General features: G+C 36.5%; 2 protein-coding genes across 2 annotated transcripts; both read right to left on the minus strand.

Annotated features, from left to right (window-relative positions):
• Positions 1-7940: 7940 nt before the first annotated feature.
• LOC122351673 (taste receptor type 2 member 60) lies at positions 7941-9823 on the minus strand. The gene has a single exon (XM_043248889.1). The coding sequence runs from the start codon at positions 8892-8894 to the stop codon at positions 7971-7973; it is 924 nt and encodes a 307-aa protein (XP_043104824.1). The 5' UTR covers positions 8895-9823; the 3' UTR covers positions 7941-7970.
• A 203-nt stretch (positions 9824-10026) lies between these two features.
• cntnap5a (contactin associated protein family member 5a) lies at positions 10027-69293 on the minus strand. Its single transcript, XM_043248888.1, has 24 exons — positions 69036-69293; positions 52730-52840; positions 51180-51373; positions 41031-41178; positions 37290-37493; positions 36905-37089; positions 35016-35159; positions 33315-33588; positions 31507-31650; positions 30792-30963; positions 26673-26779; positions 26193-26312; positions 24839-25039; positions 22761-22917; positions 21948-22075; positions 21625-21795; positions 20590-20808; positions 20198-20437; positions 17749-17973; positions 15308-15441; positions 14980-15064; positions 14290-14493; positions 13297-13371; positions 10027-12577 (listed from the first exon to the last, which is right to left on the minus strand). Exons 1-24 carry the CDS (start codon positions 69115-69117, stop codon positions 12381-12383), a joined length of 3921 nt encoding a protein of 1306 aa, XP_043104823.1. The 5' UTR covers positions 69118-69293; the 3' UTR covers positions 10027-12380.
• Positions 69294-102173: the final 32880 nt, after the last annotated feature.

Raw genomic sequence — 102173 nt, forward strand, 5'->3', positions numbered from 1 at the left:
TAAAAATGTATTCCTCTTGCTAATGTGTATGAAATTGGCTGATATGCGCTCTTCCTTCCTTTCAGAAAGTCTCTTATTTGACTATTACCTGATGCTCTGCAAGATGAGCACTGTGAGCTGCAGCCCAAAAATGTAATTCTTTTTTGGCTAAAACATGCGGAATTATAAAATTAGACAGTGTGTTAGATACACCATAATGTATGTTAAAATTATTAAAAATTACTGCCAAAAATGACTTATGTGCCACTACAATTTACCAACCAATTTACAGTATAGAATTGAAGTCCAAAATTTGCATACACATTACAGAATCTGAAAAATGTTAATTATTTTACAGAGTCTCTACAGCTCTACAGATACTTGCAAGCGAGGCTCCATGAACTAATGTCCGTTCAAGATAGCATCTTATCCTCTCAGTCCATCTCGTACTGCTCACTGTCGAGAGAGGATAGTGAGTGTGACTGGCCTCTTAGGGAGGTATGAAAAAATTAATTGATACTGATTAGCTAATAGTGAACTAACACATTCGACTAAGTACTATTACTTACTAATTCATTCTTGTTAGTAGTAGTTACTAGAGTGCTAATATTGGATAACTCGTATGTTCTTGTGTAGTTGTTCATAAAAGACGGAACTGTTTTTTTAAAGTGTTACCCAGTTTTGTTTTTGAGTTTTAAAACCCTTGTGCTTGTTTGGGTTCCACTGTCTTTTTTTTAAATAAGCTTCCTGTCTTCTCTCCTTCTCTTGCTCTCTCTTTCTCTCTCTCTTTGCCATTTTCCCCAGTGAATGCTCATATCAGTGCATTCTCAACACTTTTCATGGAACCTGAATGGTCACTGGCCTGTTATTGGCCACATGGGGACTCTAATAATCACAATGTAATATTTCTCCACGGGGGATGATAGTGGGCTGTAATTTAAGAACTGTCAGGTGGTGGACTCCAGTAAAATCTTTGAGGGTTGTAGTGGGGAATATTCTTGTGCACTTGTTATGGCGTCAGTGTTCTCTGCTCACATGGACAGAACTAAAGGCGAGGTCAAACTGGCAAAGGCTGTCGGGCAAAGAAGGTCCATTTTCCATTGTCAGTAGTATATGAAACACTAATTGCTCCGAGGTTACTTACAGTTCAAACTTGCTGCTTTAAATTTGTAAATGTGACAAATTCATATATTCAAAGTGTAGTGGGATGAGAAAATCGAGTAAAGATATATTTTACCCCAAAGAATTGTCTGGAACATCTGCATTTTGCTATAGAATTTGTCCATGCAAAGGTAAATGTGAATACATCCAGAAGGTGATCTTAATGACCCTTAATAAGTCAAATTTGTTGTTGCTCTGCATGACTTCATATTGTATTTCTAGAGTTTAACATGAGGGCAAAAAAGTTCACCCTGACTGTACCTTTAGATGCTAATCTTTTAAACCAGGGACAGTATATTTTTTGCTTTAATACTGCAAGATGATTCAGATGATATAACAATGGTTCATTTTTAAACGTATAAATATTAATCTAATGATGTTTACAACAGAACTGTAAATGCCTTGAAGGTAATTTTCTCTTCCTCATTTTCTGGGATTATTACCTATAGATAAAAAGAGAGGCAAGCTTAGTACTGTATGTTGAATATTTTGCCTATAGCTTGCCTAAATGATAAATCCACTAGAATGCTGTGGTAAGATTTTTCCTGTTTTCTTCAGCTCATATTAGGAGCAGATTTATCCAACCTCAGTTGTTTGCAGTGGAACAACAGATGGAAACTCTATTAGACAGCTGTCATTTTCTTCCAACGATATCAAAGCCTTCTGCTGTGATGTTTACACTCATGTAACATTGTCCTCGGCTCTGTGATGAAGGGGTTGATGCCCACTAAATGTCTTTATATGAGCTATGTTTCAGGGCATAAAAAATGTTGTTTTAAGCATCATGAATTCAAGCAACAGCCCTGTCCTTATAGTTCTTTGAATTCCCCCGCTCTTCTGTGAAGTCTGTAACTGCAGCACATGATAGGGATGAATTCTCTCAGTCCCTGGCTGCACTGATGTGAAGTGCAGGCGCACATCAATGAGGCTTATTACATCTCTGTGCGAATGTCCTCCTGTTATTATCTCTCAAACCTCAAACCTCACACAACAACAGAGCTCTGTATTTTGCAGAACATCTTGCTTTGGTAAGTTTTAGAGCAGTTTGTTTTAACTTCTTAACTTTACACTGTTTTTACCTTTACTGCAGGGATGTCTGCAGAACGCTTTCTCAATCAGACAGTGTTTACATGTAAGCTCTTGAGTCTGAAAAAGGACCGGGTGGGTTTTCCCTTAAGTATTACCTTCAAAAACTCAGTAAATTGTTTCCCAGTATGAAGCCTTGAGAACGAAGTTTTGTGAGACTTCAGTCACCCCTAGCTATTTCATTGCATAACTGTGCCTGTTAAGCCAAACATGTTTGATTCACTTCTACTGAGAAAATACTTTATAAGTTTGCTAGGGTGATAAATATTAAAGAGGTATGTCAGAACATGAAAGACATTAACTATTTCTATGCCTTAATTTCCATTTAATGAACGCACTGTATTTATTTTCATTTAGCCTGAAAGCCTAATTAATAATGTTTTTTGTGCAGTGTGAATAGGGCAAGAATTGATGTGAAAAATGAAAATGAAATAGACAAAAAGATATCATTTTATAAGTTTTATTTATTTATTTTATCATCGAAGGGGTCATTGATGCAAAATTCACTTTGTTGTTTGAACATAAATTTGTGTTGGAAGTGTGTTTACACATCCATCCTGTAATGATAAAAATGTATTTTTTAAACTCTATTTTAAAATCCCTTTTCTTAAGTTAGGCCGTTCTGAGATTCCTGTCAGAATGACATGGGTCAGGCCGTTCCCATGATAGTTGTTTGACAAGACTCAATATTTGAAACTGTGAAAATGTAGAAATAATGTGAGGCTGATGGCCATAGCAAAAGCTACAATATCCTTCTCTTTACTTTTAATAATAGCTGTTAAGATGCTCCTCATCAAAACACTTATGCTCGCAAAGGGGCTTTTTGTGCATTCTATACAGGCTCCCAGGTGGAAGTTCATGCCGGAAAACAGATGACCTTTTTCTGTTCGCCTTTATTTTCCTTCATTTTTTGCTGACAGAAAGCTCTTTAACGCTGTAAGTGCTGACCATTGGGATGTACTTTGCTTGGAGTGTGTTGTCTGATTATATGGGTCAGCAAATTTCCATATAAGCATACCTCTAGATAATAGGAAAACTGCCATTAGAGATTCCCAGGTGGCTTGTCTGAAATGGTTTGCAGTGGAAAGGGAATCAACAAGACTAAAAAGCAGTGGAAGGATGATTGTTAGAAAAGTAAAAAAACTGAGGAAAATCAGTTATATATCGTTGACAATATTTTCATGTTCATTGTATATTACCGTCTGTGCTCTCTGTGTTGAAAACTGAACCTCTACATCCGGATTCTGTGTGTGGAGCAGCTGCCACTCTCGGCTTTAGTGACAAATGAGGACATCTCTCTACATGAGATCTGAGAAGCATTAGGACTACAGCGTGAGAGTCACGCTTGATAAAACCCCTGTAAGAGGTGGTCATTTGAAAGCCTTGACACTCGGTGGACCATCACTGATTAAAGACTGATTGACTGTCACTCACAGGCTTGCACGGGGCCCTCATGTGAATTCCTGAGAGCAGAGGTATTAAAATCCATCTGACTTGATTATGCAAGTAGGATTTTATCCAATAATGCAATAATGCCAATGCTTATTGCACGGTAACAATTAAAACACCTTTGCCAACATTCACTGAGAATGCATGTGCCTCAAAAACTGGTGCAACATTTGCATTTGATATACCGTCAGCAGATAACAATCCATCGATGATGTTGACGATAATTTCCAAAAGCTAAAGTATAATGTGCTATTAATATTACAAATACATAATGTCGCTCAAAAGTTTGGGTCAGTAATGTTTTATTTTCGCTTTAAGCTGTTAATATATTTATTCAGCAAAGATGAATACAATTTATCAAAAGTGACATTAAAGACATTTATAATGTGATGTTAACTTTTTTCTCAAAAATAACTTGCAGTTTATTGTATTTTACTGCATTTTTAATAAAAAGACTCTTGTTGTGCAAAGGAGATTCATTTTAAAAATATACCAACCACCAAACTTTGAATGGCAGTATACAAAATAAATTACGTTTATGATAAAAATATAATTAACTAAATAAATGCATATCACATTAATAATTATTTTTCATATATCACTTGTAAAACTGGGATCGATTACCTTAAATAACATCCATGCTGCTCTTCCTGTCTAAGTGGGTCAGATTAAGCTGCAGTATTTAGCTAAAGTTCTGGACCACACAGCTGCAGACAACACTTTTATGAGGCGATGCCGTTATAGTCTAGAAAATCAAAGAAAGAGTTGTTCCTCTTGTAATTTGTCTACTGCAGAAACACTTTACAATAAGCCAGCTGGAAATTACACCACATGAGGCAAATGAAACTTTAACGATACATGTTCCTTCGCATAATTATTCTTATAATTCTGCCATCAATTTTCAGATCTAGACTACCGTCTTGCAGTTTAAATTGCATATGGAGGATGTATAAAATAATTGGGTATCTGCTTCGTATGAAATATGTCGTTTTGCTTCCACTATTATATGAAATATGTCTGCCATTTCTGTATTCACCAGCTTTGGCAATAACGATTTTCTAATGTGGGGGGGAAAACAATTTATCCCCACCATTTTTCTCTCCAGGTAGCGGAACAAATGATAGCATATACATCACACCACTGAACCATTCTGCCAGTCTCTCTCTTAATCCATTTATTGAGTCCTGTGGATGTTTTGATCACTGCACACCTAAATTATGGGCAGATTCAATCTGAAGCGCAATTCCTAATGTGTGGGGATTGTTTTGGGTCTGTATTTATTTTCAGTGATTTATAATAAGCTGAAAGCTCACATTTATTGAGCTTTCGCCATCTGACACATTAATGGATATCTCAGTGATAAGAAATACACAAAACTAGAATTGCTATTCAGGAGATTGTTTACCTAGGACACAAAAATTCAGTTTAATGCATTGTCATATTTCACAACTGAATAGTTTGTGTAGAATCATTTTTTATATTTATTTTCCAACACACTGACTGTCAGTGGCTTTACAGTTCTGTTTGCCGTATGATACCGTAGTAAAAAAATGTTTTGTCTCAGCGACTTCTTTGTGCATGCCCAACATGAAGGCATTTTCTCACACTTCTGTGCTTTCTGACCATCTGTAGGAAATGAAAACTAACCCAATCTATCTTCCGAATGCACATCTTAGCCATCCGTGCATGTATTTTTTTTTAAAAAAACAGCTCTGGCATGGATTGAGCCCAATTCATCAAAAGCAGATTCCTAACAAACTATCTGCATCTCCCCTTGATCTACATTCAGAGTTAATTACCTTCTGTGGTTGTTCACTCCTTAGTGGCCACTGACTCATGTTAAATTAGATAAAGTTATTCTTCAGGAGAGAGAACAGTAGTCATTGCCGTCACTGACAGTTTTATTTTAGAGTGCTTGGCTGCACTGCATTATTGGTCTCAAAGGACAGATCATGATAAAGCCAAATGTGCACTTAAGCTGTTTCATATCAGATATGCAAATCCTTATATATAATATAAAATATTATCCATTTCAACATGTTCAGTGTTCAAAAACATTTTATATAAATATACAGTATATTTTATTTTATTTGTACCAGTAACCAATAACTAAAAGCAGCCAATAAGGGCCCTTCACACTCCTTCAAATCTTCAAGCACTCTAAAGCATGCAGACCGAATAAGAGACTGCAGTGTTTCCTGTTCACAAAGTTATATTTGGCATTTAAATGATTTACGGAGTGTTAGCACCCAGAGGGAATAATTACAGAGTTTTATTAGATTGTCATTGGGAAGGGATAAGGCAGATAATGAGATAAAAAGCCAAAATTGTCCTTCAAGCTACAGTATTTATTAAATAACCAGAGGTTTGTAAGATGGAGATGTCTTCATCAGCCATCACTGCAAAATTAGCTTCAAAAATAAAGAGAAATGTTGGTCACCCTGGCACTAAATTAACTGAGAAGTTCAAATGTTCAAATGTACATTTCCTGAATTTGCAAAAATGGGACCACTATATGTTTCTCTGCGATATAAAACGGAAATGAAAGCACAACAATTTATCAGTATCCTAAAATGCATTTGGATTTTTAATTGCTTTTTTTAGTGATGAAAGAATATTAGCAAATGGGAAATGATTCAATAATCTGAAGCCGTCAACCATAAAAACAGAAAACAACGTGCCCAGTCAAGTGCAAAGAATACATTTCAATACATTTTAAATAACATGAAAAGTTCCATTTTATTTTTCTTCATTCACTGGCCTGTTCAAATCTGTTCCAGCAGCCTAGTCTGTGATAAAACAATCATATTGTGTGTTATATAATGTCAGTCACAACTGCCTGCATTGACCTAAAACCATATAAATATACTCTCAGTGGGCTGCACACTGTTGTGACAAACTCCTGTGGAAACTGGTGAAACTTACTTAATAACAAGTCATATGCACAGTACTGATCTGAAAAACATACCAGAATAATCTATATATAACTCCTCACACATGATGATTTGTAGGAAATAGCTTGGACTTGCACATTTCGTCATGCTGTAGTATGAATCTTTACAAACATGGGGTAATATGCAGCTCTGTAATGGCTAATTTAACCCTAAATTGTCTTCATCGGTTTAAAGAGAGATATTCAGCTGACTATATTTTACCCACTGACTGACATATCACGAGCTGCTCAGCAAAACATGTGCTATACACACCCCCATCACAGTTAATGAAGCATACAGCTGGTGTAGTGAATGCAAATTCTCCTCACTTTGAAGGGAAAGACATGGATTTGACTATACATTTCAATCAAATGGAATGGTTAGATTGAATCCAGAGGATGCAGGGTTTGCTACACAGTAAATGTACCATAAAGGGATCTTTTTCAGATGCAAATAAAGGGGTGTATGCCCTTTACTGACAGTCCTGACCAATCGGAGCAAAGCACAGCAGTATTTGACAAAAAAGACATAGTAAACATATGCCACGATTGTGGGACACGCCATATACATTGTCTGGATTTCTATTCTACATTTGCTTATAATTTGGCTTGTTGTTTAAATAAAAGGTTTCATATTTCTTAAAATTAAAATCAAATTATGTTACTTGCCACGATGAATTCATACACGAATGTTGAAAACAACTTCTTTTTTCAGTAACACTTTAGTATAGGGACCAGTTCTCACTTTTAACTAGTTGTTTAATAGCATGCATATTAATAACAGATTGGCTGTTTAAAGAGCATATTCTGCATGACCATATTCTACATCTATAATTCTACCCAATACCTAAATTTAACAACTAATTTACTAGCAGTAGGAGTTTATTGATGGAAAGTCAGTTAATGGCTTGTTAATAGTGAGAACTGGCCCGTTGTATTTTAAAAAACCCCACTTTTAAAAAAGATTTTTTATATTTGTAAATATAACAAAGATGATTGGAGTTTTTACTTTCTAACTCCAAATTTCCAGTTACTAATTATTTGTAAAACGTACTATGAATTTATTAGTGAAAATTATTTCTACACCCTTTTTCCCCCTGTGTATTGTTTTCACAATTATTATTGCTAATAGTTATAGCTGTGTGTTTCAACTAATAACTCTTGGCATTGATTAAATTTAACTATTTTAATTCAAAGTAGAGGAAAATGAGAACATTATAGCAAAACCACAGAGTTACAGACATTTTAACAAAAAACACAACACTCTTTTCTTAAAAATATTATTGTCAATTTCCATACATTTCCTATTTCAAGAGAGCCTAAGTTAGAGAGCCTACGTGTAAGTGGGGAGAATCCTAAGATCTCATTTGTGTCTCTTTAGTTTCTTAATGACACTTACAATTCCATGGCGAAACACAGACTGGGAGAATCCAAAACACAGTAAATTTCCCAAACTGGACATTGAGCAGAATGTCATTGTGACAAATCTACTGGGATCAACCTTTTCAAAGAGGTCTGTTATGTAGAGGGAAGCAGCTGCTATAGTCCATAGGCTGCTGGGCAGAAAAAGGGCTGCCTGTACCATGCCAGTTACTGTCACCCTCATCTGGCTCTTCTGCTGAGGCTGGGAAAAAGATTCGCCACTCTGTCCCATCTTTTTCATATGTTCACGTAGATAAACAAAGGTTTTTCCCCAAGAGAATAATAATGTAAACAGCGGGCAGGTGCAATATAGCAAATATGTAAAATTGGACACGTGAAACAAATACAGGACTGAGTCTGAGTTTTCGAATGTTGATGTTTTGTTTAGTTTGGGTGAAGTGGAATTGTTTGGGACAGGCTCGAGCAAAAAATACATCACTGCTCCCAAAGACAAAGAAATCACAAGCACGATTTGATTCAGAGCGAAGCCGATATATATTATGGCATTAATATTCCTCTTAATCCACATGAAGACTGGATGTTGTTGAGGAACAATTGAAATGTAGTAGAAAATGCTGATCCAGGCATTGCAGGAGAAGTTGGCGCAGAAAAACTGATAAATCAAAGCTCTGGTTAGCGTTTGAAGCCAGAACGGTGCATCAAAAAGCAGCATAACTATGGTCATCACAGTCACCAGTTGTTGAAACGTTGAATTGAATAGCACCACAATTAACAAGAAGCACAGTGGATTGCGAAGCGTCACTCCGGCGACTGGTCTCATTAGGCAAAAAGAGAAGATGATGTTGAAAAAGGTTGCCGTGAGGCAAAGGGGACTGGAGAGCAAAGCATATAGCCATGGCTCCATCTTCACTGTCGCCTCAAATCAGTTGCTGATGGTCCTGAAAATGTCCTGCCCTTCCTGATACACCCACGCTTTTATTACAACAAATAAATGATATAAGGTCAAAGTAAAATAGGTTGGTAAATTAAATGTGGCTTGACGGCCAACCATAAACAAATGACACAAATTCTTACATGGATTAAAACAGAACCATCCCCAGGCTCATCGTCAAGTGTTACATAATCAGTGCAACTGTGAACATTACTTGAACAATATTATTAAACTACTTATAGCCAGCTTTATTTTATTGACCGCAAACTTTTCAATTTTAGATGTTTGGACTTTTTTAAGGGCTCCGTTCTTAAAGCAAAAGTTCACCCTAACATAGAAATTTGCTGAAAAAGTAACGTGAGTTGTTTCTACATCAGAATACATTTGCATTACATCACTTGCTCAGCAGCGGATGCTGAATGGGTGCCGTCAGTCCGAAACACTGATAAAAGCATGACAATAATCCACAAGTAATCCACGCGACTCCAGTTCTTGTGAAGTGAAAAGCTGCGTTTGTAATAGCAAAACAAATCCATCACTAGACAAAGGGGACTTGAACAAGTCTCTAAATAAGAAACACTAGGTCAGTATAGATTTCTGCTTGGTGGACAATAACAAAAACAGACTTTATTGAAAAAAGCACCCGAGCCATAAACCACATACTGGAAGGCAAGCCACCCACAATACTGCAGCATAGTGGTGAGTTGTGCACAAGTAAGCAATTCATTTATTTATTTATTTTTTTTTTTGCAGAAAATGTAATACCTTGGAAATGACAATGCTCATCACTAAAACCTTAAGACAATTTCCATCATCGTTAATCATCGTTCAGTTTTGCATATGGATGATGCAGCCGGGCTCCTGTATCAAAATGCTTAATTAACCGTGCAAACCTTTATGTGATATTTGCATTGGTAATGATGCTGCATATTATTTTTGAGTATCATCTTCATACAGGCAATTGCACTGGGTTAAATAAAAGGTCTACACACGCACAAAGATCCTTCAAATTACTCCTGGAAAAAAAATCTACAGACTAAACAAATCTTCAAAAGCCATCTGAATTATTAAATGACGTTTCAGTAATGAGTACTTAAAAATGTGGGACGGTAATGAAAAAAGTCTCTTTTTTTTATTAAACATGTATTTACAATATAGCTGTACATTTACATTCATACAAAACAGCCCCTAAAATAATTAATATCAATAGAGGTACAAAATAGTTTGAGAGAGAAATATATCAAAGGACACTTCAGTTTCCAAAGAGAAAGAGAAAGATCTGTCAGTCCAGTCCTACATAATACAACAATCTCTGTATTAGCTGGGAAAAAATAAAAAGAAATAATACAATGCCATGTACTGTACGAAGATTATGTTGTGTACTGGAGTAAAGAACAGTTAACACTTCTTGTGTTTATTTGATAGACTTTCAGGGAAGTGGTTGTTTGGTAGCACTTCATTTTACAGTTCTGTTCCACATGTACTTGCTATCTAGTTTTTATAGTAATTACAATAACTACAGTAGGTACTAACTCTGAACCTACTCCTCATCTTAACCTTACACCATGTAGTTATTTTATTACCTAGTACTTTCTTAAGTAAACACGATGCAAGTACACATACTGTAATATGAAGTGCAACCAAATCTTTCTTTCAGGCTCAATACTGATTTTGTATTACAGGCAAATATTAAAGGACTACCTGCTACAGTTACGACCTACTCAGAAGTGTGTGTGAAGATTCTCGGTTATCCAGATCACTGAAGGGTGTCTAGTGTAATTCTTGTCATTTAGATGCTGTGAACTGATGGTGGAGATTCAGTGGCATTTATGATTTTGAACAGGGATGGCAAAGACACCTGATATTATCATCTGTCTCCGGTGATCTGATCTACGATCTCCAAGATTATGGGATTTCAAAGGAATGGTTTCTGATTTCTAGTGGAATGTGCAATGTATTTTAGTCAAACTTTAAACACGCTTTTGTGTCACTTTATGTTAATGTCAAACCTCCAGAAACTCCAGATGATAATAGCAGATGTTAACATATCGTCAGATTGTCTCAGGGAGCGGAGGACGGCCTATGACACCAGCGACACCCCGGTTCACATCTGTGATAGTGATACACACTATACTATAGTGTTAACACAGCAAGGTAAAACGCCGGGAAATTCCCATCATCAGCTCACAACACGTGTCAAAATAGACACATATCCAGGTAACTAGAACAATTCAGTCAATCTACACTTACACGAAAAAGTTTGGTGTCAGTAAGATAAAAAAAAATGTTTTTGAAAGAAGCCTGTGCTCACCAAGGCTGCATTTATTTGATCAAAAATACAGCAAAAACATTATTGTTATGAAATGTCACTTTTGTATTATTTTAATATATTTTAAAATGCATTTTTCCTTATGGCAAAGCTGGATTTTCATTGTCACATGATACAGCATTTCATTTTAAAATGCTGATGTCATGCTTCTTAATATGGTTGTGGAAACTGTTATTCTCTGATAAATAAAAGATTAAAAACAGCATTTATTGAAAATAATATATATATATATATATATATATATATATATATATATACATATATATATATATATATATATATATATATATATATATTTTTTTTTTTTTTTTTTTTTCACTGTCACTTTTGATCAATTTAATGCACCTTGTCGGAATAAATGCATTAATAAAAAAAAATCTTACTGACTTTTTCGAATTTGTTCATTATCATTATGGCAGACATTTTACATAACACAGACAGGTAATGTTACATTAGGAAGCATGTTCAGTTCTACAAATGTTTCCGATCAAGTCACTTTACTGAATGGAGTTTGGTCTCTGTTAGCAGCTTCTTTGTGAAACTAAAATATTTCCCTAAAGGGTCATTTTTTTAATTGTCCTGCGTGTTTTCGCATGGACACATTTTATTCTTAGCTATGAGGCAGAGTAACGTAAAATACAAATTCAAGTTTGGACAGGCTACTGTCCTCGACCTGAAGCATTATATTACTTAAATAATGTACCAGGACTTCCTCTCACAATGTTGCCACTTTAAAGATGTTTCTGGCAACCTAAAAAAATTTCACAGGCTTAAAATATGTGTGTTTAGTTTGCTTTGTTAACAGTATGATTAACACTTCAGAATCTGCGTTCATGCACTAAAGATGACACTCCATTTTAGTTTCTATCCAGAGGGCATATTATTGAATTAATACAAACACCTCCTAACACACCACTCACATCCCATAAATAACCTAAGGTTGAATAATCCAACACTTGGGGCAAGCACTGTGAAAACTACAAGCTACTACTTACACAGATCAGAAGATTCCACTGTTCCCAAAATCTCCAACTAACCCTCCTTACTGGATAGAAAGGGCCTCACGACACGTTTGCTGAAGGAGACACGGGAGGAACTGATAGCTGAACCGAACGCTATGAGACTGTCTATCAGATGTAGTACTCTTGCATGCTGTCTCTCATTGAATTGTGAAGGTGAAACTCTGCCCTGTAAGCAGCTTCAAGGCTACGTTGGTGTTCCTTTTCTTGGAGTCTTGCAGTTCTTTGCGCTTGTCGATGTTGGTAAAGGAAACGAGTCATCACTGCCAGCACACAGAGGGTACTGAAGACCGCAGCTGTCACCACACCTGCGAATCACAACGGACAATCAACTTATAAAGTGTTTTCAATTGGAAATGGGAGCATTCACACAGAACTCATTCTTGCATTTATAAAAAAGTACAATGGAGCAAACCGTAATTTGTCAAGGCCTTTTTGGTTTTTTAAAAAGTTGAACTCTTTTTGAGATAAAAGGCAAAAAAAAAGTTTCAGGTTTGCACAAAAGAGTATAAAAATGATCAAAGTGTAAATTTTGGAGCTTTGGTGTTGCTGATTTTACATTTAAAAGATGTTTCTACTCATTTTTTAGTCGAGCACCCATTTGAGACCATTTGCGTGCTTTTGCTTGCTCTTTATGGACTACAATTTAGAAAATGATTAAAAGGGTTGCATGTGTTAAATACAAGTTCCGTTTAATAATAAAATAAAATAAAAACAGAGAGTGAATGCAACACTCCCACAGTCTGACACATTCTACAAACTCTATTTCTCATTTAATGGAAAATTTATGCTGCCAACAAATAACTAACAGTGAACAATCCCTTGTGACAGTTTCAATGGAGATTTTATTACCATGAGTTACTGTGCACAACAAATTACCAATACAAAGTCATTACCCATTTCTGAAATAAAGAGAGCAAAAAGGAAAGATGAACATAAACAATATGTGTGATAGTGAAAGCTCATTTCATACTTCACTGACTGTTACGAATGAAACAATGAAGCAGACTGAGGTGGTAAAACAAACCTCCGATTACAGCTGAATCAGGCTGGCTGTCGTCTTCGTGATGCTCGTTATCTTTTCCCACCTCCTCTCCATGATCTACACAAAGGTGACACATGCATCACACAGAAACACCATTTAAACCGTCAAGAGATATACGGGCAAGATGCAGTTGTTTTACATTTTACATTTCTGTTTTTCACAATGCTTATTACGCTTCCTTTTCACTGCATCTTTTTTTTATAAATATCTAGAATGTTCAAAAGTTATTTCTGTTTCTAAATCTATTCATTTTAGTAACAATGTAGATTAGTGCTGTGGTTGCGTGGCAACTCTTGTAAATGTTTTTTTTTTAATTCTGCATAGATCACCTTATTCTCATAAAAACAAATATTTCTTAGATTAATGATGTCTTGTGCATTTTTATGTTTTTTTCCAATAATATTATAACAAATATTATAAGCCAGATGGAAAAAAAAACATTAATGCTCAGTACATTTTTAAAGAAATCATTGAAAGTATATATAATGGCAGATAAAAATAAATACAAACTATTATGGTTCCTATATAAAATCACAAGTTCCATATTACATTCCATGCTCAGTGCAACTATTTCTTAAAAGCGCTCAATTTATAAATTGCATCTATTTTTCTCATAACTTAGCCACAGGGCGTCTTTATTATGCCTAGAATAACTAAAAAGCCACATGAGCCAATCAAAACACAAAAGCACACCAGGTGTGTGCGATGCATGTGCCATTTCATTAAAGCAAACCTGTGACCCACTGTTATCACAATAACCACAGTGAATTACAACTGGGATAAATTTCCTACCCAACACATATTGTGATGCCCATTCTTTTCAAATTGATGTTTAAATCGTGTATATGATATGTCCAACAACATTCAACACTAAAAATACTCCTTAAATTGTACAGCAGTGAAATGCTATGCATAAATAATGCACTCAATTCTCAAATAGCTTAATTATTTTTGTATTCATTTCCAAGAACTTACCCTGACGAGATACAGAGGTTGAAAGGTCAGCTAATGCTCCGCAATTTGATTCCAGTAAATGTCCACGTATGCTGACTAGAGAGCTCCCTCGGTTCAATAACGCCGCTTTCAGTGGAGCAACATGGTTGTACTGGACAGATGAGAAGCAACCAATGAAGCCTTTGGACCCAGCTTGAGCTACCTCATCATCCAAGACATCACTTCCTGTTTGGAAAAAGAAAAGCATGCATGTCAGAGCTTTTTGTCATACGTATTAACAGTAATTACTCATCAAAAACACTGCATACAGCTTTAGTGAGCATTTATATCAAAAGCTCCAATTACAGAAAGGCAGGAATACGCAAAGTTTCAATGGTTTTACACCCTGGATATTTCAGACACAAGCTCAATCCTGCTCATTCACCGTTAATACACGTGCTTCATGACTGGTAGACACTTTGGAAGACTGAAAAAAAGATAAAAGGTTTTAAACAGTCAGCCTTCATTGTTGAATCACACTTTTCTAATGTCAGGAAAGAGGAAATTTCAGACCCATCAAGCATCATGACAGGTTCTAAAAAAGGCATGGCGCTGTAGCGGGAGAACTCCACATTACAGATAACAAAGAAAAAAAATATTTCTTTGCCACTTTCCCCTCGTCAAAGTATTCGAGTAGAGCCCTTGTAAAACAAAAACAATTATATTCCTTACCTGTGACTTTTCCCAAGGTCAGTGACTTCATAGAGTTAAATGCTGCATCATATGAAAGGGTGTACTTCTTATTTTCATGGTCAACCTGAGAACAATGAAGAACAATTGAGACAATTGAAGAATACATGAGAAATTGCTTAGAATATGACAAAATTATAATAAGCTATTTAAAGAGTCATCTAAGGGCTGGACTGTAGCTGATCCAATAGTCATTGTACTAAACAGGCTATTTTTTTCACTGCTCTGTGTTTTGATCTCACGTTTCAAACAAATTCAGTGTAAACACACACGTCTATGCATGTTTCATGTATGTATAGAAATACAACACCTGAACAAACACATCCTTTCCCTCCCGCTGGATGTGAACTCTATGCAGCCGTCCATCTGCCAGACTGCTCAAGATGGGGCTGAACACATCCGGTCTCTTCTCTTTATGCAGTTGGTACCAGATCTGTAAACTCCCTGAGAGGACCAGATCGATGCATTAACATATTTGGCAAAAGTTTCTTATAGGAGTAGGCAAGGATGAATGATTCTGTTGGGAGCATGTTGTAAATCACTGTAAAAAAAAATCCATTTTATTATACATGTGGTGCTTGGATTAGTCAAGCAAAAATTAAAACCATGTAACTCCAGTCATGGTGAATTATGTATGTTCCAATACAATTGTGAGTCATCCTGTAGCGTTCTTACAGAGCTCAGCAGATGGACTTCACAGCTCTATCTCCCAAGAAGAGTCTTGCATAAGTCTATGAGACAACACGTTTATATATAGACTATGTATAACCTTAGCAGCTGCTCTAAAATGTATAAATATTAATTCCCTGGCAGTCTCTAGCCGTTACTTTGTATTGAATTTGTCAATACACATTTATTTGTCCCTCCTACGCACATATAGTGCAGATAAAGGGTCAAGGTGTAGGTCGTGCTGAAATTCCCTCACAAAGTTGTTACAGTTATATTTCAGACATCTCTTCACTTTCTTTGTACGCCAAGGATTACTGCACTTAACACTTTTTGTCGATTTTTCTAAAAAGCATTGTGTGATTGGATTTAGCTCAACAAGAGTGTGGGTGGTACTATTATGTAGGAATGAGTGTTGCACAATAAAAATCCATATTTTGGTAAGCTGGGTGAAGGCATGATTGATCTTAAAAGCACAGCTCTTCACTCAGATCTGTGTTTCAAATGTGTAAGATATTCTTTCTTCCATGGAACACAAAGCTCATGCTGCTCGTTTTGGTGCAATAAAATGAATGGTAGCCTAACATAACGAAAAATATCAGCTGTCCATATGTTTTTTGTACTACATCCTTGTGTAGATATAAATATATATTTTATATTGTCAGTTTTTTTTTTCATTAGATTCAGTCTACATTCAGTTTGGTACAGTATATTCTGAGGAAAAAAGAATGCACTGGTGAGCTCAGCAACATAAAAAGGCCTGGACATCCACAGAGACAACAGTGGTGGATGATCAGGAAATCCTCTCCATGGTAAAGAAACTCTTTTACAACATCCAGCACAGAGAAGAACACTCTTGAGGAGGTAGGTACTGCCAAGACTTCACTAGAGCAAGTAAAAAGAATTCACCACAAGGTGCAAACAAGGCCAGATTAGACATTGCCAAAAAAAAAAAAACACCTATAAAAGGAAGACCATTCTGCAAAAGCATTTTTTGGATGGCTGAAATTAAAATAAACCTATACCAGAATGACAGGAAGAAAAAAAAAAAGCTTAAGGCTTTTAACAGCTTGTTATTCAAAGTATACAACATCATCTATGAAACATGGTGGAGCAGTGTGATGTCGTGAGCTTGCATGGCTTCCTGGGGTTTATTGATGACGTGACCAGATTCAGATTGAGCCAAATGCAGCAAAGCTGACTGGACGACAATGACCCAAATCAGACAGAAAAAGCAACCCAGGAGTTTCTGAAGGTAAAAAGTTGAATTAGCCTGCAATGGCAAAGAGTCCTGATCTTAACCTGACTGAGCATGCATTTTACTTGCTAAAGAGAAAAATAAAGAAGAAAGACCCACAAACACGCAATAACTGATATCAGCTCTATTTACAGCATATAAATTTTACAGCTCACGAAATGTGTGTGTGTGTGTGTGTGTGTGTGTGTGTGTGAATATTTCCATTTAGTTTTAATTTACGTTTATTTTACTTTTAGTATTCTTGTCATTGTGCAGTTTGACACATTGGTCGCCACTTACTTTCAAATTATATAAAAGAGAAGTATACTGCCCTGACAACTCCACAATACCATATGGGTTTGGAATGACATGAGAATTAATAAATGATGATGATGATGATGATATTTTTATTTTTGAGGAAAAAATACGTGATTTTACGAGATTTTCTTTTAATGCAAGCCTGCAGAAAAGCATAAAATTAACAGCTTTGGTTATATAACAATGTCTTATCTAGTTTGGGCTGTTAATGTTTTGCTAGTTAATTGTGATTTACTATGATTCTAGCACCTCTAGTGATCTACAAGGCTGTAAAACTGACAGTTTAAGATCCAAATGAGCAGGATTAATCAATGGCCTTGTGGCCTAAATCTAATTAGAGAAGAACACAATCAGAGACCTATAACTTTTTATGTTTCTTTAAATTTAATCTCGCAGTACAGCATTCCAGATAATGGGGGACGTAGGTAATTCATTAACTGCTGCAATATCCCTATTATAGACATATAAACCTTTCATAAACTAATGCCATCAAGCATTGAGAATAATATAGGGTTGAAAAGCCGTCTCACCGTTCCGAGCTAAAATGATGGCCACGTACTGCTGGCTGAGGGTGTTGACTGTGAGCAGCATGGCAGGACTCTGTGTGGTCTGGAAACTCAGTGCCATGTTGTCTCTGGTCTTGCTGTACTGAGAAGGGACAGACAGCACTGCGGCCGACCGGTTCTGTATGACAGAGAACGGCTCCTGAAAAATGTAGGTGACCGACGCTCCTCTTTCAAAGGACACGGACACCTCTGTGGACATAAAAAAGACCAGATGGATATTGCCACATGCTATAAATCTAATCGAAGTACACATTAGTTTTATTTAAACACTTAGAACAAGGGGTATGTGACTCTCGCTAATGCATACATTTATAACAATGTATTCTACAAACGACCGCCATACATAATTTAGCAGACAATAAAAATCCCTACAAGCAATTGCTCAACACTTTGATCACTTTTTCAAAACTTTTCAGAGTGAGCACAACTATTTGGGCTTTCTGGGCCAAACTGTAGATTATTTTTTAATGCTTTGGCAAAGTATTATCTCTTTTTAAACTGTTAAACTTAAAATAATCAAAATTATAATAAAGCAAAGTGGTAAATTTCTACAGTAAAACCATATTTAAATATACTCAAATAATAAAAAGTTGCACAAAAGGGGACAGACTTTAGAACAATGTGTACTGTGATGTAAACATGAACCACGTAACACTGAACTGAATTCAGTATGAGCGCTGTCGTTCTTGTTTAGTACAGATATTTTACAAAAAAAATTGTCACTATCTACTTGCTTATTAGCATGCCTATTAATAACATATTGGCTGTTTTTCAATACTCACAATACACATATAATGCATAACCATATTACAGTATACATCCCTAATCCTTAACCCAATACCAAAACTAAACCATCTTAATAACTATTAATACGCAGCACAGATTCATAGGTTATTGAATTATCTTAGTAAATAGCCAGAATTGAACCTTAAAATAACCTTTGTGGGGTTATGGAAGAATGACAATGATTACAGACATATGTATGAAGTGTTTTAGTAGTAGTTTTAGTGCATGAATGTGAAATGAACTACTGTGCCAGACTGATTAAAAAGCAACTGTGTGAAGAGTTTTGAAAAAGTACTGAGAAATGTGTCCTAGTGCTTGTAAAAATTGGAAAATAATTGGAAAAATAAAATCTGTGAAGGCAAATTCTGAGTGTCAAAGTTAAACCTTTTAGGTTGGCTAGACGTTTTAATCTCAAAGTTTAAATGCTGGTCAACAAGTCGGCAAGAAACATCATTTGCAAGGCATTTTTCAGCAATATGAAACATTTTCAGGAGAAACATGAAAAAGGCAGAGACAGACAGAACATACAGAGGTGACAGACAGAAAGACAAAGAACACACAGAGAAGATGAAAAATGGAGATATTAAACATTCCCAATATCATAATACATCAATGACTATTGCATCAAGAATCAGAACAATTACTTTGGCGTTTATAATTACATTTTCATCTCTGTCTGTATTTGAATAATGTGCATCATCACAATGGCAGGCTCTATTAGATACAGACTATCAGACAGACAGACTGATGCAAGAGAACAGAACAGTCAGACTTTCTCATCTCATCCTCACTGTCTTTGATCAGCACAGCTCATCAGATCAAACTAAAGAAGGCCAGCTTAACGCACATCTGACTTTCTGATGTCTTCATGCATACAAATGTGGAGATTTTCCCTTCTTGTTTACGCACAGATTATGTAACGCTATATAGTTCTGAAAAGGTATGTTTTCAAGTATGTCTGCCAGTATGGCATACATTTCATTAACAAGATGCTAAAACAAGACACCCACGCAAGGAAAGTGGCAAATTCAGACATAGCAAGGTTAAGATAAGTCATTAATACGTTGTTGTTCTGTCACAATGGAAGGGCAGCTTTTGTAAACTGAAGAAACTTATGTAAAGAGTAGCTTTGTTTCTGATTCTCCCACTCAACACATACGCCTCCGAGACTTCTGTGCCTTCAGTGCTCATACAGGCAACATCAAAGCTCTCCAATCCAGCATCAGAGAGCCTTTGATAGAGCAGAGTTATTCAAAGACTGGCAGCGCTTGCCCACTGACATATGGCTAAATTATTTTTAAGGTACATTATGCAAATATATAGACGTCACTCAGAAGTCATCATGTCACGTATTACACGGCAGTTTCATCAGGTCCGAGACAAAGATGATGCTGTTGGAAGCATTCATTACTGCTTAACAACTGTCTGCAAAATAGTTCTATTTAGAATCAGGATTTCAATTGTTAGATTGCAACTGTTTATTAAAAAGGAAATGCATTTTACATTCAAATGATTTATTTATTATTTTCTGTTTATTTGGTTTCCATCTAGTAAAGCAAAACATGGATATTTACTTAATTTAACAGTTTTAATATAGTCACGTGGCTTGTTAAATCCAGAATATTACCTTCTGTGCAAGATGGTCCTCCATAAGCGGAGTTAGTGCAGTCGCAGATATAACCGCTGCTTTTCTCAATGCATTTCCCTCGATTGTGGCAGAGCCCAGCTGAGCTGCTGCAGTGACCCGCACACCCTGAACTCACTCCTGGTGTCACTTTGGCCCGTTCCTCCAAGTCGAAATTCACTCCGTTCATGTTAAATGCTCGAATGCATCCAAGAAAGCCTCTTTGTCTTGTGGCTGTGCCCCCTTAGAGACACGAGAGGAAAATTTGAGAAAATAAAAAGAGTAACCAGAAACACTTTTCAAAAGCAGAAGCGCACTATATGAATGTATACAATGTAACAAACAAATGCAGATCGACTATCTCTCCGCAGTACACTTTCAAAAGGTTATTTTACCAACAAACAGCTGGCTTCCGAGCTGAAGGCGAAGGTGTCCATCAGGTGGGGTTTCTATGATCCGTAGGGGCAGCTGGTCGACCTGCAGGCATGCTTCTTTCACATTGCGCTCGGCTCGAACCCAGTGCCACTGCCTGTCGTTCAGCGGCACAGGAGATTTGAGGGTCAGGACTACTGGCCCGTCGCCCACATTAAAGGAGAAAGTCACAGCCGAGGGAGCTGGGTAAACAGGACCACGAGGAAAGAAGTCTGAACAAATGAAAACTAACAATTCTAACAGTGCTAGATATCTCTTTGTAAACTCAAGTTATGGTTATACTTGAAATGAGGTTCTATATGTTAGTGTTAGTTGCAATAGCTAAGATAAACTAGCAATGAACAATAATTTTACAACATCGGTAAGTATAGATTATACATACACCACCATTCAAAATGTTTGTGCTCAGGATTTTTTTATTTCAAGGAAAATAATTATTTTATTCAACAAGGATTTATTAGGTTGATAGTAAAGACTCAAATAGATTTATTTTTTCATTCAAATAAAAAAAAAAAAAGTATTAAGCAAACTGTTTTTAATAAGAAATGTTCTTGGAGCAGCAAATCAGCATATCAGAAATTTTTGGGGTCAAAATCTGGGGTCACATTTTTGCCTTCAAAGGAATAAATAACATTTTTAAGTATATATAGACAGAAAACAGTTTTTCAAAATGTCTTTTGATTAAATAAATGTAGCCTTGGTGGGCTTAATAGACTTAAAAAACATAATAGTAGTGATTACATCAATATTTTTTTAACCTTTCAAGTTGTATAAAAGAACAAACATGAACAATAATATACAGAAAAATCAAAATTATAAATGAAACTAAATGCATGCTGAATTTGTTTTCACTGTTAGCTCGTTATAAATATCGCATAAACTAATTGATGAGAAATTTAGAGTTGTTTTAAAGTGTTACTCAAGTTACAGTATTATTAATCTTGTTTTAACTTTATGTGTTATACCGCTCAATTAGAAATCTTATAGATGGGACTCACAGCTCAGCTCAACCCGGATAAAGTCTTGAATGCCCATGTTTTCAACAAAGACCCCAGAGGGGGAAGCAGTCTTGAAGTAGAAGGAGACATCGAGGGAAAGCTCCACCTGGAGAGCCGAGAACTGCAGATATGAAGCCGCTTGGTAAAAAGATACAGCGTTCCACAGGAACTCTAACCGAGAGGAAGAAAGATAAATGTCATATATTTGACAGTTTACATATGCCTTTTATACAATGAATTATCTGCTATCTGTCTCTCTTATTCGCGCTCCAACATCCCTGCCTGTCATGTATAACAACAGCAGAAGAGATCCGTTCACGTACTGTCACCAGAGCACTGCAGGGGTCCCACGATATACATGGCTTCAGAGCCCAGTCTGTAAGTATCGCCAACTACAATCTCCCGCACTGGCAAGTGCTCTTTATATGAGAGGACGCCAGTGTCATTCTCCCTGTAAACAACAGATGTGTGAAGAAACAAGACACAGCAATCGAGCGAAACTGAATATATCAGCTAGACATACACTACCATTACATTTTTTTTTTGTATTTATTGAAACTATTTGAATTTGAATACAACATTGAATCGATCAAACGTATCAGTAAAGGTTCACATTTAAAAAATAAATAAATAAAAGTTCTTGATCACCAGATCAACATATGATGAAGAAGTTAAGCTTTGACATCACAGGAATAAATAATATTTTAAAAGATATTAAAACCAAAAGTAGTTATTTTATGTTTAATTATTTAATGTTTTAAACTGTAAAAATATTTACTGTCAATTTAATAAAATAAATGACAGGCATAAAAATACAGATTCAATTTTAAATACATTTTATATTGTAAATTATAAATGTACTTTACTGACTGTGGTAACCCTGCAATAAATCTTAATAAAAAAAATTATGTAGTGCAACAAAAAATGATGCGCTTTATCAGCTTTTAGGGATCAGGTATAAATTATGCATAAAATTGGTCTAGGCTTACATAAAAGATGTTTACTGCATTTATCTGGTTTTGAGGCTTTTCTGCACGCCTAATTGCACAACTTGTGTGCAATTACCAGTGTGAGTAAAAGTAAGGTCCATCTCAGTAATCAGTAATAGACGTCCTGAGGTGCATTTGCCTTGTTACCATGACACTCGGTCTGCATCACAGTTGCAGAAGTAGTTGATGTCGGCACAGTTCTCTTCCAGACCGCAGGAGCACTGCTGCACCCCCGGCTGGAATCCTCCCCAGTAGGTCCTCTTCTCTCCTCTGCGGTCCACCCACCAGGACAAAGGGGTGCCATCTGCAACAACAAAACACTTATTAATGTAAATGCACAAAACACACGCTGATTCCATTTCAGACCAGTGCAAATCAATCCTTCACAGTAGATACCAAAACGGAGGTTTCCACCTATTGTCAGTAATAGACACAAACACTTGTATTACGTGTACACAAAATCTACACATTGACATTCACATTTTATTTACTGTTACCCTCAAAAATATTGATGTAATTTTCACTCAGACATTGCTAGTAAATAACAGTTAAAGAAACGGTAATGAAACATGAAATACTGAAATGGAAAAACTAAAATAGTATTTTCTTTAGTATTTGCTAAGTAATGTTATACATTTTATTGACATGCTAAATGTGTAAAAATGTCATTAAGGAGAGTGTAAGGAGAGACGCGCACCGACTGATATAGATGAATATACTGTATATAACAGATGAAATATCCATTTCACTTCTCCATGACTGTAATTACTTGATCAGTGATAACAGGGACAACCTGGGAAATATGATACTTATGATTTGTGTGAAAGAGAAGAGTATAGACCTTGAAGAACTGACAGATCTTTAAAGTGACAGCTTAATTTAGCACACTAAATCAAAACACTTGTGATAAGGTATGTTAATAATGACTTCCAATAAATCTACAATGCATATTAACGCCAAGTGGAATTTAATCTGGGCAGTAATTATAGATTTAGACTGGGATGACTGCCAGACTTTAAAAAAAAAAAAAAAAAAAAACATGGTTATTTTATTCTCTGGAGGCTGATGAAGAAGTTTACTACTTAAATTAAAATTACATTTGGCATTTCTCTTGTACATTTCAGAATTTGATTAAATAATTTATATTGTATACAAAGACCTGTCTTCTGACTTTGAGTGAGTGAGAGACATTACACTTATGTGATGCCACGATAATTGCTCACTCTCACCTCTGAATCGAAAGAAAAGAAGCACTTTGACAAACTCTTTGATGACAGCCCCCAAAATAATTTAACACGAACCGATCCGTGTTAAAGAACTATGATGGTGAACAAACAAAAACTGATTTTTTAAGGTCTCGTAACGTCTGATATTTATTTCTCTAATATCGCTGTAATAATAATAACAATGATGATGATAAGAAGAAGAAAAAGAAAACATAATCTCATAAAAATCTTAAAAATGTATATTGTTTGGATTTGCATGATTTGTTTTAATTCAGCGGTTAATAAGTGACTAAGACATCTGCCTATATTCTCTGACTTATAACTGAGATAACACATTTTTAATAGCAAGAGGGACAGAGAGAAGCCAGTGTTTCAAAAAGCAATAAAAATAATTATGCTATTCTTTGAAGCCAGCTGGACCAGAAGAGAGAGACAGAGAGAGAAAACCCCCCACACTTTTATGATACAATAGGTAGGGAATAATAATCTTGTTTATAGTCTGCAGTGACATGATATCTGCCTCAGGGGAACGGAGCTACATCAATTTTTCATAAACTGAGGAAAACTGCACATGACTCCCTCCAAGAGCTGCCAAAACTGAAATAACAGCTTTTCAAAATCTCTCTCTCTTCCTTCCTGCAGACACTGGATGACCATCGTGACCTTTCTCACATACGTTTGGTGAGATGCTAATGTAGTAAATCTTTTTGTACGGCAAAATGTTCTGGTAATGCACTTCATCGAAAGTGTCTGTCTTCATTTATTGTCATGATGCATTGACAGACCCCATATGTCTGCATGTAAAATAAAAGTCTCTTTAAAAGCGTCTCGTTCGCGCTGATTTCATATAACTCATAATTCATCGCACTTCAGAAGAAATAAAAAGAGGAAAGAGAAATGTTTGCTGTTATTCAGTACCTAACAAAACCAGTGTAGCACGGATGTTTCTTTCAGCATTGGTACATACCTAAGCACTGAGAGACTTTGGCCAGCACTTACCCCAGGGGTTAAACAGCCGTGACCTTCTGCAGTGGTAGGCCATTCTCTGCTCACAGTGTTCTGACAGAGACACCAGGGCCTTCAGCTGTTCAGATGAGGCGCTGTAATTAAACCATCCCACATATGGCTTCTGCAGTGAAGAACCTCGTACTCTGACTGCGTTCGAGCTGTTGTGACGAACCACTGTCCACACTTTGCTCCCTGAAATATTTGATGCTCTGCATTATTCCAACATTCCAGGACACGTCAAAGCACAAAACGAGTGTCTTGCATCTAAAAAATGGGAGATGTCTTACATTTGCGAGTTTCATAAACGTAAGTAGAAATGATAATAAAATACAATTTGGATTCTAATGGGTAATGAGACATATGAAAAGTAAGATGAAGTAAAATAAAACACAGGGAGTTGCACACCAAGACATTAATTTTCAGTGAGCAAGACACAGAGATGACAGTGCCATGCCCTAGGCTGCCCCAGAGAATGCTGCCATCAAAAGTACCTGTCTATATTTCCTTGCAAAAAATAAGTGTATTCAAGTGTGCTATTATTAGTAGATTTCTTTTAAACTGAAAATACTTTTAGTCTACTTTGTATGTACTTCTCAGTAGGTTTGCAAAAATCAGAATTATCAATTATTCCCCCTTAAATGTATTATTAATTACAATTATTATTATGTTTATACCATTGTTTGAAGCAACTGCACACCCTATTTTTACATAAACAAGCCGAAAACACTAACTGAAAAACCTTTATTTCTTTTATATAGTATTAAGACTCAATTGTCAATTATACACTGTATTGGTTTATTATTTCAATAAAAAGCTAAACGATGAATGGTATTATAATGTTATACTAAAACTAAACACGTCAAAAACAAAATAGAAAAGGCAATCTATATAATATTTATAGATATATCAAATATACGTTTTTTTTAAAGCCACAGATACTAAAAAGAAACGACACACAATCTTCCTGCCTAGGGTGAAGTTGGTACCTACAAATATTCTCCACAACTGTAAAATAGTTTTAAAACTCTGTACAAGGCTGTGGCAGGATTTTGAACAGCCTCTGGACTCTGCACATAAAATATAATGTATTTTTATATTAAAGACATAACACTTTTTGTGCAGTGTGTGATCGTCTTTACACTTTGTTTTGTTAATGTTGGAGGCTCCTGGTTAGAGGCCATAATCTATAAATCATGACCAGGCAATTTGGCTAGTCAACTGATAAGTGTTACCAATTTGGCGACTGCTAATTTCAGACCCTAATAATAATCACTGAGTAAAACACATGGGGAAGATATAACAGTTTGATCAAATAACATTTCAGCTGGGGGCGGAAAGAAATTACCTGTAATATTACAGTAGACTTGAATAGGATCAAGAGGGCCGCTTCCATCAGGATCTATAGAGAAATATCCAGAAGTGCTTCCAGCAAGTCTGTAGTGTTCACATGATGCTTCATATACGGCTAAGAATTCAAGCAGAGAATACAAGATTTCATCAAAGCACCTGAAACATTTCACAAACAACATAGCGCTGTCTAGACGTCTGTACTTTTAGCAAACATCACGTAAAGATGCTTCCTGTAAAAAACAGACTTTGAGCAATAAACACAGATCTGCAAATACAGAATCAAAGCATCCTAAAAACCTGATTGATTATTTGATAATGCATAGACGGTATTTGATGTTGGTTGTTGTATTGTGTGCTTGTTTTTTAAAGCGTACCTCAAATTCAAATAACCCTATGGGAATTTTGACAGTGAGCAATACATAATAAATGAACAGTGAGTGTGTTTGAAATGTAGGAATCCATTGCGCAGACCTACAGTTATGGCACGTAGCTCCACTGTATCCCGTACCGGTGCAATCACAGGAGAAAGACGACCATGTCTGGGAACACCGGCTGCCATGCTCACAGAAATTATACAGACACCTGTCATATAAAAAAGAGACGGGTAAACATTTAGTTCAAGCATACAATAAAACATGAATAAACCAAGTGTGACCAAGGATTACAATGCGCTTTGAAACAGAATACAAGCAGTCAGCATTATTTTAACAGGCTCATTTTGAATGAAAGTATCCAGACGCCAGAGAACTACATGTCCATCTCAAGTCAAAATCAATTTTCTGAGACTGAATGAGTATGTCAGCATACAATTAAGCTGTCTGTTGCTGGCATTGAAATAGACCTTAATGTGGCCCCACAGCTCAGGCGGCATCAAACAGTCTGTTAAATCAAGAGAATCGTTGGGCTTTTGACAGAATATTTTATACCAAGTGCAGCTGGATCTAATTTAGAAAGGGTAAAATTAATGCGTGCATTTGTGTGAGGGGAGTATCAGAGACAGGTCTGATGTGACTGTCGCTCGCATGCAGAAAATTAATTTCCTTTTCAGGAACTTATTTGCTTTTCTATGAAAAGCACAAAGTCATGATGGTTCATAATCTCTAACAAAGGCAACCGTTTATGTAAACGACAGAACAAAATAAACTAAAGCCAAAAGCTTGTGCAAAAAAGGCAATCAGTGTAATAACATGAAATGTCATTTTAATCCTGTATAGAATCCATGAATGCAAAAAGTATAGAATTTAGAACTTGATTCATCAAATTTCAGCTCATTTCATCCATCTGCCTTCCTCAGAGCTAGATGAGCCTTTGTTTTCTTCAGTGTCTTGCCTGTCGATAAACTAACAAGCAGACTAAAAAAATTGATATGCTTGCTGGAGACGTGTTGATTAATAGCGCATTAATTTGTCTGCTTAACTTTCACAATTACCAGCCTTTTAGGCCTGCATATATTATTTCACAGAGCTCAGTTTGCACGCCTGGTCCCTGAAGAGCCCACTTTACGAGGCCTCCACGTACAATGCAGCCATTCAAACAGCCATTAACCACTACAGGGAGAGTCAACTGCAGGCTGGATACTGTTTCAGGTGATGATTTCATTACCTCTGTGCTATTTCTAGTCATGCTTGGAAAAAGGTTTTGCTGGACCATAAAATTATGCCAACCAATGTGCAGAACTGCTCTGCCGCAATAAACCGCCCTGTGAAATTTTACTGATAGAGGTTTCTGGTAAGGGGACATTGTCTAAAGTAAAAGTCGATGACCTGAAAATTTGTTGTGAGGTTTGTGACGTGGAAAAAACAGGACACACTGTGTGTGTTTTCAGTGAGTGATAGACAGCCATTCATGATTTTAACTGGTCATATAAGTCCCATTAAATCGCATAACGGTCACTTTAATACTTCAGTAACATTAAAAATTTAGAACAGCATTAATATTATTAGCAATATGAAGCCAGAATGATAATATAGAGACATAAATCAAAGGAGAACTAACACATATATCAGAATTTAAGGGGATTATAAGGGGATAATTGTGACATGAAAATGTATAACCTTGTCATCAAGGAGGCACATAGCAATATTGAAGTTATTTTGGGGTTTTCAAAAAGATGCTCAGACAAGGGGATAACCTTGTATTTCTTGAATATAAAGACCTGAATTGCAGCACAATCGTTTTCAACTCTGATAACAATAAGAAATGTTTCTTGAGCAGTAAATCAGCCTATAAAAATGATTTATAAAAGGATTATGCGACACTGAAAAGAGTAATGGGCTTTTTCATCAGAGGAATAAATTACATTTTAAAATATATTCAAATAGAAAACCATTCAGTTAAATTGTAATCATTTACAAATAAATGCAGACTCTGTATATGTATGTGTATGTGTATGTATGTGTATGTGTATGTATATATATATATATATATATATATATATATATATATATATATATATATATATATATATATATATATATATATATATATATAAATGTGTGTGTATATATATATATAAATGTGTGTGTGTGTGTATATATGTGTATATATATATATATATATATATATATATATATATATATATATATATAAATGTGTGTGTAAACTTCACAGCATAATTAAAATGAAAGATGTCACACAGTGGATTAAATTTGGGGAGGGAATTAAAATTCTTTTAAATATATACAACTATATATTGATAATATATACAATTGAAACTGAATTATACGTTTTGACTACTATATTGCCACTGTTAACGCTGGTCTCAACAAACTAGTTCTGATAAGCTCATGTATCTAATTTGCAGATACCTCACCTGAAACTGTTTCCCTTGTGTCACCACCTTCAGACAAAATAAGGACTACATCATTAAAATAAAGAAATGGATGTCTTCCACTGAGGCTTCATTAAGTTTGAAAATGTAAGTGCTAGACAAAAAAAACAAATTTGTCTCCATGGAGAAGCTCTGTTTGACAATATTCAAAACCCAAAAGAGGGCAAAGCGTTGCAGGGGTCAGCTATTTTGGCACTTGATTATCAGAGACGCAGTCTGAGGCTGCATACAGAGGGGACAGAGACGGAGGAAAGGTTCAGTCTAGCAGCCGGGAGCGTTCGCCCTCTGGCAGGCTCACAAAAACTGTCACATAGCTCACAGCAGAGGCCCTCAGACTATGACAGCTGCTCATGAATGATTTAGACTTGCCACTGATGGAAGGGTCTTGTCATGTTCATACAAGTTCACTATTAATAAAATCCTGCTGTACAGACAAGCCAGTGGGACATGTCCCTGCCGCCAAATAAAAACACATTGAGTGACTGAAAAAAAGCCAGTACGGTGAGACGGTTAAAGTGGAGCAATTTGGGTGCTTCTGAATAATGCAAAAATATACTAAAGGTGAGAATATATTTCCCAGGTTAGAACTGAATAATGTCGGGATTAAAGGATAGTTTCAGGCTTGTTTCTGAATTTGACCTGAGGTAGCAGAACTGCCATTTGAATGTAAGGAAGTAGAATTAACATGAACTGAAATTCAAAGACATGGATTTATGAAATTTAAATACCACCTACATAAATTATTATTGAATTTCATAAATTTGATCATATTTAAAAATACAATTTTGTTCATGGTGGAAAAACTCTTGATTTCCCAGAATGCATTAACTTTAATAGCTTTAATAATTCTGTAGGCTGCAGTTCAGTAAATTAACTATCAGGCCAACTGAAAAAGTGTTTTAAGCATTGTAAGCGTTTTTAGGTAAACTATTAAACTAAGGTTTAACGTAAATAAATAAAGTTTTCTGGATAATATTTTAGAATATTTACAATTAATATTGTAGATAACATTACTAATTGAGTTCAGAGGATTGGGTATAAGGTTTTTCTGAAGAATGTAATACATTTAGTAAGCACGGACACATGAAACTGATTAAAAATGTAAAAACGTATGTTACAAAAGACTTGAAATAAATGATGTTCTTTGAACTTTCTATTCTTTAAAGACCTCCACTAAAATAACTGATAATTAACACTGGTTTATTGCAAATACATTTTAAAAAACATGTAACATTATAGTTACAGTGAACTTAAATAAATGTGGACATAAAATACTTCTTTCGAAAACCCAAACCTTTGAATAATAGTGTACATCCTCTTAGTCTCCAACACATCTATAACTGAAGATATCATTAGCTATTGTTGGCATTTATCTTGTTTACTCAAAAGAAAGTAAATAAGAGAAGAAATCTCTCCTCCTTAAAGCAGGACCGCTGCAGACCTGGGGGACAGCCGGGGTCATGCAGCTCTGGGTCGATGAGGACTCTGATTCCAGTGTGCAGTAATGAGAAGAAGTGCAAAATTCAGCACTGAGCTTGTTAGCTGGCCACAAACCTAAATGAAAGTACAAATGAACTTCCCTCAGTTCTAATTAGGCCGATAGTCCAGCTCACCCAGCACGACCTGGGCCTTAATGACAAAGAAGCTCTGACATGTTTCCAAGATGTCATGAATAAAATGAAAACCAGTGGATATTGGATATATGGCAGACAAATGTAAAACAGCAACAGAAATGTTTAACAGGCATATGTTGGGAAACCGCACCTGTCACGAATGCCACATAAGTCAAACTGTAGCTGATTGTAGCTTCCTAGATGACCTTGCTGGATTGACAGAAGATCAACAGGTTGGTTGTTGATGAGGATGAGCCGGACACAGCCTTGAAAAGCCATTGTGGGATTCAAGCAGCTGGAGTCGTTTTGGGATACAGGACATCCTGAAAGAATTGATGAAAATACATCTGACTGTATATATGTATGTTATAATGGAAGCGAAAAAAAAGTGATTTTTGTTTTTCCAGTTTTACTTTGAAGGCCCTCACACACCATCATTTTCGATGGCTTGACTGTTAATGACCTGTCAATCAGCATATGTAAAATACGAGATTTAAAAAACATCGAAATATTTCTATCATAGATTTGTTTATGCTTCATTAATTATTTTCCATTACAAACATTTTATACATAATCATGTGTATCTAGCTTGAAATTATTATTAGCTCTTAACAGTGTTATTGTTAACACCGTGTTTTATTGACATAAAGGTTAAAAAAAGTTATTAAAATATGAATATCAGAGAATTAAAAATGCTGCTTTGGCAACTAATTGAAATAAAACAAGTTCAAATTAAAATATATTAAATTAAATTAAAAAATATATTTTATATAATATAAAAACTGCCAAAAACTAAAATATGGGACAAAAGCTAAGAATATTAATAAAACCAAAAAAAAAAAAAAAATATTGGTTCACTATTTTACCTCCGAAGTAGTGTTTGTCTTTTGATTCCAGGTAGTTCTTCAGCTGGATGGTGGATGCAGGCTCACTGTCCAGGGTCATGATGATCTGCAGACCTCGAGCATTAAGACTGACCGAATGCCACAAACCATCATTCACCCTCTGACCTGTCAATCGAAAATGCCATGTACTGTTTTAATAAACACAGTGACCATACATGAACATTAAAGCATAATATGGTCATATATAAACCATATTACAATGTCAAACAAACCACACGCATACTGTCAAGACATCCAAGACAACAATCAATACGTGCACCATCACACAAAACAAAGCCATTATGAAGCTGAAAATTCAATGGGATAACGCAAAAGTGCCAAAACACAAATCTCCCGCCAAAAAAAAGGCCCCCCTCTCCTCCACCCTTCCACCCCTGTCCCCAAAGGAAAAATTCTCTTTGAGGTTTGATTTAATTAATTCTGGCCATTACATGTGAAGGGCACCCAAGCTGTGTGCGGCCGCTGTGTGTCTACAGTCTCCCCTGTGCCAGCCATCTGTTTGTCGTTTGAGCTCAAGCGCTTCACTTCTTCTATTCCGGTAATTACAACACTCTCTATTTCAGCCAACACTTCTATGACGCGAGTTAGACCAAAAAAAATTGGTTTCAGGTAGGATAAAACAGCCGCTCTAACACAGACTGGCCCTGCACAACAGATGGAGAGCGCCCTCCTCCCCCCTACTGTGTGTCGATTGTTGTCGAACATCAGGTTTCCTCACTAGACTGAAACACACAACTGTCTGTCTCAGACACTAATCTCGTTTAGACCAGCGTGTACGTTTCCTTTCATCTTTTGTCCAGAATGCTGAACAAAAAATAAAAATTACGTTATTGCCTTTGTGGGTGACGAGATAAGCTGTAAATAGTGACTTTTAGACAAATGCTTTTGTTTGCCTCATGCATCTCATTGGCGAGTTGAGGACTGGAGGAGAAGCATGCAATTCTGTGCTGTGTAAGTAATAGGAAATATTTGCATTGCCACGCTGGCTGAATTGAAAAAGAGACATTTATACTCTTGATCACTATGTGCGCGTAATTGCTGAAACTGAGAAGCATTTCCAATTAGACTCCTTCAAAGCAGTAATTTCAGTGGCTAGAGTGTGTCATGCCTGGATAAAAGTGACAGCGCTACCATTTGATCATAGCTGCATTTCCGTGTCACTTGCTGAAGCTTTATACCTTTTTGCAATTTGCCTGGTGCACGTTAAATTGTTGAGCTAAAGAACGAATGTTAAAAAGACTATGCTATATCAATTACATGATTAAGAAAACAGAAGTGACCGGGTTTGTTGACTGTTACCTCTGTTTTACTTAGGTTATGTAAATGCTAGCATTTATGGAGTCTAGTGGTGAGATTATACTCGCCTTACTGAAAAAAAAAGGGCTTTCTGGTTTTAGCTAGTTTGAACTGGTCTCCCAGCCTGACCAGGGTTAATTTTCTTGAACAATTTTCTTGGCATATTTAAGGAGTTTCAATTGTTTTTGTTGAATTGGCCATTACAGTACCCATTAAAAAATCCATTGTGAACAATAAGAACAATTAAGAACAACAATTAAGAGAGATGTACCTCATCCACACAAGTTTGTTGGAACTATGGGAAACACTGAACTACTTGTGATCATGGCTAACCATGAAAAACACCACAGCCTTGGAAACCAATTAAGATCAACTTAAGTTGATTTAAAAATGTCTTTTCAGTATGTTCAGCCGACCAAGAATACTCAATGCAAGTATTTGAACTGTATATTCGAGAGAAATGGTCTCCTCACCAGCTGACACTTCTGACATCTTCAGAGCTGATGTCTGGTGTGCGAGATGGAGGCGCCCACTGCTGATCTGCAAAATCAGGTAATGGGGCTCCTGACCAGAGATCAGTGGACTGGACAGCAGCAGGCCATCAGGATTCCAGGTGCGAAACTGCAGGCGCACCGAAAAGCCCTCCAGGATTGGTGCAGGTGCTGGCAGCGACAGAAAGCTGCTGCTGGAACTCTGAAATGTGGCGGCCACCAGCTGTGGTTCTGAGCAGGAAAAGGTCACGTTGCCCTGTGAGAGAAGGGAGAACGCCAAAGCATTGATTTAAGTACAAGCGGGGAATGACCAAACAGCAGTGCAGAATCAGTGCAAATGGTCCAATTTCATATCTACTGTAGCTGATCACATACAAGGTAATCAGTAAAATCATGCCAACGTCAGATGCCATTTCTGAGGCCAAAACCATGCAGTTAAGACAGTAAGAGATAAAAATAAAAGACAGATCACAATAAAGAAATTTTTAGAAATTCACTACTTCTAATTAAATGTATCCTCTTTTAAAGAAAAGTTTAATTTTAATGACTCTAAAAAGTGTTTTTATATAGAATTGTCAAGTAATATTTGCTTTTCATCTTGAATACATCTTAGTGCAAACGTCTCAGTCATTTGCATATTTGCGCTTTTTCATGAAGTGTCATGAATTATTCATTCCCAAATATTACTGTATATCATTAGATGTATCTTCCACTGTTTATTTCACTGCAGTTTTACTATTCATACTTTAATAATCAGAAAAAGCAAGTTTTAAAAAGTTCTCATTCTTGTAATTATGCACTTATAAAAAAATAGTTTTAATACAAATAATTAAACATGCTCATCATAGAAAGGGTGCCCTGATGTCATTGTATATATGGAGTTGAAAAACATACTGAAAATAAGTGTCATGTCATTGCTGAAAAGTGAAAAATGAGATGCAACCGAGAAAGCAGGTAACACAAGAGATTATGTCAAAGAAAAAAAAGAGGAAAAGAGAAAACAGGCTGAAGGGTTACAAGAGAATTGGAGAGGCTGAGAGCCAGACAGGCTAAACCCACAAAGGCAGCAGGCGGTCTGGATAAATGTCACCAGCGCAGCTCCACGGAGAGCAACAGAAGCACAGAGAGCACATCCGCAGGACAGAAGCTCACGTAGGCGTGAAAAGGTTACTGCAGTGTGAGGTGAACACCTCATTGATCCCTGTGCCACAGGGCTGTACAGACACCAGACTGCTGAACTGAGGCCTCAGCAGACCTTCTCCAACCTGACAGCCTTGAGCTGTGTAACATGAACACGTGCTTGTGTTTTACAGAGCTAGACGAATACCAGTCATCCCCCCTTTGAAGTGATGGAGTCGTGGTTGTCATTTTGATTCAGGGAAATAGACAGGAATGTGATGTGATCATTTCTAACAAGCAGCTTTTTAGCGGGATGAGAGAAGAACTCAAATGTGACAGAAAAACATGATTTGTCAAATTGCTGAGAAAAGAAGCTGGAAGAAGCTTACGTGTCAAACTCGGCACAGTTTGCGCACACCTTTAAAGATTCCCGCTGACACTGAAGTGGCAGAAGTAATATATCTGGACTCAAATTATAATACATACAGCACAACTCAAGCATTCCGTTTGAGCGAGAAGATCACAGCATCAGAACTCTTGTCTCATAATATACCAAATACTTACCACGCTGTATATCTGAGGTTTTCTCCGTTTTGCCAGGTCGATGACATTCACTCCATTGTAGTAGAGGTTCTCCATGCAACCGTGAAAGTTGCGTCGAATAAAAGTTCCTGGTTTACCTGGCAGTGGGATCCCACCAAAACTTAGCTGTTTTAGAGAATGAATAAAACACATATAATTTCGAAACATGTTATCAAGAGACATCAAAGGCACTTGTTTTCCATTTCTATCTACGTTCTGAATTGGACAGATGGATTAATAACCACATTATTGTATACATATACACAATTTGACATATAAAGAGAAATGTTATATATTCCTCAAAGACTGCCATAGAATCTTGAGACTAGCTTAGGACATATTTGAGGTAAACAAAATGGCTGAAGTCTTTGGTATTTTGGGCTGTCATACATGATTTGCTTCAGGTCATGCCATAACATTTCAGTGGGTTTAAGGTCAGGACCTGACTTGACTTTTCCAAATATGAAATTTCTTCTAACTCTGCCATTTAGTTGCAGAAGGATCATTGTTATGCTGTTTGAGCCTCTTTTTGTTAAGCGCCATCTCACGTATGGAGAATCTGACATGGTTGTAAAACATTTATGGATACAGTCCAGAATTTATTTTTCCGTCAGTTACTTTGCTGTGCTGCTCAGCCGCGGGCCAAATTCAAACTATTTGGAATGTTTTAAGATAAAGTTTATCTTTGTTAGAACTTTTTTTTTTTTTTTGGCAAAAGTCTTCCATTTCTTTCTGCATGGCACATCGTTCCCCAGTGTTCGTTTTAAAAAGACACTGGGAACATCCAGTTCAGTGATGTGGCTTTAAAGAAGGTACTAGTAAGTTCCTGTTCAAAACCAGCAAGATTATAGGGGCTTACGTTTAAAAATAAATATATAAAAGAACAAAACGATCACGTAATTAGGAAGCATGACAAAGCAACTGCAGTGTCCTTGCTGCTGTGGGAAATAAAGGTCAGTCTGTGGCCAGGCGGTCATCGTCTAAGTGGCAGCCATGCTATGTCATGCCATTCCCGGAACTGGAGGACACCTTGTACTATTCATACATAGAACAGTGAACTGCTGCCTTTATAGTGCTATTAACTTCAGGTGCACCTCATCAGCTGCGCACCAGTTAGCCTTTGACTTCTATTGTACATCTGGCTCTGGGACAGCCACTGGTGAGCTAGAGAATCTGTGATACAAGGGGAGGCAGATACTCCATCACAGTGGATTTATGAACTTGCAATGCTCCCCTAGATGATCAATAATGTATTTTCATGTGGTTTTGAAATCTAGCGCCTCATGGGTATTTAAAAATCCGTTTGTAGGCCCAGTGAAAACCAAAACGGTGTGATGAATACTGTAATACATAATCTTTTTGCCTGTGCTAGTTTTATTATTAACACCTGATTTTCATCTGTAGCTTGGAGCATCTTATCTTTTTTGCCCTATTTAAACGGCTTAGCCAATTAGTTAAATTACTTATTCAATTACTTGTTTAAATAATTAACTCATTATTGGATGGGCTATAATTAATTAATGGGCTGGCCAGTGAGAAATAATTCAACTCAATTTCAAAAGTGTGTCTGATAAACAAAATATTCAAATGTTTGAGGTAAGATTTTTCAAAAGAAATAAATATTTATATTCAGCAAAGGATGTATAACATTTATCAAAAGTGACAGTATTATTATAAATTCCTTTACTATTAAAAAAATTCTATTAAATATGTCATTCCTGAAAATACAAAAAAACTGTGTAACTGTTTTAAATAGTGATGAAAATGTAATTTTTTTTGCATTTTATTTGTACTTTTTAAAAGCACCAACTGTCATGCATCAAAGGCTTGTCCTTTCAAAAAAAGGAAATTACACTGTCCCAGAGACCAACCTCATAGTCGACCTCTAACGAGTCTCCATCACCCTTGGTCCTGAAGTGCTGAGTGTGTCTGTCCAAAGTGAAGTTGACCTGCTTGTTAAAGCGTTCGATCAGAACAGAGTGCCAGTGCAGATCATCCAGGAGACTTCCTAGAGTGACCACCATTCGAGCACTGCTGGATCTCACTCTGCTGTCATCTGCCAATTAGAAAAGGTTTCTCATGAGTCATGGGCCACCAACACAGCATATGTTCTTTAGCATGTGCATTATTATGAATGATATTAATAGTGTGTAGTCAATCGATAGAATCCTCTCCAAAGCAACTATGGTTAAATATTGAATACTTGAATAATTCAACCCTTTGAAGTTGCTAGCTTCCCCCAGCATTGTAACTCACCCAGGTTTAGATGCAAGGCCAGTCTGCCACGATGAAGCTCCAGAGTGATATAATCTCCTCGCTGGCCTTCTCCATGCAGTAAAACACCTTCTGTCTGTCGACTCTTAAATCGCAGCGATATAACATCTTTCACTGTGCTCATAGACTTCTGGTTGAATCGGTAGAGCAAAGAGCTTCTGCCATCAAAATCAGCCACATATGATCCTAATGACACATGAGATTTTATATGAAACTCACACCGAAAATATTTTCATTTCACCCAAAATTGTAATAACAGTATGCAGAACAATACATTAGTATGCAGTATGCAGAACAATAGATTAGACATAGTCATTTTACATTAAATGTTATTATGACAACAAAAATCATGGTCAAATTAGATTGACTAAACCTTACTAAAGGGAAGCTGTAGTTTGCTTGAATTTGTTGTTAGGAACATTTTAGGAAACATCAAACTTACAACCCAAATTCACAATCGGTTCAAACAGCAAAAAGTGATTTCTGCAACCCAAGGCTAAAATACACCACGCCTCTTTTTAAATATGAGCAGCATTTTAAAATTCTCGTCCTCATACATCAGACGATTTTAAAGTTAAAAAGAAAAACTGGACATCATACGCAAAAATGAGTGAGGATCGCACGCTATTAGACTTTCACAACAACAAAAATACAATGCAACAAACTTGAGCAGAAACATGTTCGTTGTTGCTAGGAGATGCAAGACAAATAAGAACATTATGTGCTCAAAAATGGGCTCAAAATATCGTACATCCCTGATATAATAGACAGAATCATAGTTTAAAGCAAAACATCTGTGCCCATCACAGTTTCCTGTGAAATCTGTCAACTCCAAATTCCCAGAACCTGCAGACCCTCAGTGACTAGTCTCGACTTGTCCAGACTGCAAATTGGTGCAAAAATCCATATAGAAGATGTGTGGCTTTAAACTGGAGCACTAATTGAGCTACTTGTGAGGCTATGATAAAATGACGAGCATCTCTAAAGATATTAGTACAGTTCTTACAAGAGAACCTTTCTTTATTGAAGTTTTAATCGAGCAAGTTAATGGGGCTCAACAGCTCCCAGCACAGACGATGAAGTCAGCGAATCAAGCATTTCACTAATGTTTGAATCTAGTGTCTGAATGACATGAAATCAGCAGCTGCCCATAACTTAATTCTGTATTAGATACTGGTAAACACACTGGCATGACATATTATGTGAAATAAATAAATAAAGGGTCACATTTTATTTTAAGGTCCAATTGCAATTGCCTCAATAAACTAATTTGTTGCTTATAGTAGTTAGCAGGGTTATTAAGTTTGAGTATTGACTGACTAGAGGTGTAGAATATGATCATTCAGGATATGTAATTTATAAATACTAATAAACAGCCAATATGTTAATAATAGGCATGCTAATGAGAATTGGTTCCTATACTAAATTCTTTTAATATAAATTATAAAGATCACCAGAAATTTTCTGGAGGTTCTTAGAATAAAAGAAAATAAGTCACGTTTATTCACCTTATACAAAAAGAAAATGTTAGAGACTCAGAAAGTTAATGAAGTTTGTCTTTTAGATGGTCAAAAGGCATTTGACCTGAAGAAAAGCATCTGCTATGTTTCAATTCTCTACTGAGCAATGCAGTCAGGGTTAATCGGGGTTGCAAGACAAAAATGTAACAATTTTTCTTTGTCCATCAAAAGATTTTCGGTGTTCCAGTTCATTACTGTATGATGGCAGTCATAATGATGCAAAACCCTATAGCCTACAGAAAAATGGACAAGAAAAAAAGACAGAAAACGATGCCTCCTTTTTCAGATTAGTGAACCAAAGCAGAAAACCCGCATATACTCCAGCGCTGAATGATGGTAATGACCTATTTTTGATAATAATAAGCAACTGCTCCATTTGGTCAAATAAGTATACTGTGAGCTATGAGGGACATGGTCTAGGCATAGCAATCCTGCAGTCGTAATGACACTTATCTAGCATTGCACCATTCTCAGGTTCAGTTTGAGTTCACAACTGTCACAGCAGTTGGCTGATTAGCATTAGTATTTTGCCTATTATGTGATATGCAGCTCAAGTTAATCTGAGCTGTTAGGTGCAATCACCGCACTACCAGTGAGCACTAGCCGTCAAATCATGTATAATTAAAAGAACATTTTTGCTCTTCTTTCAAGGTTATGCTCAGCACTCAAGATCCAGTGTATATTAGTCAGACCAGTGCTTATAGATTCATCATATCACAACTCTATGGTTCAGATCTGTTAGGGGATTTGCATGTAAATTCTTTAAGTGTCTGTGGTTGATTAGCACAGACAGCTGAACTGAGGCTCTTCATGCAGCATTTATCAGCAAAGCACACATTAATTCGAGTTTAATACACGGATCATGCCACAGAATAATGAAGGCGTTAACTGTTGGACCTTTTTAGAAATGCCTCTGTAATTCAACAATTGATCCATTTTAAGGATCTCGGTAACATTAAAGGGACATTTTTTTATTTATCTAGCTAACGCTGTCTGATATTTGGACACCTTTGTTCAGTTTGGGAAAAGTATAATCAAAGAAAGTCATGATACGACCTTCATTTAGAGGAAAACGGAGTGAGACTGCTGTCTTGAAATGAATTATCTATGTCACCTTAATTCAATACTTGGAAAAAATACTGTGTGACTAGAAAAGGACAAAGGACAGAGGGCATGTGAAGATCTGCAGAAAGAATTATGGGTAACGTTATCACCTTATATAAAACAGTGTCAAAACTGTTTTATTGTCCCGTTACCAAGACTGTGGAAATGTGCTCTGTGAAGCTTTGGTGATCCCTCTTATGCAACTCTTTTCTTTTTTCTCTTTTCTTTTACAGCCCTCTTATGGAATGATAGTAGATATTAACTGCATAACATGGAAATATGTACTGTGAATTTTTTTTCAAAGGTATGAATAAAATATAGATGGTCAAACTTTATTTTAAGGTCTCACTATTAATTAACTAGTAACATTTCTAGTCACTGTTATTAACAGTTAGCAAGGTAGTTGTTGAGTTTGGGTAGGTTAAGGGAATATATTGTCATGCAGAATAAAACTTTAATGAGTGCTTTATAAATGCTAATACTCAACTAAAATGCTAGTAATACACACGCTGATAAGCAACTAGTTAATAGTGAGAACTGGTACATAAAAAAGGGTTATGGGAGTATGTAACACATGAAAATAATTCAGCTTGTCTTATATGTTTAATTCAATGCATTACTTGGTGTTTCTTAATAGATAATTGTGAAATTTATGTATTTAAGGTCCAGTTTTCACTAATAACAAATCATTAACTATGACTTTAGACCTCAGTAAACTCCTAATTTACTAATTATTAATACTTTGGTAGTTGTTAGTTGTTAGGATTAGTGATGTAGAATACAGTCATGCACAATGCAATATGTGCTTTATATACTAATAAACAGTCAATATGCTAATAATATGCATGCTAAAAAGTTACTAGCTAATAGTAAGTATTGGTCCCTATAATGTTACCACTAGCGTTACCAAATTTGCTAGCAATTTTAAAAATACACACCCATTTTTTTGCATACTTCTGAACTCCAACTAAAAAGCTAATCACAGAAATACTGCGTCTCACTAAAGACAAATGCAAGACATGTAGCTATGTCTCAAAGAGTATAATGCCAGCTAGTCATTTGTAATATTATGTTTTAAACATTAAATACTGTCACTCACGGAAAGCACAGCCGTACACGGCCACCCTGAGGCCCACCCGACCACTGGGGCTCCACTCCAGAGGAACAAAGCGAAGGAACCGGGTTCTGATAGACTGGCTGAGTTTATGGTGGACCACGCTGTCTGGATTCACATTACCCACGATTCTCTAAAAGAAAAAAACAGAGAAACAAAGAAAATGGTTCTTAATTGTCATCAGTATGTACACTTAGTTGTCCAAGAGGTTTTCTGATGCATTAGAGGCAGACATCTGTGTTTCTGTTGTGAGAAATATTAGATAAATTAAGTCAGACGTTATTAATAAAGGGAAGAGTGATCATTTGTTTTAAAAAATCATTCTTTTTAAAACTAATTTAATAAAAAATGATCAGTATTAATTATCAGTACATTTATTTTTCATTTGAATTATTACTAGAAAAAAAACCTTAATCATCCAAATTTCAAACCAGGGGTTTAAAACAAACAAACAAACAAACATGAAAAACTTCAAAGCAAAATCACATTTTCATTATTAGAAAGTGTCTCATGATACAAACCGGATTCCAAAAAGTTGGGACACTATACAAATCGTGGATAAAAACTGAATGCAATGATGTGTAGGTGCCAACTTCTAATATTTTATTTAGAATAGAACATAACTCACGGAACAAAAGTTTAAACTGAGAAAATTTACCATTTTAAGGGAAAAATATGTTGATTCAGAATTTCATGGTGTCAACAAATCCCAAAAAAGTTGGGACAAGGACATTTTCACCACTGTGTGGCATCTCCCCTTCTTTTACACAACACTCAACAGACGTCTGGGGACAGAGGAGACCAGTTTCTCAAGTTTAGAAATAGGAATGCTCTCCCATTCTTGTCTAATACAGGCCTCTAACTGTTCAATCGTCTTGGGCCTTCTTTGTCGCACCTTCCTCTTTATGATTCGCCAAATGTTCTCTATAGGTGAAAGATCTGGACTGCAGACTGGCCATTTCAGTACCCGGATCCTTCTCCTACGCAGCCATGATGCTGTGATTGATGCAGAATGTGGTCTGGCATTATCTTGTTGAAAATGCAGGGTCTTCCTGAAAAAGATGACGTCTGGATGGGAGCATATGTTGTTCTAGAAACTGAATATATTTTTCTGCATTGATGGTGCCTTTCCAGACATGCAAGCTGCCCATGCCACACACACTCATGCAACCCCATACCATCAGAGATGCAGGCTTCTGAACCGAGCGTTGATAACAACTTGGGTTGTCCTTGTCCTCTTTGGTCCGGATGACATGGCGTCCCAGATTTCCAAAAAGAACTTCGAATCGTGACTCGTCTGACCACAGAACAGTCTTCCATTTTCGCCACACTCCATTTTAAATGATCCCTGGCCCAGTGTAAACGCCTGAGCTTGTGGATCTTGCTTAGAAATGGCTTCTTCTTTGCACTGTAGAGTTTCAGCTGGCAACGGCGGATGGCACGGTGGATTGTGTTCACTGACAATGGTTTCTGGAAGTATTCCTGAGCCCATTCTGTGATTTCCTTTACAGTAGTATTCCTGTTTGTGGTGCAGTGTCGTTTAAGGGCCCGGAGATCACGGGCATCCAGTATGGTTTCTGGCCTTGACCCTTTCTCACAGAGATTGTTCCAGATTCTCTGAATCTTTGGATGATGTTATGCACAGTTGATGATGATAGATGCAAAGTCTTTGCAATTTTTCGCTGGGTAACACCTTTCTGATATTGCTCCACTATCTTTCTGCGCAACATTGTGGGAATTGGTGATCCTCTACCCATCTTGGCTTCTGAGAGACACTGCCACTCTGAGAAGCTCTTTTTATACCCAATCATGTTGCCAATTGACCTAATTAGTGTTAATTGGTCTTCCAGCTCCTCATTATGCTTAAATTTACTTTTTCCAGCCTCTTATTGCTACTTGTCCCAACTTTTTGGGATTTGTTGACACCATGAAATTCTGAATCAATATATTTTTCCCTTAAAATGGTACATTTTCTCAGTTTAAACTTTTGTTTCGTGATTTATGTTCTATTCTGAATAAAATATTAGAAGTTGGCACCTACACATCATTGCATTCAGTTTTTATTCACGATTTGTATAGTGTCCCAACTTTTTGGAATCCGGTTTGTATTTTGTAACATGCTGCTTGATCAGAAATATTCAGCAGAAAAAATTCTATTGATGAATATGCCAACCCAGCTGAATGCAGAGAGCAGTATTTGTTTTGAAGGTCGCAACAGTTTATGTAAATGTCAAATCTTTTTCATCTGCTAGCACTCATTATTTGACAGTAATTTGCATCTGAGTCACTTCACAGTTGAGACTTGCATGGAACATGAGAAGCGGTGACCAAAAACACCACATGGTTACGGATGAATCACAAAAAGAAAACGTCAACTTCTTTTCAAAGATAGACTTTTCCATGTCCATTTGAAATAAATAACATCAACATTATCATCACCTCCCCTGGAGAGCCACACGCAGCCCACAAATGCTGTTATGATGCCAGCAAAAACAACAATCTGACGTTAGTGACTTTCAAGGCCCTGTTTTGTTTTGCTTGCAGACACACTTGGAAGAAGAAATACTGCGCTAGCCAAAAGTATTAAGGACAGCATATTTGTAGATAAGCAAGCTTGGTGCATTAGAGTTAGTGGAAGATCTACTTTAAAGATTCCATTTTTTTCTGCCTTTCTGACTTCCTTCTGTGCACGCAAATACATATTAAAAGAACATTTCAACTATTTAGAAGTTGCTTTCATTTCACTGACACATCGTTTAAAGTATCTTTTTTGTTGTTGTTTTAAAACGTTTTAAGCTTCTTTGGCACCAATAATCAAACTTACTTCATCTACACTTCATGACAGTTTTTTCTCCTGTTCTAAAGAGGTTAAGGGCATTTTTTTCCATTGTTAAACATAACAGTATCAACATGAGAACATTTGTCATTACCTCACCAACACACTCTCGTTTGGGCACTTGGTGACGATAACATCCTGTCCCTGACTGCTTCTTCCTCTCTCTTTTTCCACCTCTGAGAGGGAAAAAAAGAAAACAACAATACATCCATCCAATTACCTATCAGCTCACCTCAGCCCAAGGGCACAGCGGAGCTCCCATCGGATCCGGGGAGATGCCCCGGTTACAGGCTGCCCACGTAAACAGCTCCTCTCTACACTTCATTAACTCTATTCCTGTATCGACTCCTGCTAGACCTCCTCCTCCTTCATTAAGCCCCCATGCACTGCTGGCGTTATCACGGACTCTCTACGGACCGTTTCATCAGCCCTGTTACGTCTGCAACTGTTACATCCTCCTGTGATTCACCAGTCCTCGCTTGCCTGAAACCAGTGTGAATTCACATCAGAAAGAAGAACCAGCACAAGATAAGCTCAACTGGGGTGGGTTTTGTATTTGTTATCTGACAGGAAAATGTCTCTAATAAAAGACTGGAGACAGTTGAAAAACTTTAACTAAATGAGAATTGAAATTATACTTTGCAGTTTTAGGATTTTACATATTTTGTCATTTTAAAATAACACTGTAGCAATCACGTCTGATTAATTTTTTTGCTTGAATTTTGTGTTTTTTGAGCTGCCCAAGTGTCGAATAGAGCTTCCACTGACCTACTCTAAGCATGAATTACACTGTGTCCCCAGAGAAGTGAGGGCCCGTGAGTGTCAGAAACAGACAGCACCTCAGGGCCTCTGTGACCATGTTTAAACGAGAGCTAAGACAGCAAAACTGTCCCCAGACGATAGACAAGGAGTCTCTTCCTTCCCTCTCTCTCTCTGTCTCCAATGTGCATTGACTGCACTAGGAAGCATCATAAATGTTTTATTTACAGTCATTCAGTGAAGCAGAAAATGGATAAAATATATAAACGCATCTGAAGGCATGGCATGTGATGATTTCATCATTGTCTGAGAGCTGTAGGGCTGTCGCTAGCATGTGTACTGTGAGCCAAGTGAGAAAGTCGCGCACAATGTGTTTTTAGCACACTTCTTCTGTGATTCTGATTTTGGCCTGCTATGGCTGAATGAGTCGCAGACTTTTACATCAATTATACTTTATGGGACCCAAATGGGACTCCAGGTTCATGCTTTAAGTAAGCTAATCTAACAAAACCCAGGGCCTTCCTATCGATTGCCTACGGGGCTGCTCAAGCCTCCGTGTAATGTGGGACCTCAGAGGTATGGATGAGTGATGGAGGCAGAGAGACAGGGACATTTAGCTACCCATTATCAATGGCATACGATTAATGCTGGAAAACCAAATAAAGATGAACTGACAAGCAAAAATGACTGTTATTTAGGGCTGTCTATCACCTAAAAATAACATATAAACAAAATGTTTATTAATTTTTAACAAATAATGACTATTATTGCCATATCTTTGCTGAAGAAGGTCTGAAATTATGATCATATAAAACACTGATGTTTTAACATACTTATAATTTAAAAAAATACCTATATATAATTACATCTGTAATACATTTCTGTAATTACATTTATAATTACACTGTTGACCCATCCCTTACACCTTAACCCACCCTTAAACCTACCCATAGTACTAAACTGTCCCTAACCTTACCCGTACCCACCTCAATAGCAGCAATACAAAATGAACACAATAATTACACTGTACTTCATTTTTAATGTAAAAGCGTGATCAAACATTATTTTTTTGCTGCAAAAATAATAAAAGTGGCTTTAAAACTCAGTTTATTGTTTGTTTTCCCTTCCCCTTCCTCCCAAAGAAATTTCTACATGAATATAAGGGGAATAATTAAATGCAAATTTATCTGGCAGTTTTTTTTTTTTTTTTTTTAAATACAATGCAATCACATGTAAGAAACTGAAAGAGAGAATCGTTTGTTTTATGTAGCCTTTAACAGTTCAGTGCAATTGAACTAACTGGTTCAAAAACAGAATTGCATCAATGATAAAAGTGTATTGACTTCAAAGACTTTATAGTTTGCCACTTTTGAACCTTGTAGTCGTTCAAGCACAACAGCAGTTTTGCTGTCGTAAGGTGAAACCTTTGTGATATTGATCCTATGATTTGCCTGAAAGTACTGCCAGGATTTCGCAAAATATTCGCTCTGGAGAAGATTACATCCTTATATAAAAAAACAACACTTTGTTATCAGTGTTTAAAAAGTTTAAAAAAGGTTTTGTGTCCCTCCTGATTAAGGAACACTGAGCATATTGTGCATATATTATGTTCAAAATTTCTAATAAATTACAAATACTGTAATAATAACTAGAAGTTAAACATTAAGGCCCAGTTTTACTAACAGTCTGAGCCAGCAGACACCGTTTTTCAGTGTTAAAATAGTACTGTTAGCTTTTACTAAAGACATGCAGGGATGAATTAGTACTGAAAGGCATAAACATTTTTTTGTATTATTTTTGCACCTGACCTTACTGAACATGCATCTGTAGGAGTTTCCTATGGTGTCTGAGAGAGCTCCATGCACTGCATGAACTTCAGAAAACACATGCAAATAGAAAAAGCAAATAAAGAAAACATCTTCATCAATTTGACAGCAGGTGCTGCAAATGATCACAACGCAACCGATTAAACAAAAGCACTGCAAGTGCTCACAACCAAATAAAGAATTTCAATTTCTTTATATGAGAATGTGTTGTGTGCATTTACAGCGCATGTTTTTCGAATCGATGAAGATGTTTTTTTTAATTTGCACATGCTTTTTTTTCTATTTGCCATTGTGCTCTCTCGGCCACCGTAGTTTCCCTTTCAGATGCTAAATTTATAAGAGCAGAGTCACATATTCAAACGATGTGATTTACTAACATCAAATTACTGTTTTTTTTGCACCATTATTTAATGCCCAAAAAACCATGTCTCCATATAATTGAACTTTTTTGTGCTTGAAATGACTGCAATTGTTGTTGCTAGGAGGAAACACCACAGAGAACAGAGACCGTAGGTAGAAGGGAGAGGATTTTTTCACTTGTATTCATTTATTTGGAATACCAGAAGAACATATTATCTGAACATATCATTTGCCAAGCAGTGTTATTTTTCATTTGCTTCAGGAAATAAAAGATAAGTTGGAAAGCTCAACTAGGAGTCAATATCAAGTCTAACAAAACTTCTTGCAACCCTTTAGTTTTTGGCCTGTGGTTCTTTTTAACATACTGCGGCTTCGGTATTTCTTTTTTTCTTTATTTGCGACTATGCTAATTTGCGGTGTGCTTGGAAGGCTATATTGTGTTGGTTGATGTGTAAATGAGATGTTGCGTCTGTGTTCTTTAATTTGCACATCTGCACATCTGCGCTGTTTTGAAATAGGCGCTCTAGCGCTAATTTGACCTGTTTAGTAAAACTGGCCCTATGATTATAACGTTTGATAGTTGTGAAATTTAATTTGAGGTAATTAGGAAAGCCGTATTGTTTTCAAAATAGTCCAGAGTGTGCATGTGGTAAAAATAAGCTCAAGTGCTAACGATCAACTTACACCTACTTCAGCTAGGCTCCACATTAACACGTTACAGTATTCACATTGCTCCACTTAAGCTCACAGTGTGAATACTGTAACCTGTTAATATGACCACCAAAATAAATACTTTTTGTGTGGTATGAAGCAGGCTTTATGCATTCATTGTATAAACGCAAGCTTGATATTTCGAATAACACAAAAACGGGGGGAAAAATTAAAAAAGAGAACAGAAGAAAAAGGAACAAAGAAAAAAGTGAAAAAAAGACAGTGCTGCTTGAAAGCAAAATGATCAGTCATAGGGAGGTAACCTCTAAGTCATGGCTACATAACTGTCAGTTTTAACATCCGTCAAGTTGTTAACATTTTCCAGTTTGATTCCTGTCATTCTAGAGAGCAGATCCTCCCTGTTAGAAAAAGTCTCTGGCTATCCTTCTCACATCCCGGAGACACTAGCACACTTCCCTCACGCAGACTGTATGTGAAAAGAAAGTGACAAAGGACGGCATGAACACAGCTCAATAGCTTGAACCCCCACAGGCTATAAGACGAAAGAAATGACCGTGGCGAGGCCCCCACAAAGCTTCTGCAGTCAGCAATTTTCCGTCTACGTGGGCGAATCCTGTTTCACCGCCAGGAGATGACGGCAATACAAGACGAAGACAAAGAATGAAATGTGTCAGGGAAACTCCAGCAAGATCCATGTCAACAGCTATTTCAGCTTTTGAAGTGCTAGCTTGTCAGTTCAACAGGACCACAATATTAAGACACCACGCGACGTGAGCTGGTCAGATCAGTTATGCAAAAATCTACAGCTATTATCTGTTTACCGATGAAAGAAACAATAAATATACAGTATGTTTCCACAAAACATGGTTGTTGTTTTTTCCTCTCTACCTCTTCTGTCTCACAGCACACACTATTACACATCAACACACTCAGCAGCAGCAGCAGTGCAGACTGGAGAGAGCAATTATCTGCCACTTTGGGGAGCCCATTCACACCTTCCTACAGGAAGACCTTCCCTGACATACAGTGGAGGCAAACAAGCTCTGCGGATGGGCCATCCTCTTCGGCCAAAACGTTTGGCAGCTTTCCTCAGCAAATGCAGATACAACACTCATTAAAACAAAGCATCATCTTAGCAACAAATTAAGAGTGTTTTTCTTCTTATTCCTTTTTTTTTTGACAAGACATTCTTTTATTTTAGCAGAAACCTTCTACAAACCGTTTCACCTTAACGGCGTGAACATTACACACTCGTGAAGAACGCCGTCTAATACTCTTTTATCCGTTAGTGTTGGCTTGTCAGAGCTTGTAGAGAAGTTCGTCAGCAGAGAAAGAAAGCAAAATCGGAGAATTCAGACAGTAGTTTTATGTTTACTTTCAATTTATACATTTTATCCAAAGTGGCTAACATTGCATTTCAAATATGCATTTAGGAATGATAATACAGGAGCTCGGAGGATCTGATGAGTAGAAACATTTGTTCGCTCTGCCTTTAAATGTCACTGCTGGGAAAAATATCAGCCTAATGTACTATCTTTGCATAATGGCTTTTCACAATAAAGCCAAAAACTATGGGAATATCATGTCATCATACTTGAGAAAAAATTAAGCTGAGGCAGCTGGAGTATCAAACATATATTACTGTTCAAAAAGTTTGGGGCCTTTTTTAATGGTTTTAAAAGAAGTCTCTTCTTTCAAAATGGTCAGTAGTGTTGCACAAGTTTGATCAAAAATACAGTGATATTATAATATTGTGAAATAGTATTACCTGTTTTCTTTGTTTATACATTTTGAAATAATATTAAAGCTGAATTTTAAGCAGACGTTGCTCTAGTCCGTAATTTTATGCTCATGAAACGTTTCTTTCTATTACAAATGTTGAAATCTGTTGTGCTGCTTAATGTTATCGTGCAACTGTGAGATTTTACTGAGTACATGAGATTTAAACTGCATTGTGCAAATTTACATAATCTTAATTTCAGTTGATGAAAATATCTGTGTATTTCCAATACTTCGCATATGGGAATATATATGACATTTATATTACATTGTGGGAATTTCTTTTGTATGATGAATCGATGTATACTTATGTAAAAGGGCAAGGATCAATCTTCTAAACCTAGTGAATGACACTTCCTTGTAAACAGAATATAAATAAATCCAATCGACTGGTACCTCAGAAGCATTTATATACAGATTACTAAATCAATCCTTTATACACGACAGCACAGCATGACTCAGAATGACAGTGAATATAAACCATTTCTTATTGTATATCATGTCAAACATTCAGAGCTTTATAATGAGCCTATTGTGCATGAAATAAAAGTGCTGGTGGAATATTAATAAAACTGAGAGAGACTCCTGCTTAAAAAAACTAAACAAAACAAACCTAGTTGTCTAGTCTGTAGTTCAACTAAACCAAGCAAATCTGACCTGAAAAAGACAGAGATTATTACCAGTTCGCTTCACACTGCTGAGCGTGTTACCTTTACACTTCTGATCAACTTTATTCTACATTTCCCCCACATTAAAAGGTAATTACATCTTACTCGACTGTAATCTTCTCCTTTCATTAAACACACTTTGAAAATGTCATTATATCTTTAATAAAGCGGCGGTGTCATCGTTTGAATATAATTACAAAGCAGCGATAGGGGACGATAAAAATTCCGTCATTTACCCGCATTATAAATGTAGAGGCCAAGCCTGAGGACAAAGACAATAGATGCGTTGGCGGCTCAGCATCAAGCTCTCTTCAAACACCTGCGATGATTGAGAGGCTGTGGCAGGTTCAGCATCATTAGAACGATCTATTTCAGGAATCTCAGAGACCGCTAGCAGCAATTTGTATGTTAGTGACTGAATTCAGAGTATGGTTAATGGGATCAGAACTTTTCAGCGCATGGAAATAAGCTGCACTAAAGATGTTCAAAACAAGACAATCATTTTCCTCTGCAGCAGCATAGGTGATGCGTAATCAATTAAGTCAGTAAATATTCAGCCACAGAAGAAGACTGGCGAAAGGATAATGACCTCACTTTCATACGCTCTTTGGAAATTGAATCCAAACAGGGCGATCAGGACTCAGACACAAAGCAAAAGGCCCTTGTATAACCCTAAAGGGGTTTATTTTGCGCTAATGACGGGTGAATGTACATTATCCTACTTATTACTTACCAAATAAATAAATAAATTGACATGAAATACCGATTTGAGCTGAAATGATCCAATTATGTGAAAAGAAAGAGACTGCAGAGTGATACCAGAAGCATTGAACTAGCACATTGTAGGAAATTGGTTGTCAGGAACATTGGTGAGATATACAGTTTAACGATCATTACACAAAAAATATGCAACAGCAGAATGGCATGATTGACCAATCAGAATTGAGCATACCAGTGCACCACGTAATAATTTTGCATAATGACTGCTAAACTGTATAATTTAGCATATCCCCAGACAGTCGATTTCCTATCGCTCTGCTTGTTTGCTGTATCTTATATCACTACAGTCTATTTCCTTTCACATAATACAATAATTTAGACTAAAACCAATATTTCATTCGCATTTCTTTATTTATAAGATAAGCAGCCATGTAATAAGTGGGATAATGCACAGCCAGAGGGATATTTTTGCAAAAGAAGCCAGGTGAAACTGTACCAAAATATGTACACCTACCCCAACGTTGTCCTCCAACATGTACTGCTTCCAGACGCGTCCTGTGTCACTGTATAGGAGCATGTAGGCGCTGACCCAATCCATGCTGCCGTGACGGCCTTGCGTGGCCACCGCTGTCACCTCCACTCGGTCCTGGAGGTCAACTTGCAGCCAGGGCGACCTGTCCGTCGACTCTGGGCTCCACCCACCTCCTCCTAGAGAACCCCATAAGACCTCTGTCAACTTTTATCAAAACATGATTCGATTCTGAGTGTCATATGATGTCCTTGCTGAAAAGCAAGATGTATGGGAGAAGAAATTGGCCCTGGCTTTTATTCCAGAAAATACATGAAACTATCAAAACTGCATTTTAATTTGGCTTTCAGGTTGGTTTTATATTCATGGGGTGAGCTGCTGTCAATCAGTAGACAGCTTCCACTCCAAAACAAGCCAAGAAGCATCGACCTCTTGACCTCACTTAACATGTACAGCGTTTGCTTTGGATCAGAGAGGGCTGCCGGCACATGTGCTCCATATAAAGATGCATTTCTGCCTCCACAATCCTCCAGCTCACTGTATGGAGAAATTGGTCTGACTCAGGCTGAGAGGTTCATTACTCAAGCACTGCGGACACCACGGGAGCAGATCAGAGCAGAATTTTAAACTGGGGACCTCTGACTTGAAAGAAGCAGCGTTTACACAGACCCCCTGGAGAGAGGAATCATTTAGTTTGTTACAGATGCATGCAGTAGAGGTTGGTCACATCTATAAATAGCTCAGAGGACATGCACAGATAGGGCAAGAGTGAAAGCTCAATAATGTATCAAACCTTCAATTTTCTGGAGGTATGGTTTTCTTTCTTGTCATTTTAGGCATGAATTAAAGGAATAGTTCATCACCTCACTCTTGGTTTGTTCCAAACCTGTATGAATTTCTTTGTTCTGCTGAATCAAACTGTTTTGGGTGACCGTTAACTTCCATAGTATTTGTTTCCTACTATGGGAGTCAATGATGACTCAAAACAGCCTGGTTACAAATTTTCTTTAAAATATCTTCCTTTGTGTTCAAAAGAACTAACCATGGGTAAATAAATGATGACAGAATTTTCTTTTTTGGGGAACTATTCCTTAATATTTAATTATTTGAATCTTGTAAGTTTTTCTTTGCCACATGATTTATTTATATGGTTTTAAACAAAAGGTTTCAACACAGGGTTTGTACTGATGATGATGATGATGCATTATTATGAAAGTATTCTTGTTACATTACCTTGATAATGCAAGATAAAAATGTATACAAAATATAATTGTATATTGTATAATAGTTATATAATGTATAATATAAAAAAGTATATAAAAAAAGTTTATTAACTTATATAAGTTATATAACTTTTAGCCTATATATAAAAAACAGTCAGTATAGCATGTAGACTGCAGACAAGGAAGGTACTCAAGGGCTCATAAATAAAAGGCTAACACTAAGAAGCCTTAAATTTCCCAAGTGCAATTTACATTGTCTTCTTAATTGACACATATGAGTTAATTAACATGCAAATGAGAATTTAAACCTACCATCTCTTTTGTTTAATTTGGCAAAGTATGCAGCCCGACTGTCTGAGAAATGTGAAGAGCTCTGAAAGGAGGTTGCAGGCAGAAGAGATGCCAGAGATCCATCACAGCTGTCTGGATAACACAAAAAATATAAAACAGACACATATTAGCTTATGTGAAAATAAACCCCTCTACTTACAGATTTTCTTCCCTTTTCTGTTCAGATCATCCATCAGGCGAAATGGATCTCTTTACTAATAGTCATATCTTCAAATAATCTTGATAGTGTGGCAAATCCATCTTTATGCACCCATTTTGTTCATATCAACCCTAGGTGCAATATTTTAAGAGTTCGAGTAACTGAGTGAATTTTTTTTTTCAATAAATTCTGAATAAAGTCAGAAGATTTAAAGGACAACGAATGTATAGATCAGAGTTAAAATTAAGTGTTGCACTTATTTAAAAATATGTCAATGCACACATAAAGGTTTTGCATTGACATGGTGTTAGATATATTAGAGTTTTTATAATCTTTGTAATTATACCAAAAATAATGGCTCCATGGTCAGAGGCTTAAAATGAGATGGAGAGAAAAACAGGTTTCTGGGTCAAGAAAGCAACTGCTGAAGGTTATCTCTATGGTAACAGCAAAATATACTGCTGTACATTGGTAAAAGTGTCATAATTAGGGTTAAAACTCAGTAGGTGTCTTGACTTTACTGCTTGATGGAAAAGGTTATGTACTATATTATCATGTAAAGTTCAGAGACAAGTCAATATATCACCTATTTATACTATACTGTGAAAAAAAATGTTAATTTAGATATTTCCAAAAACATTTAGTAAAAATCTTGCTCATAAAACAAACATTCTGTTGCAAGGGCAATGAAATGTGTTGCTGTAGTAAAACTAATGTCCCACAAGAAGTGTCCTCAATAAGACCTCTAATGGCTCCAGGGCATGATTACATTAAAACCTACTATTAAATATCACATGTGCCATTCTGAACTAAAGACAACTGCATGTTTTTAATCAATGAGTCGAAATCTGAATGAGTTTAATTAGCATGTCGACAAACTCTTCTTGAACCTTCTCTTCTGTGTCTGCTAAAGATGCTCAGTTTCCTTCACTGCGGTTTTCATTACAGCTCCCCAAATGATGTGAATTACTTTGCATTGCAAGCAAAGGCCTTGAGGCAGGAAGAAAGAGATATGAAAGGGTAAGTGAATATCAATAATTACACATGGGATTTCTCGGTCAGCTCCCTACCGGTGTTGCATTCCACAAAGACATTTCCATTTAAAAACATTCTGCCGTATTTTATGTTTGCCGTCCAATGTTACAAGCGAGAGTCAAAGGCTTAAAAGGGCACTTAAATAAATTGATAGCTATGGACATCATGAAATTATAGTTATCAGTTGTTGTAAGTTCACAGGGACTGATCTATACATTCTGTATACGAATGATACGAAGTGTTTCAATCACAGAAAGCATCACAGACAAATGGTGCACACTCCAGATAACCCCTCCTTTAAAATTTAGATGACATATGTTCAGCTATTAGCCTCCTGCTAAGCGCTAACCACTTTTGACCTTCATACATATGGGAAGTCACTGCAGTGTCTGTATATCTTCGTCATATTTTTATGTTCAAGCTCTCTTGACCTTTGCAGAGATGAGACAACAAAACCGCTTTCGTGAAGGCTGCCGCGAAACATTAATAATTAGAAAATGAAAAGATCTCATTCAAGCAGACTCTTCAAATCTAGATTTGCACGAAATCCTCGGATGAAAGTAATGAACGTTCATCCATTTATGGAAATTTGGGTTTTGAGTAATTTTGCCAGATGACGCTGACATTTACAAGGAGAATGTATTAGGCATTTATTAGAAATATAACTATTATACAGTAAGCAATAAAGGCGCATTTAGTTATAATTTGGTGAAAATTAAAAAAGTTTTACACATTAAGAAACAAATCTAAATCATGTACAGTTACATGAGAAAGACTATAAGAGGGATTTTCACGGTGCAGTTCACAGAGATGCTTTTCGAAGAGTTCTGACCCTGTATAGAAAGGACCAGACATGTAGTAAGGACATTGTTAAAATTGTCCATGTGACATCAGTGGTCGTACAATAATTTTACGAAGTTATAAAAATACTTTTTGTGTGCAAAGAAAACTGATTACTTTATTTCACCATTCTTCTCTTCTGAGTAACATGCCATGATGCATGCGTATGCTTTCTTTGACTAATAAACAGATGTGTAGCAAGTTCTATGTTTTACATCAGTAGCAGTAGTTGAATTTTTGGTCACTGTCGTAGTACTATAAAAAGATCCTGTATGTTTTAGTGTAAAACAGCAAATTTGTTAAGGGACAGCTTTTTCAATGTGATATAATAGTGTGGATAAGAACTGCCTGTTTAGCACCAGCCACCGTTTTGGGGATGTAGTTTTTTCGAGAGAGGCAAATGCACAGTTCAATGCGGAAACTAAAAGATAAATATGGCTCTTAAATTCTAAATAAAATTCAGATAAAATCAAATTTAAATAAATTCAAATGCATGGTCGCTAATGCTTTGTCTCTACAGATGATCTACAGATCGATTGGTATGTGTTGAGTTATTTATGCATTTTTAACCTAAATCACTGCAGCATCCATCTATGAGGAATGTACGCTATCAAACAACTATTAGCCAATCATGTAGCACTGGGTATTTACTACCCGCCACATCTATGTAAACAGAGAGTCCTGATGAGGAGGGTTAAAAAGAGGACAGATAATAGATAATAGCCTATTACTTTTCATTTATGATGTTTTTGATGTATAAATCTTGATAACATTATATGTGGACTTCAGAAAACAGTACAAAATAAAAAGGAAGTTCATGACCCCTTTAACAATGTCCTTTTTGTTTTATGTTTCTGGGTCTTTAAACATGGTAGTTGTATTGCTGTCTATGCAGGGTCAGAAAGCTCTCAGATTTAATCAAAATGATCTTAATTATTTTTTAATTGTAGGCCTACTTCTTTATCCCAAGGGTCTGTAGATACAGCAGCGTTTGTGTTGTTTGATAATGCAAAGAACAAAAAAAATCAATCAATAGAACACAATCTCATGCTTTACCAGAGAAGACAATGAGAGGACACTCTGTAATTCAAATCAGGCTCTTTCAGTTAGTAGTTTTGCTTATATTTACATGTTAGCAACACTGTAATGGTTTATTCAGTGTGTGCATGTGTGTTTATGTTAAACCCAGAGAAAAACACATTAGCTTCCAAATTTCCAGTGAACATTTAAATATGTAAATTTGCACACTCTGTAATTCAAATCAGGCACATTCAGATAGTAGTTTTCAGTTACTTTTCAGTTAGTAGTTTTGCTTAGATTTACATGATAGCTGGTAATACAGTGTCAGAACCTGTACGACCAAAGAGGTCAGTGGTTACAAGTCAGAAGACTGACAGAGACAAAAATGGGTGTAAAAATTGAAAAGATTCGATGAAAGAAAATTCTTAGTAGTAATGACCAAGTGTAATTTTTTTGCTGGACATGTAAGGGAATTAATTAATGTGCTAAGATCGCTCCCAAAAACTCGCTAGTATCAGTGTCTTTTACATAAGACTCAGAGACCTCACGCTGATCTGTAATTGAATGCAAATTATTGACCTAATCTGAATCTTTTGATGAAAAGAAATAAATCAAAAGTGCACAAACTTACGAGACCTTTCATAGAAAGCCTGTGGCGGCGCCTGCTCTCCCTGTGTGCTCGTTGAGCTGCGTTTAGGATTACTGTGCCTCCAGCGTGGAGTGGCAGATTACGAGTACAGCGATCTGAGCGTGTCAGCACTCACAGGCCGCTGATCCGGGATAAGGCAGGGGAGCCGATCTGCTTGGACTCGGACTCTCCCCATTGTTCCACGTCTCCACGCCAGTGCACAGCAAGAAACTCTAATCTGCTGTAGAGCAAGCGAGGACACAGTGAAAACCGGCCGCCAAGCGATTACAATAATCACTGCATTCCAGCCATCTGCGAGTCGAGAGCTGTGTTCATTTAGGGAATCCATTCGGTTTCAAACGGTGTCCACGACAAGCTGGAGGGAGCTGAACAATGTTTCCAGCTCAATGAAGAAACAAGGGCTGAGTGCAGATGGGGTAAAAAATATCATTCCATATTGCTGCAAAAACCCCTCTGCGTGACCTGACTTGACTGCACTCATATCATGTATGTGAACAGATGCCTGTAATACTGATTTAACAGCCAAATGAAGAGGATCAAGCTGTTTTCATACATCTGAGTGTCTTATTCTCTTGGCGTGTCTATTACATATCAGCCGTAATACATCAGAGCTCCTCAGGGATTACGCTGATCACACTGTCACACGCTCTACCAGCACCATTCAAGCCCTTTATGATTTAACCCATTCATTCTTCCTGATGATCTCTGTTCCTTTCTATCTACATCCTAATTAAAAAGTCTCATTAGGTTTGAGATATGTACTTCATATTACACCGCTGCACTTTGTTTGAGCGTGCATTCAAGTAAGGTAATTTTACACGCTTCAAAACAAAACAATGCCCTAATTTACGTAACCAAACCCAAACGATAGTACAGTGAGTCAGTTTGTGTATCCGTTTCCTTAAATCGTACGAATGCACTGGTTCAATAGAATGACTCAGACTTTCTAACTAGAGACAGACATAAAAGATCACCGTTGAGGTGAGTGCTACATCCTAGATTGTTATTAGAAAAATATGGTTTCTTTTTGCTTTTGACTTCTGAATGCATACCGACATGCATACATTAAATAAAGTACCAGAACGGAAGCAAATCTGTATGCTAATCACGGTTTGCTAAACTAATTTTTCCATATTACACCAATTTTGCTTAACACGTGAACACCTTTAACAACATTTTAATGGTTTATTCAGTGTGTGCATGTCTTGAATGCTTGTGTGTTTATGTTAAACCCAGAGAAAAAAAAAACCCACATTGACTTCCAAATTTCACGTGAACATTGTACATGTAAATTTGCACACTCTGTAATTCAAATCAGGCTCTTTTAGTTAGTAGTTTTGCTTAGATTTACATGTTAGCTGGTAATTCTGTGTCTCTTCTGAACTTTGCTCTCATTTCTCATCATTTCTCTTCTCACTGAATAACCATTTTCATTTAGCTCAAGTGGCTTTTGTTTTTGTTCTGCAAGCTGTGTTGTCGTGTTAGCAAAAGATTAATTGTCAAAGACAGGTCCTCGATGATAATATGTATTTGGTATCAATGTAATTGTATTATCCTGCTCTCAATGATAAGCATAAATAGCTTTCTCACTCCTACACTTGCTGGGAAATGAAAGCTCTCAATATCTGATTCTATCAGCATCGGTCTAGAGCGAGCCATCCATCTTTAACATCATTGACTCCCACTGTCACAGACTGCAGCCCAAACAGATGCTGGCTGCATTAATTATATTTCACAATTGTCAGCAGATTAACGAGGACACTTGTGGTTGCCAGCATGTCATAAAGTGTCTGACTGCATCTAAATGTCTTTTGACCTTCGTAAGCAGTCAGTGTTGTCAAGAGGTCAACGCACAATGCTAAGGCTGAAAATGCATATTTTTGAGGCAATAAAATGATGTAAGACAGTGTTCGCTTCCCAATAATACAGAATGCTTGTTTAGTTCTAGGGTAGCACTGAGACTTACGCTGCTGGCAGGTGAGCTGATTAGAGAAAGCTATACTGACAGACTATCTGAGCTCAGTGTTTTTTTCTACAGTCTCAGCAGGTTGAAATGTAGGTTGAACAATGCAAAGCTATCAGCTACAGTGCTATCTCTCGGCCACTGCTATCACAGAGATTATATGAGCCAAATCTTCCTATACTATCAAACGGCAGATAAAAAGAAAAGCGCATTGGAATAGCAGACTGACTCTGCTGAAACATACAGAACAGATTAGCTAATATTGAGACAAGGTTTGGGGTCAGTAAGATTTATTTATTTTTAGGAAAATAAGAAAATTTGGAAATTTTTCTTTTTCTTTAGCAAGTATGGATTAAACTGAACAAAAGTGACAGTTAGATTAATCAAAAAAACCTGGAAAAATAAGAAGAAATGTACACCAAATCTACATATTAGAATGATTTCTGAATGATTATGTGACGTTGAAGACTGGAGTTATGACTGCTGAAAATTGAGCTTTTCATCACAGAAAGAAATGTTTTCATACATGTGAAAATAGAAAACAGTTATTTGATATTTGATAAGCATAACAGACTTCCTGCAAAGACATTTAAAAAATATTTTGTGCAGTAGTGTACATTTACAAGTGTAGTTGAAATGAGCGGTCAAATATAACTGAGAAATATAAACCATCATATAGTCACATGAATAAATAATGAACATTGGAAAAAACACCAAGTAGAATTATATAAAATGCAGGAGGTAAAAAAGATCATTCAAAATGAATGTAGTAATAGCTTGGAAATTTTGTGCACAAAATGCAGGGAAAAGCATATTTGCGTTTTGAGAAACATATTTGTGTGTGTTTGTGCATTATATGAGTAAAAGAGCACCACTGCAGGAATATCTTTATAAAGATCAATTTTGTATGCACATATATTATTAGCAGACTTTCCAAAGTGACCAGGGAAGGTCTCCACTGCTGGAGTCAGCAAATAGCTTCAGTGCCTCCAACCAGGTGGATTATACAGTGACAGTGGCTTGGGAAATGTGACCAAAAGCTCATCTCATTGCTCAGCTAGATTTATTTCATTTATTTATACATTTTTATTGGATGAAACCAGTCTTCTCTCGTTCTAGAAGTGAAAAGGCCTTATGTTTTGGCCACTTTCATGCTGGTTTTGGCATTGCTGCACAGTTTGAGATGGTCTACCTGCAACAATAGCCAGCCTAACCAGCCAGTGCCAGTAATAGACAGCGCTTTATTCCAGTAACAGCTTGTGCAAGCTTGTGCCAGAAAGAGAACAGCGTCGCCCATCTAAAACAGGCCCAAACTGCTCTAAGTTGTTTTTCTTTTCAGCAGTAGTGTGGAGACTGTCATTAGCGGTGTGTGTGTGTGGTCACTCTTTGAAAACGTGAGTAATGTCCTAAAGCATAGCTCTGCACGCACACAGGATTTGCTGGCCCAGCACTTAGCATGAGAATACTGTTCCAAAGACAAACCATATGAGAACTTGACCTTCTCATGCAGATTGGGAAGGAATTCTTTCAGTGACAGATATGCATCGTGAAGCCTAATAGGAACATCACTCATTGCCTTGATACGTTATTCTCTCCAATGATTTTAAGTAGAAAGTGTACCCAGGCCTATGAAACATTAACCCTTCTTTCAAAGTCAATGATAACTGCTATCCATTACGCTCTTCAGGTTTTTCTTTTAATCATCTTTTTTAATATACAGTTAACAGAAAAAAAATCATATCGGCAAGACACTGGCACAGCACAGGCCAAAGAGCTCAATGCGTTGCGTATTATGTGAGAAACCCTAGTAGCCAGTCATACAGCCATCTCCACTTAAATAAAAGAGGTTCATGCTAATTCTGTGCATATTTGCCAGAAAACTATAGGGACCCTATTGCCAAGACAACTGCTAAATTGATCGAGAGAAGGTCACCCACCAGGAAACCTAGCCAAGTTAATTTTTAGCATCACCCAAGCTGTTGATGAGACTCAAGCAAAGGATGTAAAACAGCATGTTACACCCCGAGTGCACCGCTGCTCATAATTAAAGGCAGCCAGAACGACCCAGAATTTTACACATGAGAGGAGTTTTACATACATGGATAGTTTGAAAGCTCCCCAAACACCCATTTACAATACGATATATTACAAAAAGATCATATAAAAGCTTTTTACATTTTTTGTGCAATTTTTCTTCTGTAATTGGATATAAAGTGAACTTCAAAAGACAATATATGAATAATTATTTTCTATGGAATATGCCCAGGGGCATCATGCCCTTTTTTTTTTTTTGAGGGTCCTTCAGTGACAGATCTGACACTTCTGACTGAGACTGTCAGTCATTATAGTCTAGAACTGTAATTTTAATGTGCGCATGGGGGCTGGATTCAAATTCTGATATAATACACATTAATATAATGAACTGAACTTGACTGCTAGTGATCGTCCTGCAGTTTCATCTGTACATACAGTAGATGTAAAATGACTTAATTTGTTTCATTAGAAAATGTAGAAAATTTCAACCAAGAAAAAATAGAGCTAATTTAACTTTTGCTAACACTTTAATATCATCTCTCTGTTACATGTAACATACTTACTATTATATACATACTTAAATTATGCAGAACTACATGTAAGTAACCCTAAAACAAACCCTAACCCTAACCCTAACCATATAGTGAGTACATTTAGGTCATTTATATTACTTAGTACTTAAGTGTATAATTACACTGTAACAATGACAAATAAAATAATGTATAACCTAGCCTTTTTCTATAATAGTTACTGCAACATTTTGTAATCCAATTATATACTGAATTAAAAACATACACTACCATTTTTATTGCTGCTATTCCAGATATATAAAATGTCTGATTAGTTCAGTCTTTGACTTAATATTCAGTATCTTATAGAAACAAATGTATTTAAACCCTTAGCATTACATGTGCATTTGGAAACAGATTTGGTAAATCAGTGTTCTCTGTAAGTTTTTAATGTGCCTCACCTGCAAAACAGATTCCCAAGTGTGAGAGAAACATTTAAATTGATATACACATCTCAAAAAATGGCAGTAAAAATATTCAGTTATCTTGTCAGATTCTGTTTTGGATAGATTCCCCCAACTACCCACACATAGAATCTTTGCATGAATCACAGCCAAATAACATATTTTAGCTTCTTTTAACTGCAAAATTCACCAAAAGGCAACATTTTTGGGTCACTGTTAATTCTGCACCTACAATAATTATGGAACTTAATTATCAAACGTAAAAATCTTTTTGTTTTTTGGAAGTTGAATTTGAAATACATTTGGATCGGAAATCTGTGGGGGCGCGTCAGTTTAAATAGGCCTGATGTCTCTGAATATGCCTGCCCTTACTGTGATAATCTCTGGATAATTCATTACTAAATGAAATGTCTTCGATTGGACTTTCTCGGCTTGTCAGATGGCCCAAATTTTTTCTTGTAGACGAACATAATGTCCAGCATTGCTAAGCAAATTAAAACATGGTATTTGTGTAACTTGAATAGATTTTGATGAATGCCTCTTGTCATTTTCCCCAGTTTCTCTGCCGCGATACTGTGTTTTGTGTTGGCTACTCTGCCAGCTATCATTTTTCAGCATTATTGGTCAGCATTTCCTCCTAATAGCTTTTGAACAGCTGTTATTCTGTGGCCTCTGCATGCAAGGAGCTGTACGGGAGATTGGCATCACTCGGTCCCTAATTAGGCAGCCTGCACTTCACCAAAACAAACATTGCTCTACAAAGAGATCCGACTCAATAATGCCAACAAATTGCTTTCTGTCTCCCAGAAAAAAAGATTTCTGCTTCTCGCCTCTACCTGTGCCAGAAACAAAATCAGATGTCTCAGGTAAGTGTGCTGTGTTTGCATTCTAAAAGGCAAAATATGATTAGAAATTATAACTTCGTTATTATGCAGAACATGATGAAATGGATGTAGAAAAGATGGATTTTTGAAATGGAGCTGATGGATTTGGCATGTGAGATTAAATGAGTATACTGACATGCTTCTGAAGATGCTCTGAAGAGAAATGAATGGAACGAGGAGGCTTGCAACACAGAAAGATCAAGTAGCTCAAGGATACGTGGTAGATTTCAATACGGTCGTCTTTTATGAAGCATGAACCTTTTTTTGATGGCAAGATCAGCCTTTTTCTCCAGTAAACATGGAGCATGAAAACCTAGGAATGAAAGTAATAGCTAGAAGGCAACATCAAGCATCATAGCGCAGGAAGAAAAGAAAAGATACAGAGCAGCATGTAGAAGAGACATGACTGACCAAAGATCGTGACTGTAAAAATCTGTAATTTAAATGGCGCCAATGGCACACAATGCGAGCCTGACCAATTCTCAAGAAGTGGTTGTTGAACATATGAATCATATTTAGTTGAATGTTATTCAGACAGTGTTTGTCAATGGCTGAGTGACTTCATTCCACTGCTGATATTCATTCCTATTTTCTAGTCTGAAATAGTGTATCTTGACACCAGTCCCAGGGCTAGATCATCATTAACCTGTTATGTTGGACAGAGTGAGGAAATGCCTGAGGTTATTGTCCTGTGAGCTTCTGGTTAATATCACATCAGGGGAAGTGTGTCTGCTGTTACAGGACAATGACAGTTGGGCCGCTTCCATCCCATCAGCCCAGATGGCGGGGCACATGCTTTGCCCCCCAGCTGGCTCATGGAAATGTCACAAGGTTGGCCAGAATTTGGTTCCTGATGGGAAAAGAAATGCAGGAAAGTATGTTTTACTTTTGCTGATGCTTTGCTTTCAATCTGTTTTTCAGTGAGAGCCTTCAAAGGACATGATAACGTTGCTATATCACAGTTTAAGAACTTCAGAGTAACATTCACAGGGTTGAATTCCAGAATGGAGTGACGTTTTAACAAGGAGAGGTTAAATAATTTGGAATGGGACACGGGATGCTCCTCTTTTCAAAAAGTTCCAAAGTTTCAAAGGATGTTTTGGTAATCTTAACTCCAAGGAGAATGTTCTTTGATGTGGTGTTAGGATAAAACTCACTCTCTATTTTTTTCACCCTCATCAGGTTCATGAAGTGAGTCTTTTGAAAATCATCCCACTGGGCATTTGGTGCAGTGAAGGAGATCAAGAGTGAGCAGCACTGAAGTGGCATATGCTAAATACTTCAGATATTGCATAAGCGTAGTGTTTAAAACAACAGCATCTTTCTCTCCAAACACCCACGTGGAGTTACAACACATTTATATCACACTTCAAAACAATCAGTAAAATTGAATATAATAATATACAATTAATTACATACACTGCTGTTCAACTTTTTTAAATTTATTTATTTTTTATTCTGCAAGGATGTATTAAATGTATCAAAAGTGACAATAAAAGGCATTTAACATTCCAAAAGGTTTCTACTTAAATGCTGGTTTCCACACACACACACACAGAAGCAACACAACTGTTTCTAACACAAGTAATGTTTCTTAAGCACCAAATCTGCATATTCTAATGATTTCTAAAGGATCATGGGATACTGGAATAATGAAATAAATATGAACATTAAATATGAAACATGAAAGGTAGTATATAAAATATTTAGCAAGACATCAAAAATGTGTACTGTTGGTGTGCATAACTTGAGCTAATTTGGACAAAAGTGTCTGTCAAATATATAAATATAACTGTATCACATGTATTGCGATGGACTAAAAAACATGGGAGCACCAGTTTAAGCTTCAAGAAAGAACAACATTAAAACTGGTATGTGTTTGGAAAAAACAACCCTATTTTTGGGCTTGGAGGTTTAAAATATTCAGGGGAAAGCTTCAGGATTAACATTCAGATGGAGCCACTGTTGTATTACATTTCAGTTTTATTCTTCCTGTGCTGAAGATATACTGAGGCACTATAATCCAAAAAAATAAATCTAATGAAATACTATCTAATTTTACTCTGACAAGTACATGTCCACATGTCTAATCTGCGTATGAATCACATTTTAATTGGAGAGGAATATTGAATGTACACGAAGAAAGGTTGATTGTGTGCATTATCATGGCTGATACCATCCAAGAACATTTACTGGAGTGGAGACTGCATGAAGATTTGAGATACATAATTAATACTGAGAGCTCACTAGAGACAAATAATGGATGAAAGAATAGAGAGCGTAAGATGTAAAGCAATGCAAACCACCATTTAATGTGCATTCCTCATAAATTATTTTCAAATAAATGAATCTAGACCAGCAACAGTGTCTTCCTGCCAATAGCTCGTGTAAAGCCTCTGTGCAAAAGCCTCATTCATTTAGGACTGATCATTTTCCAGATTCTATCATCAAAAGATATCAGATGAAAGCAAACGAGTAATGAAAGCCTACAGTCGTGTTCTCCTTGCTTGTTTGTGCTCATCTCGAACTGACAATTCACACAATTTTCAAAGCATCACTCTAAAAGTGTTTCCATCATAATAAAGCAGCTATTTCAAACTTTACATTTAAGTAAGATTTTGCACTACTTGATTAAATCTAAGCAGAAATAAATATAAAATAACATTTAACTTTAAACTTCTTTTTTCTTTCCTGGCATGAATTTAAATCTACTTGAACATATTGTTTAACCTTCCCTGAAGACATATTACACATACTAATGCAGTAAACATTTGAGGAAAAAAAACAAATAAATAATTTTGTCTCTCATGAGCCATACTTTAAAAAGAACAAGAGAGAAGGCTCTGATCTAACTCCCGAGAAACTATCTGTTATGTATTAATGTGCATTTACACTGAGGGAAGAAAAGGCAGAGGAACAGCATGATGGATTATTACACAGAGAACAAAAGTAGAGCCATATGTGTGCTAGTAACTGCAACCGAATTGTAATATCTGCAAGAGCAATTCATTCTTGTACTAAAAAAGCCACACGGATTGAAAAGATTCACTATCCAAAAATGTTCCTCATATAATCATAACAAATGAGAGAATAAGACAGCGTACGTTTTACAAAAACTCTTATATAACTGGCTGAATGACCAATATGCTGACCGTGAGCCGCCTAAGAGGTCAACGCTTCACCGGATACAGCTCATCTCCGATCAGTGATAGATAATAGATACACGATCTACAATAATCTACTCTATGGTTTAGGCGTAGGAGAACCAGTAAGGCCGTTGTTATTGTCTAAGTTCAGACAATAATTGCAGGCAGAGCACACGTGTGTCAATGTCAGCATTTCAGGACCATTGAAAATGTGTCTTCATAAAACTGTAAACGGACTATCCACAGAATCTGCTGACTATCCACTAACCCGAAGTACAAAAAATTTGTCAGAGCTAGTTTGTCAGCATCAGAAATTCAGCAAAATCTGTTTCATTCTGGTCCGTGTATCTCCCTCTGCAGATGCGAGGCAGATTTAGGCTGAATAAAGCCTTGATTAATCAATATTTTCATGCTCTGACGCCCACACAGCATAAATCAGCATGGAGATGAAGTCAAGTTAACAATATGGACAACACTGTCAATGCTCTTCACCGCCTCTAGCCTTTCAAGGTGATTTATATTATGCACTATAGTCTTAATGGCATTCTCTCTATTTTCCCTTTTATCACTTTCCAAGGTGTTTCGGTGCAAATTATTCATTTTTCGTGTACATTAAAGCCGAGGCAAGTTGGTTGTGCATTAATATTTGAAAGAAAGTATGAATTGGTCATGTCTCATCTACTGTAACTTTAGTGCCAAACTATTATAATGGTAAAAAAAAAATGTGGAAAGATTCCCTCCCCCTCAATGCCCACAGGAAATCTGGTCAGCTCCACAGGAGAGCTCCCTTAAAAAGCCTCCCGCGTTTGACCTCATAAGAAAGTTGAAATAAATGACTCTATCATGCTAATGCCCGACAAGGCTCTGCTCTCCCCCACTGAGAGGGGAGTTGTATTTAGAATGTTAAATCAGTCCTCCTGTACAACAACAGCACTCTGACATGCGTTCAAACTGAATAAATATCGGTGTCCTGTTTGGGTCAATGCACACGTTTTGCACTTCAAACTTGAAGTTAAACTTCAAAGACAGAAATCTGGAAAGAGCTTTTACCTTCAGGCAATTATAGATGGATTGATTGACAACGCAGTGTGATTCATTCTAGATTCAGTCAACATGCACACTTTAACTCTCTGTATTAAACAAAAATTCGAACTTTTTTTTATTTGTAATAAAAACGTCCTAACTCAGTCTTCTTTATGTTGATGTGTGCCAGACGTCTTTAGTCCGTGTCCCTTTAAACTCTATTTCTTCTACCTGCAACCAATCAAGAACCGATAAATAGAACCAAGTCACCAATTTTTCTCATCCATATGTACATTAAAAATAAATAGACTCTTTGATACAAGAAGAACTTAAAAATCTTAAAAATACAACTATGATTCCCAAAAACATCCACGGACCCTTTCCGTGGCACAAATTGTTCTTAAAAGCTTAAAAGTTCTTAAATTGCCCTTGAATGGAAATCTTTTGGGTATTTAAAATGAAAACTTTATTTTGAATATTTTATGTAAGCTTTCAATTGTGCAAAAGTTTTTGTAAGAGAAAAGGGTAATAAGACTGAAAATTACTTGTTATGGACACTTTCTAGGAACCAAGAAATTAGTCAAAGATTCTTCATTGTCCCATTATTTTTAAAAGAATCAAACCAATACATGGTAACCAATGTCTGCTTTCACTGTTATGTGACTATTTCTTCTCACTAACTGCTCATGTGGTGTGAAATTGAGCGAATTAAGTTCTAGACATGCCGAGATATCTCAAACACACATGCAAGTCTCTCAAATATTCAGAGACATGTGTAAATCAACAGTTCTTTGATCAATCGTTCTACATCTCTCTTTTTATTTATTTTTAGAGTAAAATGTTTTAATACAATTATGTCCACAGAGAAGATGTCAGAAAACACTAAGCCCCTGGGTCCTGACTTACTGTTTGCCCTAGCCAGTGGAAACAAGGCTTTCATCTTGTGTCATGTTGGGACCCTCCACTGTCCCAGTGGTCACAGTAAAAGGGATGTAGTTGTTCTTCCAGGGACACCAGATCTGAAAGGACATCCCCTTGTTATCCCTCTTTGAGAGCAGAGCCAGAGGCTCCTGAGAGAGACAGCAGCAACCATTATCTCTGTTACCTGACACAGATGACAAGGGCATGATGGATCTCCAGCTTTATTCTGGTACCCCTGTGGTAAATATGAGAATATCCTTTTGCATGTCCTCAGTGAGGATTCACTTCATCTGATCTCAATCCACAAAGCACATCTCATGCAGAGCACAACCATCAATGACTAAGGAAGTTTTTTGTTTCGTATCACGTATTGATGCAAACTGACTCAAGGCACATAAAAATGACAGATGTCCAGTGAAACCTAAAGATACTTCCCACTGCATAGTGTTTCTCATCTCAACAATACAAAAAACGCAGGGGGAAAATTTACTCTGCGCCCCTGATTCAATTATAGCCGAGAGGGCACTAAGACTGCTTCAGATGCACACGCTTCATACAGAAAAATGAAACGATAATCAAGTATGTTGGAATGACAATAGAAATTAAAAGCTTAAATCAGACTTTTTTGGGCTTATAACTACAGATACAACATTAAAATAATAGTGAGGAGACCAGAGAGAGGGCAACGCCATCAGTTTAACTGACTAGAAATGAGCTATGGCTCATAATACCACCAGTCTATTCAAAACAATTTTGAAGTAAGAAAGAATCATTTTATTTTAATGCAAGATCATGTCTTTGCGTAACAAATGTTAAATGTGAGGTGTCATTTGAAACAGCAGGTTGTCGCGTTTTTCATTTAATTACACACACATTAAATAAGAGAGATTTCTGAGAGCAGACAGGGATGATGGTAACCCTTTTGAATATGCTTCTACTTGTAGTGTATGTACACTTGTGATTTACAATTGTACTTGCAATTTGTTATAAAAAAATATTTTCTATAAAACTGGATACATTAAAATGCGACTTATGATAATATGGAATTTACATAATTCCGAGTTACTCGGTTATTAGCGTTACGACCAGTCCGGCATTCCTATGCATGTATTTTAACAACTGCTTATGTGCCTGCTATTAATTTAAACAGCTACGTGTTAAGCAGTCTAGATCTATAAACTACTTCTTATCAGACACTTGTGCGTCTAGTATATTAAAGTTTAAAGAGACACACACACACAAACGAGTTAACAGACGGTAACATCACCCTTTCTCCTCTACACATTTAGCTGAGAAAGCATATCAGCCTCAATAACCCGTTAATAGGCATCAATTTCCGTGACACAGCGATCGAATACGAAATGTTAAATCTCTCACACCTGCTCCACGATTTTTCGGTAGATGCTTATGAGAAGTCGCATCGTGTTAAGCGATATGCACCAGTCATTCATTTCACATTGACACGGATTCATCAGATCCAGTAAAAGTTTACCTCCGCAGCAGTCTTTAAAACCCCGTACCATTTCAATAACTGAAGTGTATAGCATCTGTACGAGCACAATAAGGTCTAGTAAAAATGCATCTAAACAAAACATAAGTCAACTTTTAATACAAGGTAGAACGGCACTGCAGGTACTTACAGTGACTGGCGCACATTGCTGAGCTGAAAACGGAGAGCAGCGTCAAACTGACAGCAAAAGCCCGTGACTTTGGCAACTGCATGTTGTCCAGGTTTCCCGATGACAGTATATCCTAAATGCGAATGAAAATTTATGTATTTCCAATACGATTCGCGAGCCTCTCTGTTCTCGTGAGTATATCAGTGCCTCGTGCCTCTCTATCCTGACACCAGTAAGCAGCAGAAAGAAGCTCTTAAAGACACCCACAGCTCCCCAAACGCCGTCATCGCCATCCCTCTGAAGCGCGCGCGCGCGCACACACCGCGCTCCCTCCTTTACCACGCGTCCCTCATTTTCCAAAACAAACACTGGTTGAGCTCCAAATGCATCAGAAGCCAGTCCCATATGACATATAAATTTGTTTTGGAGGAATAGAGGCGAACGAAGTGGAAAACTGTATGTGGCATATTCATCAGGGCATAGTGATTTCATCAGTGAATTGTGAGCCGACACGCGTTCAGAACCATGGACAGCTCCACCAGGACACTGCGCTGCAGATGTTTAGCTGTTTCCAGCTGGTCTAAGATGGTCTTTAGTTGGTGCCTTTAGCCAAGCAGTCAGGTTCAAGCTTGAACATCTTCAGCTGATATTAAACATCTGGTTGAGATGGTATAAAAGACAGTTAATGACATTGATTGGCAACCAGGTGCTTTTATACAGTTGTTTACAAAAGACCGGGTAAGACCACTTAAGATCTTGAACCTGCTAGAAACCATGTACCATGTTCCCGCACAAAGCTACCAGCTTAACAAATTCTGATTGATACAGACAACCAAACAGCAGCGAGTTAATTAAGCTTAGTTAATGTACCATTACTTTCCTGTTGACATTTTTCCAGGTGGTTTATAAAGCATGGAGAAAAGACTGCCAAAGGCTGTGTGCTGGACATTTTAACGTTTTAAATACAGTTAATATTTAACATCCTTTCTCAGTTGTCTGTGTAATTATAGGAATAGTCATCCTGACAATTAGTGAATAAAAAAAAAACCCTGATTTACAGTATGGAGGGGCATAATTATATCATTAAAACTGAAGTTGGCCATCACCGTCACTGACCACTCATAACGCTGAATAAAGATTGATGTTCTGCAGTGTTTGCTGCACAGTGCTTCTATCTCTTAAATTACTGTATGCAGACCATTTATTTATTTATATTTTTCCTTAGGTTGGTAATTGTAAACACTTTTGGGTCTCATCCATCTTACTTTACTAGACAGCTGGTGACACCCATAGGCTTGAAATGGGATGACAACACCTGCCCACTGACTCAGTCAACCGCTGCTCAATATCCCTTACTGAGGACAAAATGTTTTACATTGAACAAACGAGCAAGAAGTGGTGTAAAAATCAATTAATTATGTTCAGATTCAGTGAACAGATACATCAAATCTTTTGTTTAGTACCTGATATTAAAGTACCAACCATTGTTAACTCATTTAACCACAGTAACCTAAAGAAGTCATGGCTGTAGAGTAAAGCGTGGTGCTAGCAACAACGAAGTCATGGCTTTGATCCATTGTAAGTAGCTTTGGTGGGAAAAGGCGTCTGCTAAATGCATACATGCAAGTGAAATCATGTCCACCTCAAATTTTGATCTTTATTTTATATGTATTCCCACCATCTGCATCACTGGCCACTGCTCAACAGCAGGTGGGTTAAACAACCTTAAACTAACCCAGTGACCGAGAGTAAATCACCACAGGTGTGCAAGATTCTTATTCAATACAGAGACACCTCATTTACCTATGCTCATACTCATGAGGAAAAAAATGTGGACAGCTAGATGAAAACACAAAGATATGGCAATTGAAGTTCAAAGCTGGTGGTAGACAGTTGGATGATAAGTGTGTTTGCGCAACAGTCAGATGGCTTAATGTTGTGGTCAGGACTCATCTCCCACTGGGAAGAGTGATAAGCATGTTATCGCATAAGAGAGTATAAACAGGCTTCACAAGGGACAGAATGCAGTGACAATGACATTAATATTTAAAGTTTGACCCTCTCAGTTCAGATGTCCATTTTCTCATGGGTCAAAATATGAGAGATCTGCATTATGATGCATTCAAGAAGAAGTGAATTCGCCAGCACTTCAATTTCTCCTCATCAATTATTTATTAACCAAACACTATGCATGATGATATCAGATCATGCGTATAGAACGTATTGCTCATGAAGCGGTTTGTTTAAGCAAATGCATGACCGCTCATGTTTTTTTACTTGCAGTCTGCCATGAATTGATCTTATTCATGAGCTGTAACAGTTTTTTTTGTCCAGATTTGCACTACTTCATGTTACATGGATCGATACTAAATGCTTTGTCGAGCATCAATTGTGTGCAATAAATATGCTTGTGGTCTAATTAGTGCAAAAAGATTCACAATCTCACCACCACAAAGATGCTAGAATTACGCACTCTATATCTGATCACCATATGAGGACTTTTCAACCGTGCACGCTAGTTCCTGTTTTCTTCTCCAGTGGTTGTGATGGAAATAGATTTTCAATGTGACAAGTGTCTCTAGAGAATGCATTGCTGAAGTTATTGTTTGATAGATTGTCCAATTACAGAGTCATTATATACTATTTAAATAATATTTATTAAATTTAACGGCATGCATTTTACAAGAATATTAGCCATTTATTAGTACTAGTTAATCACATATTAATCCCTTATTCTGCATGACCCGATTCTACTTGCCTTATCCTACCCAACACCTAAACTTAACAACTACTATTAATAAACAGCCAATTAAAAAGTTGTAGTTAACAGTTAACAGTTAACAAGTGTTACCAAAATAACCTACGTACAAAACCGTTTTAGTAAGTATAAGTTGTATTGAGCTTCAAGGTATTTATTCATGTGCATAATTAAAAAAAAAAAAAAAAAAAAAAAAAAGATTCATGTGCACTGCCTTCTACTGACGGCACTATTTCCACCATCTGCATAAATGCATTCAGTTCTCATTTATCTAGCAGCTCAATAGACTTTCCCTTAAGGTCTTACCCTGAGCTTTTTCTTGTCGGATGTCAAGTTATGAGTCTGTACTGAATCGCTATTAAATTACAAGGCCATTTTTGACACTTTCTTTCAGACATACAAATCCGTTTCTGGTTAAACATTGCCTTCCTAAAGATGGAGAACCATGAAAAATGTATTATTTATTGTAAATTCTCAAAGGTTGCAGGATGTTAAATATTTCAAGATCTCTTATATCGCTCTCAGAAACGGATAGAATCTCACCACAATGAAGAATATGACTGCTTAAGGCTGTATACCAATCCTATCCGATGTCCAATGATCTTGAGCTCTTGGGAACTTTGCATATGGTCCTTATTCCTGGAAATACAAAATTCAAAGGTTCTGGTATGACAGATTCAGATGGTGTACTATGGCTCGGAATTATGCATTAAAAAAGCTTCTGTTTCTGCACAGAGCTGAATAAATTCTACGACATCGACTATATATAGATTTCCCAATCATACAGAGCGCTTAGCGATATTGTCAAACCAACATTTGATTCATATATTCTTTTATTCGTCAAAGTCAGAAAAAAGTCAAACTCTGAGGTGTCGAGTTACCATTACACCACAAAGTTCTTCTTGTAAACAGATCTGTAGCTAAATGGAAAGATTCTCCCGAAATCATCTCTGGTAACCGTTGCAAGGGACGGATTTTGTCTGCTCTGGTCTCCTTCGTTCTGGGCACAATGTCAGACACGAGCTGCTTCATTACTCACACCTCTCCAGACGAGTCTTCACCTTCACTGGCCCTGTCAGCACTGAGTCAGGTATGTGTGAGCCTCTGAACTACAGACATTACTCCAAAGAGAACATTTCCTTCATGAGACAGCTGTCTGTGTCTATCCGCTTTTAAAGAGTGAGCGTTTGTAATAGGGTGTTTCGGTCTTAGAATATGGTTTGTTTGTTTGGAAGATTTACAAGTAACAGAATTGGTTCTTTAGAAAAATGACACAAAATCTATAATCAAACTTGGCATCTTTATATTCCTCCCATTACAGGACTTAAATTTAGATACGTTTATTCTGGCTACCACGATCTGAAACGTCCCACGCAACTCAGTGTCCTCTCCTGCTTAAATGAGTCACAGTGTTGTTCTGAATAAAACATTTCAACCCAGCGTGATTAACTAAAACGCTATTTACTGTTTTATGTAAAGTTGAAATCAAACATTAGAAACTTAAAAAACAACAAAATAATAATAAATGAGTTATGAAATAAATAATTTATGACAACTGAAATAACAAATAGTGTTACAGAATTTTTTTTTTTTTTAAATGCATGAAAATTACAAAAGCACATAATGAAATAAAGCTTAAAAGGCAAATCTTAAAGGGACCCTGAAATTAACATTTTGTCATTGATTACACTAATTCAAACATTATTACTCTAGTTCAAAATATTATTCAATAGAATAAAATGCTCTTATTATTCTTATTGTTACTATTGTTGTTGTATTTTGTTATAGGTTAAAGAAAACAAAAGAAAACCGATCTTTTGCCTCTAATTACTTTCATCACATGTCACCTGCAGGCTGTACTAGATCGAAGTCCATCTGGCACAGTGTGTTTGTTGCACTAATAAACATATATTTCCACTATACACTAAACAAACCGGATCCATTAGGAGAGGATGAGTTTGTTGACTAATGTAACCCAGCCATTCTTCACTTGTGGCTCTGGGTTAAAAAAAGAGGAGAGAAATCAAACTCTCACTGGCAAAATTCAGGCAAGGACTCATCGGTTTGATTTACAGCAACTCCAGTGACACCCATCATTTCTGTAATAGCAGTTACTGACAGATAGCATCACACGAGACGGCCGGTGTCAGGGGGAGAAAGAAGTAATGCTCAAACAATGCTGAAATGCATTTGCTATTTCAGAGCGGAGACACATTTGTTACAGGCTGACACAAAATATTATGAATGGTCAGGCCGGAGATTGTGGCGTTCTTAGAGTTTTCAGAGATATTCACTGGTGCCCCTGGTGAAAAGTTCACTTGAATTTGAGAATTATCCGGAACATTTTTGGTGTCATATTAATTGAAGGTGATTTTTCCTTCGTTAAAAGTCCTTTCCAGAGAGTATATGCGTGCAACCACATAAAACAACCAATGTCTTCATCTTCATCAAGTGAGCAATATGTTCATGCTACTTATAAACACGCTGTTTTTTTCGTTATGTAGGTTTTTAGAAAAACAAAAGCATCTTTTACCACAAAATATTAGGTACTTTCTGTTATTTTTGTAAGAAAATTACTATTCTCCTGAACAATAAACAACAAACAGTTTTGCAGACTTCTGCAATATAGAGTAACAGAAGACACAAAATCATCAATGCTATGGTAATATAAAACAGCAAGAATAATTCATTCAGATTGTCTTTTGTAACGGTTAATACTAATTTAGTGTCTATACCCATTTTTCATGTCTGAGTCATTATTTTCTGTCATCTATAATCATATTCATAATCATTATTTAAAGAGTTTCATGAGCATTTAATCTCCTTGCAGAAATAAGTGATTAGTTGGAATAAACTAACAAAAGAGATGTCTTTGAATTGTCTCTTTCCCTCCTGCTGTCCTCACATTAAAGAAAATATCTAATCTTGTCTGCCCCTACAAAAGAAAGACTCCATGGAAACCTGGCATCCACAATCATCCCTGTCTTATTACTTTTCTAATGTAATTATGTGGAAAAGAATGACCCTGGCTAATTTGCACTTACTCATGCTGCTATTAAATGACAAATCTACCATAAAGTTTAGATGAAACGAAAAATCCACAGTGCACTCCAGGAAAAGTAAATGATAGGTTAATTGAGCAATAGCACAAATATGTCATTTGAGAAATATTCAACTTTCATAAAAAATATAAAAAATATTTTTTGATACACTGGCTTTTACGGCCCGTATAATGGCCTGGTGTGTTTTATTAGCTTGAATAAAGCCTGTGCTTCATATCAAATATAATAATACAGACAGTTTCCAAATTTTTAAATGGTTGCAATGCAGAGTTTTGAATTTATTCTTTTCTAATGCGCCGGAAGAATTTTAATGTTTCTTGTAAATTCGGGTATTATTATTTAAATACATGTAATTGCATTGTTTACATTCTGACTAGCACATCTTAAATCTAGCATCCATCTTTTTTAGCCACCTGCTCACGTACATCTGTGAAAGGCTTCCAATTGTTTTGAAAACATTTTGAAATATGACAACATTTTATAAGTCAAAGCGCTGTTCATTTCTCTATTCTCATATCTCACAGAAGTTGAGTTGGGGGCGGTGGGGGACAGGTGGGCCGCCAGCTGTTTCTGCAGTACACAGCCATCACCCAGAAGAGCCAGATGGGAAATCTAAACACCTCAGAGAGAGGGCTCCCCTTTGAACGTGAAGGGCTCTCAGTGTCTGCAATGTGAAAAATGGCTTTATTTATATGCAAAACTGAAAAGAAATCTATTGGGTAAGTTTTAAAGCACGTGCCGAGGAAGAGACCAGCGCAAAAGCCAAAAGCCGATCTCATACAGTTTGTCGGTTTTTCGTTAGTGTTTTCACACTGGATTCTCCTCTGGGAAAGATCAGCAAGGTGCTGCAGGTGTCACAGGTGTATTAATTACAGTCAGATGAAGACATGAACGACAGTCACTTTCATGCGTGCTTGCAAAAGGATGCAGCGCATCCATGTTGTTTTGAGATTATTAAACTATTAAGTCATAATTGAAAAACACATAAACAAAAATTGCCATTATCCGAAACAGCCGCAGCGGCAGAATTTATTGTTGTTTTGTATGACCTGGAGGTTGTATTATAAAATTATCTCGCTTCCCACAACCCACAGTTCACCAGCCTCTTAATCAGGATCTGCAATATGATTAATATGATTGAACTTCTCCCTCGGGATCTCACAAGCCTTGTGCGAATGATTTCTTATCTAATTACCACGATTATCTTGAGAGTGCAGAGAGTGAATGCATAATAAAAAAAAAATAAAAAACATATTCATTCTCCAAAAAAATTACAAAATTCAGAATTCAGCACCAGCCAACAAATGAGCCAAAAAGTGGTATTTCTGTGAATCCTGCATGACTCTTTACTCAGACTTCTTTGGGTGAAATGGATTTGTGATGGAAAATGCAAGGCGATTACAGTTTACAATTAACAAAATAATCATTATACAGTACATTAATCAGAATCATTGCTCATTAGCTGCAATTTTACCCTGAAAAGAACTGATTAAGATCCTCTCCGTACTTCATAATTTGTCTTTAGCTTCAAGGCCCACCAACAACCATATTCACAAACACCATTTAAAAATTACCGTTCATTTCTGAGCTTCATTTCCAATAAAAAGAAGGGCAGGATTACTGACATGTGACTCAGGCACGGTGTCCCAATGACATCCACTGCCTTTAACAAACACTCCGAAGATGTTTTGGCCTGACCCTGAGAGGATGCTGTAAAGACAAAGTAGAAATACCAGTTTAAAATTATTTTTAACCCCAAGAGAGCAACAATTTAGCTTTTCGTTGAGAGGCTGATATCCTGGCAGCACCTTTCAGGCCGAACTGGAAGTGGTAAGCGTAAAATGCCGCTAGCTGGATTCGTCAGGAGACATTTGCTGAGTCAGGTGTGTGTTGTGGGCGACTGTAATGGATAAAGTACCTGCAGCCATTTTGGGAATGAAACCACACAAAGTAAAGGCTGGAGGGAAAACTGAGACTTTATAGACCCGAACAATGTCAGCGTGGCGAGTGTGATGTGAAATGACTCTTATCTCGACCTGATGGGAGACATAAATCATGTTGCTGACAGATATTTGACTGTAGTGATTGTGCTTGCAGTTTAAAGTGTTGTGTACCAGAGCAGTAGGTGTTTCTGCTGCACTATTGAGCTTTGTTAACTACATTAACTGCGTGTCACTAAATGGTACTGACAGATGCTTCAATAGCAGTTTAATAAAGCTAAACGCATGCCAAACATTATTATTCATTCTTACTTCTCTCTGCATGTGTTTCATAAACAACAAAGAGTAAATTAAGTCAATTTTTGAGTATCAGTGCCCCGTTTTCATTTTTATTTGGTGTACTATTTTTACACATTTTAATTAAACCCAGCTGGTATTCACTGTTGAACATTTTTAACACCGAAAAAGTATTATATTAAAAGCATGCTTTGCAGATAGCTGAAGAAACACCTAATATCATTCTATATGCAGTACTCACTATAAATACTACAACAGACTCGACCGTTAAAAACTCTGATGAGAACCCACTTCATTAAGCATCTTGATATTTTCTAAGTCTGCTGAGTGGATTTTTAAGTGCATCCAGATGCAGAATTGTGAAAGAGAATGACTGCATTCTGCCTTTAATTACCAGCATTAGCATTTGTAAACCAAATCATCTCTCCTAGAATGCCATAATGAGTTCATGGCAACTTATCAACCACTTTTATTTTAGCCCAGCATCCCACACAACAAACTGTATATTATAACGTCACTTGAAAAATTTCTATCGAATATGCACTCTTAAGGTCAGCGGACCTCACTGTCCAGCGCCTCCTGAGGCAAAGTACAGGACATAAAGGAGTCTTCATACCTCCCAGGATCATTGGCAGAGGAAATAATTAATGTTCATTGCTCCTGTCCACAATGACAGAGCTGAGATTCAAAATTCTACAGTAGCAGCTCCAAAGCCTGAACTTGAGCACAGAATCGATTCCCCTTAAAACCTCTGAATAAAATCATACACTCTCTCTGGCTTACTCTACATGTTTACATATTAGATGTGGGGTTTTTTAACTATAAAATCCAATGTATATTTTATGTTCCATGCTTTAATCGATTTGTTTTTGGCAGTTCTGCAAGAGGTCATTTCACATCTTTTAAAATGTTTATTTCAAGTTTATATGTGGATATTTATTGAAAAATTGTTCACATCTCTGCCTGAGGAAGCGGTTTCTGTCTTTTAATATTGCATGATATATGATATGATTTCCTGATTTTCATTACATTGTTAGGTAACATTTTGAGTAATAAAGCCTATGTTTCAAATGCGGAAGTTCTAATTGGCCTCTTGTGCAAGTATATTATTCAAATGAGTATCGAGTGGGAGAAAGCTGTTACTGACATGCACAAACGTGTAATCTTTAATTGCTGTAACTGTGAGGTTGTTAGTGATGCTAAAGCAAACAAATGCCCTCAAACAATTAGCAATGTTATCATATACTTCCACATGATGACTGCGCACATATGTTTACAAACAGTAAGTTAAATCTAGGGCTCTCAAGGGCATTTTTAATTAGGACGTTCTAGTTTTAGTTATAAACATTTTGATTTATAAATGAACAGGTTGATTCAAGACGAGATGCCAAGGGCAAAGGTTGAGGTAAACGTTGTAAAGGATTAAAGTAAATCAAATCCACTTTTTCTCTACAAGTTGCATGCTATAGCTGTTCTTGTAAATAGTATACGCACTCACTGGTTCCTATCCAGCTCTTATTCAGAATTAGACAAGAGGCACTTTAAATAACATTTTGGGATTCAATTCCGATTTCGGAAAGGGGCGGGGCTCGTGTTGGCCTAAAACATGTCTCTGTAATGGATTTCAAATCTGTCCTGAAACAACCTCTTTCATCTAACACATCTGAATCACCTTGTCAGTTCATCAATAGAGACTTTAAGACCTGAAGTCGGTCAGAAAAAGAGTTGAGAAAATGATGCATGTCTGATCCACGTCATGTTCAACAGCGGCAGCTCTTAAAGAAATAACAGGCAAAATAACCTAATAACCAGCTGCTGTGACGTCTAATCAAAGGACAAAGAGAGAGAAAAGGGAAAACAAAAAAACACTTTGAAGTTGTAAGAATTCATTTATTTTTAAATTAGAATTTAGTGTTTAATAACTTTCATTTCAATTTCTGTATATTTCTGCTGAAGGGCACAAGTAAATTCGAACATTTATTATAATGGGGTTTTCTAAAGAAATTAGTATTGGCCTTCAGTCATAATATAATAAATCATTTACAGATTTTCAAGTATGGTACTGCATCATTACGTATGGATTCTGCAGGAGGCGCATCGTTTAATTACAGTCTACCCTCACAGCAGCTGGAATAAATAAATGTCAAAAATCATTCTGAATGGCGGATTGTAATCCAGAAATGATTTTTTCAAATAATAATATTTATAGTTTGCATAGTTTGAAAGGAGCATAGTTTGCTATTTGGATTTAAAGAATTTCCTAATATGAATTTCAAATGATGTGACTATTATTAGACTGTACAGAAATTTTAATCTACATGCTAATACACACTATACTCGTGAAAATGCTGATGCTGTTAACATTAATTATTTGTGAATAAAGTACAACAATGATAATCATATGCAGGGTTTGATGCGCTATGAGCTAAAGAATCCTTTGATTTAATCACCATTGGTAGCGCGATTTATTGTAATGCTTTTTCCTTCAGTTGGTCAGATCAAAGTGTGGCAGACCTATTACTGAACTGTTAGGTGACAATATCCAGTGGAAATTCTTATCTGGGTCATATATTCCAAGAAGCTGTTTAGAATCTGTGATTACCATGTACAGGATTCCCACCGGTGCGGTTAGATTCTTTCGTGCTGGAGACACGCCGGAGTACAACGCCAAGTTTTCAAACATAGATGGCAACAAAGAGGCAAAACCTTCGGACTGCAGCTTTAATGTTAGCTGCGATTAATCTAACTAATTAATTTCTGAAAGATTAATTTGTTAAATCGATTAACAGCAATAAAAGTAATAATCTCCTATCAAAAAGTGAATCTGGTAGGTATTAGGCTTTAGTCTATAAAGGGAGGTGCTTACATTTTATCAATGAAAACACAGGTGTATAGTGCTTCTTTTGTATTGTTTACATTAGAAAATTACAGTACCGTGTTACCAAGTAATTTCTCAGATCTGAGTGAGTGTTTCAATGACAGATGACCAGTTTCTGTATTGCGGCACTGTTACATGAAACAGTGGCCTTCGTCATTTGTTTTGTGGAGTAGTTTGAATTCTGCACATCAGTGAGGGTTCACAATCTTTTTTAATTCTGAGATCACAGATGGGTGTCAGGACATACCGCTGTCACACAAACACCACAACAGAGGAGCTGTCAGTCAGACGCAGACCGAGTCTGTGACATCTGAGGCCGGCGCTGACAGATGGTCAATAAAGCTCTAATACGACCTGTCATGCTACATGACAAGAGCAGCGAATATAATGCTGGCAGATTTTGTTTCCTAAAGGGCTCATATCATGAGGAATCAAATCTTCCTTGATCTGTTGAGATAAAAGAGTTGAATGCATTTTGAAAAGATGTTGTAACTTTCAGAACTTGCAGATAGTTTTTCTCAGTGGAAAAAAAAAAAAGCATCAACTTCCACAAACAGATAAATACATTTGAACACATGCCCAGACGACTGCCCACATTTACATGCTAATGTAGTGTATTCGAAATTCAGAAACCTGAAAGAAGAAAAAGAGAAAACAGAGCTAAAGATAATGTTATATTAAAAACTTTGCATATGCGTGGACATTTTTTATATTCTTTGTAAGCAAAGTTTCTCTGAGGAGCGCTAAATTTATGGAACAAAATTCCTTGTAGGACCGCACAATTTTGTAAGCAAATACAAAGTTTCCCAAGCAAAAAGTAAACAGCATTGAAATATAAATGTGTGTAATGTTTTCTTTACCATTTTTTTTTTTTTTTTCCATTTTCACAATTTCGCTTTAGGGTTAGGATCACAGTAGATTTCGAGAAAAATCTACAGTCGTTGCAGCGGTCATAATATGAAGTCACACTCTTCAGTGTGTTTTCAATATCCAAAATGTAAAAATATGCAATCTAGTCCAATTAAATGCGAGACTGCAGATTTAAAATTTGCGGTCTTGAAATTCAGCTAAAAGATCACGCTGTGGCTTATCAATATTGTACCGGTCAAACATCTTCACATGATGTGATTCAGCAGAGCACAGATCGTCCTCTGCATTCTCACGCATGTGAAGGGAAGTCAACAGAACGAAAAGTGCACTGCGACCAGCCATCTACATTTTTAATCCAACAAATGAAATTGAACATTTGGCCAGATGTCATTGGATTTTTTTGCTATCGGTTTAAAGAGGCAACATGTCAATCACCAGAACATTTGAGTGCCTATAAATGACATGAGTCACATACACAAGACGAGATGAGAGCCAGCTTGTTATTGCTTTAGCGCTATTACAGATACTCAGCTGCTGTCTGCCTACATACAGAACCTGAGGATAGTAAATGTAGGCAGGATTACATAAAAATCTGCCTATACTGTGCACTGTATGCGGGAACATAAAACACACAAAGGCGCATTTGAAATGTGAATTCCTCACTGTTGATGAAAAGCCACTGATGGTCACCTTCCTTCCCACAAGGACAATGAGAGATCTAAGTGCTTCTTTGATGGTCTCATTGCAACTGTTTGGCACCTCATCTGTTTCAAGGACAGCAAAAAGAAAAAGAGAGATAGATTCAGAGTTTTGGTATCTTCAATTGAATTCCGATTCGAAACATTCCACTAATCTTCTTCTCTGATGTATTGCACAGTTGGCTCCCATTCACCAGGAGATTTGTCATAATACCCAGCCAGAGCCGGATTTATTTCCATCTTGTCGGCGGCCTTTTGTCTTGATCTTACACAACATTCCTTCATTAACATAACTGATCCTCACAGGGGGCGTTTTCCATACACGACTGAATGTCTTATTACTCGCAAGCAGTTTAAACTGGAAGACTAGTTCAGAGAAAAGCCTGAGACTATCCAAATTGTCTTGATAATCAATCTGCTCATAATTATGTTTAAAACAGGGAAACAATAGGCATAATGATTTAATATTATCCACAAAACATTGACTTCATGCTAATTATGTTCTTAAATGAAACTAATGAGTATTTTAACGTGTGGCATTTGGTAATACAAAAACAGACAGAATTGATGTTTAATTTCTGACACCTAAAAACCACAGAACTGCTTAATCACTGGTGCATCTGTGCATCGGTAAAGCTGTATTCTTTATTAAGTTGTGATATTATTGCATGGTGGCATAAAAAATGCTGAGAGCCCAGGACAGCTCATAAACATATAAGCGCCTGCCAAAGGACCCTAAATATCCATTGACTGCTCCCATATCAGAGGCAGCAGCTAATGTCTTGCAGTCTAGAACACAATGTGCAGATGTAAGCAAGTTTGGGTCTTTACTAGCCAAGTGGAGAATCTGACACTTTCATCCCAGAAGAGCAGAATCATTAAAATGAGAGCTGTTTAATGGACAGATTTTTTACAGCTTGGTGTTTTTTGTTCATTATCCTTAAATCTGAATAAATACATCTAGAATTAAATGTGACTGACTGTGTTTAAGGCAGAAAAAAAGAAATAATCTTGATATCCAGATTCAGAGACACTAGCCATGTTCAAAATCGCATACTGTGTATTTGGTTTAAAACCTACTTGTGGCCGTTATATAGTATGAATATGGATAACTGACATTCAGACTTATTATATCTGTCACTGATGTCATGGGGTTTTTGTTTTTCCGAAGAGAAAGATCATTTTCTGTTTTATTGTCATTAACATGCTAAATGGAAAACCATTTCTTTTCAAAGAAATCTCTTTTCTTAACTTGCTGAAGAATTTCATTCAAACCATTTATTATCTATTTTCATCCAAGCTGAACTCTGTTGCCCTTTGCACTGCTTCAGGATGCAGAGGCACATTTTATGCAAGGCACTTTGATAAAAAATATACTGCTTAAAGCATATATTTACAGTAATGTGTCTTTTCTTGCATATAGTCTAAAAGAAGTTTGCACTGACCTAGTTGCTAAATGTCAGGTATATAACAGCATGGTATAGCCTACTCTATAGGGTTTATTCAAAGAGAACACAATAACATAAATACTTCCATGGCACTTTAGAATATTTTCAAATAGTAGAATTGTGGCATGAGTATGGCAGATATTGCTGATGGCATAAAATGCTACATTTGTAAATTAATTTAATTAAAGACCAGCACAGATGGATGATTGCCATTATTATTGTTGACAAAATATATTATATTAATAATACATTTAAATTACAATCATTATATATAGTAAATAAATGTAATATAGTTTCTTTCTTCACTGGCAACAGAACAGCGCGACAACAACCTTTTAATTAAATGACACTGATGAAAACGATAAAAAAGAGATTCTGTGCAAAGCATCAGAAGCATAGAAGTACCTTGGCAGAAGAAGACTGAATACACAGTGAGTCATGGCCAAGCAGGGGGATTAATTATTCACTAGAGCAATGCATCAGTGGTTTATTAAATTAAATAATGCCCAATCTTCCAGAGCATTCCAGTAATCACCACAGCTTCTGATCAATACCTCAACCAAATGCCATTAAAATAATTCTCATTCATTAGAGAAAATAGCCATTCCTTTCTTGAACTGCTCTATAAAAAAGCTCTAGTTCTAGGTAAAGTAAATAATTGGTTGCGTCTTCAGGGTTGTAAGCATTCATTTAGAAATAACCTAACACATAATACTAATTAGATTTACACTTAATAATAATTCTGCATTATTCTCTAGTTGTCGAATGGCACAGTGAGTCAACACTCTAAACCCAGTTAATTTGAATTTACTAAAAACTTGTTGTCGTTGTTTTTATTAGCAAATAGAATCTGCCGTCTTGTGTCAGTAGTAGCGCAACAAAAAGAGGAAATGAAATGGTTATGCAATTAATAAAAATAAATGACTATTAATCATTACCATTGTTGTGATTTACGTGCTGAATGATGAAGTCAGTATTATAACATCAATATAAATCAAAAGCTTTACAAGTGGTTTAATAAACACCAAAAAAATACACTAATATAAAAAAGAATATATCTATACAATAAATCAATTAAAACATAGGTCACCTTCTAAAAGCAACCTATTTATTATTTTTCTTTCCAGATAACTTGGATTTCATGTTGCATCCCTGCATTAATAGAAAAAATTATAACAATGTAGACAAAGTAATATGTACCAAAACAAAGGGAAAACTAATCACTATAAAGATAAGTTAAAAAAGAAATGGAAAGCAAACATCTTAGTAGAATCTTGTGTGGCTTATGTGATGTTCATATGAAAACTCAACATTGAAGATGACTTTGTGAAACGAGTGAATTCAAATAGTGAAAGATTACAGACACAGAGAATTTTTCTTCATCTTCTTCTTCTTCTGTTGTTGTGTTGTGTATTTGCAACATATTAGACCACTGCGGCCTCTCACTTCTTTATTAATGTCATTGGTTCCTTTGTGGCAACTTGAATATTTTAAGTAAGTGTCACTTTGTCAAATTGTTTTATTTGCCTTGAATGTTGCGGTTACTTAATAAAACCTAGTGAGTATAACAACTAAGTACATCTCACTAACTGCAAATATGTAAGACAAACTATTGGATTTTACAGTAAAGGATGCATCTGAACTTCTAAAATCTTTACAAAAATAAAGTAGTGGCAGAACGCCTGCAGGAAACCTTACTTAAAGTTTACGATAGAATAGCAATTCAGTTTTTGACATACTTCTTAATATATTCCACTAAACAGCTGATTTGAATTAAAAAATGTGACCTTTAGCAATATTTAAAATGTCTGCCATAATGCCAAGTGAAATCATTTAAAAAACATCACAGAAAAGTAAGATTGATTAGAGAATATGCATTCATATTATTGTTTTTTAAAGTTAAGATATTTCCTAAACAATAATACACATGGTCCAAAAAAACCAGCTGAACAGTCCCAAACTAAGTCAAGAGACTAGATGCCTAATGAAAATTAATATTTCTTGTACAATATTATTTACATTTAATATCATCTTTAATGATTTTCAATCTAGTCCCAAAACCTCGTAAGTACTGTACTGCTCAATAATGTGTCTTAACTATACAAAACTATCAGTTTATAATCAAATACACCAGAATACAGTAACGATTCACTACCCAGTATCTCCAACTGTTCCAACAGCTATCACTGCCAAGGACACCATGCCCTTTTCTTCGGTAAGTATCATCTCCTAAATAAAAGCTCTGACCACCTACCAACAACACTTTCACTCTTCTGTTTCCGACCACAGAGTTCAATTAACAGAGAATTTCACGATCCTTCGCTTGGCTTGTCAGGCCTGGAGCAGAGTGACTCTGAATGACTTTGAGAGGCCACAGAAGAATCAATAAGTCACAGACACCTTTCTCAACAGAGCTGTCAGCCTCACTAGATGCTTTTAAACTAACAAAAAAATACTCCAACGGCGTGTGGAGTGATTTAGCTTGAAAATGTGATTTAATTCAAGAAAATGTGATATTTGATTTGCCCTTTCCAGAATATGCACATGAACAACATTCTAAATCAGCTGCACAGTTGTGTTTGAGGTTCATTGAAAGCTAAAGTGTTAAAGGAAAGTTCATTCAAAAAAGAAAATGTAGTCCCCCTCAGGTCATCCAAGTTGAAGATGAGTTATTTTTTTCGCTGGAACAGATTTGGAGAAATTTAGCTTTACATCACTTGCTCATCAGAGGATCCTCTGTGGTAAATGGGTGCCGTCGGAGTTCATGCAGCTGATATACACATCACATTAATTCACAAGCGGTCTGCATGATCCAGTCAACCAATTAACATTCTGTGAAGTGAAAAGCTTTATGTTTGTAATAAACTAATTCATAGGGCTGCCCTTGACTAAAAATCGTTCTGGCCGCCTAGTATTCCTTAATTTTAAGGGATTAGTTTACTAATTGCACATTTATTGTTAACATTTACTCATCCTGAATATGTTTTCAAACCTGTACAATTTCTTTTCTTTTCCGAGGAACACAAAATAATGTGGTTTCATTTTAACATACAACAAAAATGCAGTGCAGAGCTTTTCCTGACCCACTGGTTTTCATTATATACAAAATGTCTCATTTTACCCAAAGAAGAAAGAGGATGAATAAATGATTTTTAGTCTAACTATTTTAAATAGAATCGGTTACTCACTGCACACCAAACCATGTCTGTTCTTCCTGTCTCCAGGGAGCTGAGCTTGGTCTCAAAGCCTACCTCGGTGAGCCTCATTAATAAAGCCAGCGACTGCCGGCTTTGCTCCAGACCCACCGCAGCTCAGAGCGAGATATGATGGACATTTTGTCAACAGAAGCCAAAGACAGATTAAATGAGAAACTGTATAATTGTGATATTCAGTCTGAGCCCATCTGTTCGCGTATAAGATTAATTGACCCTAATTAACTTCCCATACACTTTGTGAAGGTTTGACAGGTAGCTGATTGACACTGTTCACTTTAGAGAAGCACGCAATTAATGGTTATACTGTGTTGCCTTGGCTGTAGAAAGAAGGCAAAGCATCTTCAATTTTAAAAGGAGATCTCGCACTAATACTGTCCTGCGTTACATATTCCTCAGGGCAAGTGTGGTAGAGATTGAGTGCGTTTGATCCTGCTGTAAAGGGAGTATAAACTGCTGTAACCATAGGGGGCAAAGTGCTGCCTGGCAGGTCTATCATCGCTAAAGCTGCTGATGCTGGACATGTCAACCGTTACTGGGGCACATCAAAAATGCAGACTTTTGCCAGAGGTGTCTATTCCTATTATACTAAAATGACTACACATTCATAATGATTTTTACTTTCGATGTACTAAACAGCGATAGATTTTTAGACATGCATTTATTGTCATTTATTCTGTGAAAAGATAATGTTTCCCATTTGAAAAGCTTAGTTTGTTACATCGGATTCAACAAGTTGGATGAGAAATTTTTAAAGAGCATCACTTGACCTTGAACATTTCTGAAAAGCAACAAAATGACTAAAACACAAAAGGTGCCCCTACATCAATGTAGAGGTGGTTGAACTATGAGCTCCTGTAATTAACTTTGTCTTGCTTTGTGAGGTCACCCCGCTTAGATTGACCATACAACGCAGTGCACGAATTTCACCATTAATTTAGCAATATGTGCTCAACACATATTGTAAGGGCTCGAAGTGTCTTGTCTTGGCATATGCACCCCCCTGGGCAAAACAACAGCCCGTTAAGCTGTTCTGTGCTTGTGAATGGAATATAAATGCTTTTTTTCTTGCCCTGAGGCTTGAAGTCACCCTGGAAGAAATATGTGTAAGCAAAGGTTAGCCGAGAGGGGGTAAAATCGCCAGATGTCTCTCTGTCACTGGCATATTCTTGATTTTACATGTTCTTGTTTATTTATTAATAAATAGTTTTTTAAAAATAAGTCATACTTATAATCTGAATTTACCATTTCATTTTTACTTGGTAGATTAGTTATAATACTATGCTGGAACAATATAACTGTTGTGGTCAAAATTGTACATGCACTTATGTACTTGTAAAATCTTACTTATTTTACAAAAATAATGAGGATCAAATGCATACAGTTTTTATTTAGTAGGTGTTATTTATTTATTAAGATATTTATCATAAAATGTGTTTACATATAGAGGTGCATCTGTATTTATTTCAGAAATTCAACTCATAATGTGAAACTCATGTATTAAATAAATTCAATGCACATGGAGTGAAGTAGTTTAAGCCGTTGGTTGATTTTGGCCCCCAGTTGACAAAAACCACAAATTCACTCCACAGATTACAATATGGTGGCATGTCATTCAGCTAATCAACTCAAAACACCTGCAAAGGTTTCCTAAGCCTTCAAAATGGTCTCTCAGTTCGGTTTCCTAGGCTACACAACCATGGGGAAGACTGATCTGATAGTTGTCCAGAAGACAATCATTGACACCCTTTACAAAAAGGGTAAGCAAAAAACATTTGTTGTCAAAGAAGCTGGTTGGTCAAAGAGTGCTGTATGCAAGCATGTTAACAGAAAGTTAAGTGGAAGGACATAAAGTGTGGAAGAAAAAGCAAGTGTCAAGCAAGAGAACCACGGCCTTTGTTTATTGTCACACATGTGGACTCTGTTGTTGTTGTTTTCACCTCCCATGTGCTCTGTGTGCCCTACTTTCTGTCCTGTTAATTGTCTAAGTGTGTTCACCTGTGTCTAGTTAATTTAGTGATTTCCTGTGTGTATTTAAGTTCCAGTTTGCTTCTGTTTAATCGTCTGCACTCGTCGTTTATACGTGTGCTTTTACTCTATCTGTCTGCAATATTATTTTGTTCATTTGTAGAAGATTAAATCTGTTAAAGTGATTTCTCATCTCATCTCACGCTTCTCTCTACAACTACACCATGACGTACATATATATATAATATAAAAATGTAGGCCTAAATATGCATATACCTATGGAGTTTAATTGTAAAAAAAAAGGGAGGGTCAATTAAACAGCAGAAAGAGAAAAAAATCACATTCTATCTCCACCAGTCCTTCTAAATTAATGGTAATGAAGAGAATACAAATTCCTTCTTTGCTTTAGCAAAAATCAGCCAGCAGTCTAAAAAGGTGTTGTTAGGTGATGAAAAAAAGCACCAATCAAAGATGTCCTTGTAGTTTGTGCTTGCATAGAAAAAGAATTAAAAAGCACAGCAGTGAAACTGCATTCCGTGCAGTTCGATCCCAAGTTATTATTTCTTTGAATGTTATTTATTTGAAGATTTCTAAATTGAAATTATCTTAAGCAGAATTTGATTTAAATAGTACGGATGTCTCTTCTTAGATTACTGTCAGGCCACAGCATCAGTGTGTAGCTGTAATACAGCAGACTGCTAATGGAGAAACTGCAGGTTGTTCTCTGGTGTCCATTTAAGCACTAGGAGGTGAGAGTGCTGCTGCGTTCTCTGCTCCGAATGGATGGCAACAGCTGTGATTATGGATGGCCCATGGATACACTGCACGTGGTGGTCCTCCCTGGACCATCTCCCAGCTGCAGTGCACATCTGCCTGCTGCCTTGATGATGGGGAACACAGGGAGAAGTTTGGGCAAAACAAAGACTGAGCTGTCTCTTGTGAGTTCACAGCGTGTTCGGTGGACTGGCTTTCCTTTATTCCTTGCAATTTTTACATGCTGGTGTAAAGTACAGATGTTGTTGGTCACCAAACATCTGTGACGGCGGAAAACAGTATGTTGCTATAAATTGCCAAAAACAGAAGAACATGCCAAGAAAAAACAATCATTAGCTCAATTTATCAAGTTCACGCATGAAAAACTTTCAGTACTTCAATAGCAGTCAGCCATCTTTGAACAGCATCACACTTCAAAGGAAGCCATCATACAGATCAGACTAATTCAGCCAACAGTATGAGCATCAGTACACATACAACACTCTGATAATAGCAGCATTAGGATACATGAGATAGTCCATTAGCAGATGAGAGGGTCTCCAGTGCTATTACTGCTCATTTGCTCGGCACAGTAATACCTCAAATGTCTGTTCAGATCCACAGGATAATGAGATGTAACATTTGAAAGCGTGCCATCGGAAAGACAGCGCTAATGTTATGGTTAATTACCATATTTAGCTCTGCGTAAAAGGAAATGGAGGAAAATGACCTTTAGGAGATGAATCAATCAATTTGTGTGGCTGTTGCCTCATATCCACATAGAGAAATGCAAGAACATTTGTGATGTGTGCTGTGGTGTGAGTAATGTTTACCCAAAATAACGCAATATAGAGTAATTAATTCTTCATAATGCAGACCACATAGAGAGGTCAGCGGGGTGTTGCATCCGGGTGTCTCATTTTAGCTGAATGGAATGGCACAAATGATTTTTTCCTGAAGAATTCTTTCCATTAGGCTAACCTGTTTGTCATCATTTATTTTCTACTACTGACTTCGACAATCGTAATAGTAAAGCAAAAATAATTTTTTTTTCCCTGTAAACATGCAGCTAACATAAGCAATCCTAAGCATCAGAAGCAATCTAATAGACAGAAAACAACCCCATTTAGGAGTCAAAATGCATAAAGTGATGAATGCTCCTGACAACAGTCATCCAACCATAAATGAAAATCTAATCACTACTGTTTATAGCCCGTGAGTACACCTATAAATCGCCACAGGTTGTTCAATGGTGTTTACCAGCCTGAGCGAAGTTTTCCAGGAAGTTTGCACTGGCAAACCGTTTTGAAATTCCAAAACAAACTCAAAGTGCAATTACTGTATGATCCGATCCGCATGATCTATAATACATACACCATAATACTATAATAAAAAACAGATCAGTAATTAATACAGATGAATGTTCTTCACTTAAATTTACACATTCTTTGCTACTTTTACAGTTGCCTCCTGTCCCACATGTACCAGGCGGTTTAAAGCACTTAGTGAGCTTCCTCAATAAGGCCCAGAATAATATTTCTGGTTGCACCAAACAAACAGCCAGTGCTGGTTCTGAACAGTCCCTCAGGTTTGTGCTCTTCTGCTTTTCTCATTTTGAGACTTTCTTTAAATCAGTTCATTGGTTGAGTCCATAGAGAGGAGAGCGTGAACAGTTCCAGCTGTGCCAAGAACATCTCCGTGTCACCACTGAGTACAACACGGCATCTGGATGACTAATTCTCCCATGATTAAAAGCAACAACAACCACATGTGCACAGAGAACAAGGACAAACTTTAACAACTGAAGAGAGAAAATGAGTCATCAGGGGTTTTGTTTTTAAACAATGAATTGTTTGTTTGCATTGAAAATAAAGGTGTCCATATATTATCTCTGCAGATCTCTTTTAAAGGAATAGTTAAACCTAAAAAGGAAAATTCCGTCATCATTTATTCACCCTTGATTAGTTCCAAACTTATATGAATTTATTTGTTCTGCCAAACACAAAGGAAGATATTTTAAAGAAAGTTTGTAACCAGGAAGTCAATGGTGACCCAAAACAGCCTGGTTACAAACTTCAAAATATCTTCCTTTTTGTGTTTGGCAGAACAAAGAAATTCATACAGGTTTGGAAGTGATGTCAGAATTTTCATTTTTGGGTAAACTATTCCTTTAATATCTGCATTTGTTTAATAACACATTTTTTTAATTAACTGGAATAATTAAGTTTGCTTTTGTTATTATTATTGCATATATTGCATATATTATTGCAACTTTTTTTATAAATATTCCAAACTTTTGGCCACCAGTGTAATTTAATTACATTTTGGTTTTCCTGTCCGTTCACTGGTATATATTGTGCAACTTGGTTATAAAATGTGTTGACACAACTTTACTGCCAATTTCTTATGTTACCAATTTGCACTCATGTCAGTTTCTCATCTGCTCTTCTGTAATTCTGTAGCACACAAATAGGACACTTTAAGCAGAATCAGTTGTAAATAATTCCAGAGCCTTGGAAAGAGATGAATAACCAACAGCGTTTTGAAGCTCTTTAAATATGCACTGCACCTCTTCAGCGGGTCATGACTTCAGTGGTCTTGGCAAGCTGAGAGAGTCTGCAGCTAATGGATGAAAATAGAGGCAATATTCAAGGTAAATGTTAAAAAACCACTTAGTATCCATTCGCCATGACTTTCAGCAAAACAAAACATTAAAATGTAAAGGAGCGAGTGTCATGCTCAAAGTGTGGAAATGTCAGTGAGAGAGGCGGCCAAGAAACACCCAATCATGAGCTTGGCAGACCCTGAGCCCATAAGGAAGGAAAAATGCCAAACGTCACTGGTGAAGGCATGGTTGGTGAAAGCTTTATCTACATTAATGGTGTCATCGATATTGAAGATTACTGAATACAGTGAATGCAGAGCATGTCTATAGCTGACTTTGTAGAGGTGTGAAACGTAGAATCAGATCACAAGGCATGGAAACCCACTTCCAGAGCATGCGCTGTCCTTTCCGATTGCCCTATCAACATGTTTAGAACTATCAACGATGATCTATGTGTGACATGGAGAAAAAGCAACAATAAATGGTGTTCAAACACAGCTGTGAAAGATCCAAGTGCCAGAGAGGACAGCTGCTCATGCATCATTTATCCCACTGGCACCTGAACCAAGAAACTGCTCTCGTCTCTCTCCCAGTAAGAGAATCACTTTGGGGCCTGTAGAAGTTGCGCTGTGGTTTGTGAATCAGCTTTTGACAGACAAGGGGCATTTTAGATTTTAGTATTTAAGGCTATAACAGATGATTTTTGAGCTTGAGGCTAAACCACTGAACCACTTTAAGTCCAGCAAACCACTTGAGGCACTTTTCTAAAGGTTAAAGACTAGGCTAAAAAAAGGATTGTTTTCATTGTCTGCAGATACAGTATGTTTTACATCTGACTGAGCTCTCCCATCATGAATAATAGCATCTTTTTTTTTTTTACTATGAACATATTTGATTCACTTTGCCTGTGGAATTGTACAGAAATAGCATCCAGCAATAAATGTAATTACTGCAGGAAAATCAATCAATATTAAGTTACATTGTGCTAAATATAGTACTACAACCGTTAACTAAAAGCACTAATCTTAAAAATGTATTACTGAAACTAGTGTGATGTTGAACAATAAAACACATATCCACACAACAATCAGTGACAGAAAAACAGGAAGGGGTCACATTAAACAGAAAGGTCAATTGGCACAACTGCATCAAAGTATGTGACGAATATCCATTAATTTGAGCTCTAGTCATGATGGTTTGTTTTCTGGCTGCCTGCTTCAATTACACTCAGCACACAAGAATAGAAAGTGACAACCATCCATTATTTGTTCTTTAATTACAAATCACAGTCACGGCGAAGACATCTCAAGTGGTCAGAAAAGAGCAGAAACTCTTTTATACTGAGAATCAAAAAAAAAAAGGTAAAGAAAGAATTTAGCCAATATGTGAAGTCAAACTTTACAATAAGTTTCTATTATATGATTAAAGACTAGTTCGTCTAAAAATGAACATTTTGTCGTAATTCATTCACTTTCAGTACTTTCTTCTTTTGAACATTAAGGAAGATGTTTTATTTGATTTGAACCACTGAAGTGTTTTTATTGAAATACCTTCTTACGTTGAATTACAAATCCTTGAACGAGCTAACCTTTCAATGCAATAGTGAACAGCTACTTCTACGGTGTCTGTTAAATTTCTTCTTAATTTTACAAATACTTAGAGATTTAAGCATTTAGTTTCCTACTGTTCTCAAGTCTAGTCACTTACCTATACATTTCTCCATGGTCTTAACACACGCGCACATACACGTTCTGATAAAATGGAAATGATGTATGACTTCATCTCTCTGTCATCGCAGCATGAAGAAACCCTGCTAGTTTGGAGTGAAATTACACAGACAGTTCATTGCACCATTTCAGTGAGATGGATTGTGCCTCTTGGGCTTAGTTTATTTTGGGTGAAGTGTTGTCAGACAAGTGGCCCAATACATTACGAGGCCATCACATTATGACAACTGCGTTCAGCAGCAGGAACACACTGATGCATTGAGACAGAACTGGTCCGGACTACTGATATGCCACTTCTACTGATTCATTAATTTGGTCTATTTGGTTGCTTAAAAAAACCAGGTATCTATATCTACACTTTAAGTGAATCCATCCTTAATGCATTTCATGCCTCTGATGTCCACCTTCAGCCAACACCAAATATGTAGATAAGTCAAAACCTGTCTTCCCATTGTCATCAAGTGATAAACTGCAACATTTCATCTTATTTTTTTTTCTGCATGAATAAATGTATAATGTAGTCAGTGTTAATGAGCCACCCCTGAGAAAAAGGTTCTTTTATCTACTAATGTCTCTCTCACGCTATACATAACAACATGTCATTTCAAGTTTTATTTTATCACGTATATTAATAAAAAGCCGAATAAATAGCACTCGGATGACAATTAATTGCTAACATCACACATGTGTTAAAGTAAGAAGTGCACACCACTGAGCTTTTTAAAAGACGAGATTTTAAGATATGTTGAAAATGTTGATAATAATTTTGTCTGTCTCTTTGGAGATGAAAGATTTTACGTGGGAACCTGAAAAATGAAACTAAAGATCACAGCGGGAAGGATCTGAAGTGTGCGGTCTCAAGATTTACATTTCTAAGCGTTTCACATCCATCTACACGCTATTAGTTAAACATGCACAGCGTCTTGGAAAAACCCTGAGTTAAATATACGCAAAACAGAAGCAAAACCTAAAATTCATGCGTTTTCTTTATGCGCCGCCTAAGTAGGCATTCAACGGGCTTGGTTTTGGCAGAATCACAAAGGCAATGATAAGTGCACAAGAATGCGAACAATTCATGTAATCTATCGGTAAGGTTCAAGCTGTTTTTACACCAGTGTAACAATTCCTGATATTTCACAGCATTTTACAGTAACATTGATTTACAGCTTTCCAGAAAAATGTAATTCATGCATCGTTACCAATACTGTGAATATTTAACGACGCAAGTTAGTAACGTTTTACAATATCAGTACATGAATAATCCTGTAGTAATACGCAAATGAAATATCACTTTAATATAAACTAAAGCATGTACATGTTTGTTAGTCATTTAATTAACACTTCGGGGTAAGTTTCATGAAATATGACTACTCACATACTGTTAATAGAAGTTGAGGGTAATTTCCTAAATTAACATGTTGTGATTGATGTCTTTTTCTTACATTGTCCACGGTAGGCATGATGTAAAAGAGGTTCTTCTATGAACTAAGGCTCATAAATACCCACACACTATTTCCAGACCACTTAATCTCACATCTCTTTCAGACTGTCATCCTGGAATGGACAAAGACCACAAAGGAAGCTGAAATGAATGGTGTCAGGATGATTGGATTTGCTCAGTGGACCATGTAAACGGACCGAATGATTATCTATGTTTGAATTAAACAAATCCAGGTCGTAATAGCTTTATTTTAAATCCCACTACAAATGATTTTAATAGTCCTCCAACTCAAACTGGAAATCCTTTTAAAGAGTGTTTCTATTATTTTTGTAACAAGTTACTATGAAAAAAAGAGTATATGGGGTAGATCTACTTCACTGAGTTGGTCTCATCTAATGTTCATAAGCAAAGATCTCACATGTTCCTTATCTGATCACCATTTAAAAATGATAAATGATATGAAATGAATGAAATGAGATATATATATATATATATATATATATATATATATATATATATATATATATATATATATATATATATATATATATATATATATAAAACCTAAAACCAAAGTGCGTTCTTGTCTAAGGGCAACTTTGATTAACTTTTTTAATCCATTTCAAATGTTGACTACTATATATATACACACACACACACACACACATATTATTAACACATATTACCATTCAATAGCCCAAAAAACTGACATCTGTGCTTCCTGCTCTTAAAAAGTATATCAGTTTGAATGATCTATGAAAGGTCATCTGCTTCAGCTCTGTAATATCACGGCTAATCCACTAATGCTGCTGTAAAGCAAACATTCCCCGTAGTCAGAATAAATTAGAGATAACCTGTCTGTAAATGCTATGGTTATGCATGCTGCTCACCGTCCCTTGGTTATTAGCTGTGTCCTCCATCTCAGCACTTCTTTGGATGACAGATCTGCCAGGTGGTGGTGTTCTCTGGACAGACTTATTTCTGCTGATTCATATTTCACTGACCTTAAATATTACACACTCATTGACTGAGAGTTAAACAGATCTGGTTTATTTGCAAAATGTTGTAATTATATAAGATTTCTTTATTATTAGTTGTGATTGTTTTTATGCAGTATGCCTGGTAATAGGGAATATGACTCTAGTGTAAAAGCAGATGTCACATATGTCTTTTGATACGTTCCAAATTGTTGATACTCCTATTAACTAATAATAACAAACTCAAGCTTTATGTCATCAACAAGAAATTAAGTCATACGTTTGGCAAAGACAATAATCAGAGCTAAATGTGACTAGACATCTGTGAGAGGTGCCTTTGAGGTTTCTTTAAGCACTAGCTTTCCTTCTTGAAAAATGTTTGAACAACTGCTACAGTTAGAATAGAATAGAATAGATAGAATAGAATAGATTAGAAGTCCTTACATTTTAGAAATATATTTTTTATATGTACCTTAATATGAGACAAATGTTATCTACTTTTTTGCACAGATTGTCTGAACATTAACAAAATGGAAAGAATGTGGATGGGCAATAAATTGAACAAAAACTAATTACAAGAATAAAATTAAACTTGGATAAATTAAACTGGAGTGCACTACATTTTGAAAGTAAATTTTAACATTACTGGCAACATTTTTTTTTTATCTGTTCTTCTTTAACTCGGTCTTGGAAATGCTTGGGTAATAGATGCTGTAAAGATGTCTCGTGTGTGTGTGTGTGTGTGTGTGTGTGTTGAACTGACGTAGAGCTAAAGCAGACTGACTGACCCCATGGGCCAAAACAATGGAGATAAAATAGATGGATTAGAAATGGTATCTGAATCTGTCATGGCTTCCCAGGGAATAGACTGAATGACTCGGCTGAACTCTCCATACAACAGGTCAGACATGGCTGCCTCCTAGCTCCATTTCAGCTGACTTAACTCTTGCAGACACATTTTATCATCTGTCTCTGTTTATTCATGTATTTTCTGTTGCACATCTCCCTGCGAGACACACATTCACGCAGGATTTCTGGAAAAGGAGGAAAACTTAAGCCCCAAATAATGATTTTCTGTCAGACGATAATAATACGATTTCATTAAAACTTTTAAAACGCATTATTTGAACAAAAAGACTTCCATTACATATAGTGTTATGCATATCTACATATAGGTATACCACTATTCGCAAATTAAAACACTTTCAGGTATAAAATACGCATGAATAATCACCAATTAGCACATTGAGCCAAACGATTTCTGTTATATGTAATTATTTCTCTACAAAATAATGTTGTAGGAATCTAATTAATGTAATTTCATGTAGAATACAGCTTTGTGTTGTTGCTATAAATGTTCAGTCAAACTGGCTATTCGTATTCATCTGAATAGGCCTACTTCCCGTTTTATTCAGCTGTCTACATACGACTGAAAGTAAAAAAACAAATAGATCTTATCTTACTCGATCATGGATCTGATTCCAGAAGGGCAGATCCTGTCAGTTAATAAGCATGGATCTACATGGTGTCAGTTGTCGCGCTTTTGGTGTAAACTATCAGTTTGAAGGAGACGTTGCTCGGTGTCAGTGAATACTGACACTTTGGTGCGTTTGATTTTGTCCCGGCAGCTGTCTGGTCTAAAAATAACCCCCATTTGCCCAGTAGAATGAATATGGGATTTTCATGCATCTGCTGCCTCTCATAACAATTAATCAAGGAGATCATGCCAGAGCTTTAAATGAATTCTCACTTCCTTAGAGAGTCAGACTGCTTTAACTAATTGTTAGGAAATGTGTGACTGAAAAATAGGCACAATCTCAGGGGTGAGAGCATTGTACACAGAATTCAGCCCGTTACTAATTTGCTGTCTTCCTGGATTTGAGAGAATTACCATCATACGAAATGAGAAGACCATTAAGAAATAAAACATCCCTTCGCGAAGCAAACAAAGCCCTGTGCCACAAATAGGTTTCATTTTGTCAATATAATACTTAACGCAACAGATTGTCTCGCAAAAGAACATTTCCCATCTGGCTGTACAAATACGTTCTGAATCATGATCAGGGCAACATTACTGACTGGGCATCCTCCAGTACAGAGGTTAACATCCATTCTTATTAACATCCTGACAACATCCGCTCTCCACGTGTCTCTACTAAAACCCTTCTCCTCCAGAAATTGACCAACCTTCCGTCTATCAAGTAATAGTCATCTTGGACTCGCGGAGGGGCGGCCGACTAGATTACCTACTTTAAGGACTCCAAACTAACATACCACTACAATTTAATATACCAAAAGTATGCTTGCAGGGTATTTTATTAGACACATTAACATGTAAAAGTATTTGTAGTTTACTTAGCACCTAAATACGAAGCCAAATCAGCTGGGAATGTGAAGGAATCTTATAAATGACTTACTAATACAGCGAAGGACATATAAATCAAGAAATGACACAGCGGCGTGTTTGAAAAAGTGATATTTCACCACTTATCTCGCTGAGCCTGTACTCTCCTGGCAGAACAGTTTCACACCTTTAGCACTGCTCCTGGCTCACCTCAGTGCTACTTCATGCACAGTCTGTCTCCTTCGGAGAACATGGCCTCTGACTGCAAGTCCTGCACTCTCACAGTCTGTAGCAGTAAATACCTTGTAAATTTGACAGGCTGTACTTTACCGTTAATGCAGCATTGATTTATTTCAAATCCACTCTGCTGGAGTTTAGAGCTGGAGTTCAAACCAACAAAAACAGCATCACCATCCAAAGACATGAACACTACAAAAAGAGTGTGCAAAAAGGAGATTTTAATTTTCATCAAAAGATATTAGGGGTGGATTGCGGTGCTTGTGTGGGAGGATTTATCGCCAAGCTGAAACAGGAATCATGACTGTCATATTACATTCAGCTGTTTAGCCATAAAACTCACTTATGAAACCACAGGGATATCTTTATATCATTATGTGCACAAATCTCGCTAATGCTTCCTGCATGCATTTTCTGCAAAAGAAAGTGGTTTTTACAGTGCCTTGTGTAAAATTCATGAAGATTCCAGCCCCCTCATTCTTCCGGCACCTGAGTTATGGTGTAAAACAGGTCTGGTGGTGAGCTTTATTACTCAGCTACTGAAGGCTGCAGATGAGAGCTAAATATCAAGCTGAGATCTCAAGCTCAGAGGAAGCAACATTTACTCAGACCCCCCCCAGGGACAGGAATCATTCTGTTTGCTACAGACTCCTCACACAGCGGAGGTCAATGTCTAAAAATAAGCCAGGCTTGAGTTACAGTTGAGTTCAGTTCCGAGGAGAAATTACTGGGATATGGGGAGAAATTATAGGGCTTTATGCAGCTGTGAGGCAAACAGTAAATGATGCACTGTCAGCTCTGAAAAGCATTAAACATTTGAAGGTTTCATTAGAAGCAGGTGATATAAGCAGTAGCTGTAACATCACTCAACAACATGTAAATCTAAGAGCTGTACAACAGTGATAAGCAAACAAGCAAGCAATAACAACAGCAACAAGACATGAATGCTTGTACTTAGTTGATACAGTAGCAGCAACAACACCACCATTGAAAGTTTGCTGTAAGTAGAGGATACATGCAGCCTTTTAGTATTCTAGAGGAATATTCCAGAAGAACCAAAAACTTCTTTTTATAAATGCATAATATGGTGAATGCTGACAAATAACATACTAAAACACTCTTTATCAAACTAAAATATTCAGTGGCATTGCTACTGAACCAACAGCGCATAACAAGTTACCCGATAGTTTGGTCTGTTTCCCAAATGAATGACTCCTTTGAGATGGGAGCTGTATATTTTGGTACATTTATGATATAGTTCGATTTCTGAACCAATTACTCTTATGGAAGTAAACTGAACGCATGAAACCATTGTGTTTTGTTATTAAAAAAGATTGCAAGACTTAAATCGGTATAAAATAAGGGCTCTTTATTGATATTCACGGTTCCACAAAAAAAACTTTTTAATTCCACAAAAGGTTGTTTATAGTGAAAAAATGGTTCAATAGATTATTCAAAGGTTCTTCACACAACTAAATAATGCTTCTTTTGGGAACTATTCACTGAAAGGTTAGGGAATCAAGATGAAGGTCCTTCATCTGACATAAATTATATCTTGGTTTGTACAATAAAGTAATTGAATATTCTTTTAACTGATTATTTTTTCATCATAATGTTCTGTTGTTGGTATTTAAAGCGCTGCACTGAAATATAGGCTATTGCTGACCTTTTGATGTCTTATCAAAACAAGGCATATGAGATCTTCTAACCAGACAATTCTTCATATTCCTAAAAAGATTAAAATCAAAGGGTGATAGGGCCTTTTCTGTGGTTGCTTCTTTTTTATGGAACCCTTTTCCAGAGCGCAATAAATCTTCCCCATCTGTGAAGATCTGATTAGAGTGAACCAGATTTAATTGTGTTTTTGTGGACGTATGTAATCCCTTATATTGTATTCATTATGCTGGAAAGCAGTCTGGTAAAAGGCAGTTAATAAAAATCTCTTTTTATCTATATATTTCTTTCTCAAAAGAGGAGTCAAAACTGAAATGATCACAATTATTTACGTTTGCTACATTATTTATCGCACATATTCACAAAAATCTGAGTTCTTATATAATCATGCACGGGTATAGGTTCTAAGAAACCTTTAGGTTTATGCAAAGTATGAGCCAATAGTTTTTGCTTTGCCTTCACCAAAACATTACTGACACCAAGTGAAAGAAGAAGGAAGTGCACTTGTAAAGCATGCGTTTCTTTGCATGTCCTTTCATTTCCCCTGTGTATATGTGAAACAAGACAGTTTCTAAGCCTGTTCCGCTTTTGAAGTTGCCTTTATACATCCAGCTGCTCACAGAATCAGCATGAAATAATCAATCTCTATGTGTCCCTATCGGAACGGTTTTGCTAGAGCCGCTTGTCCACAGGTGTTTGTTCCAACTGAGCAGGACTCTTGATTTATCTAATTAACTGGTCCTAGTAGGATGAATCAGATGGTGCCGTTTATGGTTGCAGCAAACATCTGAGGACAATAGAGCCCCAGAGATGAACAACATTGGAGCAAGTGGGATTAGATTCATTTCTAGCAGCTGTTGAGGAAAATCGCTTCCTTTCTAAGCCCAAAGGAGAGGCATATGCAATCTAATCCTGTGAGTAATACTGCCAACAGATATACATTAATGCATCGAGTTAATAAGCGCTACGATTATTAAGCCACGGACAGAACAATTCTGCTTTTTGGCTCTAGTTCGATTACAAACACACCGGATGCTGTGACGTTATACTAAAACCCAGCCAGTGGCAGCAGTAAAATGTAATATTAATGGATATAAATTAAAATGTTGTTAGTAATTTCAGTTAAACGTTCAGGTGGGTCTCTGGTCTTCTGGCAATTTGACTACTCACAAAACTGGAGTGCGTTCCAGAAATGCAATTTTGGCAGTAAATATTTAAAGCCTTCCTTTCATTACTTTGACAAAATTCTCCTTTCAACAGATGTTATCAGAAAGGGAGCACATTTTCCTGAAGTTATGAATATATTTCCGTTCCTCTGAATGTCAAACTTTTTCTTCTTTTTTTGTCTTTTTCTCTTCTGTCACCGTTGATGCTTTTCAAGATCCTGGTTGAGAGTTTTAAATAATCACACAATCGCTGTTGTTCATCAAAAGGCTTTCTCTCACGGAGCACTTCTAAAGACACTCGTCAGGGGGTTTAAAAACCAAACCTGCATTTGACTTTTGATGGCTTCAACGATCGCTCGTTGAGATCAATATATTTCAACTCTAGAGAGAGAAATAAATATGGGTTGTTATCATGCTAGACCCAGTGGTTTATCAAATCTGTGGAGCTTTTTCTTTTCTATTCAAACCCCTTTTTGAAATACTGAGATAGCAGAGAATTGAAATTTCATAATTTATATTCAATGAGCATTGATTTGTTTTCTTCTAGTCGGCCTTGCTGGGGACACGCTAAGTGTTAGACAAGGTAAGCATGTGAAATAAAGGTTTCACAAAGTGTGTTTCAAAAGATCGGAGCAGCTGCACAAAATCAATGCTCTTTAATTATAAATGAGCTCATTAATTGATCTCTTAAAAAGAAAAAAAGAAAGAGTGAGTCTGTTTCAAGAGAGATGTCATTGCTCAGGACACCTTCAGGTCCCAAACTATTCAGGTTGTACTGGCTCAATTCATGCAGCTTAAATATTCATTATTTGATTAAAAAAATTAATTAAATTAATTGATATCAATACATTTCTTTGATTAATTATTGCTTACAGCTACCATTAAAAACATTTATAAACTAATTAAATTCGGTAACAAGAATTTCAATGAGATGTAATAATAAGAAATGATTCTCATTATTATTATTATTATTATTATTATTATTATTATTATCATTTAAAATAATAAATAACAGTTTTCTGATAATAATGATCAGAAAGTGATTGGGGGAAAAAACATTAAAATTTCAGATGAAGATGTTGAGTCAGCTTCATTCAAAGATCA

This window comes from Puntigrus tetrazona, chromosome 9, assembly GCF_018831695.1.
Source record: "Puntigrus tetrazona isolate hp1 chromosome 9, ASM1883169v1, whole genome shotgun sequence".
NCBI classification, from domain to species: Eukaryota; Metazoa; Chordata; class Actinopteri; order Cypriniformes; family Cyprinidae; genus Puntigrus; species Puntigrus tetrazona.

Excerpts from the sequence above, each read along its gene's own strand:
- cntnap5a (XM_043248888.1), bottom strand. The coding sequence starts at position 69,117 with ATGCAGTTGCCAAAGTCACGGGCTTTTGCTGTCAGTTTGACGCTGCTC. Across the intron at positions 51,374-52,729 it reads CAAATTAAACAAAAGAGATG|GAGGAGGTGGGTGGAGCCCA; the intron begins GTAGGTTTAAAT and ends GGGGTTCTCTAG. Across the intron at positions 26,313-26,672 it reads TGGAGCTACGTGCCATAACT|CCGTATATGAAGCATCATGT; the intron begins GTAGGTCTGCGC and ends TTGAATTCTTAG.
- LOC122351673 (XM_043248889.1), bottom strand. The coding sequence starts at position 8,894 with ATGGAGCCATGGCTATATGCTTTGCTCTCCAGTCCCCTTTGCCTCACG.